The sequence below is a fragment of the Carcharhinus amblyrhynchos genome, chromosome 15 (genome assembly GCF_965287045.1).
Source record: "Carcharhinus amblyrhynchos chromosome 15, sCarAmb.v2.hapA, whole genome shotgun sequence".
NCBI lineage: Eukaryota > Metazoa > Chordata > Chondrichthyes > Carcharhiniformes > Carcharhinidae > Carcharhinus > Carcharhinus amblyrhynchos.
The window spans coordinates 42,709,317-42,836,314 of record NC_137338.1 but is presented as its reverse complement, the minus strand read 5'-3'; the positions used below and the strand labels follow the sequence as shown (position 1 = coordinate 42,836,314).

Genomic DNA, 126,998 nt, shown 5'->3' with positions numbered 1-126,998 from the left:
GTAGTGAACAACAACCACCACCACCACCACCACCACCACTACCACCACCACCACCACAATGCCAAGAGAAAAAAAGGAAAAAAAAACTACTTACCAGTCACAACCAATCACTTACCTGCTGGCTGTGGCGGCACAGTTCAATTTCCTTCCATTTCTCACTTGCCTTCATGACTCCCTCACAGGTCCACCTCTCCCAAAGAAGAGCACCTCTTTCCCCTTGGCACCGAACTCCCACCCAGCTCCAAATTCCCGAATGCCCTCACTCTAACCAAAACTTACTCTGGTTGCAGTCTCTCTCCCACAAGTGTGCGCAGGCTCACTGGTCGTGCGCTTGCTAAAACCACTGCCTAATATACAGCTGGGGAGACCTGGGGTGATTCACACACCAGTTTAAAATTCCTAAGTGTTCACACCTACTGAGACCCTAACTGGGCTTCAGCTGATTGCCTCTTAGCTAATTGGGTCAAGTTATAGCTGTGGTTCGACCCTGGTAGTGGTTGTCCCCATGGCTGGTAATGAGACCTGCGGTAGCACGGGCTCTCAAGTCCTGAGGTGGTCCAAGTACTTCCGCTATAAGACGTGGGTCTTGTTTATTTTATTATGATCGTGAGGACCCAATGTTCAAAATCGACGACCTGGTACACTCATGTGTATCACGTTGCTGGTTTTGAACATTCTCTCTATCCTTACGGAATCATAGTTCTTCTTCTGGTTCTCTTGTTGGGATTCCACCCTTCCTGCCAGGTTTCAGTCGGCCTAATCTTGTCCGAAGCCTCAGTCTCATTAACAATTTCACCGGGGTACTTCCTGTCGCTGTTTGAGGGGTAGTCCTGTAGTGGAATAAAAATTATGCCAGTTTGGCCCCCTATGGATGCAACAAATTACTTTTTCATCCTGAGCTTAATGCACCACCGTTCAGCCAATCCATTTGATAATGGGTGATAGGGTTCTGTCCTAATGTGTTTGATTTCATTTGAAAGCCTGAAGGTCTGAATCTCGGTGCTCGTAAAAGCATTGCCATTGTCAGAGACCAGGACTTCAGGTATCCTGTGCATGCAGAAACCACAGAACCATAGAACACTACAGCACTCAAACAGGCCTTTTGGGCCTCCTTGGCTATGTGGAACCATTTTTCTGCCTAGTCCCACTGATCTGCACCTAACCATATCCCTCCACACCCCTCTCATCCATGTACCTGTCCAAGTTGTTCTTAAATGTTAAAAGTAAGCCCATATTTACCACTTCATTTGGCAGCTCATTCCACACTCCACTCTCTGTGTGAAGAACCCCGCCCCCCCCAATACTCCCTTTAAACTTTCCCTTTAAACTCCCTTCATCCTTAACCCATGTCCTCTAGTTTTTTTTCTCCCCTAGCCTAAGTGGAAAAAGTTTGCTTGCAATCATTCTATTTATACCCATCATAATTTTACACACCTCAATCAAATCTGCCCTCATTCTTCTACGCTCCAGGGAATAAAGTCCTAATCAATCCAACGTATCTCTGTAACTCAGTTTCTTAAGTCCCGGCAACATCCTTGTAAACCTTCTCTGCACTCTTTCAATCTTATTAATATCCTTCCTGTAATTAGGTGACAAAAACTGCACACAATACTCTAAATTCAGTCACACCAATGTCTTATACAACCTCACCATAACATTCCAACTCTTATACTCAATACTTTGATTTATAAAAGCCAATGTTCCAAAAGTACTCTTTACGACCCTGTCTACCTGTGACGCCACTTTTAGGGAATTTATGTATCTGTATTCCCAGATCCCTCTGTTCTACTACACCCTTCAGTTTACCACCCTACCATTTACCTTGTATGTTCTACCTTGCAATATCTCACACTTGTCTGCATTAAACTCCATCTGCCATTTTTTAACCCATTTTTCTATCTGGTCCAAATCTCTCTGCAAGCTTTGGAAACCTTTCTCACTGTCCACTACACCTCTAATCTTTGTATCATCAGCAAATTTGCTGATCCAATTTACCACATTATCATCCACATCATTGATATAGATGACAAACAACAATGGACCAAGCACTGATCCCTGTGGCACACCACTAGTCACAGGCCTCCACTCAGACAGAAGCAATCCTCCACTACCACTCACTGCCTTCTTCCACTGAGCCAATGTCTAATCCAATTTACTACCTCTCCATATATACCTACCAACTGAACCTTCCTAACTAACTTGCCATGCGGGACCTTGTCAAAGACCTTACTGAAGTTCATGTAGACAACATCCACTGCCTTCCCTTCCTTCACTTTCCTGGTAACATCCTTGAAAAACTCTAATAGATTGGTTAAACACAACCTATCACACACAGAGCCATGTTGACTCTCCCTAATAAGTCCCTGTTCGTCCAAATATTTATAGATTCTATCTCTTAGTACTCCTTCCAATAATTTACATACTACTGACGTCAAACTTATCGATTTATAATTTCCTGGATTACTTTTTGAACCTTTTTTAAACAATGGAACAACATGAGCTATCTTCCAATCATCCAGCATTTCACCCATGAATACCGACATTTTAAATATAACTGCCAGGGCCCCTGCAATTTCAACATTAGTCTCCTTCAAGGTCCGAGGGAATGCCCTGTCTAGTCCTATAGTTGCTCAGTGGTAGCATCAGAAATAGTAGAGCCCATGTGATGTATCACAAACCATTTAGAGTGTGCGCGACCATAATTAAGAGTAAGGAAGGTGAAGGCAGAGTTGGGGGGGGATGTGGGTGAGATGGGGGGACAGTTTTCATTTTTTCGGCATGGCTCACACTGTCTGACCAAGTTGGTGATGTCTGCATCAAGACTGGATCACCATATGTAGCCCCTAGCTAGTATTTTCATCTTCGAATTCCCATGGTGTATCTCAAGTATCAAACATTGCCCTGGACAAGGGACAACTATGTGGGAAGCCCAAAAAATGATGCCACCCTCACTACAGAGCTCATCTCTCTTCATCCATTTCAACTGTCCTCTGAATTCCCCATGTAATATTGTATTATTTAAGTTAGATAAGACTGAGTCCTTTTGTGTCCAGGCCTTGATTTGCCTCGCGGATAGGTGTCCAAAACACCTTTTCTGCAACTGGTAGCAAAGCTGGGCACATGGGCAATTGGTGACGACTCTGTGTATTGGTGTTAGCTATCTGGGTCTGAGGGCAGTGCTCTCGGAGGTATTCATAATTCTCCAGTAACAAGGCCCAGGCCTGTATGCAGGCAGACGCAAACTGATAGGGGGGATTGCCTTGTCTTCTTTAAAAAGCCCCAGCAATGCTTTATGATCAGTTAATATGAAGAAGCATCTATGACAGATATATTGATGGAATTTTTTTACACTGAAGGCAACTACCAACCCTTCTTTCTCGATCTGATAATATGTGCGCTCAGCATTTGAGAGCGTCATAGATGCATCTGCAATAGACTTGTACTCGTTAGAGTTTAGAAGAATGAGGGGTGATCTCATTGAGACATATAAGATGATGAATGGGATGGATAGGATAGAGGTGGAGAGACTCTTCCCGCTCAGAAAGGACAGTAGGACTAGGGGGCACAGCCTCAAGATAAAGGGGGGGCGGTTTAGAACGGAGTTGAGGAAGAACTTCTTCACTCAAAGGGTGGTGAATCTCTGGAATTCTCTGCCCGTTGAAGTGGTGGAGGCTACCTCGCTAAATATTTTTAAGACGCGGGTTGATGGGTTTTTGATAAGCGAGGGGATTAAGGGTTATGGGGAGAGGGCGGGAATGTGGAACTGAGCCATGACAGATCAGCCATGATCTTATTGAATGGCGGGGCAGGCTCGAAGGGCTAGATGGCCTACTCCTGCTCCTATTTCTTATGTTCTTATGTTATCTCTCCAGTGATGCGCAAGTACTGCCTCAACCTCATAAGGAGAGGCATTGTATGTCAAGTTAAGGTCCTTTTTAGGGTTAAAGTGGATCAATATAATACAGGACTAAAGTTGCTGTTTAACACTACAGTGTCTCCCAAGAACAGTTTTGATGTTTCCGTAGAAGGGCATGCAAGGGGTAGGCAGCATCAAAGAAGTTTAATTAGGAATAAACATCTTGTAATAATTTACAATCCCCAGGAAGGATTTAAATTTTGAGGATCCCTCGAAGTCGGCACCACTTTACTGGCCCTCACCTTGTCTTCCACCAGATGAAGGCCCTTCCCATCTATCCAATTGGCTAAATGGGTCACTTGCTTGGAAGACATATTTTTCCCTTTTCGGGTATACCCCAAGCTCTGAAAATTACTGTAAGACCTCTGCCAGGTTTGCTAGATGTTCGCGTTCCAGAGTTCCTAGAATCAAGACATCTTCCAGGTAAACTGCTACCTGAGGCAACCCTGGGACTATGTTCTCCATGACCAATTGAAAAATGCCACATGCAGATGAGATCCCCAAAGAGCAGACAAGTGTACTTGGATCGGCCTTTGGGCATATTAATTGTCATGTGCTTTCCGGAAGGCTTGTCCAATTCAAGTTGGAGATACTCATGGCTCACGTCCAACTTCAAAAATATTTGACCCCTAGTTAACCTGGTGTACAAATCTTCAATCTGGGGCATGGGGTATCTGTTAAGTTTAGGAACTGTATTGATGGTAAGCTTATAGTCACCATAAAATTGGACTGACTTATCCAGCTTAAGGACAGGAACAACAGGTGAGGCCACTCCATGACTTGTATGAATCCTATTATGCACAGCTTCTCCAGGCATTCCAGTTCTGATAATAGTTTTTTCCATTAAGGAGAATGGAACTGCTCTCATTCAAAAATACTTAGGAGTAGCATTGGGGTTAACTTTGGATCCCTTTATTTTTCCAAGGCCTCCTTGGAAGAATTCGGGGTACTTATTGATGACTTTATGCAGTCCCCCCTATACCTGGCCTGAAAATCTCCAGCATGTTCAGTCTGATGTGTTTGAGCCAATCTCTCCCCATAAGGCAAGGTCCTTATCCCTGTACATTGATGAGGGGAAATCAAGCAGATTGCTGCCTGTAAGTCACTAGGGTTGCTACAGTGTTCTTTATCTGTAATGGTTCCTCCATGTAGGTGGCAGTGTTGTTTTTTCGTTTTCAAACTTCAGGAGCTAAATACGAGCTCAATGCTAATTGTAGGTTTGCTTCCTGATAATGGAGACAAGAAGGCCCCATATCCACTTCTGTTTTTAACAGGTGGCCATTCATTAACAATGCCACAATTATGGGGACAATCTTTATCATGAAGATGCAGTCTAATTGCATTGTCCCTGTTCCTGGTTATGGGTCTACCTGCAAGGCATTGTCCAGTAATGGCCTTGGCCTTTTTTCAAAATAGCACACGTTTTGACTCTCCCTATATCTTTGCCTCAGTGGTGGTCTTCTGCGGAACTTGCAATAATCCGGTGTCAGGCATCTGCTACTTTCTAGAATATGCTCCCCAAAAGGTTGTCCCTAACCTTCCTTGATTGCTTGATGCTGCGACTTGGGCTCTACCGCTGTAAGGGATTCTGATATATTTTACCAATTCTATCACTCTCAGTTGAGGAATGGACATTGCATGAGACCCCTCTTCCCAGTTGGAAGACACTGCTGTCTAGTGTTCCCTGGAGTTCCTGAGCTTCTTACTCTGCATTCTCCAAAGATAGAGCTATCTAAATGTTCTTCTTTAAACCCAAATTGCATTCTGCCAATAATATTTTTTGGACTGTCCCATTGTTACTTCCGCAGACAAGTCTATCTCACAATATGTCATTCAGGGATGGCCCAAATTCACAGTGCTCTGACGATTTTTGCAACCTGGTTAGGAATTCAATGACAGATTGCATAAATAAGCATATTACGAGGAAAACTGGGTATATTATGAAAGTGCTACCAACATTTTTCTGCATAACAATCACTTGACAATTACTTTTTTTAACTCTGATGGTTCTGAGAAGGAGTATGTCCATTCTTCCTGAAGATATTTGTGCATCATTTGGAAGGTGATTTCACATGAGTTTTTAATCCAGTGTCTGATATACATTGCTGTTAGTGGTTTCCAGCTGCGACTTTGATTTACAAGAAAAGTAATAGCAGATGCTTCTGGCAAGCGATACAATGCCTGCTAATACAGTTAAGTACTATCAGATTGAGTGTCTACAAAGGAATAATCTGGTTACAGCCTCCATTCTTCATTGCTTTAATGATATTAAATCTGTTGTTTGTGATGAGGGTTTCTGGTAACATGTTAAGATGTATCAATTTATTGAACAAAATCAGTATCATTTGATGTTCACTAGAATATAATTTACTGGCAGACAGACCTACAGGAGTGCTATAGCATTTCATGTAGCTTCTTTGCAAGCCTAATTCACCCTTTCAAGTCAGTCAGTATGCAGCCAAGGAGACGTATTAACATTAATGATGGCCTATAGATGGTGATTGTTACGTTCTTGGGCTTCTAACTTTGAATTTTTTTCAGGATCAGTACCTCAGATCATCTCTTACATATCCTCACTCTTTATGGCCTGCAATGTACCTTTGCTGGAAGAAAATAAAAAAAATTGAAACAGGAGTAAGTCAAATGACCTCCCGAACCTTTGCACTGATCTTCAATGTGAACTCTACCTTCCTTCCCCATCCCGAAATCACTTGATACTTTTCCATCCAAAGATATTATTATTAGCTCATTGACATAATTCTTTACTACCTACTTATTAATATCTTAGTAATTGTAGCAAACCCAAGGATCAATAGGAAAATTGTCATTACAGTTTTTGGACATGGCATAGGCTCACGGGCTGGACACAAAGAAAGGTGGAGGGTGAAGAAAGTTATAAGGATCCAGAGGATTGAAGAATAACAGAGGCGGTCAGAGTAGAATTAACAACATAGAAACTAGGCGGAAACTAGTTAGCACTACTGCTGCACAGTGACAGGGACCTGGGTTTGATTCTCAGCTTGGGTCACTGTCTCTGTAGAGTTTGCACATTCTCCTCATGTCTGTATGAGTTTCCTCTAGGTTCTCCAGTTTCCTCCCATAATCCAAAAGATGTATAGATTAGGTGGATTAGCCGTGCTAAATTGTCCTTAGTTTCAGGTGGACTAGCTAAGGGAAGTGCATGGGACAGGGCCTGGGTGGGATTGAGGTTGGTGGAGATGTGATGGGCCAAATGGCCTCCTTCAGCACTGTAAGTTTCTATGAGAAAGGGTAGGCCATTTGGCCCTTTGCGCCTGCTCCAATATGATCATGGCTGATCATTAAATTCAATATTTTGACTCCCCCCCCCCCACCCTTGTCTCCTATATTCCTTGATTCTTTTAGCCCCAAAATTTATATCTAATTTCTTCTTTTAATCACACAATGTTTTGGCCTCACTTACTTTCTGTGATAGTGAATTCCACAGATTCAACACTCCCTGGGTAAAGAAATTTCTCCTCACTTAACTCCACTCAAACTATCACCCCTAGTTCTGGAGTCCCCCACCATCAGGAACATTCTTTCTGAATCTACCCTGTCCAACCCTGTTAGAATTTTATAATTTTCTCTGAGATCCCCTCTCACTCTTCTGAGTGAATATAGTCTGAACTGACTTAATTTCTCATCATACAACAGCCTCTCTTAGTCTGTCCTCAACTAAAGTGAAAGGAAACAGCTGTATTGTTTAGATCAATGGCCTAACTACCTGAAGGAGGGGAGACAGGGGGAGAAGGGAGAGCAGAAAGGAAGGTGGAAGATGAATCAGGGAGCAAATGAAGAAGGGGAGCATGGAAGTGGGTAGGGTACGGGGAAGGTGATGAGAGTTTGAGGCCAAGGCAATGGTGACTGGAAGGGATGGAAGTCTGAAGAAAGAAGATGAGGAAAAGGAGATGCTGGAACGAAGGGGATTAGGATGGTTCGAGAGGTTGAAGGAAAGAGAAAGGAAGTAGGGAACATGAAAGGAAAGATAAAGTATTCAAAAATTTAAAAAAAGGCACCAAGGAAAGTTATTTGAAAGAGGGTGGAGGATTTATAAATTTAAAACAATTTAAAACACAATGGGAGAAACAGTACCATATAAAGAAAGCAAGATTGGCAATGGTGAAGAAGAATGAATTCAATATATTGGGCAGAAAATTGATAATGTTAACTGAATAGTAATGTGGAGATAATTTCTATTTCATCCACCCAGTGGGAACAGTTATTGTTGGTCACTGATTTTCACCTTGTCCAAAACTGACAGAAGGTTGAGGCACAGCATTAGGTTAAAATTAGGCCTTTGGTGTTAGTTACTTGAAAGAGCTGTTACACATGAGTAATACTAATTGAGTGAGCAAAAAGATTGGGTTAACAATATTGGGCCTTCACTAGGGGAATTGAGAATGGGGTTTCAGTGGTACAAATTAGGATCAGGACACTTTTTGAAAAAATGACTAAAAAGTTTCAAGGAATAGATTTAACAATGGTGGGGATGATTCTCCCATTCCAACCCACTCATTTTTTGATGGGTCAGGATAGGAAATTCGTGCGTGCATCTCCCACCGCCAGATATCCAGCGTGGTCAAGACCACGCAGGAAACCAGCAGGATCAGCAAGTAAGTATTTTAAATCTTATTTTAATGTAATTTTAATTTAATTATTGGGCCCAGGACTGAATTCTCCAGGCCTGATAGCATCTCTCACCCTGCCAATACAAATTCACTCTGGAGATTATAGTAGCACCCCTCTTTTGAGGAACTAGTGGGAGATCCCACTGGAGTGAAGCGGGGCAATTGGGGTGCCCTAACAGGTCAGGTAGTGGGGGGTTGGTGCCCCCCTGGGCATGGAAACTCTGACAGTGCTAGCCTGAACTCCTAGCACTGCCAAAGGGGCAAAGTGCCCATGCCCAAGGGGCAAGAGGCAGCACTAAGAGTGTGGGGTTTAGGGGCAGGGCTTGGGATCAGCTGGGGGTGGGGCCTGGGGGCGATTGGTAGGGGTAAGGGATCCCACTGTCACTCTGCATGAGGATCAGTTGGAAGTGGAGGGATTCCAGCGATTGGGGTGGGCTGTTGGGATCTCTGCCGGGGGGGTCTGCTGGAGTGGGAGGGGGCTAGAAATTGGGTGCGCTTCGGGGCAGGAGGATGGTAGGGGCTTGCCCCAGGAATGGTCTTGGGGGCTGTGATCGGGCCACGGGGGCTACTGGGGGGCAGCACTCGGGGATCCTGGGTTGGCCAGCGATCGAGCTGACTAGCAAACCAGAGGGTGACAGATGAGACTACTGCGCATGTGCAGAGGCTCAGAACTGTCAGATTCTGGTATGAATAGGCCCTGTGCCCCAGCTTTTAATGATAATCATGATTATGACCTCTGCATTGCACAGAGTGTGGGAGATTCAAAAACAATCGTGATTGACACCATTTTTCCCACAAATTTAGTACATAGAACTTTTTTGGGAAAATTGCCCTCAGCATTTAGAACAGTGCTACCCAAATTCTTTTCCAACATGACTTGACATGACCCCAGATACCAACAAAGACAAAACAGCATAGAAACATTGAATGTATATTGGTCAATTTTGTGTATTATAGATCAACATGTAATAGTATACCGTATAAACATGGGAATCTGTATTTTAAAGCACATTGTAAAAATATTATTATATTATGACCCCATGTGGGTTTTAATCTCCATATTCCCTGATGACAGCAGACTCAGTGAATCCCCTCTGCTCCACTCCTGTATACACAGTTGCCAGAATTCTGCCATAGAAGCAGAGCGGGCAAGGGACCGACAACAGAAATGTCCATTGATCCCGGGCAGGACTTTCTGGTCTTGCTCGAGTAAAGCCGTGAAATCCCACCCAGTGGGTGGGATCTTGAGCCCGGAGTCTCCATATTTGAGAATGCTGAAGAGGGCTCAAAATGTGCCAAAAAAACCGAAATCTCACCAGTGAGACCACAATTTCCCATTTTCCTCTCCCTATCTGGCAACGTAATCAGATTCACATCCCTAATGATGCCAACGTGGCAATGCCAACCTTGAGCAAGTGGCAGTTCCAGCATTGGACCCTATGGGGTGGGGGTGAATCTCAAGGGTGGGGGACTCTACTCTTTGTGGTGGGGTGGGGTGTGGGGGAAGCAGACATAGATGAGATGGGGATGCTGGCAATGATGGGGGTGGGAATGTGAATGTTGGTGATGATCATGGATGAGGATGCTGGGGATTATCAGGGGGATGGGGGTGTGGAAGGCTCCTGATAATGCCATGGTTGGTGGGGGGTGGGGGGGTGCACCCCGATCTCAGTGGAGTCAGTTCAGCTCTAAGAGTCTCTGCCTCACCAGTGTGATGGTGCAAACCACACCCAATCTTTTCCTCAGATTGTAAAGTGACAAGATCTGAGAAATTAAAGATCAGTGAATTCGAATAGTTTCACACCAGTTTTCTCCCAGACTGACACTTTGTCAAACTCTGGTAAGATCACCCCCATTGTTTACAATTCTCCCATTTTGAGACTAAGTGCAGTAGCAGGTAGCGCCAGCAGCACCTGTCCCGCCGACCAGGATGGCGGGATCCCGCACCAGATTATACACAAGCAAGTCCCCTCAGGGCTCATCTACTGCCCCTGAGCTGATGGGTTTGAAGATCCCTGTGCCATATTGAAATACCAGTCCAGCATATTCATGTCACTCTGTCCAGCCCAGCTGCCTTCACTATACCTTGCAGGATGTCGGCAACCCAGAGAGAAAAGAGCAGCAGCCTCAAGAGGAAGGAAGCACCAGCTTTCAACAGCATGGCTCTCGAGGCTCTTATTCGGGGAGTGCGGGCCCACCGACAGCAATCTCACGTCTCTAGCCTGGGCTGCCACCTGCCCATGGAGCAACATCCAGTGCAGGAAACGGATGAATGATCTCATCCGCTCGCCAGGGGTAAGTTCTTTCTCAGCTTCCTTTGAGACGTAGCTGTCGGCAGGCTGGCTGTGCCTCGACTGCAGATCTTGGGGCTGCAACAATGCATTGTGGTAGGGTTAGGAAAGTTAATAAGTTTTGACGCCACCTCAGGGACAAAAGTGCCCTATTGGTGTGAATAAAGAACACTTTTTGAAAACCATTCCATGGGTATGTGAATATAATGCTCAGATGAAAGCATTTTGGTTTGGACTTTTGGAATCCTCTTATTCTGAGATTCAGCCTTCATCACACTTCAGTGTCCCTTTTAAGATTAACATTCATGTGATGTCAACCTCAGTGCCTCTTGGTACTTGTGTGTTGCCAGGGAGATGTATTAAGCAAAGCTGGTACAAACAATTTGTTTGCAATTTTATTTGCTTGTGCAAGTCTTCAGCAAAATGTCTCTCTTTTCAATAATATTCAAGTTTTGGAGTCATAGCCTGGAATTTTACTGGCACACCCACCCTGGAATTGGGGCAGGTGAGACAAGAAGAACAGAATCCTCCATTGGCCCTGGGCAGGGTTTTACAAGTCTCGTTCAAGCGAGGTCGAAAAATACCAGTCATAGAGTCATACAGGTTTACAGCACGGAAACAGGCCCTTCAGCCCAACTTGTCCATGCTGTCCTTTTCTCTTTACCACTAAGCTAGTCTCAATTGCCCACTTTATTCCTCTATACCCATTTTACCCATGTAACTATCTAAATGCTTTTTAAAAGACAAAATTGTACCCGCCTCTATTACTACCTCTGGCAGCTTGTTCCAGACATTCACCATCCTCTGTGTGAAAAAATTGCCCCTCTGGACCTTTTTGTATCTCTCTCACCTTAAACCTATGACCTCTAGTTTTAGACTCCTCCATCTTTGGTATCTTTTTGTACTACCAAGTGACTGTGAAGAAAAACTTGCATTTATACATTAACTTTCATGTCTGTTAGAAGCATCTCAGTGTTTTATATGAAGTGCATTACTTTGATGTGCATTGACTCTGTCATACTGACAATTGTAGTAGTGGTTATGATCTCCCTAGAGACTTGGAATTCTCTGCCCGTTGAAGTGGTGGAGGCTGCCTCGCTGAATATTTTTAAGACGCGTGTTGATGGGCTTTTGATAAGCGAGGGGATTAAGGGTTATGGGGAGAGGGCAGGAATGTGGAACTGAGCCACAACAGATCAGCCATGATCTTATTGAATGGCGGGGCAGGCTCGAAGGGCTAGATGGCCTACTCCTGCTCCTATTTCTTGTGTTCTTATGTTCTAATAATTTTGAGGAAGTTAATTCAATTTCCAATGGCTGACTGGAAGTATCACACATGATTTCAATGTTAAGTATTTTACTTCAATAGCTTATAGAATAGAATCCCTACAGTGCAGAAGGAGGCCATTTGGCCAATGAGTCTGTACCAACCACAATGCCACTAGGCCCGATTTCCATAACCCCACATATTTACCCTGCTAATCCTCTGACACTAAGGGTCAATTAGCATGGCCAATCAACCTAGCCTGCACATCTTTGGATAAATAAGCAACATTGTTCAAACAATATCCTGTAGGCAACAAATATTCCTAAAAAACAAGAACTATTTTCTACGTAACCGTTAAAATCATCGAAAATCCACCTCCATTGTTATACTTTATTCTGTCCTTTAAGTGGACACTTCATTCTCCAGGAACCAGTCCAAAGCTACTTCAAGCTCCCAAGGTTTGTTTCTTTTTCTTCTTTCCAGCCAGATAATTCCTAATTCCGAAACTGACTTTCATAGTGAGGAACAAATTGAAGAGGCTTGCTTCTTGCCAAGCTAGGCAAATCTTCCAATCTTGTTTGAATTCTCACAAATTTGGTCTTTTCAATCTTAACCTGCATTTCATGGTCTGACCAATAGGGCCAGCATTTTCTCTGCTTAAGGTGCAGTGCCTCCATCTCTCTGGTCTCTTTTTCTCTTTCCAAAATTCTTGCAATCTGATGAATCTGTGAATTTTAGGGATACCTTAATTAAAAATAATCTAATCCTACAATGGCTTGTTATGGACTCTTATAGCAATCATCATAGAAATCATAGAAACCACCTGCCAGGACACTAAGGGTTAATTTAGCATGTCCAATCAACCTGACCCACACATCTTTGGGCTGCGGGAGGAAACCAGAGCACCCAAAGGAAACACATGCATTCACGGGGAGAATGTGCAAACTTCACATTGACAATGACCCAAGTCAGGAATCAAACCCAGGTCCTTGGAGCTGTAACGCAGGAATGCTAACCACTGTGTCGCCCTTTCGAAATCTATCCCCAGTGCATATGAATCATATGGACATCTTATACAGGAAGAAATATTGATAGCCACTCTTTAGACCCCCAACTCCATCTTGGACTTAAATAAATGTTGTAAAGCATAATTGTTTACAAAATCGCTAACATTCTTAACATCTCCCTGTAACTTGGAGACCAACAGTCAATCCATCATCAGCACAGTTGCCCTGTTTGCTTCCAATCAGACAACCTAGGCCCCACTTAACCTTTAATAACGAAGCCAACCCCAGCTTAATGTCAGGCAGAATTCAGAACATGTTATTCCTCCTTCATTCCTCCATTTTACCCTAAAGAGATGGTTACAAAACAAACAATCTTATTAGCTCCATATTTGGAACACAGTCATTTTTCACATACCAAAATCCTCTCAAATAATAAGATAAATGACCAAATAAACTTTACTGATGACACTGAATCAGGGAAGAATAATTCTGAGGATTTTTGGCACAATGACAGACCTTAATATGACATGTTATTTGAAGCACTGCACTTTTCACTAAATTGTAAGCCGATATTTTCAACTTGAATTAATGAGTGGGGCTTGAACCTATTCAAAGAAAGAGAATCATTTCTACTGCACAGAAATCAGTAATTCTTCACTCAGGACATCCCAGAATGCTTCACAGTCAATTAATTATTCTTGATTCACTCCTTTGAGAAATGCGACAGACAGTTTTCACACAAGGTCCCACAAAGAGCAATAAGATAAATGATGAGATAATCAGTTCACAGTGAGATCAACTGGGGGAATAACTGTTGTCCTGTTCATCAAAATACTGTCATTTGACTTTTCATGTCCAGTTTGGAAGGTCAATAGAACCTTGAATCATCAACAGTTAGAAGATTTTCACAGTAACTTCATTGCAGTGTTACTGTAAGCCTGCTTGTGAGGCTGATGACAAATAAATAATCCAAAGGGTGTGGCTCCGACATTGTTCTCATCTGTGCTCTGAGGTGTCAGCTAAAGATTATGTGCTTAAATCTCTGCAGTGAATCTTGGACCCACAAATTTCTAATTGAGGGCTGAGCGTTACCTAATGCACCCAGCAAGAAGGCAGGGATCCTCCCGAAAGCGTAGTTGCTGAGACCAGTTATAGCACACCTACTGCTCCTTCAGTTCAGATTCATTAATTCGGCCAAGACCAGGGATCCAATCTGTAGCCTTCAGCCACCAGCTATTAAATAGTGATGGAATTGGTTAGCCAGTAAATCTCACGGAGACCCTCTACTTTTAAAAATGTGAATGTCAGACCACGCAAGTACATTTTCTGATTATTTATCCTGCTTTTAGGCTCTTGTTCACCAAGTGTAAATATTAAGAAACCCACTTAACGGGGAAATCACAAGATGCATGTTCAAGACTTAATGATTTGTTTCCAAGTGGGAAGCACTCAACTGGAATATTTACCATTATGTTCAAGGTACACATTTTCTGCTATTCCATTTTAGAAGTGGGAAATGAAAATCATTTTGTATGTCTAATTATAAAAAGAATAATACTGTAAAGGTTTTCTCATGTGTATACACATTATCGGGGCAATTCTCCCAGCCTGCTTTTGGGGGCTCACCACTGGGCCTCCTGGTGTTTCCTGCATCCGAATTTCCGGTGCCATCAGCTCCGTGCCAAAAATTGGCACGGAACTGTATAATTTATTCAAATGAGGATTTTAATATATTTTAAATATCATTAGCAGGCCCGGAATTAAAGTCTCTGGGCGCACTAGCATCTCTCTCCCACCTCCCCCACATCGCCAGGAGTGATTCACTCCAGCAGGGTTTACTCTAGCTCCTCACTAATGGGGAACTGGCAGCCTGACCCTGCTGAAGTGAAGGGGGAACAATCGAGTGCCAGCCTAAACTCTTGGCACTGCCCAAGGGGCAAAGTCGCAATGCCCAGAGAGCACCTTGGTACTGCCCACCGTGCATCGAGTAGTGCCAAGGGGGTGGGGCCTAAAGGGGGTGGGACATCTGGGAAGGAGACCGGTGGGGGGGTGCTTCTGCTCCCACTCTGCATAGGAATCGTAAGCAGAGGGAAGAAGGGCAGCAATCGGGGCTGGCTATCAGGGTAGGTGGGGGATTTGGTCTGCTGGGGCGGGGGCTGGATTGCAGGGAAGGGAGGGGCTGGGGCCGCCTTTGGGAGGGTGGACCTTGCGGTCGGGGCTGCCGTGTGGGCGGGGGGGGAGCTGGAGGTGCTTGGAGGGGCAGCAATGTGGTGTCACGGGAGGCTGGCAGTGTGGTACTACTGCGCATATGCTGATCTCGGTGCTGACAGATCGGCGCATGTGCAGTAGCCTGCTCAGCACTATGCTGCCGGTCTCTCCAGTGGGAATAGGCCCCACTCCCTGATTTTTGGAATGATTTATGCTAGTGCACTCTGCAGTACACAGAGTTTGTGAGATTCATTTTGATACTCCCACTAAAATAAAGCAGGATTTACTCCAGTTTTTATATGAATTTGATACTTCGAATTTTTTGGGAGAATCGCCCCCTATATCTGTAAAGACAAATCAAATCAATAAATGACTGCAGTAAATATGGCCCATTGACAAGCCAAAACTTGGAAATGTCTACAAAATTTGCTAATCCGGTTAAAATAGGTGCATTATAATCAGATATATATCATCATGTAGTAGTTGCACGTAAGAAATGCCCTTTGTTTATTCAAAGGCAGCCCTTTTTAAACAACTCTTGATAGAATCACAGCCTGTGGGAGAGTTTCTCCAGAGCCATTGTTTCCCAGAGAACACTTGATCACGTGCCAAATGCTTCAGGGCTGTTCACTTTCCAATGGAATTTGATTGCAGTGATCAACATAAATCCATAAATTCATTTCTGGTGGGAATTCTTAATTTATTCTTCCAATATACCTAACAGACAACAAACAAGGTTTGCTGGAATATTTAACTTAGTTATATCATGCATATTAATGACAACTTTTTAACAAAATATCACAATGCTGGGAAATGTCCAAAAAACTTGCAGGCGCTCCAACACCATTAATTTCAATTACAGACACCACTGATAGCATTTTCTGATATATGCTCTTTACAAACACAAAGGGAGAATGATTTAATCTGTATATCTGGGATAATCTGCAACAAAATAAGGATGCTTACTTCATACAAAGGTTTATGATGTCACTATAAGTGGCACAAAGGAAATCTAGAACACTTTCTCAAAAAGCAGAGTCTTTGAATATTTTTAGGCAAGGCTAGATAAATTCTTATTAACAAGGATGGGCAAGGTCATGGGTCATGGGCAGGAATGCAGGGTTGAATTTATCAGGTCAGCCATGACCTTATTGAATGGCGGGGTAGGCTCGAAGGTTCGAGTGGCCTACTCCTGCTCCTAATTCATATGTTCTTATGAAATTAGTGTCCAGTGGTAAATAGCTTCTGGGCCAGAGGTCACCTGTTTGGCACTTATGTAAGTAACTGGGGAGAGTGTTGTGTGAATGTAGAAGGGAGGAAAGTCATTGAGAGCAGCGTCGTGTAAATGCAAAAGGCAGGGTAAGTCACTAGGGGTAGTGTCGTATGAATGCAGAAGGGAGGGTTGGGTTCCATTCAGTGAAGCATTAAAGATAGCAGTGCAGCCCTATTACTCCAGCCACCATGGCCTTTCTCAGCCAGTTTAACTATGACAACTACTCCCTGTATCTGGCAGCAGGTAGATACCAGTTTGCTATTCCTGATTTATTCATTATTCTGTGTTCTATTAGCCAGCTTATCAAATAACTGTGTCTGTTGAATTGTTTATTGTAATAGGAAACATCTCCACTTAATAAATAATAAAAAAAACAATGGTTTAAAGAATTCCCAGGCTGTTAAAAACAATTTTTGTTTAAAAATGTACTCCATTCTTAAAGTTACAAAAACAATGCTCAGTGAGGAGTGGGTGGACCAAAATCCATCTCCTTGCTTACTCCAAAACCAAATTTAAATTGAATCCAATTCATGGTCCCCACAAGGAAGACAAACAAGGTCCAAGTTGTCAAGATAAGGTATTGCACTCCATCTTGGGCTTGATCTGACACTTGATCTTAACCAAAAGGCCAAGCAGACATTTAAAGAATTCCCAGCTTCCAGACATGAGTCATTTCTTTTTGCATAATCGGTCTCTGTGGGGGATCGTTGGTAAGGGGGAGGGGTATGTGGCGATTCACTACTTGGCATAAGTACCCTTTGCACAATGCTCTCTAATCTTCATGTCTAATTTCTTAGATTTATTTTTAGGTGACAGAGGCTGTGATCTGAAGCCATGATTCATAACTCTAATGCCAATTAACGCTCAACCCAAGCAAAAATGAATATAGTTATGCAGATACTGCTACATGAAAACTGAAAAGAATTTAAAATATGTTTTCATTGCTCTTGATTTCACATGGGACAGTCACAGCACAGTAGCAGGGCATCTGCCAAATTGTTGTTACCCATGGCATCTTCACACTTCATGATGCATGATGTATTTACACATCATCAGGTGAAATGTGCTGAGAATTTATTGGAACTATGGCAACAGCAAGAAGAAAGTATATTTTAATAAGGATAAGGAAGGACTGTAGAAAAAAGGATAATCAGCCATGGAAATCTAAGGAAATAAAGGATAGCGTCAAATTGAAAGAAAATGCATACAAAGTGGCAAAGATTAATGGGAAACTTGAGGATTGGGAAATCTTTAAAGGTCAACAGAAAGCCAAAAAAAACTACAAAGAAAAGTAAGATAGGTAAGAGAGTAAACAAGCTCAAAATATAAAAACAGATCAAGAAGTTTCTGCAAATATATAGAAAGGAAAAGAGTGGCTAAGGTAAACGTTGGTCCTTTAGAGGATGAGAAAGGGGATTATATAACAGGGAATGTGGAAATGGCTGAGGCATTGAACAGATATTTTGTGTTGGTCTTCACAGTGGAAGACACAAATAATAACATGTCAAAAATTGATGACAAGAAATGTTGGCGGATGAGGACCTAGAAATGATCGTTATCAATAAAGAAGCAATGTGAGATAAGTTAATAGGTAGACAAGTCTCCTGGGCCTCATGGAATGCATGTCAGGGTACTAAAAAAGATGGTGGGGGAAATAGTAAATATATTTGTGGTAGTCTATCAAAATTCACTGGATTCTGGGGTGGTTCAGCAGATTGAAAAACAGCAAATGTGATGCCACTATTTAAAAAAGAAAGTAATCAAAAGGCAGGTAACTACAGGCTGGTTAGCTTAACTTGTGTAATTGGGAAAATGTTCAAATCTATCGTCAAGAAAGAAATAGCAAGACGTCTGGATAGAAATTATCCCATTGGGAAGACAAAACATGGGCTCATGAAAGGCAGATCATGTTTAACTGGTTTAGTGGAATTTTTGAGGACATTATGAGTGCGGTGAACAACAGAGAATGGGTGGATGAGGTGCATCTGGATTTCCAGAACATATTCAACAAGGTGCCGCACAAAAGGCTTCTGCACAAGATAAAGGTGCACAGCGTTATCGGTAATGTATTAGCACGGATAGAGAATTGGCTAGCTAACAGAAAGCAAAGATGGGGATAAATGGGTGTTTTTCTGGTTGGCGATAAGTGACTAGTGGTGTGCCTCAAGGATCAGTTATTTACAGTTTACATAGATGATTTGGAGTTGGGGGCCAAGCGTAGTGTGTGAAAGTTTGCAGATAACAATTAAGATGCTTGGTCGAGCAAAGGGTACAGAGGATACCGAATGTCTGCAAAGGGATATAGATAGTTTATGTGAGTGGGAAAGTGTCTGGCAGATGGAATACAACGTTGGTGAAGTGAGGTCATCCATTTTGGTAGGAATAACAACAAAATGGACTATTATTTAAATAATAAAAAATTACAGCGTGCTGCTATGCAGAGGGACCTGGGTATCTCTGTGCATGAATCACAAAAAGTTGGTTTGCAGATGCAGCAGGTTGTTGTTGTTTGTCCATCATCATCGATGAGGACCTCGACATTATTAGTCATTTTAAGGCTGGTTGCGGTGTGTCCAAAGATGACTGATCGGGCCAATTTGGGCACGGAATGTCCTGGCACATATTGGACAGACTTGTATAGACACTGTAGTTGTTGCGCTGGTGGCTCTGGACTTGCGCAGTTCGCACTTAAGTTGTGCTTCAGCAATACGCCTTGCTTTGTGAGTTTGACAGTCTTTCCAGATGAGGCAATGCCAGGTAGGGCAGTTTTGTGCCAGCGTTTCCCAGGTGGTTGTGTCAACGTCAAATGACTTCAGGGAGGCCTTGAGTGTGTCTTTGAAATGTTTCTTCTGTCCTCCATACGAGCGTTTTCCAACAGAGAGTTCCCCAAAAAGGAGCTGATTGGGTATGCGCTCATCTGACGCACGGATGACATGACCTGCCCGCTGGGTCTGCGCTCTCATCAGCAGCATGTGGACTGATGGTAGACTTGTTCTAGGGAGAACCTCAGTGTCTGGTACCTTGTCTTGCCATTAGATGCGTAATATTCTGCAAAGACAAGTCATGTGGAAATGATTGAGCTGTCTTGCATGCCTTCAATACACAGTCTACGTTTCACAGGCATTCAGGAGGGTAGTGAGGACCGTGGCGCTGTGCAACAGGTAATTAAGAAGGCAAATGGAATTCTGTCCTTTTGCTAGAAGGATGGACTTTAAAAACAGCGAGATTATGTTGCAGCTGTATAAGGTGCTGGTGAGGCCATACCTGGAGTACTGTGTACAGTTTTCATCTCCTTACTAGAGGAAAGATATATTGGCAGTGGAGGGAGTGCAGAGGAGATTCACTTAGTTGATTCCAGAGTTGCGGGAATTGGCTTGTGAGAAGAGACTGAGTAGACAGGGACTATACTCATTGGAATTCAGAAGAATGAGGAGAGATCTTGATTTGATTTGATTTGATTTGATTTATTATTGTCACATGTACTTACAGTGAAAAGTATTGCTTCTTGGGCATTATACAGACAAAGCATACTGTTCATAGAGAAGGAAAAGAGTGCAGAATATAGTGTTACAGGTAGATCTTATAGAAACATATAACATTATGAAGGGATTGGATAAGATAGAAACAGTTTTCACTGGCAGGTGAAACCAGAACAAGGGGGAATAGACTCAAAATAAGGGAGAGCAGCTTTAGGGCTAAGCTGGGGAGGCATCTGTGGAATTCCCTGCCAGTGAAGCAGTTGAGACTACCTCACTGAATGTTTTTAAAGCAAGGATAGATCGATTTTTGAACAGTAAAGGAATTAATGGTTATGCTGATTAGGCGGGTAAGCGGAGCTGAGTCCACAAAAAAGATCAGCCATGATCTTATTGAGTAGCAGTGCAGGCTTGAGGCGCCAAATGGCCTACTCCTGCTCCTAGTTCTTATGTCCTTATGTCCTTAATGGAAAAATCGGGGCTTGGCAGTGAGGAATAATAAATCCTGTTTTGCATCCCTTTTACTGACTGCCTCTTGCATTATATTGCTGCTATTAGTAGATTTGTTAATTACCTGTGCCAGCAGCCAAGGAAAAACAGGTAAAATTGTGATTAGGTTTCAGAGACATAATCAGTCAGTATGAGTTAAATCCCAGCCTCTGTTAATGCTTGAACCCTGCCACCTTTCACAGTGTGGATCACGGAATCTTATTCAGATTGATGGATGGAATGTCCCAGAACAGCTGAGAATGGGTTGGGAGGGCAGGCATCCCATCAACCATTAAGCCTGATGGGGATTTTGTTGCTCAGATATCGGCACTCGGTGCACCTTCAGGGCTGACAAAGACCGTGGACAGCTGCTGTGGGCTGCAGCCTGCCCAAGGAAAAGAACGGCTACAGGAAACTTATATGAGGAATTTGACAGGGCAACATACAGGAGAACACTGATGGGCATGCATACCAAAATGCTTGGTGCATTGGCAGATTTACTAGACAATCTCTTATCACTGTTAAGGAACATGGAAGAGTTCAGTTCAAACATTGCACAGGATGATATGCAGGACTTGAAGTCCATCGGGTAGAATTTTCCTTGGCCGGAAACTCCGCCCATTGTTTCCAGAATGAAAACTAGAAACCACACCCACCTCCCTCCACACACCCCCTCTCCCACACACCCTCACTCCACACACCTCCTCTCCCACACACTCCCTCACTCCACACACACCCTCCCTCCACACACTCCCTCACTCCACACACACCCTCCCTCCACACCCACCTCCCTCCACACACCCCCTCTCCCACACACTCCCTCACTCCACACACCCCCTCTCCCACACACTCCCTCACTCCACACACACCCTCCCTCCACACCCACCTCCCTCCACACACCCCCTCTCCCACACACCTCCTCTCCCACACACCCTCACTCCACACACCCCCTCTCCCCACACACCCTCACTCCACACACCCCCTCTCCCACACACTCCCTCACTCCACACACCACCTCCCTCCACACCCACCTCCCTCCACACACCCCCTCTCCACACACCTCCTCTCCCACACACCCTCGCTCCATACACCCCCTCTCCCACACACCCTCGCTCCATACACCCCCTCTCCCACACACCCTCACTCCACACACCTCCTCTCCCACACACCCTCGCTCCATACACCCCTCTCCCACACACCCTCGCTCCATACACCCCCTCTCCCACACACCCTCACTCCACACACCCCCTCTCCCACACACTCCCTCACTCCACACACACCCTCCCTCCACACCCACCTCCCTCCACACACCCCCTCTCCCACACACCTCCTCTCCCACACACCCTCGCTCCATACACCCCCTCTCCCACACACCCTCGCTCCATACACCCCCTCTCCCACACACACCCTCCCTCCACACACCCCCTCTCCCACACACCCCCTCTCCCACACACACCCTCCCTCCACACACCCCTCTCCCACACACACCCTCCCTCCACACACCTCCTCTCCCACACACCCTCGCTCCATACACCCCCTCTCCCACACACACCCTCCCTCCACACACCCCCTCTCCCACACACCCCCTCTCCCACACACCCTCACTCCATACACCCCCTCCCTCCACACCCACCTCCCTCCACACACACCCCTCCCCCACACTCACCCTCCCTCACTCACCCCTCTCTCTCCACACACAACCCCCTCTCTCCACACACCCCCTCCCCCACACAACGCCTCCCTCCACACACTACCCCTCCCTCCACAGTCCACCCCCCTCCACACACTCCCTCCCTCCACACACACCCTCCCTCCACACACACCCTCCCTCACACACACCCCTCTCCCCCATTCACCCAACTCCCTCCACACACACCCTCTCCCACACACCCACTTCCCTCCACACAACCTTTCCTTCACACACTCCCCCCCCCAACACACACACCCTCCCTCTCACACCTCCCTCCCCCACACACTTCCATCCCCCACACACTTCCATCCCCCACACACTTCCATCCCCCCACACACTTCCATCCCCCCACACACTTCCATCCCCCCACACACTTCCATCCCCCACACACTTCCATCCCCCACACACTTCCATCCCCCCACACACTTCCCTTCCCAATACACCACCCCCCCCACACACTTCCCTCCCCACACCCCTCTCCCCTACACACCTCCCCCCCCACACATCGCCCTCCCCCACACAACCCCCTCCCCCACACACCCCCTTCCCCCACACACCCCACCTCACACACACCCCTCTCCCACACACCCCTCCCTTGTACACTTCCCTCCCCCACACACTTCCCTCCCCAACACACCTCTTCCCCACACACTTCCCTCCCCCACACATGCCCCTCCCCCACAGACCCCTCCCCTATAAACTCCTCCTCCCCACACACCTCTCCCCCACATCCCCCTCCCTCACAACCCCGTCCCCCCTCAACCACCCTTCCCTGCACCCCCCTCCCCCACACACACCCATCCCCCACACACCTCCTCTCCCACACACCTCATCTCCCACACACCTCCTCTCCAGGAGGAAATTATAAGTCTGAGTTCAATTGTTGGCAAATCAAAGCAGACATTGGTAAAACTCAACCAAATTGCAGCCAGGTACAATGGCAGGCAGAAAATGCTCTCAAGGAAGTTGTAGCATTGAAAGAACTGAAGAACCAGTTTGCAGAGAAGACTCAAGAATGTCCTACATTCCAGGAATAAACCAAAAGGTGAAAGAAAAGAGCCACAGAGTTAAAGAAAATGAATATACATTTGGAAGAAAACTAGGGAAAGCATTATGGGTGATTTGGATCTCGTTCATTCCTGTCCCACTGCCAGCATGAATGGAGAATTTGACATGCAGCCAAAACTCCATTCACTGCAGCAGCACAGGAGAATCCTTGCCATGAATAAGGTTGGAGGATTCCAGCATACATTTCCAAAGATATATATTTGAAGAGATGAAAATTAAGAACTTAGAATGGCAGGAGCAAGTCAAACTTCTCACAAAAGAATGCGAAGAGTCTCGGAAACATTTGGCAGAAGCATAAATGATGAATGTGAAGGATAGCGCAGAGGATTGATACTTTGCTAAACAAAAACTGATCAGCGTAGAGAACAAACTTTCATGTATGAAAGATATGTTTGTAAAGGAAAAATTAGAGCTGTAAGAACACTGGAATGTTATTCACCAGAAGTAGAACAGTTGAAAAAATATTTGAAATGCTTAAGTGACTAAGTCGTAGAAACAAATCCAAAAAAGGTAGATCTTCAATTATAACTTGATAAATTTCAAGCATCAGGCGTCACTAGTAAGCATCATACAAATTGCCTGGAACAGGAGGGAGAATTGCTTTTGCATCAGAATAGTTGCTTCAAAGCAGAACTAACAACCAAAACTGATTAACTTCTTCTGAACAACATGAAGCTTGAGATACACAACATGGGAGAGCAAATCCAGCCTTTGAAACTACACAAGAGAAATACAAAGATTCATAAGCATGAAGAACAACTAAAAAAAAAGGAAGTACTCAAAAGTTTGATTAAAATTGTGAAACAAGTTTGCACAAGGGCTTCATGTTTTGAAACAAATATGGCCTCTTATGTTACAATGACCCACATGTCAACAGAAGAAGCATAAGAAGTGACAAAGTGATGAGCATAATATTCATCTAATTTTGATTTAATTTATTATTGTCACATGTATTAGTATACAGTGAGAAGTATTGTTTCTTGCATGCTATACAGACAAAGCATACTGTACATAGAGAAGGAAATGAGAGAGTGCGGATTGTAATGTTGCAGCCATAGCTAGGGTGTAGATAAAGATCAACTTAATACAAGACAGATTTGTTCAAAAATCTGTTGGCAGCAAGAAAGAAGCTATTCTTGAGTTGGTTGGTATGTTTCCTCAGACTTTTGTATCTTTTTCCTGAAGGAAGAAGGTGGAAGAAAGTATGTCCGGGGTGTGTGGGGTCCTTGATTATGCTGGCTGCTTCTTCAAGGTAGTGGGAAGCATAGACAGAGTCAGTGGATGGGAAGCTGGTTTGCTTGATGGACTAAGCTTCGTTCATGACCCTTTTTTGGTTTTTGCCGTCTTGGACAGAGCAGGAAACATACCAAGCTGTGATACAACTAGAAAGAGTGCTTTCTACAGTGCACATGTAAAAGTTAGCGAGAGTTGTAGTGGACATGCCAAATTTCCTTAGCCTCCTGAGAAAGTAGAGGCATTGGTGGGCTTTCGTAACTAAAACATTGGCATGGAGGACAAGGACAGTTGTTGGTGATCTGGACATCTAGAAAATGAAGCTTTCAACCATTTCCATTTCATCCCCATTGATGTAGATGGGGGCATGTCCTCTACAATGCTTCCTGAAGTCAAAGATTATCTCCTTTGTTTTGTTGACATTGAGGGTGAGATTATTGTCATTTCACCAGTTCACCAGATTCTCTATCTCTTTCCTGTACTCTAACTCATCATTGATTGAGATCCGACTCACTACGTTGGTGTCATCAGCAAATTTGGAGATCAAATTAGAAGGGAATTTAGCCACACAGTCGTAGGTTTATAAGGAATATAGTAAGGGGTTGAGAACACAGATATGTGGTTGCTCAGGTATTGAGGATGATTGTGGAGGAGGAGTTGTTGCCTATTCTTACTGATTACGGTCTGTGGGTGGGAAATCTCACAAGGAGGAGCCAAGCTCCAGGTCACAGAATTTGGAGATGAGTTTTGTAGGAATAATAGTGTAGCCAATAAATAGGAGTCTGACATATGCGTCTTTGTTATCCAGGTGTTCTGGATTTAGTGTAGGACCAGGGAAATGGCAATCTGCTGTGGACATGTTGTGGCGATAGGCGAACTATAGTGAATCCAGGCAACCTGGGAGGCCGGCACTGATTTGTGCATTGACCTCACAAGTAACAAGTTACAATAGCAACCACCAATCAATGCAATAGCCAAAATGATCAAGAATGGTTCAACATGGAAGAATAAAAGAAAAGGGTGAAACCACGCTCAGATGGTAGAAAAACAAGTCTGTGTGTGTGTGTGTGTGTGTGTGTGTGTGCTCTGCTGAAAGCAAAGATGAAACAAAAACTAGATCACATGACACACTTCCTTTTCAGTGATGTCATACGGCAATCCTTTAAAGATAAATTACAGAAGATATGGAAGGGTTATAAGACCTCTAGACCACCTGAACCTTTGAATTCAAGGATTTAAAAGGGGGAGATTGGGTAGTGATAATGTAGCAATGACAATTTGAATGTATAATAGCAAAAACAATGTAAGACATCATGTAAACTATAATCATTTCAAATACATTGGATAAACACTTGTGCACAGGTGTGGTATGAGGGTCTGGCACATATAGGGATAATGCGGGTAACTAAGTACAGTATCACCCACACAGTGATGTAAGAGAGCACATGATCCCACACCCAGGGTCAGCCTAGAGTCGAACAGAGCCATGAGTACCAGCAAGCATGGAGACAGTTCCTAGTTTGTACCATTTGCTGTATATTTCAAATGGTTCTTAGAGTCAATAAGGACTCATGGCTAACCTATGTATGACTACAAAGATTCCTTCAGACCTATCAAACTGTAACCAATGCCCGACAACAGACTAAACATTTCAACCCTGCAACCCCATTGATCTTGAAGGACAGGGGCAGTAGGTGCGTAGGGAATGCCACCACTTTCAAGGTACAAATAGTCCTGACTTGGAACTACATCAGTGATCCTTCACTGTTGCTGGTTCAAAATCCTGCAACTACCTGTGGATGTACCTAGGCCATGTGGACTGCAACTGTTCAGAAAAGTGGTTCACCACCACCACCTCAAGGACAATTAGGGATGGACAATAAATGCTAGCATAGCCAGCAATGATTACTTCCCATGAACAAATAAATAAAAGAAGAAAAAGAAAACTGACAGATATTTCGGCCACTGATTGAAAGGAACTGATGATAACATCTGAGATAATGGGTGGGATTTTTCGGTCTTGCTTGCCCTCAAACAGGAAAATCCTAACTGAGGTCAATAGACCTTTCCATGGTCTGTCCCTTGCCTGCTCCAATTCCCGTAGCAGGCGGGATGATACTTTATGGATAAATCTATAACTGATGTAAAGGAATATATATTTTCAAAATTAATTTGTATATTTTTTAGGTAGACCCTACCTCAGAACAGTAACTGAACTGAGAAATGAAACTGAACTTCCCAGTTTTGAAAGAAATCATACAATTAACCTGGGAAATTGTCACTGGAATAGAGTCATAGAGATTTACAGCATGGAAACAGGACTTTTGGCCCAACTTGTCCATGCTGCCCTTTTTGTTTTAAACCCCTAAGCTAGTCCCAATTGTTCACATTTGGTCCATATCCCTCTATTCCCATCTGTGCCCCTCATTATTTTATAGATCTCCATAAGATCTCCCGTCAGCCTCCTACCGAGAAAAAAGTCCCAGTCTATCCAGTCTTCCCTTATAACTCAATCCATCAAGTCCAGGTAGCATCCCAGTAAACTTTTCTGCACTATTTCTAGCTTAATAATACCCTTTCTATAATAGAGTGACCAGAATTGCACATAGTATTCCTAGTGTGGCCTTACCAATGTCTTGTACAACTTCAACAAAATGTTCCAACTCCTGTATTCATTGTTCTGACTGATGAAACCAATTATGCTGAATGCCTTCTTCACCACTCTGTCTACCTGTGACTCCACTTTCAAGGAGCTATGAACATGTACCCCCTAGATCTCTTTGTTCTGTAACCCTCCCCAGCGCACTACCATTAACTAAGTCCTGTCCTGGTTCAATCTACCAAAATGCATCACCTCGCATTTGTCTAAATTGAACTCCACCTGCCATTCATCAGCCCACTGGCCCAATTGATCAAGATCCTGTTGCAATTGGAAATAACTTTCTTCACTGTCCACTATACCACCAATCTTAATGTCATCTGCAAACTTACTAACTATGCCCCCTATATTTTTGTCCAAATCATTAATATAAATGGCAAATAACAGTGGACCCAGCAATGATCCCTGAGGCACACTGCTGGTCACAGGCTTCCAGTTTGAAAAACAACACTCTACAACCACCCTCTGGCTTCTGTCAACAAGCCAATTTTGTATCCATTTAGATACCTCACCCTGGATCCCGTGAGATCTAACTTTGTGCAACAACCTACTATGCAGTACCTTGTCAAAGGCCTTGTTAAAGTCCATGTAGACAACATCAACTGCTCTGCCCTCATCTACCTTCTTGGTTACCCCTTCAAAAAACTCAATCAAATTTGTGAGACATGAATTTTCCACTCACAAGGCCATGCTGACTATCCCTAATCAGTCCTTGTTGAAAGATATGAAAGGACAAAGGTCAGCCCAAGAAGCAGTTGTTGAGTTCACTGATGCAACACAAATAAGATGAAGAAGACAGTCCAGATCCAGAAGCTGAAAATAAGTTGCTGCAGCTGTTTCTGTCGCTAGAAGACAACAGTGGTGTGTCTATTCCATCCAGACTGAGTTGAGCAGGTTCTGCAGATGTGTGCCATTTGTTGTGAAAACTGGGGGTGTGGACACGAGTTGGCTGTGCGTTGCTATCAGCTGAGGATCAGACAAACTCCTTGAAGAAAGGGGGGACTGATATTCTTCATAAGAAAGACAAAGGTTAAAGAACTTTGTGACCCACCGTGATTACTAAAATCTGAGTGGATTGTTGAGCCCATTTGTACCATCTGCCTTAGTTGTATCTGCTGTTTAAGTTACAATTTTTAGTTTATATTTGGCCACCATTTGCTTGTCAATTCATGTTTAATTCAAGTTGGAGTATAAGAAAAATAATATTTGGTGTTTGCTTTGTTGATTCTTGTATAATAATAAATTCTTCAGATTTTGAATCGTGAAGTTTTGTGCCTTCATTCTTTTAGCAAATAACTGGGAAGTTGAGTTCTGTCTATTTTGAAAAAGAGGTTACTGGTCTTTAGTGAGATTGTAATATTGCCACATACTTCATTTTCTTCTTACTCCACTAAATCCATCCAGCAGCAAAATGAAAGCCCAGGGGAAGACCTTTCTCCCACAGATAGGCTCATTTCCCTCAGATTGTATACAGTTTTCTCCTTCAAGAAGAAATGGCTGAATGTGAATGTGAATGAACCAGACATGAGCCATACAACACAGGTGTCAGCCAGTTTTTCTTAATGGATGAAATTAGAAGTGAAGGATTGTGCCTGACACATCTGTGAGACTTTTACATCTTCAACACAAGTGCGGACATGATTCCTCAGGGATGTTTCTGGGAAGCATGACATGGCAAGAAGCAGTGGAAGTGTAAGATTAGCAGTACCATCCTGTATGTAACAATGAACAGTGAATTATGTAAGATGATTCACACATTATTAATTTCTACAAATCTAACCTTGCTACCCTTGATATGAGATGGGTCACTATTGGATCACCTCTGAAACAAGAATCCACCATTATGCAGAGTTATAGTATAGCAGATCCCTACCCACTGCCCAAGTGTTTCTTTATCATGAATCACCTCACCTTGAAGCCTATAATACTCCTTCCTCTCCCTGCCATGGTAGTTTGGCATTTCCAAGATGAATGTTTGAAAGTTTCTTGCTGATGCAGCCATTGAAGTTGCATCCGAGTTCCCTGCCGTCAAGAGGATGGGTCATTAATAAAGAGCTAAGCGTGCTGAAAACTCACCCATAACTGTGCAAAAGATTTGACCAAAGAAAATTGGGTAGGTTGGTGTTAATTTAGCACTAAACCAGGACAAATGCAGTTGCAAAATCTTAGGATACATTATAATCAACAATTTATTCATTTAAATGCATGTCACAATATGGGTGATAAAGTCAACTAAAACGCTAATCTCGATTTTGCCCTCAGTTTAAGCTCAAATACATAAAGACCAATCCATTCCTTTACTGCTATGTTATCCTCTCTTTTCCTAAGTAAAGTTTTAAGACACAAATGAAATAAAGTACATCAATTTTACTCACACAAAGTGCAAATCTTTGCAGCAGAAGAAGCGAGTGGTGACCTGCTGATGGATGTTGCTTTATGCTTCGTAGGAGGACAATGGTCCAGTACCTCCTTATGCACAAGTTATGGAATGTAACTGCTGAACGTATCTAACATGGTGCAAGGCATTTCACCCTGACAGGCAGCTCCATTATTAGTTCCAACTCCTAACATACCTCTGCTTCTGGGAATTCCCTCAGCAGCTCTGGTGATTAATGTAGGAGCAGACAACAATTTACTTACTGAAGTCTTAGGTCACGATTGTGTCCAGCAAATCTTCTGCACTCTTGATGTGGATGTTCAGACTTATGGCCATGGAATCCATTACTGTGCTCATTCATATATTTGTAACTTCCTTCAGCCCTCCGAGAACACTGAGTTTCTCCAACTTCATCTTTTTGCCTATGGTGAAACTCCCTCACCACAACACTGATAGCCATGTCTTTAACCCTCTAAGCTGCCCTGAAATTCCAACCTCTAAACTTCTCCATCTCTCCACATCTGTCTCCTCTAAGAGACTTTAAAATCTGTCATAACATTTCTTTCTTTGGCTTAGAGTCAACTTATCATCTGATTATACTCCTGTGTCGCACCCTGGGATAGTATATTATATTAAAGGTGCTATGTAAATGCAAGTTGCTGTTCCAACAAAGTCAATAAGGCAGCAAAGCAAATCTAATAACTGAAGTTAAGCAATTGCAAATTTAATGTAACAAGTAGATGTAGCGTGATTAGGAAATCATACAGGCAGTTGCTTTGACAGTTTGCTGAATTGGCTGCAGGCAAGTCTAGGGAAAGCATTATTCTCAGCAGTCTGAATTTCATTGTGTTTCCACCTGCTCGTCTGCAATAATTGACAAAAATAGATTGGAAACCCCAGGGAAATGAAGCAAACATCACTTGGTGCTGTTTTTCTGGGGTTTCTATGTTTTTTATGTAAAGGATTCCTAAATTGCATCAGAAATGCTGTCGGGGCTGATTGCGCAATCAGACAGATGCGGAGAAAAGTTGGTAGAAAAGTTTCAATCCTATGATGTCTGATTTTATGATTATTTAAATAAAATTAGATCATGCATGCCTACTGTGAGAACTTTGAAGGTGCCTCATTGTGGTCTCCTTGGCTCTCAGACTACAGAATGAAATTTAGACTTTAACACAATGATTAAAGACCAGGGGTTAAAAAAAACTTTTGACTAATTTAATTATCTGGTTAAAAAAAACTTTGCATTGGATTCTCTGACCTCGTTCATAGCCTGGATCCTCCCGTCCCACTACAGCGAACAGAGATTTGGCTGAATGCCAAATTCTCTCTCCTTGCTGGCCGCAGTGGTGGGACGTGAACAGATGGGGAACTCCAGCCTTTTTTGTCAGGTGATGTTAAACATCTCACTGCACTGTAAGGTTGTGGGCCACAGACAGTAAGTAGTATCATCTTTCATTTCTCCTCTGCTGTGCTCTCATTCGCCACAAAGAAATAATGCAGCCTTTCAACATATTGTCTGCAGTTTTCTACTTCTGGGTCAAACAGCCCAATCTTTCCAATCAAAGGCATTTTTGTGTGCTATATTTCTTTTGTTTCTTTGTAGTTTCAACACTCACTCTCTCCCTCTGGCTGCTTATGTTCTTATGTTCTAACAAAAGATTTTCCTTGTCGCCAGTGTAACAACTTTGAAAGAGACCCATTGTGGCTTGAAGTTATTAAGGGTATATTACCAACAATATATAAACATGTAGAATCAAGGGTCTGACAGAACTGCAATACATGTCAAATCTCTTCTCTTCATTGGTACCTTCCTGACCCAGGATATGCACCCTTGCAGTTAATTGGCTTGGCTTCCTATACTGCCTCTCAGTAAGATCCAGCCCGATCATGTAGCCTTCAGGGATCACCTCATTAAAGGGGCCATACTACCACACTCATCATTTCCTGAGATACAGAGGGATCTGGGCATACAGATCCATGGATCCCTGAAAGTGGCAACACAGGTGGATAAGGTGAGCAAGAAAGCACACTGCATGCTTACCTTCATCGGCCGGGGCACTGAGTATAAAAGTTGGCAAGTTATGGTAAAGCTGTATAAAACTTTAGTCAGGACTCATTTGGAATATTGTGTGCAGTTCTGGTCACTACACTGCCAGAAGGATGTGAATGCTTTGGAGAGGATGCAAAGAAGACTTACCAGGATGTTACCTGGTTTGGAGGCATGAAGAGAGGTTGAATAAACTTGGATTGTTTTTACTGGAAAGAAAGAAGCTGAGGGGCGACCTGATAGAATTCTACAAAATTATGAGAGGCATGGATATAGTGGATAGTCAGAGGTTTTTTCCCCAGGTGGAAGGGTTGACTACAAGAGGGCACAGATTAATGGTGAGAGGTGGTAAATTTAGAGGAGACGTGCATGGAAAGTTTTTCACACAGAGGGCGGTAGGTACCTGGATGCACTGCCAGTGGAGATATGGAAGCAGGAGCTTAGCATCATTCAAGATGTATCTTGATAGACACATGAATGGGAAACGAGGAATAGAAATTGTATATCTGCATAGGCTTGGTGGGCTGAAAGGCTTGTTCCTATGTTGTTTGTTCTCTGCTCTTTGAGTACTTGCTGCAAATCTGTTTCTTGTCAAGAGTGTCCAAACCCCTTAGTGTAGCCATTTTGGAGCAAGAACTCTTGAGATAACAATGCACTTGTCTCACAGACTGGGACAACCTGTCATTTCTGTCTCTTTTTCTAGGTTTTGTACTTTAGAAAAATTTAAAAGAACAGGAAGTAGAGAAAGCAGCTGGTCAATGATAGCAAATCATCGTGTCTAGGCCCTAGACACCAATATTGCATCACAGTAGCCAACAAACAGGCAACAAAGAAACCACTGTAGGGCTAGCAGAGATAGTACACAGCCACTTCTCTTTGTTGCTTTTTTTTGTGGTCTGTTTTCCAGCTCAATTTTGTTTCTATTATAGGATCTATAGAGACACTTGTACACATCTGCTGCTAGGTTTATAGAAATCATGGAGTATTTATCAGGTCATATGAGGTTGTAGCATCAGAAATAAACCATGCAACCACAGCTTAAAGTTGGTTGTGGTCCACTGTGTGTTTTGACTTGCCTTTCTAGTAGGAAGCAATGAATTCAGATCTGAAGAATAAACCTGGACTGAAATTGATTTGAGCTTATGGCTAATTTACGAAGTCATTCTTCATTGTCCAGATAGAATTTCAATGGGGAATAAAACTTTAATCCTTTGGTGGTATTATGAAGCAAATAAGTAGCCTGTCAAGCTATTGTTAAAGTTCTGGTTGACCAGCTTATGAATGCATTACCATTGACAAATTGCCTTTGTATTGGAAAAAAAGCATTAAACTAATGCTGTTTTAAGCTCTGAAGTTCCTGGATGATATTCTTCAGGCATTTTGAAAGTTACATGGCTGAAAAAGTAGAATGTGCATTGTGCCAAGTAGAAACACTTGTGTACTTCAGGAAGTTTGGATTCCTCACGCAAACATCAATAGAACCACATAAGTAGTGTGGAAATGTGTTCCTCATTAAGTTAGAAGAAAATTACATGGGACGTAATTTTGTACAATGACCATAATTCAGTCAACTTAAATTCCCGTCTTTTAAAAGGAGGTTAGCCTCTGTTATAAAAACATTTCAAATAGTTATATATTTCAATTTCCATTAGGGCAAAACATTTTGCAAATGTTAAAAAGTGATTCAAAAGGCATTGGGCTGAATCTTCCAGATTTTGAAAATGTTTTGAAACTGGGACAATTTTTGGGTTCATACTCTGTACACAGCAGCAATGTGCCTCCTGGGCTAACTTTAGTGGAGGCATCATATTAAGAAACCACTTGTAGAATTGCCATCCTGTTGAAGGTGGTGGGCAAGTTGTGGAGGCAGGAAGGTATTTTGTGGCGGTATTTTGTGTCTGCTATCACTTGAAGATCAAGAAATGAAAGGGAGGGAGAAAACGTAAAGCAACTACCATCATCAGGGAAAATGTCCTGGGAAAACCAATTAGATGTCAAGGCTGACAAGTCCCCAGGATCTAATGCCCTGCATCCTAGGATCTTAAAAGAATGTGGCTGCAGAATTAATAGACGCATTGGTTACAATCTTCCAAAATTCCTTACATTCTGGAAGGGCCCCAGTGAATTGGAAAGTAACAAATGTGACATCTTTATTCAAGACAGAAAAGAGAGAGAAAGCAGGAAACTACAGGCCAATTAGCCTAACGTATATCATGGGGAAATTGCTAGAATCCATTCTCAAGAAGGTTATAGAAGACAATCTTAAGAATCATAATGTGATCAAGCAACATCAACATGGCATTGTGAAAGGGAAATTATCTATAAATAATTTAGTAGAGTTTTTTGATCATTTAGTTAGCAAGGTGGAACAAGCTGAACATACAGATGTGATGCGCTTGGATTTCAAAAAGACATTTGATAAGGTGCCACATCAAAGATTACTACACAAGGTAAAAGAACATGACGTAGGGGGTGATGTATTAGCATGAACAAAGGATTGGTTAGTTATCGGGGAGCAGAGGGCAGGAATAATCTTTTTCAGATTGCCAAGTAACTATTGGAGTATCACATGGATCAGTGTTGGAGTCTCAACTATTTACAATTTACATCAGTGACTTGGATGAAGAGATCAAATGTATGTTAGCTAAGTTTACCAATCACACCAAGATACTTAAGGAAGTAGGTTATGGAGAAGCAGGATAGAGTCTGCAAAGTGGTATAGACAGGTTAAAGTGAGTGGACAAAAAGTTTGGTAAATGGAGTATAATTTGGAAAAATGTGAACTTGTCCACTTTGGTAGGAAAAATAGAAAAGCAGTGTACTCTTTAAATGAAGAGTGAGTGCAGAGCTTGGTGCAGAGAGATCTCTGTATTCTGGTATATGAATCAGGTAAAGTTATATGCAGTCAACTAGGAAGGCACATGGAATATTGGCATTCATTTCAAGGGGAATGGGATATAAAAATAGGGATGATTTAATGCAGCTGTGCAATGCATGGGTGAGACCACATCTGGGTTACTTTGGTCTCCTTATTTGAAAAGGAATATAATTGCATTAGCAACAATTCAAAGTAGGTTCACTCAACTCAGTCTTTGGGATGAAGGACTTACGAAGAAAGGTTGAACAGGTATGGTCTATATGCATTGGTGTTTAGAAGGATGAGAGGTAATCTTATTGAAATGTGTAAATTCTGAGGGTGTTTAATAGGGTAGACATTAGGAGGATGTTTCTATTTGTCAGGGAGACTAGAACTAGGGGACACAGTTTAAAAATAAGGGGCCTGCTGTTTAAGACTGAGGTGAGATTTTTTTTTCTCTCTCAGAGGGTCATTAGTATGTGAAATTCTCTTCCGCAGAAAGTCATGGAGGTTGAGTTATTGAATTTATTCAAACCTAACTTAGATTTTTGATAGATAAGGGAGTCAAGAGTTATTGGGTGGATTGGGGGTGGGAAGTGTAGACAGACAGGTAGACTTGAGATCACAACCAATTCAGTTATGATTTTATTGAGCACTGGAGCAGACCTGAAGGGCCAAATGGCCTATTCCTGCTTCTGAGTCCTATCTTCCTATATTATAATGCAACATTCTTATATTTTATAGTACATTTGGCGTCTAAGTGACACTTTACAAGGGACAGCCATTGCCGCTTTGTTTGCAATCATTGATCTGGATGCAAATTACACTCACAGTTGGACTAGTTTTAAGAAGTTTATTTGCTCCCACTCCGGTTCCTATGTCTATCCCCTACACCATCTACAAATGGATGACTTCCCCCCCCGCATTTCCCCTACCTCCTTATCTCTTGGCTTGCAGCAATGTTCCTGATTAACTTTTTAAAAAAAATCATTCACAGGACTTTGCTGCCAAGTCCAGCATTTATTGCTGTATGGTACTTGAGAAGGGGCAAGAGAAGATCTTGAACACAACTGAGTGCCTTCCTAGGGATTTCCAAATGCAGTTAAGATTCAATCACATTCCCGTGAGTCAGGAGTTGCATGTAGGCCAGATTGGGGAAGGCTGGTAAATTGTTTTCCCTAAAGGACATTAGTAAAACAGATGACATTTTATGACAATCTGGTACTTTCATGATCACCATTACTGATACTGCCATTTTATTCCAGATTTATTTAATTAACTGTTTTTAATTCCCCAGCTGCTGTGTTTGGACATGAACCCATGTCTTTGGAACATTAACTTGAGCCTCTACAATACCAGCCGAACAACATAACCACTATTTTACTGTACTGCATCAAATACTCCTCCTTTAATCATGAACAGCAAGGGCTGCTTATATGTTTTCTTAGCCTCAGTCAATCAGTGCATGCATTGCATTCTTCACCCTCTGTAAGCATGCTATTAAAGTGAACATGTGCAGACTGAGCTTGCCAGATCCAACAGGATCAGCCACTCTCTCTATTAATCCAATGGTGACCATTCTCAAAGGAGTCCCAGTAGCCATTTTCTTGGAATCACAGAATTGGTCTTTTTGGCTCTTGACATTTAAAGTCAAATTCTGAGATTAAACAGCACTCTACTTTTTTGGGTTAGAAATTGGAAAGCCTCAATTTTTGGGGCTTGGGCATTGTGATTTGAGGCCTGCCCACACTAGTTTCAAAAGAGGTGGGCACCATGGAAAATTGATTATAGCATAGCCCTGAGTGGATCTCATGATGTAGTCTTCCTAATATTGCCAGGGGCCCCTGCACACCACAAGAAGACAAATGCTTTTGAACAAAACATGTGCTCCATGCAACCTTCCCTTTTTAAACTAGTAGGTGCAAATTTTACCATCCCCCCGCCCCCCCAACCATAGAAATCAGAGCAGGTGAGGGGCGGACAATGGAAAGGTCTGTTGACCTCAGATGGGATTTTCCAGTTTGAGGTGATATTCATAGTCTAGGTGACTGTGGACCTCTTGCTTTCCTTTTGAATTCTTTCCGCTCACTCCTAACGTCTCCTTGTATTTCCTGTGCTTCCAGATTGTCAAAAGGTGATGACTTGCTAGTACCTGAAGATTCATGAGAAGAGGAAAGAGTGATTCCATGAGTGTGAAGAGGGGGCACTGTCACTTGATCTTCCAATTAAAGTTTAGGTATTGGCATCACACAAATTTAGCGTTGAGTGAGGCCAACACATAGGGAGTCACTAAGCATATGTGTTCTGTACTAGGCTGGGGCATAGTAGATTAGCTCATGTGAGGATGGAGGGAATGGTTGCAGCTCAGCTCATCTGTAGGGTAGTCAGATGATGCCTTCATTGGGATAGACTGTTGGAAAATGCTGATGACGATGTGTACTGAGATGCTTGGTGCATTGGCAGACCTGCCAGATAGTCTTCTGTCATTGCCAAGGAGCAAGGAGACTGGGTACACGTTGGCACAGGGCACCAGTCAGAACTTAGACTGATCCTATCCACTGTAGAAGAGGTGGCACTTCCATGATAGCACTGGCAAACTAATCCATGATGGAGCAACTGTTGTTTCCTGTGTCATCTTTCACTGCAGCATAGGCAGATTCCTCCTGGTGTCTCAGTGCTCAATTGATGCTCAGATCAAGTGCATGAGGTGTGTTGATTTGCATGCACAGATTACTGCCATCATAGAGATAGATCACAATGCTCAGCATGGCAGTAAGGCTCTCACAGCAGTCCAACAATTTGTGAATCAGCAGATTACCAAGCTTGCTGAAGTAGCAGCTGTGGGAGTGGCTGTGGCAATGATGGGCTATTCTATCTCAGAATAATGGCGTTCATGTTCCACTGCCAGTGCCCTTGCTGATATTTCTCTATCTGCCAGCCTAGACAGCTGCCACCCTTGTTCAGCTGATTCAGACAGAAGCCAAATTTTCTTGAGTCTGGTAAATGCACATACTCTTCATCCTGGTGTTCCTCCATCAGGAAAAAATGGATGAAGTCTCCTTTCTTCTCATACACTGACTCCTTTGTGAACGACCTCATGCATACATTCTTGGTGGACTGTTACTAATATCACTGGGACCCCACCTGGCAGGATCCACTAGCATTGAATTTTAGGGTGATGGCGACATTCACTACCATTTGTAGGGTGAACTTTTCCCTGCTTTGAGTCTCCAAATTAGTGTGAAAGAAGTAATGCAATTCTGTGAGCATCGTAGTCTCCTCAGGCACTATTACTGGCTCATAACTAAGTAGAAGTGGAGTTTCTGCACCATGCTATGTGGGTAGGGCTTTCTAAGAAGAAACTTCATTCTCCTCCCTCCTTGCACAGCTACCTTTTCTGATGCATGCCCTGGCTATGTTCCAGAGCAAATGATCATTCTATGATTTTATAAGTTAGCTCCAATTTAAGGCACTGGTCTTTACATGTTGGTACAGTGGTTAGCATTGCTGCCTCATAGTGCCAGGAACCCTGGTCCAATTCTGGCTTTGGGTGACTGTCTGTGTGGAGTTTGCACATTCTCCCCATATCTACATGGGTTTCCTCTGGGTGCTCCAGTTTCTTCTGACAGTCCAAAAATGTATAGATTATGCGAATTGGTCATGCTAAATTCCCCGTTAGCTTATCAAGAGGTGTAGGTTAGATGGATTAGTCATGGGAAGTGTGTGAGGTTATGGGGTAAGGGCAGGGGAAGAAGACCTGGGTAAGACTCTCTGTCAAAGGGTTGGCGCAGACCTGATAGGCTAAATGGCTTGCTTCTGCACTGTTGGGATTCTATGTTTGCGTGCCGCAAAAACCATCAAGTTATTTCAGCAGCTTATCACACTGCATTTACAGTTGCTGCTTAAGTAAAAGTAAATCAGAAGCATCTCAGTGAAAGTTTGTTGAGTCATTTCCCTAACAGCAACTAAAACAGAGATAGGTCTCCATAGTTGCACCAAAAGCATTGCTACATACTGAATTTCACAACCTTTAATGTGCAGCAAACATTTTTAGCACAACTTGAACATGCTATTCAATGTAATATATATTAAATGAACCAAAGATGCCCAATGGTAGGCACAGTTCACCCCAATATTTGTTTATTTTCAGCATTTTGACAACAAAAAATGTAAGAGCTTCTAAGATTCTGCTATTTCATATTTATATTTTTCTGCGGAATGCTACCTTAATGTGATGGAGAGGTTTGTGTATTCTGACAATGTCTTGAGCGATGCTGTCAGGAACTGCTTACTCCTGGTAGGACCACCCATGGCTGCAAGGTTGGGGACACATACCACACCAAATGCATTCCAAGAATCCTCAATGGCAGTGCAAGTGTGTGTTTGTTAAGGTGGAAGAAGGATGCAGCAGCAGGTTAGTCCCAGTCATTGTGGTTTATCTGACAACCAGCCCCTTAAGATCTTGTGAACAATGATGATGCTCCGACATCCTCACATTAAAGTAAGTCATGCACAGTGTTTTACCAGGGTCTTCCTGCCAGGTCCTGTGCCAATGGAGAATTGGTTAATGGGTCAATGTTGTAGATCTGGGAGCCCCCAGTCAAAAGTCTGCTCATTAGCAACAGATGCAGGGAAGTAGCAGCACAATGTAGACTCAGCACTTCTAACATCCTTACAGAGACATTACTGCTTTAAATCTATCAACAACACCTTGTTTACAGGATCCAGATATATACAATTTTTATTTAAAGTAGGTTGCAAAATTTAACAGACAGAAACTGGAATGTGCATAAGATTTGCATCACATTTATTTTAGTCAGAAACGAAGAAGAAGGGATGTTATGTGGACTGATTCCTTTGCCGCAATTGACTAAAATGACCAACATCGTATGAATTGCCAGGTAATTATTTAGTTGTTACTAGGGATACTTGTTTTATTTTGGGGACGAAGATTAAAGAAAACTTTAAAGTCCATAAAAATGAAGTTGCGAAACCTATGATCCGGTTATGCTGGGATTAGGAATACTGATATCATCCGATTTTTTTTTCCTTTTCATTCACAGGTTTTAAGTCGGTCCGCCTTGTGTCCAATGAGGGGCATACACGCGATGGGTCGTACTGGGGCTGCTCTTGGTTGTTCAAGATTGGCCTAGTGCTTCATGTTGTTAGTGTGTGCCTAAACTGGACCAGATACTGGGCAAGACGACAGCTCAGTGACTATCACTGATTGCTGTGCAGGCACATGGATTTGGGCCGGTGTCTGTGGGAGTTTGCGCATTCTCCCTGTGATTGCATGGGTTTTCTCCGGGTGCTCCGGTTTCCTCCCACACCCCATAGATGTGCTGTTTGGCTGATTGGCAGTAATAAATTGTCCCTAAATCAGTTTCCCTCAATCTGGATGGCCATAAAACATTAGACAAAGGTCGTGGGTGGAGAGGGGGACTGGTGGTGTTGAGATGGCGGCGCAGGCTCGTTGGGCCGAAGGGCCTGTTTCCCAGGCTGTTTTTGTTCTTTGTTCTTTGTTCAATGTTGATCCGCCCGGATCGGTGGATGAATCTTCGTTTATGTAGGATTTCTGTACACCCTCACCATTAATCATAAAATTTTCAGACATTATGCAACGCTACCAGAAATTTCAGTGCCCATCAAGTGCGGGGCAAAAGGGCAAAACCAGATGACACACTCCCATGAGACATTATTCCATCTCCTCTTGACCCCTGTATAAGTTTAATGGACAAAAGGTTATGAAAAGGATTTTCACCTTAGGTATGTCCTAAGTGTTTTGGGGAGAAACTGGGTTGTACTGAGATCCTGTGCTTTTCACAGATCCCTATAATGATCTTCTGCTCAACACCAAGGCAGGTCTGGGGGAATTTTTGCACTAAAGAAATTTCACTGATTATGTTTTAAAGTTTAAAATTTTTTTTAAGTTATAGTTTTTTTTAATGTTTATTTATTAGTGTCACAAGTAGGTTTACATCAACACTGCAATCATGTTATTGAAAAAATGCCTTAGTCGCCACACTCCATCGCCTGTTTGGGTACAATGAGGGAGAATTTAGCATGGCAATGTACCTAAACACCACCTCTTTCAGACTATGGGAGGAAACCGGAACACCTGGAGGAAACCCACGCAGACACAGGGAAAACATGCAGACTCTGCACAGGCAGTGACCCAATCTGTGAACCGAATCCAGGTCCCTGATGTGGTACAGGGGGCATGATGAGTCAATGGTTAGCATTGCTGCCTCACAGCTCCAGGGGCCCGGGTTCAATACCGGCCTCGGGTGACTATCTGTGTGAAGTTTGCATGTTCTCCCCATGACTGCATGAGTTTCCTCCAGGCGCTCCAGTTTTCCCCCACACTCCAAAGATGTGCAGGTTAGTTTGATTGGCCATGCTAAGTTGCTCTTTAGTGTCAGGGAGACTAGCAGAGTAAATATGTGAGATCCTGGGGATAGGACTTGGCTGGATTGGTGCAGGTTCGATGGACCGAATTGTCTCCTTCTGCACTCTAAGGATTCTATGATTCTATGTCCACCAAAGGCTTCAGCCGAAGTTATACCAGCTGAGAGGCCATGCGAGTTTCCTTCATGACTTTTTGAAGGCCCCAAACCATTACAAGGGGTAGGTAATTCCTCGAAGGGACTAATTGCTTAACTAAAGAAGCATCACTCGTACATCCACCCCATAGCCCATGGCAGATGTTAATGAAATACTGTTGTAGGTACAATGCATTTGCCTCTCCAAACAAATGACCTCTTACCACAATCTGGAATGAGATTTGGGACTTTTGGCATTGGGCTTCTCCTTCGCTATGGTTACACTTGCAGAACAAGATCCTGAGACTATTGCACGCTTTATGATGGATTACCTGAATTTGGGGGGTCATAGAATCATAGAGGTTTACAGCATGGAAACAGGCCCTCCGGCCCAACTTGTCCATGCTACTTTTTCTTTTTTAAAACCCTTTAGGTAATCCCAATTGCCTGCATTTGGCCAATATCCCTCTGTACCCATCGTACCCATGCAACTGTCTAAATGCTTTTTAAACAACAATATTGTACCCACCTCCATTACTACCTCTGGCAGCTTGTTCCAGATACTCACCATCCTGTGTGAAAAAATTGCCCTTCTTTTGTATCTCACCCCCCCTCACCTTAAAGCTATGTCCTCTAGTTTTAGACTCCCCTACCTCTGGGAAAAGATAATAAGGTAATGAGGAAAAAATGAGGAAAAATGAAGAAAAGGTAATGAGGAAATAAAAATTACAGAACCTACTTGAGGGAACACAAAGGGTTGGAGCTGTTTTTGCATTGAATGTGATAAAGATGCCACTGTAAATTTGCCTATGAACCATTTTGGTGCATTTGATAACCCGCATAAAATAAATAGAAAAATTAATGTTTTTAAATAGTGCACAATTTTATTAAACATATTTAATTATTGGGTAAAAGTATCACAGAGCAATTTTAACTCATAAAGTGGATTAAGTCCAAGAGAGGAATGATTTTGTAATATTCAAAACACAAATGGGCTGGTGAGTTGAAGTCCTACAGTTTATTCTAGTCATTGAAATGAACATACATGAATTCTTATATGTTACACATGAAAACATTCTCATTAATGCTTGGCACAATTTAGATTCAGATCTTTGGCTTGCACCCCCTGATTTCTGTCACTGTCACAATTACATTGTTGTTCAGTTTCCCTGACTACCCCATGAATTTTAATTCCCACCTGTCAGCAGTGTCATCATTTCCACCAGCTTTGGGTGGGAGTGTCAGTGTTGGGGCATATAAACAAGGTTTGGGAGTTAAAATTTCAGGTCCTCATTTCTTAGTTGGTAGCACAGTGGTTAGCACTGCTGCCTCACAGTACCAGGGGCTTATGTTCAACTCTGGTCTTGGGTTACTGCCTGTGTGGAGTTTGCACACTCTCCCTGTGTCTACAAAGGTTTCCTCTGGGTGCTCTGGTTTCCTCCCACATTCCAAAGATGTGCTAGTTAGGGGAATTGATGATGGTAAATTGCACCTTAGTGTCTCAAGATGTATATAATAGATGGATTAGCCATTGTAAGTGTGTGGGGTTGTGAGGATAGGGCTGGTGGTAGCCCTGGTAAGATGCTCTGTCAGAGAGACGGTGGATACTCGATAGGCCGAGTGACCTCCTTCTGCACTGTAGAGATTCTATGATTCTTAGGGACTTGGCGGTTTGCCACCTGCATCAACCCCCTCCCGAATTCCAATTTCATCTCCAGCCTTAAAATTAGTTGGCAGAATCTGGATATAGCACAGAAGGAGATCATTCAGCTCACTTTACCCTACACCTTAATATCATCTGAGAAAAAATAAGGTAACAAGTGGAAGGCATTTACCCATCACCCCCACCTTATCCTGCCAGAATGGTTTTCAGAAGGAACGATGCAAATAAACAGCCGCTACAAGACTACAAGATTCATTCAGAACTCAGGAAATAAAACTGTTACACTCTGGTTCCAGCAATCAACATGACGAGCTAATTGTTGCACATTGTGGTAGTGTGATATCGATGACGTGTCACAAGAAGTGCTATATTAAAAATGAAATGGTCTGAATTGGGCAAAATACAGATACTGAGAGTCAATCAGCTTATTCAGTCACAAAATCAAGTTATGTTTAATTATCATTTTGAAATGACTAAGATTTCAGTGGTTTTCACTATGTTCCTCAATTTAGATTCAGCAATGAAGTAAATGACAGCTAAGGAAGATTACAAGCATGATTTCTGAGAAAGCCTATTCAGAATGTTTCATCAGGCAGTAACAAGACTCTGCAGAACTTCCTGTCAATCTATGGCTTTGTCATTTGTGATATTTTGGCAGGTGGCATCATGGAAACATTATCAAGGATCTTCTTCACTCTTCCTTTCTGTGAAAATATGAAGTTATAACATTTATTTTTTTTTGTCCGCCAAATTCAGTAATGTTTGCTATTCACTAAACACTCAGTGCTACTTCGTTCTCTGCCTGGTTTTGCACTTCACAAATAAAACACAAACTAAAACACTGGTGCAGTGAAACCACACACAGCTTCTTTTATCATAAATGGGTCAACGTGGTTATTAAAAGGTTTGATTAACAGAATTTCAGATGAACCTCTTAACCTCTTCAGAGCAATTTTATCACAAATGATTCTGAGGACCAGTTCTATCTAGTTCTGTCATTATCAGCATGTGTAGCTGACCTGTTTTGAAGCAGCTGTATCAGTGGTTATGTCAAGCGGCATGAGGCCCACATTGAACCCCCTTATTATCCAATAAATAAACACAGAGATTCCAGTGAAAATGCAATCCATATTCACTCACCTAAATGTATAGAACAGTGAGGAGGCCTAATGCACACTGCATTCAAAAGCACCAGTACAGTCAGACCAGGCTGCACCGCCAGAGCTCTCCACCCTCCCTGCATTACCCCCTTCACCACTCCTGTACCAGACGTCCACCACTTCCTGTTGTTCTCATGCCCAAGCCACACACAAAACTAGAATACTTACAGGGGGAAGAAAAATCAAATTACAGCCCACCACTACCCTGGCAATCACAGTATACTATAATGCAGAGGAGCCCCTTCAGCCCATTGAGTCCACATCGATGCATGAAATACCCTGACCTGCCCACCTAATTCCATTTGCCAGCACTTGCCCCTTAGCCTTGAATGTTATGGCATGCCAAGTACTCATCCAGCTACTTTTTATAGGATTTGAGGCACCCTACATTCCAAGCAGCGCATTCCAGACCGTCACCATCCTCTGAGTAAAAAAGGTTTCCCTCAAATCCTCCCTAGACTTCCCATCCTTCACTTTTAACTTGTGTCCCCTTGTAACTGACCCTTCAATTAAAAGGGAACAGCTGCTCCCTATCCACCCTGTTCACACCACTCATAACATTGAACACCTCAAATATGTTGCCCCTCAGTTTTCTCTGCTCCAGCAAAAACAATCCAAGCCTATCCAAGTTCTCTTCGTAACTTAAATGTTCCATCCCAGGCAGTATCCTGGTAAAATTCCTCTGCACCCCCCCTCAAGTGATGCACGTTTTCCTATAATTTGGCGACCAGAACTGCACACAGTACTCCAGCTGTGGTCTCACCAAAGTTCTATACAACTCCATCATGACCTCTCTGCTTTTGTAATCTATACCCCAATTGATAAAGGCGCACATGCCATATGCCTTTTTCACCACCCTATGTACCTGCCTTTCCGCCTTCAGAGACCTATGGACAAACATGCTAAGGTCCCTTTGTTCTTTGTAACTTCCCAGTGTCAGACCTTTCATAGTGTACTTCCTTGTCAAATTACTTCTTCCAAAGTGCATCACCTCAGAATTTTTAGGGCTAAATTCCATCTGCCACTTATCCACCCATTTGACTATCTTGTCGATATCTTTCCATAACCCAAAGCACTCAACCTCACTGTTAACCACCCAGCCAATCTTTGTGTCATTGGCAAACTTTCTGATCCGACCCCCCCCCCGACATAGTCATCTATGTCATTTATATAAATGATGAATAATAGTGGGCCAGCAGGTCCCTGTGGTATGCTGCTGGTCACTGGCCTTCAGTCACTAAAGCAGTCGTCTGTCACCACCCTTTGTCTCCTACTGCTAAGCCAATTATGAATCCACCTTGTCAGATCACTCTGTACCCATGTGCCTTTTGTAATAAGTCTCCCATGTGGGACTTTTTCAAAGACTTTGCTGAAATCCATGTAATCTAAATCAACCACACTACCCTCATCAACACATTTGTTTACATGCTCAAAAAATTCAGTCAAATCTGTTAGATATGACATACCTCTGATGACACCATGGTGATTATCCCTGATCAAACCTTGCCTGCCCAAATGATCATAGATTCTCTCCTTCAGAATTTTCTCCAGTAGTTTCTCAACCACAGACATGGTCTGTAGAGCCCAGTAGGGACCAAGAGGGAAATCTGTGGGTGGAGATTTGTCCACTTTTAAGCCCACCAATACCTCCAATACCTTGTCACTCCCTATGATAATTTTCTGTAGAGCCTCATAGTCTCCCTTACCAAGTTCTATAACTACCTCCTCATTCTCATGGATGAAGACAGATGTGAAACATTTGTTTAACACCCCACCAACGTCCTCTGCCTCCACCCACAGATTTCTCCCTTGGTCCCTAATGGGCCCCAGTCTTGGAAATTGGAAAAAGTACCTGGGTTCAAGCAGATATCTTCACAGGTTATAAAGATAGACCCAGAAGAGTTGAGTGTGAACAAACCAGCTTAGCCTTACAGTCAAAAGAATTTGCACTTACATAGTGAGAAGCACTATCCCTACAGGTAGCCAAAACAGCTTGACTGGTATTAATAACCTGGCTGCTAACTGCCATGGAAAAACCCAAGACCCTTTACACAAGACAAGATCGAGATTTCAAGAAGCATGGAGTTCTGAAACCAATTTCTTTGTTTATGTCTGACTTCAAAGGAAACTAACAATTAAAACTCTAATACCTGAATAATCTTTCCTCAGCCAAGACAAGCTCTGAATGTAGCCAAGTCACATAAACATAACCTATCTCACAGGAAAGACAATGCCATTGCTGATGCTCTATCCTGAATTTAAATATCAGAAATGAAGTAGGAAATTGACACTGCCTCTGCTAGCTGTTAAGTGTTTGATTTACAAGTGTGAATGAGAGAATAAATGTGTACTGCTTTACCTCTTTGTTTGCTTTTGCAAACTGAAATAGAATTAATTGTTTTCCAGAAAGCGAAAAGGACTACTATGCCAACAAGACATGAAAATAAATCGAAAACTGTCTATATCAAACCTTTATTGCTTTTTGTTGTTTTTAAAGTAATCTTTCTGTTTAACTGAATAAATGGCTGCTACAAGTCACTTGACCACAGTATTGGTCCTCTATTCTGGAAGCTATCAATAGGAGATACAATAATAAAATAATCCTCCTCTCATCATCATGGAATCTCACAGCCAATTGTAAGAATATCATCATCATGAAACCAGGGGACTCTCAGATGGAAACTCATTATTCCTACAGAGTTGTTAACAGACTTATCTCATACCTAGAACCTTCCAAGTCCATTTCAAACGGGTACCATAGAGGAAACAATGGTTGTTTTTGCATCTTTACCCCTCTAGTGGGGTGTAAGGGTCTGCCAAGACTTCTTGACACAAGAAACCCATTATGGATGGTGACTCTTTCAAAAGCTAATGGCTGGGACATTATCAGTCCTGAAACTAAAGCCAGTCCCAGGCAATTGATAAGATCCCTTTTGACATCATTATGGAAAAATAAGACCACTTGACTTGAGTGACCATCTTGAAATTTCTACATGTCTTTGAGAACTGAGAAACTGTCTGACAGTAGTTTTAACACCAACCAGAAAGAAGGCCAGCAGTTTCTGGGAAAGCAAATGGCCAGCAACCTTCTCTTAACTCCTCGAAGATTGCTTTATTTTAAAAGCATCTGATCATCGCCTAGACATCTAAGCATGTAAACTTCATTGTGCTGCATCTTCATTCATTTCCAGGAGTCTTGTGTTGTTGTCTCCAATCAGAAACTCACCTTGAATGAACTTCGCCTGGACGGAAATGCCCTCTGGATTTTGACTTCTCGGAATTTGGAAATCACATGGACTAATATTCATGTCTCTGGTTCTTCATTTGTTGTTACCAATAGTTGTAAATCCTCCTCATTCCTAGCCCTCCTTATTGAGTTAATCATAATGTGAGTTTGCTGCTAGTGATTATTAATTTGAGTCACACAGATTGAGGGATTTTCACAGCCTACTTTGAAAATAATGAAGAAACACTTCTGCATGCAGATAGGCAGGGAGAGGATAAATAAGTTCAGTTCCTCTCTCTCTCTCTCTCTCATCTGTAACAGAGTACATAATGTTGCTGAAATTCTCAGTCAATAGATCATGCCAATATCTGAGCTGATTCTGTGATGGTAAGGATTAATTTTCAACTTGCCTTTCAGGCCTAAAGCTAACGTTACTGATCTATTATCTGTTAGAGGCTCCTCCCAATCTTCATCTCCATGGAGAATGTAAATTTGTGCATGAGTTAATTATTATTTTGTTCTAACCAATCAGCCAATTTTATTAATGAACTGAGAAAGTCAAGGTAAAATTGTACAGTATGGATATTTGATTTCTTCCATGTAAACAGTTAATTTTGCAGTGTGAACTTTCCTGTAATATACTGGGATGTTTCAATTTGCACCTAAATGAAATCAAATTTCTGAAGTAATTTATAATAATTTAAATTTCAAACTAATTGATTAAAATTTAACTTTGACAGAGGCGCAACATGGTGGATCAGATACAAAGAACGCACACTGGCTAATGCTTTTGTTCTTTTAAGTCAGTAGCCTGGATTTCTGTGGAGCCAAGAGGCAGGTAGGACCAATGGAGAAAACCCATGCAGATATGGGGAGAACATGCAGATTCCACACAGACCATCACCAAAGCTGGGAATTGAACTCGGGTCTCTGCACTATAGGGATTCTACGATTCTATGATTGAAATGGTGGTGGGGTCGAGCTAGGTGTTGTCAATCCTTCTGGTTCATCTCCCACATTCCAACTTACCTAAACTTGAGGTCATCCATAACCTATTGCCCCTTTCCTAATTCACACCAAGCCCTGTTCACGTGTCACTCTTATGCTGATTCATTTAAATTGGTTCCCAGTCGAGCAGAGTCTTGATTTTAGAATTTTTATCCTGGTTTTCAAACCTCTTCATGGCCTTGCCTTGTGAGGCAGCAGTGCTAACCATTGTGCTGCCCCCTTTTTTTCTTCTTTTTCTAATATTTTAACCGCCATGATGAACCCTGCTGTTTTGCGAAGACCTTTCACTTCTCTGTTCCTTTTCAGGAGGCCCTTCTCGACATGGAGAAACTGGTTTACTAACAAAACTGGAAAGGATGTCTCTCAATTCCTTTGCTTTTACTTAATTATCTGACTGCTTACTCAATATCTGGTACTGGATGAGCACAAATTTCCTCCAATACATATTGGGAAGACTGAAGCCATTTTTTTAGTTCCTGCAACAAACTCCACTCACCAGCTGCTGACTGCATCCCTCTCCCTGGCAGCCATCTAAAACTAAACCAGATAGTTTGAAACTTTAGTGCAATTTTCATCTCCAAGCCGAACTTCTGATCACACGCCTGCACCATTCCTAAGCCTGCCTTTTTATACATTTATAATATTATGTGAATTTGCCCCTGCCTCAATTCATTTGCTCCTGAAAACATTTTTCATGCTTTATGTGGCCAGTAGCAGCAAATATGTTTTGCTGGGCCCAACAAGGAATGCCTGAGACCCTCTGCTGCAATGGATGGTCCTCCCTCTTTAGTCTTGAGATTTTTGCAATACCTCACTCCACTTCGCACCCCCCCCAACCCTAGATTCACCTTGACACCACAGCCATCCATTGGTGCCAGCAGGTAGTCTCCTGACCATCCACTCACTCTCTCCCACCATCACCTCCACAGGCCATCTGCAACTTCCTGTGAACAACAAAATGAAAGTTGGTAGTTCAAATCTGAAAGCCCTCTGATGAAGACTCCCAAACCGATCCTGCAAGCTCTGTGTGGTGCAACAGATATCCAAAAATTCAAAGAAATGTGTTCGGGATAAGCACATTAGGACTATTATAGAAGGGAAATGGCAGCCAATGTGGCAAAAGGAATTTGAATTACAGCATGCAGCATCATGATGCACAAAAAAGAATGAAGATTAGAAAGTAGTAAGGTGAGAAGGTAGGCAGTAGAAACAGGTTTGAAATAGAAGGCAAACAGGAAGTGAGGCAGCAAAAATGGGAACATGGGAACATAGGAATCATTAAGTTAAAAAAGGGGGTTCTTTTAGTTACTTTCTGCAACACAAGAAACTGATAACTAACAGTCTCTGTCAGTTAGTCTGCAATCCAACAAGAATTTTTTTTATTTGTTCATGGGATATGGCATTGCTGGCTGAGTCAGCATTTGTTGCCCATTTAAGAGTCAACCATATTGTTGTGTGTGACAATACTATGCCTTTAAGAAATGTATTTTAATCATGTCCTCAGCAGGCCTGAGCTTTTTACTTTGATGTTGTGTTGTTTGTAACTGGTATCTTTTATTGTTACTGAAGCAGAATAATTGAAACAATGTTTATTTTTAATCTGGACTAACGCAGTATCCTGGGGTTTTTTTAATGATCCTTTTGAATTGTTGGTGGAGAATAATTGACAATTCAGGTGCTACCTTGCGACAGTTTTTTTCCTGTGGAAAAATCCAAGGCTTTAGTTTCATTTTTCTCAGAAGCTGAGACTTGGACTTGAGACAGAATGTATTGTTTCTTGTTTTTCTCCCCGAAGTTGGAAATCCTGCTGTCTGTGGGTTGCTAGCTAGAGGCAAACAGTCTTTCTCTCTCTCGTTCCCTCTCTCTCTCTCTCTCTCTCTCTCGAGGGCTGTTGAAAGTTCCAGGACTGGGGACCTCAGATTTAATCCAGCATTCCAAAGGGTCAACTCATAGCAGCTGATAAAAAGCTACAAAATACAGCATTACATGAACATATTTGCTTTCTGTGCCAAGACTAGAAAGGGGTGTATGTTTGTTGGATGTTGTTTGACTTGAAACATTATAGTTGGCTGTTAAGGTTTATACAATATCATCGTTGTTTTTTGTAATTGGTAGAAGTTGTGCTATTTTTTCTTAAAATATTTTGTCTGTGTTCTTACATAAACTTTGTTTCATAAAAGCTTCATAGGGGTCACTTGAATCACACCTGGAGTGAAACATGTGCTAAAATGTCTATGCTATCTTCATAAAACACCTTGGAGTTTCTGATCTGGATCATAACATGTGGTCTGGAGTCATGTGTAGGCCAGTCTATGTAAGGACTGGCAGATTTCCTTTCCTAAAGGATGTTAGTGAACCAGATGGGTTTTTACAATAATTGATGATAGTTTTATGGTCATTTCATCATGTGGCATGGTGGGATTCAAACCTGGATAAAGTTTGGTTTCTGAAGTGATCCATCAATGGGTTTTTCTTCACGCTGGGTGGGATTTTATGGCCTCGCTCAGGGGAGACCGGAAATTCCTGCCTAAGGTCAACGGAAATTTCCACTGTCGGACAATCGCTCGCTTTGATTCTGGGTGGGTGAGGTGGTAGATTTCCGGCCATCATTTCTAGGGAAACAGTGGCATAATGGTATTATTACTATATTAGTAATTCAGACAGCATTATCCTGGGATCCAATTACAGTGGCCATTATGCCACTGTTTCCCTAAAAATGATGACCGGAACTCACCCGCCCAAAATCAAAGCGAGCGATGGTCTGACAATGCAAATCTCTGTTGACCGCAGGCAGGAATTTCCGGTCTCACCTGAGCGAGGCCATAAAATCCCACCCAGCGTGAAGAAAAACCTATTGATTGATCACTTCAGAAACAAAACTTTATCCATCTGTGACAAACTAGTAAGAACTCTGCCGGCTCATTCAGATCAATTCTAGAAGATCAGGGTCCATGACCTGGTTGCCCACATTCACACCACTAAACCTGGCTCTGCTAACTTGGTGGCTAGAAAACCCAAACATATTTTTCATCAGCTTGTATTCCTGTTGCTGGGACAAAGAAGTTGGATTTTGACATCTAACTGTAGGAAGCTGCTTCACAGATGCCAGTCTCCTGAAATTGAAACAAAACAGACAGCAGGACAAAAGCAACCAAAGAGAAATCACAGCATATAAGAACTAGCATGAGACTAATTTATGATACTTATCAAGGTAGTATAAAGGCGCTGGAGCAGAGCCCTTTCTGAACATTCAAAGGAACAATGCACATAGCACATTCAGTCCTGCCATAGATTCAAAGAATTCCCAACAGACTAAGCAAACATCTTAACAAGCTTAACACTGGAATTTGTTGTTTTTCCTGTGGCTTCAGATTTCAGAATGTTCTTAGCTACTCAAAGGACCCGTTCCACAGGAGAACAAAGCAGTATTTACATCAGCTCTTTTCAAAGTGGCACATTATGTTGGCAAAGCTAAAAGGCCCCTCAAGGTACAAACCAAGGGATACATCTGCTATGTTAAACATGAAAAGAGGGAATGTCTGCTTCAGACATGTTTCACATTCAAAGCACAACCTTTCACAGGAACCGCTAAGCTAATAACACCACGGTACAGTAACAAACAAAAGATGATAATTCAAATCTAAGGAACAGATTTAGGCTGAAACAGAGAGAACAGCCACAAGTTTAAATCCATTTTAAACTCTGCTCTGAGTATTTTAAAAGAGCCTTTTGAGAAAAAAATGCTCCAACGTGTAGATCAGGGTGCAAATCACTCTCCACACTAAACTATGGACCATAAATAATTACTGTGATTTGGTTTAATATTTTAAGTTTCATTTGTGATTCGCATTTTGTTTCAAGCAGTATCCCTTTAAGTGGCTGCCCTGTAATTTGTCCCTCAGTTTGTTTAGGATTTAATTTAATTGGTCATTTGATTTATTTAAAATAACTCTAACTTACGGCTCACATCAAAACATGGGACTCCAATGGTTTGGAAATGTGGTAATGGTGATTATATTTGTTCCAGTCCTAATGACAAGGTGAACTTGATAATCCAAGGTAAATGCTGATTATTGTTGTTTACATTAGAGAAGTCCTCTCACTGTTGATTTTACTCACTTTTCTCACCATTTTCAAAAAGGCTAATCATAGGCAAAAAGCAAAATACTGGAAACATGAAATAAAAACAGGAAATGCTGGAAATACTCAGCAGGTTTGGCAGCACATGGACGACATGGTAGCACAATGGTTGGCACTGCTGTCTCACAGCACAAGCGACCCGGATCCCATTCAGCGTTAAGTTGACTGGCCATGATGAATTGTCCCTAGTGTCAGGGGAATTAGCAGGATAATTGTGTGGGGTTATGGGGATAGGGCCTGGATGGGATTGTTGTTGGTGCAGTCTCGATGGGCTGAATGACCTTGTTCAAAGGAGATATGAGGGGGCAAGTTTTATTCTTACATAGAGAGTGGTAGGTGTCTGGAATGTGTTGGATTCTACAATTCTATGATCTGTGGAAGTAGAAGCAGAGATTATGGCCTAAAATTAATAGTGAAAAGTTGAAGGCAGCTCAACCGTGAGCATTTCCAGGAGCCCTGATGGAAATAAGTGGCTGACAGACAAGCTGCAACCTATTCTTGGGTTCCTTTGCCTTTGAAGGTGAAGAGCTCATCTATAAAAGCCGCTGAGCAATTAGGTGAGCAGTAGCTGTTCAGTCTCAGCAGTGTCACTGGCTGTGTTCACCCTTCTGTGACTGCAGCAGTTTCCAGGGAGCAGCTTTGGTGCAAGTCTTGAGGAGAGGTGAACAGGACAGAATCACAGCCAGGAATCTCCATTCATAGGAGAGGGGGAGGGGATTATTGGTATAGAAGATTGGGAATGGGAGGGGGGGGGCTCTCTTCCAGCAAGCTAACCAATTAGCCAGGCTCCCTCCCCATCCCCCCAAGGCAAGTGCAGGCTCCAGGATATTCCTGGTGGCCTTGCCATGTGGCGTACCCACTCCCATCTGTCAGGGAATGCAACCTGCAATGAGCTCTTTACCTTATGTCTTCGCAGCTGATTATATAGCTGCCATCCCAAACACAGAATCACCCCAGAATCATCACAATTGTTGCAAAAACAGGAGTGATCCTGCTGGTCCCATTGATGTGATCGGAACTGGAATTGCCAGGCAGTTGAAGTTTCACAGGAATAACGCCGTGCCTATGGCACAATGTGTTTGAATCAGCCACCCTGGCGTCACCTGAACATTTCATTCAAGGGGATGCTGCATTTAAATATATCTAAAGCACTTGCTTCCAGTCCGGCCAAGAGGATGACAGCAAGAAAGCCAACTCCAACATTCACTGAGGGTGCCTGACAATGATGTTGGATGCTACGAAAGAGAGGTGGGCAATCACTTATTCATAGGCAGGGAGGAGACCCTGCAAGGGTCGAGTCCAGCTGATTCACCCTTTCGAGTGACTGAAGCCCCTCCAGCCCAGACAGCAGAACAGGATGGCACCACAACATCTATGCCACTCACAAGTAGGCCAAGGCTCTCCAGAGAACACACCCTCCCTGTTCCCCAACACAGAGGTGGCACTGCAAGCATTGTCATGTGGGTATCTAGCCTAGCTGGCTAGGCTGCATGGCAGAGAACAAGAGCCTCCCACTCTCACAGACACCCTCCCAGACTCCCATGAATGTCTTACAGAACGCTGCGAGATTAATCACAGACCTCCGACAGTTACCCTCTTCTTGGTTACACCTACCCCTGCACTGTCCGGTACCCTCACTCTCCTTGCACTCCCTGGTGCATAGTGATGACATGTGTGCTCCCCTCCAATCTCCCTCTTGGAGGACATGACAACAGGTTTCTGTGTTTCAAGGGCAGTAGAGATTTGCCCTGGCATGTCAGTATGCCAGCTGGGTGGGAAGGTACCACAGGGGTGGATGGTATGTTGCGAGACCTGCTAATGAGATGGTAATGCATGCAAATCAGTGTTGTGTATTTCCTGGGTGGGAACATGGTTGCATCATTAAAAGGGTGGCCTGGGAAAAGGGCAAACTAAAATCTTACTGCCAAGAATCATGTTTTCAGCATCTCGCAACACACCCAAGGAAAGGAAGGGAACAATCAGAGAGCGATCCTGTGAAAGCAAAAAGTTAAAAACTGGGAACTTCTGCAATCCTCAGTAATTCCAAAATCTACCTTCCTGCTCAATGTGACAGACTTCTTCCACCTGTTGGCATAGAACAGAATCATTCTGTAAGCCCTTACAGCCCACAGCATCATCTAGGTAGATATTAGTGAAGTGCTGCATTGCAATAATTTGTCCTTAATTTGATATGTCCTTAATTTGTTTAAACACTTACACAATCCTTCAAGTTTTATCCTTGCTGGATCCCTTTAAACAGTTGAGCTGAAATAGACTGAGACAGTTAGCATCATGCCCATGATGCCAATTGGTTGGGAAACTTGGAAGTCAGGTGCAAATACAGAGCTACATTAAAATGGTACTGACTAATGCACTTCTAAGTCCTCTGGATTCCTCATGCTGTGCTGTCATATGTCGGAATTTTACTGTCTCGCCGGCCTGAGGCTCGTAAGATCCACCCGAGACCAACGAGAATGCCATTTTGCGAGCCTTGGGGCAGGCGTGCCTGTAAAATTCCGGCAATAGAGTTCTACAGCACAGAAAGAGTTCCTTCAGTCCATTGAGTCTGTGCCAGCCATCAAATATCAATCTATTCTAATCTTGTTTTCCAGCACTTGATCCTTGGCCTTGCTGAGGCTTTTCAAGTGCTCATCTAAATGCTTCTTAAATATTGAGGGTTCTTGCCACTACCACCTTTCAGACAGAGTTCTAGATTCCCACCATCCTTTGGCTGCAAAAACTTTTTCTCAAATCCTTTCCAAAACTCACGCTCCTTACTTTAAACCTATGCCCCCTGGTTATTGACCCCTCTACTGAGGGGAAAGCATTCTTCCTATCTGCTTCCCTCAAGTTTGTACACCTCAGTGTGGTCTCCTCTCAGCCTTCTCTGCTGGAAGGAAAGCAGCCTAACCAGCCTGTACTCATAGCTGAAATACTCTGGCCCAGGCAACATCCTGGTGAATCGTAACACCCTTCCCAGTGTAATCCCATCCTTCCTATAGTGGAGTGACCCGAACTGCATATAGTACTCCACCTGTGGCCTTATGAGTGCTTAATGCAGCTCCATCATAATCTCCTGGTCCCCCACTGTCAGCATACTGGACAGTAAAAATTCAGTATTGGGAAAACAAACTCTTACTTTCAAAAAGGTAGATGGGGATGCAGGTCTCAGAGAGACACAGAGAAAGAAACATTACCAATCAAGCGATTTGTAGCAATACAAAGCAAATACAAACATTTAGTGAATCAATCAGAAATGCAAGAAATTTCTCTTAGACTAAAAGATTTGAACCAACCAGTCCAAATGTAATTACCAGTATTTAAACTAGATCAGCTAGGAACAGAGTTCGCAGGTAGTATCAGATATCACATCCACAAAGAAAGGGTTGTAAATTTTGTGTCTCAGGAAGCTAACACCACAATCTCACAAGCAGAAGAGGCTTCCAACACCATTACAGATTTAGGTGAAACAGATTATATGAATTCCTAGAATCATTGATAAACCTAAGAACATGTCAATAATATGCGAAACTAATTGGTTTTTAGGTTAGGGTCATAGCATTCTAGAATGCTTACAGCACAGAATATGCCATCTGCAATTACTGTGCTGGCTCACTGAAGGACCAATTCACCTACTCTCCTTCCACCTTCGCATTGTAGTCTTATCCATTCCTCCTTTTCAGATAATAATCCAAATGCCTTGAGAATGCTTCATTTGAACCTGTCTCTATCACACTTTTAGGCAGTGCATTCCCAATCCTAACAACTCTCTGTATAAAAATGTTTTTCTTTACATTGTCATTGACTTCTTTTGTCATTCATCTTAAATCTGTGCCCTTGTGCTCTCGAACCTTTGAACAATGGGAACACCTCTATCCACTCTGTCCAAATCCTTCATGATTTTGAATACATCTATCAAATTTCCTCTCACTCTTCTCTTCTCCAAGGTGAACAGTCTTAATTTCTTAAGCTATCCAAGTAACAGAAGTTCTTCATCCCTCAAACTGTTGACATTAATAGTCGGTGTCATAGCTAGCATAAGAACATAAGAACACAAGAAATAGGAGCAGGAGTAGGCCATCTAGCCCTTCGAGCCTGCTCTGCCATTCAATAAGATCATGGCTGATCTGGCTCAGTTCCACATTCCCGCCCTCTCTCCATAACCCTTAATTCCCTCGCTTATCAAAAACCCATCAACCCGCGTCTTAAAAATATTTAGTGAGGCAGCCTCCACCACTTCAACGGGCAGAGAATTCCAGAGATTCACCACCCTTTGAGTGAGGAAGTTCCTCCTCAACTCCGTTCTAAACCGCCCCCCCTTTATCTTGAGGCTGTGCCCCCTAGTGCTACTGTCCTTTCTGAGCGGGAAGAGTCTCTCCACCCCTATCCTATCCATCCCATTCATCATCTTATATGTCTCAATGAGATCACCCCTCATTCTTCTAAACTCTAACGAGTACAAGCCTAGTTTATTCAGCCTCTCCTCATAGCTCAGCCCCCTCAACTCCGGTATCAGCCGAGTAAACCTCCACTGCACTCCCTCCAAGGCCAAAATATCCTTGCGTAAGTGCGGCGACCAAAACTGCACACAGTACTCCAGCTGCGGCCTCACCAATGCCCCATACAGCTGCAGCAAGACCTCCCTACTTTTATATTCAATCCCCCTCGCTATGAAGGCCAGCATCCCATTCGCCTTCCTGACCACCTGCTGCACCTGCAGGCTGGGTTTTTGCGATTCATGCACAAGGACCCTGAGGTCCCTCTGCACCGTCGCCTGCTGCAGTTTTTCGCCACGTAAGTAATAGTCCTTCCTACCATTATTCCTACCAAAGTAGACCACCTCGCACTTGCCAACATTAAATTCCATTTGCCAGTTCCTGGCCCATTCGCCCAGCCTATCTAGATCCTTCTGCAGACTCTCCACACCCTCCGCGCAATTTGCCGTTCCACCAATCTTGGTGTCATGAGCAAATTTCGACACCATACACTCGGTTCCCTCCTCCAGATCATCTATATAAATGGTAAATAGCTGAGGCCCAGCACCGACCCCTGGGGCACTCCACTAGTCACCAACCGCCAATCCGAATAGCATCCATTAACCCCCACTCTCTGCCTCCTATTTGACAACCAATCCTCTATCCACGCTAACACCCTACCCCCAACTCCATGCCCCCTTACCTTCTGCAATAACCTCTTGTGAGGTACCTTGTCAAACACCTTCTGAAAATCAAGAAAGACCACATCCACCAGCTCTCCTCTATCCACCGCCCTAGACACATCCTCATAGATAAATAATATAGAAGATAGCTGTTGGAGGTCAATCAGCTCAGTCCCAGGGCATCACTGCAGGTGTTCCTCAGTGTAGTGTCCTCAGCTCAACCATCAGCTGCTTCATTAATAGTCCTGCTTCCAACATAAAGTCAGAAGTGGAGATCTTCACTGATGTTCAGCACCATTTCTGACACCTCAGATTCTGAAGCAGTCCATGTTGATATGATGGGCTGACTTGCATCTCCTGCACTGCAGGGACTCTCTGAATCAGATTCCAAGATATGCAGCAAGACCTGGACAATCAGTCTTGGGCTGTTAAGTGGCAAATATCATTTACACAACACAAGTGCCAGGAAATGATCTTCTTCAACAAGAGTGGACCTAAACATCTCACCTTTTCATTCAATGGCATTACCATCACTGAATCCCCTATTATCAACAACGTGGGGGTTACCATTTGTCAAAATTAAACTCGGTTAGTCATATAAATACTGTCACAGGTCAGAGGCTGGGAATTCTGCAGAAAGTGATGGTATACTCTCCACTTGCCTGAATGAGTGCAGCTCCAACAACGCTCAAGAAACTCAGCATCATCCAGGATGAAGTAACCTGCTTGATTGGCACCCATTCTACAAATATTCACTTCCTCCACCATTGATGCACAGTGGCAGCTATGTATACCATTTATGAAATGCACTGCAGCAACTCACCAAGGTTTCTTTGACAGCATCTTGCAAACACAGTCCCTATTATCTAGGAGTATAAGAGTAGTAGATACCTGGGAAAATTATTACCTGCAAGTGTCCTCCAAGTCACACATGATCCTTGAACTATATCACTGTTTCTTCACTGTCGCTAGGTCAAAATCCTATAACTCACTTCCTCATACATGTGAGTGTTCCTACAACACATGGACTGCAGTAGTCCAAGAAGGCAATTTATCACCACTTTCTCAAGGGGCAATTAGTGATAGGCAATAAATATTGGCCTAGCTGGTGGTACTCATATCTAATGAGCAGACCCAGGCTTGAATCCTGCCACGACAGAGGGTGGAATTTTAATTCAATAAAAAAATCCAGAAGTAAGAATCTCCTAATGACTATGAAACCATGTTGATTGTCGAAAAAAAAATTTGGTTCAATAATACCCTTTAAGGAAGGAAATCTGCCATTCTGTCTGGCCTGGCCAAATGTGAGTCCGGAGTCACAGCAATGTGGCTGTCCATTGCCCTCTGAACAAGGGCAGCTAAGGATGGGCAATAAATGCTGGTCAGTCCACGTCTCACAATTGAATAAAAAATAGACAGCTGTCATACACGCATTTCTTATCTTAATCTTTCTCTATTGTCAGTCAGGGAACTCTGGATTTGTTTGATCTCCCTTCCCCTCTATGGCAATATTGCACGAGTGTTCACAACCTTTCTCTTCTTCAATACTTGCCCATTGTTCAGTCATAGTTTTGCTTGCCAACATTTGATTTCAATTTTTCTGGGTCAGATCCTTTTTTATCCCATTGAAGTTGGCTTTCCTCCAATTAATTATTATTTCTTTGGATTGTTCCTTGATGTTTTCCATAGCCAACTAAACATTACAACCAACAATCACTCTCCCTTAAATGTTCCCCTACTGACACTTGATCCACTTGGCCCAACTCATTTCCAAATATCAGGTCTAGCTGTGTTCTCTTTCTTGTTGGACTGGAAACATGTGAAAATTCTTCTCAACACACTCTAGGGAGGCTTTGCCCCTCTCTGTCCTTTACATGACTTCTATCCCAGTCAATAAGTCTCTATAATATTTATACATCTCTGTGATTTCCTTGAAAAGTTGTTCCTCTACATCTTTCCCATTAGTTGGTAGCGTGTCGATGCCACCAAGCAATGTATAAGGCAATTCTCCCATCGCGACCTATAAACTTTCTGGTGGTTCGGGTCAAGAGGTGCGCATGCAAGCCATTTTGCAGGATTCGCACATGCATTCTTGACGCATGCATGTCTCCCAGAGCAGGAGAACAAAAGCAGTTGGGACTGCCCTGGAAATCAGCAGGAATAGAGGTAATTGATTTAACTCTTTTTTAAAAGGTATTTTAAGTCTATTTTAAATGTGATTGTTGGGCCTGGCACAGAACTTCTACACCTCTAGGAGTATTTCACTCAGGTGGGGTTTAGAGTAGCTCCCCACATGTGTGGAACTAGTGGGAGACCCTGCCAGAGTGAAGGGGAAGCAATCAGGGACCCCCAGGGTGTTGGGCAGCAGGGGTGGTAATGTCCCCTGGACATGGGAACCCTGGCAGTACAGCCTGTGCCTCCTGGCATAGCCCAGGGAGCATCTTGGAACTGCCCATCTGGCATTGGGCAGTGCCAAGGGGGCAGGGCCTATTGTGGGTGGAGCCTAGGAGATGATCAGTCAGGGGTCCTGCTGCCTCTCTACATGGGGATCGGCCTGGGCTGGAGGGAGGTCAACAATCAGGGCAGCTTGGGAGGAGGTGTGATGGTCTGCCAAGGAAGCGGAAACCAGCCTCCCAAGGGGATATCTGCCTCCAGTTAGGGGGTTTCCACCATTGGGGGGGATCAGCAGGGGGAGAATCTGCCGGGCTGAGGGGTTGGGGGAATTGCCACTGTTGGGTTCAGGGGGAGTTGGACATCAGGGTGCCCCGGGATGGGAGGGGGTGGGAGCCCGGGAATTGTCACGGAGGCTGCGATCGGGCCGTGGGGGTGAGGGCTGAAGGGCAGCACTGTGGGGGTCGAGTGATCGAGTTGGCTACCAAACAGGGAGACTGACGGATTGGGGCTACTGCGCATGTGCAGAGTTCCAGAACTGTCAAACTCCAGCGTGAATAGGCCCTGTCCTGCTGGGTTTTTAATGACAGTGCACACAGACAGGGGAGATTCAGGTCTGAAGTTGTGACTTAAACCAGTTTTCTCACCAATTCAGCACTTTTAGGAGAATCGCCCCCATAATTGTACCTTTCTTGCGCCTTAACTCTAGCCAATTGAATTTTGTCACTGTCTCCTGTGGGACATTCTCTCTCTCCAGCATCGCATCTTTAATTAATATTATCACCCATCCCCAATTATCTTCCTTACCTACTTTTCCTGAACATTTTGTATCCAGGAATATTTAATACCGAGTCCTGCTCTTACTTGAGCCAGGTCTTTATTATCACTATAACAGCATGTTTTCAGCTACTTGGGTCTGGAACTCACCAACCTTATATACAACAGTTTGTGCATTCACCTACATGCTCAGTGACTTCAGCTTAGACAATTACTTTCCCCCTTGTACTGGACTCACCTACTACTATTCTGGCATTATCTTTCTCTCCCAGTGTCCTGTTTACCTTGGTATTCATCTCTGTATTACTTCCTGGTTCCCACATTCCTACCAAGTTATTTTAAACTTCCCCCATAGCACAAATAACTTTCTGCGCAATGAATTTTGTGTGGCTTGTTTAGGTGTAACCTGTCCAGCTTGTACAAGTCCCATCTCCCCCAGGCCTGTTCCGAATGTCCCATAAATCTTAATCCTCCATCCTGCACCATACTTTCAGCCAGGCATTAGTCTGCTTTATCCTCCTATTTCTACACTCACTTGCACATAATGCTATAAGTAACCCAGAGGTTATTACTTTTTTGGTCCAGCTTGCTATCTTCTAATAAACTGCCTAAATTTAGAATACAGGACCACAGACAGGATTCAATGATCATACTGTAAAATCCCACCTGAGATCGATGAACCTTCCCATTGTCTGCCCTTCGCCTACTCTGATTCTCGTGGCAGACGAGGCGGTAAAATTCCAGCCCAAATCTCTTTTTCTATCTATGTTGTTGGCACCAATATAGATCACAACTGTTGGCCATTTGTGCTGTCCCCCTCAGATTGCTTTGCAATTGTTCAGTGGTATTTTTGACCTTGGCACCAGGGAAGCAACATACTATCCTGGATTCACATCTGCGGCTGCAAAAATGCCTGTCTGTTCCCCTCACAATTGAATCTCATTTCACTATTGGTCTTCTAGTCTTCTTTATGTACACTGCACAGTCAAAACTAATAGTGGTACCATTGGCTTGGATCTAGCTGTGTTCCCCAGATTAATCATCACTCTCATCAATAATTGGAACTGAATACTAGTTGGAAAGTGAGATACACTCAAGGAACACCTGCATGACCTGTTTATTTCTTCTTAACTTTCTGGTAGTCACCCATTCCCTCTCACATTGTCCACATAAGTATTTCATTTGACTCTTATTTTCTACAGAAAATGTTTTTATAAAATTCCTCAGATTCTTGGATTAGCTCCCTAATTAAAGAGCTAAGGATTCAAAGCCAAAACACTCAGCTAATCATCTCATGGTCTTTCTATTATACTAGAGTTTGTTCTTTTTTCTCACTCAATTTTTGAAATTTGAACACTGCTGGGATCTCACAACTGTTGTTGCTGTCTCCAATCAGGTCTGCATCTTTTTCCTGTTCTGTTCTTTCATACACTGCTGCTGCTGCTGTCTCCTATCAGGTCTGCATCCTTCTGCCCATTAGGATGTCCAATAGACTTCCTATGTAAGCTTTCAACTTGCAGAAATGGAGTTCATTGATGAACTAACCTCATAGGAACATATAGTGCAGAAAAGACCCTTTGGTCCACCAAGTCTGCTCCAACACATTCGAAACAACTGAACTCTCCTATTGCCAGCACTTGGCCCATAGACCTGAATGTTATGATGCGTCAAGTGCTTATTCAGATATGTTTTAAAGGATGTGAGGCAACCCACCTCTACCAGCCTCTCCAGCAGCGCATTCCAGACCATCACTAACCTCTGGGTAAAAATGTTTTTCCTTACATCCCCCCCTAAATCTCATATCCTCACCTTGAACCTATGTTCCCTCATGACTGACCTTTCAACTAAGGGGAACAGCTGCTCCTTATCCACTCTGACTATGTCCCTTATAATCTTGAAACTTCAATCAGGTCGTGCCTCAGTCTTCTCTGCTCCCGCATAAACAACCCAAGGCTACCCAACCTCTCTTCATAACATAAATATTCCATTCCAGGCAGCATCCTGGTGAACCTTCTCTGCACCCCCTCCAGTGCAATCACATCCTTATTATAGTATGATGACCAAAACTATACGATGTACGCTAGCTGTGGCCTCATCAAAGTTCTATACAACTCCCTGCTTTTGTAATCTATGCCTCTATTGATAAAAACAAGTGTCCCATATGCCTTTTTCACCACACTGCTAACATGCCCTTCCACTTCAGAAATTTATGGATAAATATGTCAAGGTCCATTTGTTTAACAGAACTTCCTAGTGTCCTACCATTCTTTGACTACTTCCTTGTCAAATTACTCCTTCCAATGTGTATCACCTCACACTTTTCAGTGTTAAATTTCATCTGCCCATTTGACCATTCCGCTTAGATCTTCTTGTAGCCCCAGGCACTCTGCCTCACTGTTAACCACCCTTCCAATCTTTGTGTCATCTGCTAACTTACTAATCCTACCCCGCCTCCCCCCCCCCAACATAATCATCTATGTCATGTATATAAACAACAAATAAAAGAGGATGAAACACAGGTATCTGTGGTATGCCACTGGACGCTGGCTTCCAGTCACTAAACAACCTTCTGTCATCACTCTGTCTCCTACAACTGAGCCAATTTTGATCCACTTTATCAAATTACCCTGTATCCCAGGTGAATTTACCTTTTTTGCAAGTCTCCCATGTGGGACCTTGTCAAAGGCTTTGCTGAAACCTTATTGACTTTATATTACTCTGAGACACTGAGTTCAGTGTCAATTTATAATCAGCAACAATTAGCTGAACTGCTGTTGTAATCTCCATTATTTATTCTGTCAGTTAACTATACCTCCCAAATGATTGCATATTTTAATTTTTAAGGCTTAACAGTTGCTAATTGTGATTACAATGTGCTGGCAAAGAAGTGTTAGTTCATGACTTTATAGTCTGACTTTAATTACCCTGTACGTACTTGTACACACTGTGCATACTTAGATATATACAGACTTGTACATACCTAAATTGGAAATATTAGTATTAGTTACGCTGATGGGGGCAAAGCAATTCGATGAGTCATCATTCATCACCATAGACAGGGTGGTGAAGACCAAATGGTTTTTTGATGAAGAGATAAGAAGAGGAGATTAAGGATTCATCTGATATCCTTTCATAAATATTCTACTCAAAATTTGTTAGGGTACCGATCCCCCTACTTTTGCAGAGCTAAGTTTACAAATATGATAAAGGTTACATAAATAATTGACTCAACTGGGTTTATTTAGTCCAGGCATTTTGAATATTTATATAAAAGCTCAAATGATTGAAATTATCCTTATTGCCCGAAGTGCCAATTTTTACTCTGAGCTAAGTGGAGAGGAGAATAAACATCAGTCCAAAAATTCCCCATAAATGGCTTCCTGCAGTGAAAGGATAATATAGAGTCGACATTGGCAGGATTACTGAATAAATAACACATTCATCCTATTCGAAAATCTTCCTGACTCACACTAACTGTACATCCAATACTTTCATCATGTCTCTTTTATTTCAATGTGAAAATTAAATTAAATTCTTTGAGGCATTGTAACAGGTATCATAAATTTGCAATTATCGAACTGTACTTTGTGAAGGTTCTTTAGACATGGACTTCACTACTGTTGATACCTAAACCATTTTATCCATTGCTACCAACTAATTCACATTGCCCTTCTGACTTTTGATTTACTGTAATCTCAGTCTAACATCCAGTTATAAAAGCATCTTATCATCAAGATACATACCAGATACCTCTTGGGCTTTTCCAATTACCATAAATTGGAGAAGTTGTCGTTTGGATTGAACGTGAAGTTCTATTTTCTTTTAAGAAAAATAGAAAAATAGTATGTTACTAGCAGATTAAACAAACAGGTCATAAGTAAATGCAATGTAAAGCTTCTAGTTTTAATAAGTTTGCCACTTATTTATAATGCAATGCACATTTTATAGATAGTTAATATATCATTGCATTCAGTGAAAAATAAAATTGATGGAGATGGACGGCCTGTTTGCTTAAATTTATTTTGCACTACCAACCAAGTCCAATATGGTTAGAACGTAAGACTGTTCAAGCCACTGTTGGTTTATTTAATTTTCCTAAAAGGTTACTAAACGCATGTAAGAAGCCAAACAGCAAACTTCCTAATACGGGTGATTCTCTCAAAAAATTCAAAGTGTTGAATTCACGTAAAAACTGGAGTAAATCTGGCTGGTTTTTTCAGCTGGGTTTTTAAAATGAATCTCCCACACTCTGTGCACTGCAAAAGGCATTAGTGTGAATCGCATTATTTCCTCTGAAGAGGCTGATATCAGCGCACTGCGCGGGCTACTCTGCATGCGCCAATCTCTGGGAGATTGCTGAATAAGTCCTCCCAGCCATGATATCGCTGACCTCAATCCCCCACAGACATTGCTGACTCTCACTCACCAGGTCGCGTCCAGCATGCAAGTGAGCATCATCTTCTTTGAAGTAAGTGCCATGCTGCGCAAGCTGCTTTCCCTCCCTTCTCTGAATGTGTGCTCTATTTTTATAGTACCGGACTCTGATGAACCAGGCCCTTCTGGTGTTGCCCCACCTTGCCTCCTCGGTGCTCAGGAACCAACTACCTGGACACCTTGGAGGGAGGCCCTGAAAAATCCTCTGAAGACAGCTCCAGTGAATCGGCACAGGCATCAACCACACAACCCACCAAAACAGAAATTATCACGATGATGGGTCACGTTGATGCTGAGGCTTCTAGGTTAGCGCTGAGGTTTACTGGTGAGCACATCACAGCCACTGGTGCATATCAGGTAAAGATGGGCACATCCGAGGGCTCAGGCATATGGAAGTCTGCCGGAGCAAAGGACCCAACTGTCCCCAAGCCATATGCCGAGCCTTGGGGTTTGTTCATCCTGAAGCTGGTGGAGATACATTAGCAAACCTGAAGAGTTGAGAATGGGCTGTCAGCAACCCTGCTGTGACTGCAAGGCTGCTTAGGGGAATCCAACAGAGTGCTGTTGCAGGAGGTGGTGCTGGCACAGTGTGCGAACCAGGCCAATACTGCAAGGGTGGCATCCTCAGTGCAAAGTCTGGGACAGGGATTTATCTTCATGGGAGATATGGCTACGGAGACATAGCAGGCCATAGCAGGGACACAGTGGGCCACGGCCGAGGGTATCGCTGGCATCCTGGAGGCACATCAGTTCATGGTCATGGGTGTCTGAAGCATGCTGGAGACATTGCTGGCCATGGCTCTTGCTGGGATTCTGGAGACACAGCAGGCTGAGGCAGTCAGGCCTCGACAACTTAGCCCAGTTTCATATAGCTGGTGAGGCGCTCCAGAACATTGCCCAGTCATAGAGAGACAGGGCTGAGGGATCACAGACCATGGGGCAGATGCATCTGGGCCCCCAAGACTGGCAGAGCCAGGTAACACCAGAGCTTCTGAAGATTGGCATCCCATGGAGTATCCCCAGCACCTATGGGCACCCTGAGGGAGGAGGAAGGGCCTTCCACCCAGGAAACTCTGGATGTCCCAAGAGCTCCTGATTCCCACTTCCTCACACCGGGGTATCTCAGGGTCAGCTGAATGAACAGGGTGGCATAGAAACATCAGTGTCATCCGCAAGTCAGCAGGGGACTCCAGGTCTCGGCTCCCCAGGTCACCAGTAGTCAAGGTTAAGTATTTGTTAAATGCCAAGAGCACAATAAAGTGCACAGGGTCATATTGGAGGACATCCCCAGAGCAGTCTGGGCAGGAGAACCACATCTTCAACAGGCCTATGCAACACTCCACTATGGGCCGGCCTGATAGCGTGGACCTCATTACAACAGGCCTTCTCCTTGGTCTCAGACCTCCACATTAGTGTCATCAGCTGTGACCTCAGCGGGTAGTCGTTCCCCCACGAGCTATCCTGGCAGCCTAGGCTGGTCTTTAAAGAGCCCAGGGATGTCCATTTACCTCAGCACATTGCTGTCATGAACACTCCCTGGGTGGTGTGCACAGACCTGCATGATTTTCATTCAATGGTCACATTGAGGGAATGGAACCCCTTTCTGTTGATGAATGGTTACCCTTCATTTCACAGGGAGTGCAGGGTAATGTGTGTCCCATCCACTGCCCCCTGAACATGGGGCATCCTTGCGATGATGGTGAAGCCTGTAGCCTGGGCCTCCTGCTGACCCTGTCCAACATCAAAATTGATGGATTGGCCTGCCGGGTGAAGAAGAAGGCATCTGTGACCTGACAAACACATCTATGGACTGAGGCATGCGAGATTCCACAGAGGTTGCCACTTTGTGCCTCAATTGTCCCTGATTCTTAGAAGTTAAGTGCTGCCATCACTTTAATTTCTACTGGGAGAGGGTGTCCGCCTCTCCCCTGAATTGCCAGGTGTGTGAGCACCTCACACAGGTGCCAGACCATGTCCTTAGATAGGTGGAGCCAGTGACAGCACATGGCCTCCAATAGGCCCTCAAAGGACCTCCTGGTCCTGTATTGCCAAGTCCTCTGCATCCTCCTTCTCCTGGCCTGCTCTCCCACCCCATGGTCATCAGTGGCAGCCCCTTGCCACTGGCTGTTCCTGGTGTGGCCTCCCCACACCAGGAGGACGTGGAGGCTTTGGAGAGGGTGCAGAGGAGGTTTACCAGGATGTTGCCTGGTATGGAGGGGAGGTCCTATGAGGAGAGACTGAGGGATTTGGGGTTGTTTTCACTGGAAAGAAGGAGGCTAAGAGGGGATCTTATTGAAACATATAAGATGATTAGAGGTTTAGATAGGGTGGATAGTGATAGCCTTTTTCCTCGGATGGAGAAAGCTAGCACGAGGGGGCATGGCTTTAAATTAAGGGGGGGTAGTTATAGGACGGATGTCAGGGGTAGGTTCTTTACCCAGAGGGTGGTGAGGGATTGGAATGCCCTGCCTGCTGCAGTTGTAAATGCGCCTAGTTTGGGGGCGTTTAAGAGATCTGTGGATAGGTTTATGGACAAAAAGAGATTGGTTTAGATTAGTGGGTCAGTGTTTTTTTTTAAAAAACTGGTCGGTGCAACATCGTGGGCCGAAGGGCCTGTTCTGCGCTGTAATGTTCTATGTTCTATGTTTGTTCTATGTCCACCTCCTGAGACACCCTCTCCTCTTTCTCAGCAGCCACCATGATGGCCAGCTCTGGATTAATAAGATTGAGCTCCATTCTGCATGGTGGGGGTCAGAGAGAGAGATTGACAAAGACACATGTCATTGCTTGCATCTACCCCAGCACCACCACCACCATCCCCCCCCACACCCCCCACCCCCCGTCCCCACAACAGTCTCTCACTGGAACCAGTTCTCCCATTTGTGGGTGCTGGCTGGTCTATGAAGAGCCCAGGGATGTCCATTTACCTCAGCACATGGCTGCCATGAACACTCCCTGGGTGGCGTGCACAGACCTGCATGATTTTCATCCAATGGTCACATATGCTTTACACATTGAGGGAATAGAACCCCTTTCCGTTGATAAATGGTTGCCCCTCATTTTGCGGGGAGCCATGTGGTGCCTGGCGTCGCCTGATTAGGTTGCCTGCATTTGGCATCATGAACATGGCTGGCAGGGAGAGTATAGAGGTTGGTGTGCAGCAGTGACCATTGTGCACCCTTGAATGCAACTACAGCATTCCCTTTGTGATCACAGCTAAACTTAAAGTACATTTAAATCAATATTATAAGTTGCTTTCATCACAGCAAAGGCTTACATAATGCTACTTCCCAAGTTCCACAAAAAGAATCTTAGCTAAGTCAGTTTATGAATATAATGTAGAATATGGGCCCAGAAAATAAATTTTAAAATAGTTTTCTCCGAATCCCTTTTAATACATCTATGTCTTCTTGGAGAAAATTAGCATAATTTTCCATTTTGAACTTGGCTGTGAAATACTACCTGGAACATGCTCGTGGTGAAAGACCAGGGCTGGGAATCTCCCAAAAAAAATTTAAGTGCCGAATTAAGTGAAAACTGGAGTAATTGCCACTGTTTTCACACTGATTCACACTGTAAGTCTATGGGCAGGGCCTATTCCTGCTGGAGAGGCCCGCAGCATAGTGCTGAGCTGGCCACTGCACATGCGCCAATCTGTCAGAATGGAGCTTGGTGCATGAGCAGTAGTCGTGCACTGCTGGCTTCCCGATTGCTGGCCAGCCCTGCAACTTGGCATCACTGGCCTTGCGATCCTCTCAGTCCCCCTCTCCCCCCCTCCAGCGATCACTGGCCTCCTGGACGTCTCCTGATGTCTCCCCCACCACCGACAGCCCTGAATTCCCTGACTCACACCTTCTCCTGCAGCCCCGAATCCCCCCAGCACCTCCCTCCCCCACATCAATGGCCAGCTTCGATCAGCCCCTTCCCTCCTCTTCTGCCACTGATCCTGAATTCAGAGTGGCAGCAGGACCCCTCCTCATACCCACTGATCTCCCCACTTAGGCCCCACCTCCACTGGCCCAGCCCGATGCCCACCAGGCAGTGCCAAGGTGCCCCTTGGCCATTGACAATTTGCTGCTTGGACATTGCCAGGGCAAGGCTGGCACTGCCAGGTTGGCAATGCCCAGGGGGCACCCGCTTTACCCCCAGCCTTCTGTGTGTCCTCTATGGCCTCCCTTCACTGCAGTGGTGTTGGGCTGCCAGCTCCCTGTTCATGGGGAGCTGTTATAAACCTTGCTGGAGTGAAAATCAACCTTGGTGGTGGGGGTTAGAGGCTAGAGGCTCAGAGGCTTCTGCCCAGACACACTAATGAGGATTTCAATATGAAAATCCACGCCGCTGATGACGCCAGAAATCCTGGTCCTGGAGATGGACAGAGACGGTGGCCCACAGCAAGAAATCCGCTGAACTGCCTCTGCTGATGTCTCCCAGCTAGAGCAGTGCAGCGGGCTGGGAGAATCACATCCCCCAGATTTACTCTGTTACAAGTGTATGGTCTCACATATCTGATTTTCTTCCATGTGTTCCATTCAGGCAATTATTTAATGCTCAAATGTAAAAGAGGAAAATTGCTCCAAATCAAATCATTACTTTCGTAGTGTAGCCCTGCCAATGTTTCAAGGAGTTAAAATGATCTACTTAAATTTGTAATCCAATGTTCATGAAATGCTTCTAAGGATCTATTTTATTGTGCCAACAACAGGATAGTACTGACTGGGTGCTTCCTGGTTGGTTTGACATGATTGCAGATCAGATTTTGCAACCTGGTATGCATGAACCACATCCTTAATCCAAAAGTTAGACCATGAGATCTTTTCTGGGCCTATGACTCAGCCAAAGGGATAACACAGCAACATTTAGCAGCATGAAGTTTGAGTACTAGCACACTGATGAAGAACTTCTGAAATCTGATGTAAAGAAAGTCACTATAAGTATAGTTTATTATTTGGACGCACAATCTCACCCATTCTTTTACTTTCACTGTTGTTGATGGATATTCATCCATTGAATAAACAAGAGTGTTGTCTTTTACTAATATGCTATTACCCTATGTTAATTCCCACTAATCTCTCATTGTCATTTTACTAAATCATATTGATTGAGGACATCTTCTTAACTTTATGTTACAGAAGACAATTAGTCCTAGTGGCGGAAGTGAATGTTTAAGGTGGTGGATGGCGTATAATCAATCTGGTTAAAGTCACCTGGGGGGAGATTTTTCATGTTGTTTTTCGCTTAGCAACATCAGAAACAAAAGGGGAAAGATTATATGTTTTTTTCGCCAAAGTGTTGAAGTAAGAACCTGTCGTAAACAATGCTAACATCTCAATATATGGCGCGAGGGGGCATGTTAAATCATATTTAAATACATTCAAATACATTATGATGTTGTCAGCGAGGGGTGAGGAATTTCCAAAATTGCATTCTCGCTGGCGAGAACTGCAACTTCAGGATATTGGGCCCCTTGTCAATGTGGGCTCAAGGTCCTGCCAATTAATTGTGATTTTGGTTACAAATCATCACCATCTCTGGTGTCCAAAGTAGAACCATTCCATTATGCTTCATTGAAATGCCTAATTCCATTTAATACAAAAAATATCTACATTCTTTCCCAAAAAAGTACACAGGCAAAAGGTGTGCTTAGATTTTTTCCTTATAGTGTCATTTTAAAGAGATCTCAACGTGAAATATATTCTTTAACTGCCTGTTACTTAAGGCAAAACTCACAGGAACAAGAAATTACTGTGAGACATTAGTGACTAAGAAGTACAACCCAGACCTTTGATATTTAGGAATATCTAATAAATTAAATCAGTGTGTTTCTCTTTTATAGAACCTCACTTTCTCACCTGATAATCTTGTTTTTCCGGTAAATTTCCTTACAGTCCAAGTAATCAGAACAAGTATTATCACTCCAGATATGGTTCCAATGATTGATACTGTTATTATAAACATACATAATAGTAATTGATAAAACTCCTCATTCATCAATTAGCAAACAAAACTCACTTCATACCTTATTCAAAAAGATAGCTTTAATATTTAGTTTGTCATATATTCCCAACCTATAATTAAGATATTCTCCAAAATGGGTTCATAATGTGAAAAAAAAGTACTGTGAGTGTTGCTGGGTAAAATGAAAGTTATGTCTCTAATGGAAACTGATCTATTAGTGAATATCATTCTTGAAAGACGAAAAATGAGTGATGACGGCCCACAATACAGGAAACCATTCCAGTTCCAAATGTTTATGGCAGAAGATAATGAAATAAAGCTCCCTTGAGTATAATTGTTTATGTGATCATTATGTCAATGTGTGTAAGTAAGTCCTGAATGCTCAATACCACAGACTATATAAAGCTTGGTGCAGTCAGACCTGTGGGCAGGCTGACTAGTGGAATGGGTTGGGAAGTCTGGAGGCTGAAACCACTGTAGATCTGACTTCATGGTTCAACATTATTTCCCCCACCCCCCACACCCCCATGCTTTTCAGCCCCATTGTCTGGAGCTAATTACTCTGTTGTAGAATTGAATAGAGTTCTGTACATTTCTTCCAAAAATTAATATATTCAAAATATATTAAAATACACACAATTGTGCAAATATGCAGAAGAAAAGGGTGAGTTTATTTCACATCTTAATTGTTTGGTTTATAATGTTTATAATCATAGAATCCCTACAGTGCCGAAGGAGGCCATTCAGCCCATCGAGTCTGCACCGGCAACAATTCCACCCAGGTCCTATCCCCATAAGTCCACATATTTACCCTGCTTGTCCTCCTGACATTAAGGGGCAATTTGGTATGGCGAATCAACAAAACCTGCACGTCTCTTGTGTATTAGGTAATAATTTTTAAAATTAACTAATTCTTATTAATGTAAATTTAAACCTTTGATTTGACCAATTAAATTCATTAAATAACCTCCTACCCGAATTGCCTTAGTATTGCTGGATGTCTGGGATGCAAAGACATTCCTGATATCCAGAATTGCTATTAATTGACTGACAGGAAATAAATGTTCCAACACATTCCTATCATGAGGCCATGATCTGCATACATCTGCTCAAAAGCTGGTGGGCATATTCAATGTCTGCCATGACTTTGAATGAAGCTCCCAGAAATGGTAGTGGGAGTTGAGCATTAGTAGAATGTTCTTTCCCAGTTATTCCACTCCCAGTTATCCAGGAACCATCTGCAAATGGGCAGCAAATCTGGTGAAAATCTGGGCTTGGGCACAGAGTCAAAACCAGAATCTAATCCAGTTCTGCTAAATCTTCCAGACCAGCTACATTTATTTTACAGGGCCATTTTCTCTGGCTGGTCCCAGGAATTTTAAAAAAGGTGTGATAGTGTACAGTGACAATAAATAAAACTAAGTATCAGTCCAACGGTTCATGAATCACACTTAAAGGAAGATTCAAACCAATGTCTAGCATTACCTGAAATGTATGTTATTGTTCTTGAGTGATTGTCCTCTGGATTCAACTGGTTTATTTCAGAAGTCTCTTCCTTTTTGGATTCTAAAAGATATCAAGAAAGAATAAATGTGTAGCTGTAAAATTCACACTGAAATCTCTTTAGTCATTATACGGTGAGAGAAAGGTGAATTAGAAAAGGAAAGAAGAAACTGTCCAGTTTCATCTTCGCACACAAGGAGAATGCTAAAGAAACCTCAATTTATGGGAAAAGTGTAGACTCTTGTATCCTGTTTATTTTTGTTCAACCACAGACTGTGGCATTTTGTTTCTTTAAAACTGCTTGTCATTAGACATTGTGGTGTTGTGATCTAATAAACAAAAAAATAGCCTGTATGCTTCTTCCCTGACTAAGGCTCATGAATTCAATATTTGAAGCACAGCTCGTTCCATAGAACAGAGACATGTGCCATCTGAAAGTTCACCAACAGGGAATTCTGCTGCCATCTCTGTACAAGGGTTGCTTTTCTTACATTAGGCGATAAACATGGGCAAGAGGAGGGCTGTACCCTAGCATGGTCATTGCCTTGCAAAGATGGGAACAAAATAATGAAAAACCACAAGCTACGACCTTGACCTTTCACTACTTGTTGCCTGCCATTCTGCAATAGAAATATGAGCTACACATGCTGACAATTGTGAGTTCCTGTAGGAACTTGAAATTGTTGGAAGATGTGTGTAGTTTGGTTGGTCTGCTGAAGAGGTTCAGAGTCTTGTATAGTTTAACAGTAAGTGTTTATTAAGTACCGGTAACTATATAAACATATTGGCCGGGATTCTCCCAAAAAAGTTCTCAGCGCCCAATTTGCGTAAAAACTGGAGTAAATCCCATTGGTTTTTCCAATCTCTCCCCTATTCCAAATGGAAATCCCGATCTCCCAATTTCCACCACCCCCCTCACTGCAGTCCTGACACCCCTCCCCCCCCCCACTCCCACGCCTCTCCCTTCCCCCAGCAGGCCAACTTATTCTGCATACCCTGATTGCTGGTCACCCTCCCTCTGTCACTGCTGAGTGCAAAGAGGCAGTGGGGCCCCATACCCCAACTAATTGCCTCAGAGGTCCTTCCCCCCTTGGCACTGCTCAATGTCTGGTGGGCAGTGCCAAGGTGCCCCAGGCATTGCCACTTTGCTCCCTGGGCAGTGCTGGGGTAAGGCTGGCACTGCCAAGCTGGCAATCTTCTGGGCATATCCCCAAACCCCCGATCTCCTGGGAAGCCTTGATGGACCCCTTTCACTCCAGCAGGGTCAGGCTGCCAGCTTCCTGCGAATAGGGAGCTATTGTAAACCCCCTGGAGCGATACACTCCTGGCAAGGGTGGAGAGGCTGGTGGGCCCAGAGACTTCAGAATTGCCCTCATTGTGTGTAGGATCTAAATTTGGAACTGTCATCACTAAATACATCCAATACATGATTTCCCCCTAGTCTCATGTCATGTGCTCTTTTACATCACACTGTGGGCACTGCTGTACTCAGTTCCACATTAATCTCTTCAGCAAGAAACTTCTTTTACAACAAAATTTATGAGATATACAAAGGCTGGAATTCTCCAACCCATGGCTGCTGCCAGCAAGAACAAAAAATTTGGCACTTAACCAAATTCACAGCAGAGGGACCGGTGAATCCCACAATGGGTAAGGTTGGAGAGCCCAGCCCAAAATCTAAAATTGTTTATATTCTAATAAGATATTGGGAAAATTTATAAAAATCCTATATAAAGTAATTTCTCTTTGCAAACGTATTTCTGCATATTCTAAAACGATGTAGGATTGAAATTACTGATGTTAGTTCATTCTATGAATTGCCGTAAGATATCAACAATGTAGATGGGGGAGAAATTAGGTGAACTAATTTTTTTTAATTCATTCATGGGGCATGGGCTGGCTGGCATTTATTGCTTCATTTCTAATTGCCCTTGCTCGGAGGGCAGTTGAGAGTCAACCACATTGCTGTGACTCTGGAGTCACAAGTAGGCCAGATCAGGCAAGGATGGCAAATTTCTTTCCTGTGCTCCTTCTTTTCAGTTTTTTGTCTGAAAGGCGGTGTCAAGTATTATTCCCTCATAATAGACTGGCAGTGCTGTATGCGCTATACTGTCATATATATTGATAGCCACACGGTGGAGTAATGCAGGGCTCCTCCTCCAGAGTAAACCAAGCAAGGGAAGCATTGCTTGAGAATCTAGAGGGGTGTGTACTGCCTCTTTAAAGGTGTGGGTCATGTGATCCCTGAGATAGGGCTAGCTCCTCCCAGGGCGGAACCTGGTTAAGAAGTCCAGGTCCTAACAGTGGGACAGTGCACACCCAGTGTTCAAGTTAAGAAGCTGACTTTGTGGGTGTTTTTGCACCTTACTTGGATAAATACATTCATAATATTTAGTGCCTGAAAAATGAGTGCTATGCAGCCCAATTCCTCCCTTTGAAATCTTTGTTCTTAGATTCCATGTTTTCTTTTAACAAGACTTCATATATTTTACAAACCAGCAGAGACCCAAAGATGTGTCTAGTCTCAGGTTAAATTCTAAAGATTAAACATTTATTGAAGGCTATCTTGGATGCCCCTTGTGAAATTAATTCTAAGAGGTTTGTTCCAGGTGGATAGGATTTTACTGCACAATGGTACTGTTAATTAGGGATAGCACACTTCAGAAGAGCTGAGATTCAGTGCGTATAAACAGGAATGTTAATATTGGACACTGTCCTTCTGTGGTTTTGGCTGAATTGTTTGGGGGAAAGAAAAGGGTCGGCATAACAAAAAATTAATTGCTGGACACTTTCCAAACAAGTTTTTATTTTAACCCGTGAATATCTTGATTGTTTCCATTTTTTATTCCACATTTTATGCCTTATAGGATAATATTGTCTACCATTTCAAACAGAAATCAAAAGGTTGGTTGGATGATGTCAATATAACATCAGGCCTGAGAAATTTGAACACCTAGGCTTCTTTTGATTATCCGTCTCCACCCCAAATCCAGGAGAAAGTGATTGGTGGTTGACAGGCTAGATGTTGGAGGTGAGGACACTGCACCAAGTATCTGAAGGAGAAGATACTGGCTCTCAGGTAAATAACTTAGTCAGAAGAGCCTTGCAGTCAGTAGGGAATAAATGGTGGGTTGAATTGGGGCAGCCCAGGGCAGCAGGGATCCAAGAGCTCCTTCTGGATGAGCGGGTGTTTTTCCCACTCGTTTGGATGAACAGGTTAAGACTGTAACCCACAGAAGGCAACAGAACTAATGTGGATTAGGTGTATGGCATGGATCATTTACACTGACCACGGTGAAAGCTGGGAAGGTAGGGTGAATGTTGACCCTTTGAAACTTAATAGTTTTACCTAACAGAGGAAAAACATTTCTTTCCCCAATAGTAATTAAATTGTGAGAACGTGTAGCTTCTAAATGTGAAGATTTGTAGGAATGATTTTGTTAACAGTAACAAAAATGTAACGGTTATAATAATGATCCTTTAGCACTTCTGAAGGAAGTAATCATTATAAGTGTCTGAAAGATCAATATTTTAGCTGTGAAGTATGCCGTTGTGAGTATAAATGTCAGTAGAGAAAATGACACTTTGGCAATGAGGCCCTGCAAGTGTTGCGAGCACAGTAATGGAATAATACATGCACCTTTTCAATCAGGTAAGGGACGAACATGCAGAGAGTGTGAGAAATGGGACAGGCATGCAGAGAGTGTGAAATATGGGACAGACAACGTCAATTGAGTCCTCAAATAGTTGTAAGGATGAAAATGAAAGTATTATATGCCAGCACCAAGATAATAGCCATTTTTCTCTGATTCTCTGAAGATTGAAGTTGCAGCACAGGATTTATTTAAGTTTTTATGAAGATACTAATTGTAAAAGGTATTTTCAACAACATTGTACTGATAGTAAGATTTGTTAGCAAGTAAGTATGTATAAATGCAAGGAGCAGGTATTTCCAAATTACATTATAATAACATAATGTAATATATATAGGGCAGCACAGTAGTTAGCACTGCTGCCTCACAGTGCCAGGGACCAGGGTTCGATTCCTGGCTTGGATCACTGATTGTTGGAGTTTGCACATTCTCCCTGTGTTTGCATGGGTTTCAACCGGGTGCTCTGGTTTCCTCCCACAGTCCAAAGATATGTGGGTTAGGTGGATTGGCCATTCTAAATGGCCCCTTAGTGTCAGGGGAACTAGTTAGGGTAAATGCCTGGTGTTATGGGAATAGGGCCTGGGTGAGATAATGGTTGGTGCATTCTCAAATGGGCCGAATGACCTCCTTCTGTACTGCAGGATTCTATAAACACAATGTTGAGATAGAGAAATAGAAATTTGTCTATCTATTTTGGAAAGCACACACCTGATCCAAAAGATCAGAAGCTGATCAAAACCATCCGTACGTGTGGGCTGCATCTCCACAGGCTGCCCTTATTCCAGGAGGATTGAATTTGTCTCACTGGCTGCAGCCTCCATTAAAAAGACCAAGGTATGCGGAGGACAGTGGATAGTTTAGCCATTGGCTGCAGGCAAAGGCCTGGAGCACTGGCAAGTCAGGAAGAACCGCCTGCTCCTCTTGACTCAGACTCACATAATTGTTACAGCACAGAGGTGACCACTTGGTCCATGTCTGCGCTGGCTCTCCAAATGAGCATCATGAATGAATGCCATTCCCTTGACATTTTCCCATACCCTGCACAGTGTTTTGATTCAAATACTCATTTAATTCCGAGATTGAACCTGCCTTCATCACATTTGTGGGCAGTACATTTCAGATCTGAACAATTTGTTGTTGATAAAGTTTTTTCTCACATTACATTTGCTTTTTTTGCAAATCATTCAAAATCTGCGCCTTTTCATTCTTGATTCTGTTATGAGGGAACAGTTTCTCCTTATCTATTCTGTCCAGTCCCCTCATGATTTTGAAAATCTCAATCAAATCTCTTCTTAACCTTCATCTTTCCAAAGAAAACAGTTTCAACCTCTCCAATCTATCCTATAGCTGAAGTTTCCCATCCCTGGAACCATTCTTGTAAACCTCTTCTGCACTATCTCCATTGTATTCACATCTTTCCTATAATGTGGTGCCCAGAACTCTACACAATACGCAAAGATTTAACTAGTGCCTTGTATAGGTTCAGCATAACCTCCTTGCTCTTGCACTTCATGCACCTATTAATAAAGCCCAGAACATTAGATGCTCTACTAACTGCTCTCTCCACCTGTCCTACACTTTCAATAATCAATGCACGTTTACACCCAAATCCCTCCGCTCCTGCACTTCCAAGAAATTTACCCCTAATTTTATACTGTTTCTCCATGTTCTTCCTACCAAAATGCAATACTTCACACCTCTCCGCACTGAAATTCATCTACTACCTATCTGCCCACTCCATCAATGTGTCCACGTCCTTTCAAAGTCCCACACTATCCTCTTAACTGTTTACAATACTTCAAATGTTTGTATCATCCACAAACTTTGAAGTTGTCCTCTGCGCACCAAGCCCTAGATAATTAATAAATATCAGGAAAAGGGTTCCAGTATTGACCCGTGGGGAACACAGCTACTAACCTTCCTTCAGCCTGAAAAATATCCATTGACCTTTAATTTGTCCTTCCTTGTATTCAGCCAAATTAGTATCCACGTTGCTACTGTCCCTTTTATATTTTTGTTTCACAAGTATGTTGTGTGGCACTGTATCAAATGTCTTTTTAAAGTCCACATACACAACATCAACAGCATTACCCTCATCAACCTTTAGTTATCTCCTCAAAAGCTCCAACAAGTTAGGTAAACACGTTTTGCCCTTCAGAAATCCATGCTGGCTTTTCCAAATCAACCCACATTTTTTCATGTGACAACTAGTTCTATCTAGAATAATTGTTCCTAGAAGCTGGCCCATGATTGATGTCAAACTGACGCATTTGAACTTTTTATAAGTGTCTTTTACTTGCTGTGTCCCTGCATCCAAATGGGCAAAACCTAAACGTGCCTGCTCAAAGGCAGTCCAGAGCAACATTTTGTTCTCCCTTAGTGTAGGTTACAGCTCTAAAAGCAGATTTGGGAAGTGACTTGAAATTTGTTCTTGGTCAACATGGGCGTGCCTCAAAATATTTGAAGTGCAGAGGGACCTCGGGGTCCTTGTGCATGAGTCGCAAAAACCCAGCTTGCAGGTGCAGCAGGTGGTCAGGAAGGCGAATGGGATGCTGGCCTTCATAGCGAGGGGGATTGAATATAAAAGTAGGGAGGTCTTGCTGTGGCTGTATAGGGCATTGGTGAGGCCGCAGCTGGAGTACTGTGTGCAGTTTTGGGCGCCGTACTTACGCAAGGATATTTTGGCCTTGGAGGGAGTGCAGAGGAGGTTTACTAGGCTGATGCCGGAGTTGAGGGGGTTGAGCTATGAGGAGAGGCTGAATAAACTAGGCTTGTACTCGTTAGAGTTTAAAAGAATGAGGGGAGATCTCATTGAGACGTATAAGATGATGAATGGGATGGATAGGATAGAGGTGGAGAGACTCTTCCCGCTCAGAAAGGATAGTAGGACTAGGGGGCACAGCCTCAAGATAAAGGGGCGGTTTAGAACGGAGTTGAGGAGGAACTTCTTCACTCAAAGGGTGGTGAATCTCTGGAATTCTCTGCCCATTGAAGTGGTGGAGGCTACCTCGCTAAATATTTTTAAGACGCGGGTTGATGGGTTTTTGATAAGAGAGGGGATTAAGGGTTATGGGGAGAGAGCTGGAATGTGGAACTGAGCCACGACAGATCAGCCATGATCTTATTGAATGGCGGGGCAGGCTCGAAGGGCTAGATGGCCTACTCCTGCTCCTATTTCTTATGTTCTTATGTTCTTATTTTAAACATCCAAAAAGTGCTAGCGATATTCAGCAGATATGGTAGCATCAGTGAAGAAAGAAACAGAACTCACATTTCAGGTCCAGGTTTTCATGACGAAAGATGATTGCCAAAGTCCGCATCCTCACTCTCTAACTCCATAGTGGATTCCAACTGGTTACCCTATAGGTCAACTTGTCATTCATAATGAACAGTCATCAATGTGAAATGTTAATTCTGTTTCTCTCTCCGCAGCTGCTGCCTGATCTGCTCAGTATTTTCTCTTTTTGTGTGGGTTTTCCAGTATTCACAATACTTTGTTACCATTTCTTCTAATGTTTCATTACTGATTATTCAATAGTTTGTCAATGTAGGAGTGTTCTACAGGAACACTGCTCATTTGTTTCTCTCGCAAAAGTAAACATTTCTATTCAACACGCATAAGGAGTCAACTGGCAAGTACATCCAATGGCATTCTTCCCAATGTTTTTCACACCTGACTTCACTCCATCAGTGTTCAAGCATTTTTTTAACCAATAAGCAATTTCCTGTTTACATTTTAGCTTTCTTCAGTTAGTAAAATAAACCGTTCTTTTGCATTCTAATTACAATCAAATACCAAAAAATAGCATTTGCATTAACACTACAGCTGGTTGTTTTCTGACATTCCCACAACAACAGCTATTTGTTTTTTATGTTGTTCCCTTGACAACCCAACAGTAGCTAGGTGGTTGTTGGCAGCAATTGTAGAGAGTATTCAGATTGGCTAGAAGCTGCTATGATGACTAAAGGTTAGGAAGCCTAAAGCTAATGTTCACAAATGTTTAACCCAATTGAAACCTTCAAAACAGCAGGAATAAAAATTATAAATATGGCCCTACTAAATAGTCCAAGTATCAATGTGATTTTGATGCATATAAAGATAATTTAATGTCGAAAAATATCCCAAGGTACTTCACAGAGGTGTAATTAGACAGATATGGATGCTAAGATAAAGTAGTGAATATTAGGAGAAATGACCAAAAACTGAGGCAAAGGGACTTGAAGGAGCTTAAAGGAGTGGATGTGAAGAGTCAGAGGGATTTAGGGAGGAAATAGCAGAATGTAGGACATCGGTGGAAAAAGAAACAACTGTCAATGCTTGCATAAAAGGAAGGTTGGTGCACAAGAGATTTTGCAATGGCAAATGACATGGTGGCACATGGCACTGACCTGGTTGGGAAATTGAATGAGCAATAGAAGACAAAGAGTGGGGATAATGGGTGGGTACTCTAATTGGGCAGGATTAAATGGCATCCTCAAGAATGGATTGGGGGGTGGGGGATGGGTGTGGAGAGCCGTAAACTAGTGAGGGTGCTGTGAAATTTTATCAGTGGTGGGGAAGGTGGAGGATGGTCCTCTCGCCCATGGTCTAATTGAAGCCCTTGAGCAGCTAATTATGGCTTCCTCCTCCTGCTGCTAGTAGCCTTTTACCAGGGGTGAGATGGAAGGGACACTCCAGTGCATGGGATGACTGCTCAGTAGAAGTTGGTGGCCTCCTTGTGAGTTTTTGTTTGTGGGGGGAAGTGTTCTTGATTAGGAACACTATGGCCTATAGCAGACCCCGCAAAAATAATGGCCTGCTCCACGACAACACTCAAACCCCTAGCACTCATCAACCAATCCCCCTTGCTGGTCCTGCCTGGCCAACCCAGCCACCATGGCCCCAATTATCTTGTCCAGGGGCTGCTGCATTTATATTGTTCGTTCTGGCTGAGTGCAATGCCAGCAGTGGTCAACCCTCTAGGAAGAATCTCATCCCTTAAAGGGCTGGAAGCCCAACAGCAATTCATTAGCTCTCGGGTTCCAGTCTGGGCTCTCAGAAACAACTGGGGTTGGGTTTCCAAGGATTTCTAGCATGACATTGTGGCCAATATAGTCCCAAATAGATCAAGCATGATGTGCCTGGTGGTATCTGCATTACAGACATAGGTATTAGTGATGATTGGGATACAAAGCCACATGTCCAGGCTTGCTAATGGCACTAAGCTAAAAGGCGTGTGTGCCTGTTCCTATGTTTCTGAGTTATCGGCGGTCATCTTAGGTAATGAAGATGCAAGTATAATGTTAAATGAATAGGAAAGCTCAAGCAAATGGATTTCAATATAAGCATTTTCTAAATGGTGAAAAGTTGAAAGCAGTGAAGATCTGAAAGTTAGGGATTCAAATGCACAGATCATTAGAATGGTGCAGAAAATAATCAAAAAGGCTAATAGAATGATGGCCTTTATAGTGAGAGGACTAGAATACAAGGAGTTGTATTCATACTTCAGCTTTACAAATCTCTGGTTAGACACCACCTGGAGCCTATGGGTAGTTTTGGGCACCATATCTTAGGAAGGACATAATTGGCCTTAGCAGGAGTGGAGTATAGGTTTAGCAGAATGATACCTAGACTTCAGGAGTTCACTTACATGGAGAGGTTGTACAAAATAGACTTGTATTCCTTGGAATCTATAAGTTAAGATGTGATCTGATTGCAGATTTCAAGATATGAAGAGGAACAAGTAGGATAGAAAATTATATCTGCTGGTTGAGGAGGCAATGTCCAAAAATTAGAACCAGACCTTCTAGGAGTGAAAGTACAAAACATTTCCACACAAAAAAGGTGGCAGAATTTTAAACTTTCTTCTGCAAATGACAATTGATGCAGGGTCAATTATAAATGTCATAGATTTCTGAGATTGATAGTTTTCTCATTAACCAAAGGGATAAAAAGCAAAGATAAATATATGGAATTGAAACACATATCATTACATGGTGAAACAGGCTTGAAGGATTAAATGGCCTAGCTCTGTTTGTATGTTTCTGGGTTTTTTTATTTCCCCAGAGTAACCGTGGAAGTATAATTTTGATCATTATATCCAGTTGGGTAAAAATTCACACTTGAATCTAAATTTTGGTAGATTTAGTAAAGCATCAGACCAGAATTACTTAACCATATTTCAAAACAATGCTGGCCATCCCCATTAATCCTTCTATTAAGCAGAGATGTAAAGCAGGAGGTCAGCACTAAACTGGAATCAGAGCCTAACTTTGGTTCCTACCAATTCAATTCATTTTAAACAGGAAAATAGCTTTAGGTTCTGTCCTTTCACCTTTGGACTTGAGTTTGATCCTGCCTAGACTGATGGGTCAACAAATTCTTCTGTCTGCTGTCTATAAGGGTCTAAATGGAATCAGTTTGAACAGTGTGAACATAATTAGTAGTAGACACTCACCCACATCATAAAATAATTTACCATTCAACACAAAAAGACAGTAAATCACAATCTCACCAATGATGGACATTTTGGGAAATAGAAAAGAAAATAACATAGGCACAGCAGAAGGTAGCATTTTGAAATTATGCTAAGGTAAGTTACAGAAGCATCATTGAAAGACCATTCATTTGTATTAGGCTGTGTTATACCTTACACAGAGGTATTTAATACCTACATTTCTCTCCTTGGAGGGAAGGCTGAGAGGAGATTTGATGGAGGTGTTCAAAATTATGAGCAGCTGGACAGAGTAGATAGGGAGAAACTGATTCTGTTTGTAAAAGGATCAAAAATGAGAAGGCACAGGTTTAAAGTAATTTGCAAAAGAAGCAAGAAGATATCAGAAAAAACTTTTTCACATGAATGGTTTGGTTCTGGACACTGAAAGCTGGTGGAAGCAGGTTCAATCAAAGCAGTCAAGAGGGCATTCGATGATTACTTGAAACTTAATAATAACAATAAGCAGGGATGCAGGAAAAAGGCAGGGGAATAACACTAAGTCTCGTTTGGAGAGCTAGTGCGGACACAATGGGCCAAGTGGCCTCCTTCTGTCCTGCAACAATTCTGTGATTCTGGGGAAGGTGTTTGACTTCCACCATTGACACTTTTTCAGCTTGATAAGTATAAAACAATTAAGCCAGTCAAAGTGAACATGTTGCTTGAGCAGATGTTATACTTTAATATTTTGCCTGCAACAGCATGGTCTACAGGAAAAAAACCACTACCTGTTGTTACAGATGCCCTGCATCTGCAATAATACACTAGTGACAACTACATCCAATAGTATACCTCTCATTGCAATAGTACCCATTGATATTGGATGTGTACCTGTTGGAGGTGGGGGTAAATGAAAAATCAATCGTCTCTGATGCCACCACTTCAGGCAGGCTGCTCCTCTTAAACAGAATTGCACTTTGGCTTCGGACAGGAGGGAGCATTTGAGAGGTAACAAATTGCTGCTGGACCTATATGCCAGAACTTTACCATCCTGCCGACCACGGGAATCGGAGCGGACGAGGGGGCGGAGACTGAGAAGGTCCGTTGACCTCAGGTGGGATTTTACAGTTTTGGGACGAGCAAGGCCATAAAATCCCACCCATAGTTTGAGTTCCGAATTTTGCCAATCCTGCTTTGGAGATCCTGATTCAGTTGGTGGACAGGAAGGGAGAGCTTTTCTTCTGCCAGCCACCCCTCACCCTCTCTCAATAGACCAGTCAGCAGTGGGAAGAAATGGCTGGGGAGATTAATGCCAGAAATTAGTTGCTAGGACATGGTCGAACTTCTGAACATTGTCCAGCCACCTTACCAGAGTTGTCAAGACAGGTACCTTATCTTTCAGCTTAATCAATTTCTCATGGCACAATCAGCCTCACTACTCAAGATTCAGCTTCCTACTCCAGCTCCCCTTCACTATCTCCCACAGTTACCCAACCATACTTGACTTCACGTCATTCTTCTCCTATTCTATTCTGAACTTCTATTCTCCTCACTACTGTACCCCTCAGCTCTCTTGCAGAACATCTACATTATTGAACCACGCTGAAAACAGATTATAAGGCTGTCACCAACACTAACCCCTCTCTCCTGCAGGAGAACATTGCAGAAGATGATAAGAAAACAAGCAAGTTTTAAATTGCGATCAGCCTGGTCAGGACAGGATATGCATGATTAAGTCCCTAACGCATTTAAACAATCCCTCTGCCTTGTCTCTACCAGGTGGAAGGAGTTAAAATTCACCCCATTATGTTCTATTTGTATCCATTTTCTAAGAATTTTGATACATTGATGAGCAAGAGTCAGCTGCCACAGGGCAGAGAGAGTAGTGTAGCTTTCTGTTTGGGACCAAAATAGAGAGTGTTGAGGCAAGAGTAGTTGGAAATAAGAGGCAGATTTCAGCTGACAAACTTGGCAGCACTATTTGTTTATTTATAATACCTCTGAGCTGCTAGCAGTTTTTTTTAAAGTGAGCTCTTTTCATTGAGTGCTCACCTCACTCATCCGTGACTCTGTGCTGGGAGCAGGAAGGAAGCATACATTGAAACTTGGCAAGCCTGATGTCAAACTGCCTCACGGAATAGGGAATAGGAGCCAGTGGGTCTGCTGAAAATACCGGAATAGAACCGAAATAAGACTTAGTTAAAGTGCGTTTTCTGGACGACTTTCCATTAAATCTTTTTTGTTAAAAGGAGCTAAAATAATGGAATCTTTGTAATGTAAAATAATGGATTCCCTGACAAATCTTGAACTTTAATCTTCTCACAATCGATGGCAAAGGGGGGATAAGAACCAGAATCATCCAATCCAATTAACAAAGAAGGTACAAATGACCGAGAGTCTAGCAAATGCAGAGACAAATGATAAATCAAATGGGGTGACACAGGGTAAACGGAGTTTAAAACATTTTCTCAGCCTTTCTGCATCTCAGAACCAGCAAAACAAACATACTGCCATCTTGAGGAATATATTTTAATTACAACTTTAAACAGGGTAGATATACCGAGAAACAATTCTAAAACAGTCATACTGCCACCTGGAGTGACTTAACACCAATGACAGTAGTTACAGCTCCTAATTGGGGAAAACATATGCTAAACTGTCAGGAAAGTGAACCAGAGTTATGCTGGTTTTATGCTAATAGAAGTGGTTAGGCTATGTAGGGGAAAATATCAGGGCCACTGATTTCTATTGAATAGATCCAATCCTATTTTCATGGACTTGTGTTCAGGGCAGGGTCAGCTGTGGTGAGACAGCGCTATGCTTTGGTTACAATGGGAACAATCCATTCCCCAATGCCACTAAAATACTGGAAGTTCTGTCTGTGCAAAATAGCCCTTGGTATTTTATAACTCATTTTGCCTCTGTTCTCCTTTTTAACTACTGAATATTATTAACTGGTTTATTTTCTTTAGTAAAAAGTCTCACAACACCAGGTTGAAGTCCAACAGTTTACTTTTCTTTATCCAGCATTCAATTTCTTGCTAAGAATTGTTACTCTTTTTTCCTCAACATGTCTAAGAGAGGAAATTTTAGAAATATGTCTCACATCCCATCTGAAGGTAAATGGCAGTAGCATTGAGTGCCACCTTTCTTAAATACAGGCTAGTGTGCTGAGAAAAATCAGCATCTTGATGGGGAAATATAACAGACTTGCTCCCTTTTTTTCTGTGAGCAGTTTGGGCAGCAGTCCAAGGGTGTGCAACATAGTTGGATTGGCTGTGTAAAATTGCCCCTTAGTGTCCAAAGATGTGGAGGTTAGGTGGATTACTGAGGTATTTGGATGGGGTTATAGGGATAGGCACAGTAAGAAGTCTCACAACACCAGCTTAAAGTCCAACAGGTTTATTTGATAGTAAACGCCACAAGCTATCAAATAAATCTGTTGGACTTTAATCTGGTGTTGTGAGGCTTCTTACTGTGTTTACCCTAGTCCAATGCTGGCATCTCCACGGTATGGGGATAGGGCAGGCAATGGGGAGGGAGGTGGAGTGGGCCTGGGTAAGATGCACTGTCACAGATTTTGTGCAGACCCGATGGGTCAAATGACCTCCTTCTGCACTGTAGGGATTACATGATTCTATGATTGATGATTGAACACCAACACACCATTTAACCTCTAAAATTATCCACATAAGTCACCTTCACACTATGATACAGTTAAGGGATCAAGGACAACAGTTTGTACTTCGGTAACACTGTTAGAGTAGTATAATGTCTTGAGATATTTTGTGGAAGAGTTACCAAACAAAATTTGACAGAATTCCATAAGGATTTATCAGGAAAGACATCCAAAACTTTGATTAAAGAGATAGGTTTTAACAAACATTTTAAAAGAAGAAACATTAGAGAAGCTGAAAGGTTTAAGGAGGGATTTCAAAAGCTTAAGGCTTTGGCAGCTGTAGGCATGACTGCCAATGGTTAAAAAAAAAAATCAAATCTTAATGATTTTGCAGATATCTCTGGATCGCTAATGGTGATGACAAATACACATTTTACATGTGCATTTCCATCTTTCCAAATGGGAATTATTTCATGCAGAATCTTTAAAAACCTTCCTCTACTTCATAAAGATAATGTCTGTTACATCAGCCGCCTGATAGCCCTCCGATTCTATCTTTCATCTGAAGCATTTAATCTTATCAGAAAAAATTGCGTGCAGTGCCCATGAAATGCTCCAATATATTTCAATCCATTGTTCCACCATGCTTAACGTTAACACAATTTGTATTAACTAAAATAGACTGTATATTATGGGCTCCTGTCTATATGATCAGTCTAAAATAGGTTGAATAGACTTAATGTCAGCCATGGATCAGCTGGTAACACTCACACCTCTTAGTCAGAAGGTTCTGGGTTTGAGCCCCATTCTGATGACTTGAACATAATCAGAGAATACGAAAAATTCACAATCCAATGAGCGAAGATGTTCCTCCTTATCGCAGACCCCTTATAATGAGACTATGCCCACTAGTTATTAATACTCCAGCCAGGAAGAACAGCTCTCAGCAACTACTCCATCAATATTTTACAGGTTTCAATCAGATTATTTCTCATTTTTCTAAATATCAGAGAATGCAGATCTATTCTATTCTACTTATTATTTTCATATAGAACAACTCTCTAATACCAGAAATCAGTCTAGTGAACTTTTGTTGCACCTTCTCTAAGACAAGCATATCTTTCCATAGGCAAAGAGACCAAACCAATGCATTACACTTCAGATGTAGTTTCACTAAAACCCTGTATAATTTCAGCAGAGCTTCATTACTCTTGTAATCTGACCCCCTTATCAAAAATAACAACATACACTTTGCCTTTCTAATTGCTTGCTATACTTGAATTATAACTTTGTAGCCTATTTAAATGTTACACTGGTGCACCATCAGGCACTGCAAGTGCACAGTGGCTCAATTTAACATCCTAATTCAGGAAATACCAATCTCTTCTTTTTCTCTTTGGCTTTTCTCCCTCTAGTTCTATTTACTTTGCCTATCCTCTTCTGTCCCTCCCTGCCTTGTCCTTCCTCCTTCAGGGTAGATGTTGGTAAATGACATGATGTGCTGTGATGGGGAAAGAGCCACCAACAGATGCAATCTACATTATAGAACAAATTTGGCCTGGGCTAGCCCTATTCCCATCCTCTCCATCATCTTACCCCCATTCCTCTTTTGTCTTCCACTCCTTCCTATTTCCCTCTCCTTTCATCCCACTTCCCACTATCTAATTGGCTCTTTTTCTGTCCATTGAACTACCGACTCAATTCTGCATCCTCTTCAACTTTCACTGTCAACCACCTTGCCTCTAGTGTTTGCTCTACTCACTCATTCCTCAGAAGGGTGGGTGGCAAAAGGCAAGGAGCCCCTCACTGACCAGCACTTGTCCTCCTCCTCTCTATTTCTGGCCCTCAATTTCAGTATCCTTTCTTTCAAGAAACTGTTTCCTTTAGAAAGTTACCAATTCCAAATCACTTACATTTAATCTCTATTTACCCTGTCCCATTCCTTCTTAATGTTAAATACTTCTACCATAGAACCCCAAAATTTGTGATCTTTCAGTTGTTCATTGCTCAAATTTTCTTTGTTTTTTTTATATACCAGGCAACATAGGTGTATCCAGGTTGTACCCTCTCTAAATCTTCGTACCTTTCCCATGTTGTGCAGCCTAATACCCGATCTCTGCACTAGCTGATTCTGATTAAAATTTTATATAGACTCACTGGGGGCAATTCTTCGATCTCGCCACACCTGTTGCAGATCACACTGGAGAATAGCATGCATCCCAAAAGATTGATTTCTCACCCAGCACCAAACAGTTTGCAATTATCCTAGCTCTTTCCCAATGGCGTGAATTGTGCCCCATTAGTATGAGATTGACTAGATTTCAATCCCATTAGTGAGTTCAGCAAATGATTGCTCCTCTCGCAGAATGTCCCCACCTCTTAAGCGGGAGGTTACACTGGCGCAAGTCATTACTAGTTTCCACTAACCTGGCATGATGGCCATATCAGGGGGTTTGGAGGCTATGGAAGCCTTGGGTCACCAGGGGCATGGCCAGGCAGTTCCCATTAGTCAGCATCCACCTGGCAGTGCTCAAGTGGCCACTGTGCCGCCTACTTCTTCCGATACTTTTGCTTTGTTACTCTAGCCTTCATCTTTCCCTCTTTCACTCCCTCTGGGCATCCAGACGACAATATTATGTCTCCTACGACTCATCCTTGTGCTGGTCCCAAGGGGGTGGTCTCTGGGTGTGGGCCATGATGATGGTGGGCCATGTGGATGGGTCATGCAGGGCTGGATCATGTTGGGGTCCAGATTGGGAGGGGGGTGCATGTCAGAGATCATGATGGAGGAACCCATTGGTTTAGCCCCAATGCCAGCGACACGTCTCAGGGAGGGGTTGGGGAACATGCTGCTGATGGCGGGGCAAGGGGCCTGACATCCATGGGGTTAGGAAGGATTCTCTCAGTACACTGAGATCGGGACACTCTCACAAAACAACATGAGTGCTCTGAAGTTGGGTTCACTAGCACGTTTAGGCCCGATGCCCCCCTAGCACCAGTGCGCAACTCACCACTCTCCAAAAAAAAATGACTGAGTGTGGGATGATTAGTGTGGCACATGCCTGAGATACCAGCACAGATCACTCGTTTTCATTATGGCACTGAGTCACTTTTTGGGAAAATTCTGCCCAACATTTCATCTTGGTTTTTATCTTCTCAAGCTCCTGAGATAAAACCCAAAATTCTGCTAAAGAATTTAGTCTTATCAACCTGAAATGCTGAATACTCTAATTTTATATCTGTTTCTCTCCACAACGGCACAGAGCCATTGTGAATCATTTCTAACATACAATGGAATGTTTTATTACAAGCAGGACAGCGTTAATGAGGAGGTTAAGCTACATTGCTTCTTTTGAATACTCTGAGAAGCTATTTTGATAGCGAGCAGCACTGAACAGTAGCCCAAGTCTTACAAGTCAGTGGCAAAGTAATAACCTCAAAGAAAGCTACCCATAAAGTTCCAGCAATCTCTGATGTGAATCTTCCCTTTCCTGATATCACTTTGAATCTGATGCCAAGTGAAAGGGATCTCCAGCCATCGAGCAACAGTGGCATCTTCAAACAGGGTGAGGAACCCAACACATGGAAATAGTCTCAGAATGCAAACCAAAAATAGAAAGTACTGAATTCTTCACTTTGAATTAAAACTTTACAGAGAGCAAAAGTTGGGACATAGAGAAGCGATCAGGCATAAAAGTTGAAATATCATAAACAAGCTTTAAAATCACATTATTGTATAACTTTTTTTAATCATAATGGAAATATTTGATATTTGACTATATATAGTTAGTTTACTCTGACATGTAAAACTATTCAGCTATAATGATATATACTGTACACTATTAAAACCTAGTTACACATCATTCTCCAAGCTATAACATTTTCAAAGGGTTTTACATTAAGACAATTGGTCTAAAATCACACATTCTCAGCCATTAAGCAACTTGTTACTTGTTTGCGATGTGGGAGGATCTCAACTGTGAACCCCGGGGAAGTGCAGAAACATTGTCAGCATTCTTTCGATTTCTGCGTTTAACTGTGCATGTGTGGACTCCAGAAGTTGCTGTCAGTTTCAGGGGGCAATTAATGTTCGTGAATGCTAATAGTTTTGCCATCATTACAACTTCAAAATCCAGCACAATGTGATTAATATTAGATTAATTAATCTGCCATTTTAAAGCAGTATTAGCGAGAGAATAATGGATAATCAAGTCTGATCATCAGATGTGAATCTCACTGTGGAGTTCCGGTGGCATCACAAACCACTTGAGCGAAATTCAGGAAGCTCCTGACTAAAGCCCACAATGAAATAATGGTAAATCTCAGTCGATTATATAACTATACTTCCTTGCCAAGTGTGCTAAAGTTCACCTAATGTAGTCCTGCGAGGGAATCTCTGGATAAGGTAGATTGGGACCCATAAATTGTAAATTCTCCTTGGGTAACAGGGAAAATGGGTGATCTGAAACCCTTTTATATTCCACCCCATGTCTTTTCCCAATGCTGATTTGCTCTTGCCTGCTTTGTGGTACTGTTCAAAGTGAATTTATATCCTGCTGGTTATTTTCATTTCCTTACTCCTACTCAAGGTCACTCAGATGAATCATGGTGTCCCACCATCGCCCTGATGGAGCTGAAATATCCCAGTCAAGACCGGAGATGGGTATAACGCAGAAGGAGGCCATTTGGCCCAATGATCTGCACCAACTCTCCATCTTACCCAGGCATACATCATGCCCTATCCCCATAACCCCATGCATTTCCCCCCAATCCCCTAACCTACACATTTTGGAACATGAAGGACAATTTATCATAGAATCATAGAAACCTTACAGTATAAGAGGAGGCCATTCAGCCCATCAGGTCTGCATTGACAACAGTCCCATCCAGACCCTATCCCCACAACCCCACTAATCCCTCTAACCTATGCATCCCAATACACTACGAGGCAATTTAGCATGGTCAATCAACTTAATGCACACGTCTTTGGACTGTGGGAGGGAACTGGAGTACCAAGAGGAAATCTATGCAGACACTGAGAGAATGTCTAAACTACACACAGACACTTACCCAAGCTGGGAATCGAACCCAGGTCCCTGGAGTTGTGAAGCAGCATTTCTAACCACTGTGCCACCATGCCACCCAATTTACTATGGCCAACCCTCCTAACTTGCATATCTTCGGACATTTGGAATCTGCAATCTTCCAAACCTGTGTGGTGCTTCCTGTCATTTTCTCAAGCTGCTGTGATACAACTTTTTAGGGCACTTTGTATATTTATCTTACATTAGGGGATGGAATTGTGAGAACAGTTTAATTTCATTTTAGTTTTGTACTCAGGCATCAGTAGATTCACTCTGTACATTTATTCTGTGCTGATATCTTCAATAAAGAATGAAGAATGAATGATCATGAAATAATCACTGCAGTTTATGGAGTGATAATTTGCTGTTGATTACCAGAAAATAACATCATATTATAAGGGAATTAAGCCTCCAGTGTGTATTAGATCAAATTATTTCTTCCAACTGCTACAATTAGAATGCTGAAAACAAAGTTCAGGTTGTTTTACTAATGATGTCAACAGCAGAATATAACAGTGTGCTCAGTGAGAAAGGTGTCTTCTTCATTCAAAACACATATATTAAAGAAAAAAGAACAGAAAAGAACAGCAAAAACCAATATCATGATAAGACTTTGAGCAGTTTGATTGCAGCTTTATGTTGCTGATGGTGCACACAGTTCAGGGAAATTTAAAAACAAATAGAATTATGAAATCACAGCGCAATATTGGAGACCACGTGGCACAGTGAATCCGGATTGGTTCTCTGTAGAGCAAGCCAGCCAGTCCCAGTCCTCTTCTCTATCCCTGTAATCCTGTTCTATCCCTGTAATCCAGCACTATTCCTTTAATCTGGCGTGATCCCTCTAATCCTACTCTATCCCAGTAATCCTGCATGTATCCAGTAATCCTGGTCTATCCCTGTAATTTTGCATCATCCCAGTAATCCTGCTCTATCCCAGTAAACACAGTAAAAAGTCTGACAACACCAGGTTTTAGTCCAACCGATTTATTTGATAGTAAACTCACAATCTTTCGAGGGGACTCCCTCTTCGTCAGGTGTATGGAGAGTTCTGGCCTCAGACACAGCATATAAAGCATAGACAGTTTAGAGATTACTGATTAGAATGTGAATATTTACACCTAACCTGCTTTTCAAGTCCTAAAGTGGCCGACAATGTGTGTGGAAGGAGCACTGATCACAGGTTAAAGAGATGTGTATTGTCTCCAGACAGTACAGTAAGTGAGGTTTTGCAAACCCAGGCAAGTCACGGGGGTTACAGATAGTGCGACATGAACCCAAGGTCCCTGTTGAACCGTCCTCATGTGTGTGGAACTTGGCTATCAGTCTCTGCTCAGCGACTCTGCGCTGTCGTGTGTCATGAAGGCCACCTTGGAGAATGCTTACCCGAAGGTCAGAGGCCGAATGCCCGTGACCACTGAAGTGTTCGCCAACAGGAAGGGAACAGTCTTGCCTGGTGATTGTCGAGCGATGTTCATTCACCTGTTGTCGTAGTGTCTGCATGGTCTCCCCAATGTTCCCCATCACTCTTCAACCGATGCTACACACTAGATACGCCGATGACATTTTCTTCCTTTGGCCTCATGGTGAACAATCACTGAACCAACTATATGATGATATCAACAAATTCCACCCCACCATCAGACTCACCATGGACTATTCCCCAGAATCAGTTGCATTCTTGGACACACGCATCTCCATCAAGGACGGTCACCTCAGCACCTCACTGTACCGCAAGCCCACAGACAATCTCACAATGCTCCACTTCTCCAGCTTCCACCCTAAACATGTTAAAGAAGCCATCCCCTATGGACAAGCCCTCCGTATACACAGAATTTGCTCAGATGAGGAGGATCGTGACAGACACCTCCAGACGCTGAAAGTTGCCCTCATAAGAACAGGATATGGTGCTCGACTCATAGATCGACAGTTCCGATGCGCCACAGCGAAAAACCGCACCGATCTCCTCAGAAGACATACACGAGACACAGTGGACAGAGTACCCTTCGTCATCCAGTACTTCCCCGGAGCGGAGAACTATGACATCTTCTCCGGAGTCTTCAACATATCATTGATGAAGACGAACATCTCGCCAGGGCCATCCCCACACCCCCACTTCTTGCCTTCAGACAACCACACAACCTCAAACAGACCATTGTTCGCAGCAAACTACCCAGTCTTCAGGAGAACAGTGACCACAACACCACACAACCTTGCCACAGCAACCTCTGCAAGACATGCTGGATCATCGACATGGATACCATCATCACACGTGAGAATACCATCCACCAGGTACACGGTAAATACTCTTGCAACTCGGCCAACATTGTCTACCTGATACGTTGCAAGAAAGGATGTCCCGAAGCATGGTACATTGGGGAGACCATGCAGACGCTACGACAACGGATGAATGAACATCGCTCAACAATCACCAGGCAAGACTGTTCCCTTCCTGTTGGCGAACACTTCAGTGGTCACGGACATTCAGCCTCTGACCTTCGGGTAAGCGTTCTCCAAGGCAGCCTTCACGACACACAACAGCACAGAGTCGCTGAGCAGAGACTGATGGCCAAGTTCCGCACACATGAGGACGGTCTCAACAGGGATCTTAGGTTCATGTTGCACTATCTGTAACCCCCGTGGCTTGCCTGGGTTTGCAAAACCTCACTTACTGTACTATCTGGAGACAATACACATCTCTTTAACCTGTGATCAGTGCTCCTTCCACACACATTGTCGGCCACTTTAGGACTTGAACAGCAGGTTAGGTGTAAAGATTCGCATTCTTATCAGTAATCTCAAAACTGTCTGTGCTTTATATGCTGTGTCCAAGGCCAGAACTCTCCATACACCTGACGAAGAGGGAGTCCCCTCGAAAGATTGTGAGTTTACTATCAAATAAATCGGTTGGACTAAAACCTGGTGTTGTCAGACTTTTTACTGTGTTTACCCCAGTCCAATGCTGGCACATCCACATCTATCCCAGTAATCCTGCACTATTCCTGCAATTCTGCTCTGAGGCAATGGCAGCATGCTGGCACAGTGGTCAGCACTGTTGCCTCACAGCACCAGGGACCTGGGTTCAATTCCAGCCTTGGGCGACTGTGCGGAACCTGTATGTTCTCCCCGTGTGGGTTTCCTCTGAATGCTCTGGTTTCCTCCCACAGTCTAAAGATGTGAAGGTTAGGTGGGTTGGCTATGCTAAATTGCCCCCTAGTGTCCAAAGATGTGTAAATCAGGGTGATTAGTGGTGTGGCACAGTGGCACAATGGTTAGAAGTGCTACCTCACAGAGCCAGGGTTCCGGGTTCAATTCCTGGCTTGGGTCACTGTCTGTGTGGAGTTTGCACATTTTCCGTAGCTTTCCTTAGGGTGTTCGGGTTTCCTCCCACATCCTGAAAGACTTGCTGGTTAGGTGCATTGGCCCGAACAAGTGCCGGAGTGTGGCGACTAGGGGAATTTCGCAGTAACTTCATTGCAGGATTAATGTAAGTCTTACTTGTGACTAATAAATAAACTTTATTTTTACTTTTACTTTAAATATGTGGGGTTACAGTGCCTGGTTAAAATGCTCTGTCAGAAAGATGATGCAGAATCGATAGGCTGAATGGCCTATTTCTGCAGAGTAGGATTCTAAGATTCTATCCCTGTATTTCTGCTCTCTTCCTGGAATTCAACTGTACTCTGTAATCCAGCTCTATCCCATTAATCCAACTCTCTCCCAGTAATCTGGGTCCATCCCTGTAAACCTGCCCTCTCGCTGTAGTCCTGCTCTATCCCTGTAATCTTGCTTTATCACTATGGTCCTAAAAGTTCATTTCCCCCCATGTATCCTATCCAATTTTTTTTTAAAATCACTGAATGTCTCTGCTTCCACTGTCCTTGCAGGCAGCAAGTTCCATACTATTGAAATAAAGCACAAAAGCACATTGATGGTAATTTCAATCCATGGAAATAAATGGCTGGGAGTTGGGAGAGTTACGAATTTTAAAATTCTCCAAGCCAATCCCTGTCCACCCATTTTTATGTTGAATAGAAGCAGGACTGTGGGTGGCAACCTACTTCCAAAAAGCAGGTTAGCATTTAAATGTTAGAATAAAGAATAGAATATGAAAACCTCATATTTAACTGGTCTTACAAGTTTAACACTGAGCAGCTCAGGTATTATGTCAGGGCATTCCAGCATCGTCAAGAGACTTCATGCTTTGTCCAGAACGAAAGGTATTTATTAATAAGAGAAATTAGGTACAGGAGTTGCAGCTCGAGGCTGCCTTGGATTGTGCTCCAGTCTTAATGACATTAACTACGTGGCTGCAATATGATGCTGCCCGAGAGAGGGCTCCACCCTCTGGGGCGATCAATCACTTTCAGTTCTAACTGGTCCCTCAAGTCAGGTAATGCACTTCTACTGCACTGTCTTGAAGGAACAGACATCACATTCACAACATCAGGAGAGACAAAAACTGATTTGGAGAAAAGAAAAGTTACCTGAGTGCACCTCTGTTCATGGGCCAGGAGCAGGAAGGGTGTTTCCTGCAGGTGTAAAAACTTTGATAATACAATAAGCATTATAATGCTGTCAAGCATTAACAGAGTTTTATTTCCTAAAAAAACGTGAATTTAACTTTGAAATCTGTAACACTGAGGAGTGTGACTGAAGACATTATTTTCACCTCTGAAGATCCAGCACTAAATGTGAGTGGCAATGTTCCCAGGATGTTTCCCAGCCCATCCCTGTATTATCAGCTGAAGTTGGATGGAAATGCTCTTGACAATCATAAGGATATCTGCTGAACTTCAGCCAGCATAATTAAGGACCCCACGCACCCCGGACATATTCTCTTCCGTAGGGAAAAAGATACAAAAATCTGAGATCAGGTACCAACCGCCTCAAGAACAGCTTCTTCCTGCTGCCATCAGACCTTTAAATGGAACTCCCATATATTGAACTAATCCTTCTCTCTACCCTAGCTGTGACTGTAGCACTATATTCTGCACCCTTTCCTTTTCCCCTATGTACTCTCTGAAGGGTATGCTTCATCTGTATTGTGCACAAGAAACAATACTTTTTGCTGTATCTCAATACATGTGACGATAATAAATTAAATCAAATCAACTTACAGCAAAGTCACAGCAGTGAAGCAGGAGAAGACCTGGGATATTTAGCTTTTTCAAATTGTTCCAGAATTTGGAGTGGGTTTGTGTAAGTTATCTTGTGTCAGTGGAACAAAATGAAAAATCATTACTTTGAACCTCATGAGATGACACCAGATCAGGGGTTCAGGCGGAGAGCACAAAATTAATGGAGATAGAGACACGAGATGCTTTGGGGTGCTGAGAGAAACATAGGATTCAACATGTTTGGAGACAAGTGCAAGACTCGAGTCTAAGAAAAGAAGATTGTTTGTGGGGAGGGAAATGCGAGACTGGGGGAGTCGGTAGACATAGGCAAGGTTTAGAGAATTGTGAAAAGAGGCAGCAAACAGGAACTCAGACAATTGACTTGAATTAAACTGCTAATGGCCGCATGCTGTACTTGATGATTTCAGCCCATTTTAACCACTGTCAAAGTGTTGTGTTTGTGGCAAATACTTGTCATCTGAGTCGATCTGAGAAAATGTGTCAATTGGCACTGAACCTCTGGACAGGTGCCATGGTGGGTGGGGGGATAGGTGTTTGGAGGTGTGGTGGGGCATTGAAGTGGAGGGGGGGGAGATAGGGGTGTGCTGGGGTGTTTTGGTGGGGATAACTGTATTGTATCAAGTTTGGGGGAGGTAAACTATGAGCTCTCAGGTCTAGAATATAGCACGTGGCCTGGAAATAACTGAAAGAAGACGAGCACATAAGGTACAAAGTGAGAATAAAAATCTAGAAAAATAAACTTCCTCAAGCTTTTTCTATTTTGCCAGTATGACATTGATGGATGTTGAGCAGAAAACTCTGCTGAAGTTAATGGCAGAGCAGAGAAAGCACCGAGCAAATTCATCCCTACACCTGACAATCCTTTAGTTTCACGGTGACTTTCCAATGCCTCAAATTGACAAAGAAGCACTGATAATCAACTGTCTGAATGCCCACTCATCCTATTTGTTAAAACAAGTTCTTAAACATTATGGAAATCCAGTGTTTCTCAGAGTACTGTGACCTTACCTGTATATACATTAACTACTATGCTCACACAGGTTTCCGTACCATTCAAATCTACAAACGTTCGGGTATATCTTCCTGTATCATTAAAATGAACAGATGGAAGTCGTAAATAAAAGCCATCGTTTTCAATATTCACTCTGTGTTTAAATGCACCAAAGATAGTTCCAGAATTCAGCCCTTTTCTGATAAAAGAGGAAATGCGACGGCTCCCTGAGTCTGAAGAAAATGTCCATTCAATGGAACATGTTTCACAGTCTGTGTAGTTTGGATTCAGGAAGATGTTTTCCCCAAGAGTGGCATTTCTGCTTGGCTCGTTCACACATGAAAGAACGGTAAGTAAACCTGAATCAAACATAACAGCAACAATTAGGCATCATTAGTTGCAAGCACCACATACAAATTAAATCATTTTCACTCACTTCTTAGTGCTTCTTGATGCAACACACCCATAACTTGCAACAAATTGGCAATCTCAGAAAGGCCACAGGCAGTATATGGACTGGTGCAGTAGTCAATGCTCTTCTGAATTTTGCATAGCTGCTTGGGCAGGGAGAATTACTCTATCTATCTTCCATACAATATCTGACCTCAGGAGACAGTGAAATTGTAACTACAAATAAAGCATATTGTTAATTGTATGGTTCTGTATATCTCTCTGAGGCATGGGCCGGAATGTTATCATCATTCATGCCGGTGGGATTTTTTCATCTTGCTGCAGTGAACAGAGATTTAGCTGGGCACCAAATGCTCCGACCTTGCTGCAGCAGGAGCAAGGCATCAGACCTTTCGTTTCATCTTGTTTCAAGTTATTTTGACTGCAAAGGAAACGAGATACAGGAGGGGGAATTCAACTTTGGTGAGTCATAAAACAGTTGGTAGATGATTAACCACACGTGATGCAGCCACCCAATTATCTTTATCATTGTAGTAAATAGATAGGAATGTATAAAGGGAGGCTTATCGCATAGATTTTCAGAGCAAAACAGGAAAGTTCTCCCCACTCTTCTGTTTCACTTGGCCCCTCAAGCCTGCACTACCATTCGATAAGATCTGGCTTATCTGATTGTTGCCTCAACCCTTAATTTCCTGTTTGCCTCACCCCCCAATAACTCCTGTCTCCTTTGCTGATCAATATCTATCTAACTCAGCCTTGACATCGTTCAACAACCCAGTCTTCAATGCTCTCTGGGGAATTCCACTGACTAATCGTATAAGAGAGAAAATATATATCCTTCCCCCAATTTTAAATGGGAGATCTCTAATTTTTAGACTTATTCCTCGGTTCTAAACTCCCCACAAGGGGAAACATCCTCCTGATATCCATGCTATCGAGTCCACATCGGGCTAGGTATGTAAGAGATGAATTAGTCTGGTAGGTGCTAGTAAAGAAGCTTAGAAGTTCCAGTAGAAACAGTGTAGATGGGGGCCAGGCATTCACTTGGACCAAGTCCTCGTTTTGAGCTATTGCTTTGTTAATGGAAGATGGTAGACTGAGCATTGCAGATCCACAAAGTAACTGATACTCCCAATCTGGGGGTGGGGGGTGGGGTGGTGGAGAAATGATGTGATATGATTCCAATTTTGCCACTTTGGTTTGGAACATTGGTGATTTTAAAAGAGATTTCAGGGTCCTTTGTCCTCCTTTGGCCTTAGAAATGTAAAAGGTATTTGTACAATTCCTTTCCTCTGAAGTCACAATAGTTATCAGCGAATCTTCAAAGGTAGCAAGATGGCAACTGTTACGAATGTCAGGAAGTTCCTTTTGTTTCAGTTATAGCCAGTCATCTTTTCAGTCAGTTTAAAGTATTTTTGACCAGATTTTAAATTTATAAATTAAGCAGAAAGAGTGACAGAAATTCATACCGGATTCCATGCTTGGAAGTTCATTAACTATGCACAAGTGTTTATCAGGCAAATCACCTGGCTGATCGGGAGGTAATTTGTCTGCCCTCTATCAGTGGGCGCCATATTTAAATAACAGTCCAAAACATACATTTCACCCTCTCCAGCCCACCTGTCTTCAGATAAATGTCTAATATGTCAGAAAACCAGAGGGAAAAGGCTAGCAACCTCAAGAAGGTGACAGACAAACCTTCGAGCCTTGATCAAAGGAATATGAATGCACAAGCATATCCTGTACCCAAGAGATGATTCGAGGAAGCACAGCAATCTCATGTCTCTAACTTCAGATGTCATCATCCAGGGAGTAAGTGTGACTGACAACCATGCCTGAAGAAGCAGCCAGTGAAAGAAGAGGGTGAATGATCTGACCTGCTCTGTCAGGGTAAGTCATCCTTTAATTTCCTCCAATATCAAATTCTGATCTTGGCATTGTGTGCTCAAATGGCTACTCTGTTCACAGATCTCAGACATCCCTTTGCGGGGGATATGCATCAACACTCCCTCTCTCACTTCCACATCATAAACCATCCCTTCTATCATATTGCTCACACTCCATTCTCTGGGCTTTCAGGGATGGGCTGACCACACACAGGGAGCATGCATCTCACACAACCTCCCTCAATCCTCTTTGATCATATGTCTTTCCTTTGTCTTCATATAGGCCAAGCTGGTGCACAATAAGTGGGAAAGATGATGACTTGGGGAGGGATGTCTGAGACCATTGCCCTTACAGAATCCAAGCAGGCTATGTCTGAGCTGGCTGGGAAAGATAGGGATCACTCCTGTGAAGAGGGGAAGTCTGCCCTCTCCCAGCAACCTAGTATGGAACACGGTTCCATCAATTCATCAAATCCTAAAAATCGCAGTGAGTCACATGAAGTCTTATGCTCATGGTCAGCAACTGTATTATCTCTTTTCTAGGCCGCAGCTGATCGAGGCCCACTAAGCAGTAGATCACAGTCCAGCCCCCAGACCACATCCAAGAAGGGGGCCCTAGAGGTTGCTGGAGACCAGACAACCATTCAGTCTGGAAGTGGCCACCAACTCAATAATCAAGGTGTAACAACAGCTGGCGGGAGAACATCAAGCAGAGATTCAGCAGTCACTCAGCTGACTGGAGCAAACAATGGAGGGGTCTGTCCACATTCTGCCTGATGTTGTGGCTTCACATGCAAGTGCTTTGAGAGTGAGAAGGTTGACAATCACCATGGAGACCTTGGTCCAGTAGGTCTTGTGGATTTGGACTTGCCCCTGCACTCCATGGCCACACACCTTGGCAGGCACCATCAGGATGTAAGTGACATAGGTACAAGTTTTGCATTTCCTGCAGCAGTCAAGATGGGGCCATTGAGCACCCACAGGGAGAATGAGCATCAGCCGGACACTCCACGGGGGTGCAATTGCTCAGAGTGCAGTCCTCTCTACCTGTGACTGCACCCACTCCAGCCACATAGGCCACTGGAGGAACTTCAGCCAGAGGCTGGAACCCTACAGGCATCAGGCCACTAGGTTATCACAGGCACCAGGATGTAGTAGTCAGCAGCCTGCCTCCACTCTGATGCATCACGGCATAGTGTTAGAGTTAGGGAAATAAAAACATTTGGATGTCACTTCTGGATTTCAGGTGTACTTTCACTATAAATACATTGCATTTTTGTGAATACATTTGATGGTTATGTGAATGTTTTGGTCAACTGAAGGTGTTGTGATTTTGTACATTGGTATCCTCTAATGTTGAGGTTTAGCCATTCTCCTACTCAGTGATAGTGTCTCACTCTGAGATGAGCATTCCTGTGAAATCAACTTTCATTGAACTACTTACTGCACCTGTGTGTGATGTCAGGGAGATGTATTCAAATCTTTATTTTAAGTGTGTGTTTTAAGCATTTCTAAACTTTCTTCCTCAAGGAACAGTGAATGAGGGCAGCTCAGCAACACTGATAGTCTATTTGTGTCTCCTCTGTGTTAATGACAGAAGAGGAGACATGCACGGGAGGAGAAGATCCCTAGCCTTGTCCTCATCTCAGTCACAGTAATGTTTGGATCATGAGATGGCAGCAGAAGCTTCAAGTCTGCTCTCCCAACACTCGCATTCCTCAATGGGCTCTCAGTTCCCAGAGTGAGCAAAAATCATATGGCACACTCATCTCAAAGTCACAAGCAAACTCAAGTCTGACTTGTGCCCATCATACATTTTTAAATGTGTTTGAGACCATCATCATTTCTTGTTGGTATGGCCCAAGATTGGAACACATGAGGAGATTCCAGCAAGCAACTGATTAAATGAACATTCATAAGGTGTAAATGAATGCAAATAGCACTTTTGCCACTAGGTAAGGAATAACTATCCCACCATTAACCCATTATTGGGAAAATTGCAAATTTCTTTTACACCAGCAGGTTTCCAACTTTTTGCTTGCTGTTAGATTCTCTGCTCCCACCATCATGAAAACCAAACCACAAACATGCTTAAGTTTTCTTTTGTGCCTCATGGAGGCCAAAGTTTCCTTTGCCTGCTTTTGTTTTACAGTAATGATCTTTGAGGGGAATGTTTGTGTAAAATATACCAGGTTATAATCATCTTTGATTCCTATTGCATGGTTTCTCTGATGAAGTCCTCCCTCTCTAAAATCAATGGATAGAGAGAAATAAGCAGCATGATACCTGGCTAGGGCCTAGATATGTCCTGTTTAAGACCAAATGAGATGGAGCTTTATGAAGTTGGGAATAGTATAACACAGAAGCTACATCTAAATAGGACCCTCTTTCTGTTATAGGAACCAACAAGATCCAATGGGTTAACCTTCCATCTCCCATTATACCTGGAAGCCAAACTTCTGCAGTGTTGTTCAGCTGTTAATAATATCTTATGGAATGAGAACATTTCACAGAGTTGTACAGCTCAGAAAAGGACATTAGTTCCATTGAATCTGCACCAACAATAACTACCACTAATGTCACACTAATCCCATTTTCTAGCATTTGCCCATATCCTTGAATGTTATGGTATTTCAAGTGCTTGTCCAAATCCTCTTTAAAGGTTGTAAGTTAAGTGGGAGACAGATTCCCAGACATGATCTAATCAAGCAACTACTGGAATGCACTGGCCCCAGCTGTATTTGGAACCCTGGGCAGTTAGTGAGTTAAGATCATCGGAGAACCCAAGCTTTTGTGTATTGTAAGCACTTGTTTTCTCTGCAGAATAGGCCAAGTAGCCAAGATGCTAAAGGAAAAAGGCCCAGGGTGGGTTCCTTCCTTCCTCACTCTCTCTATCTTTCTGCATCCAAGTTAGAAGTTTCTGCATCTTGTCTGCTGAGTGGGACTATTCCAGGTGCTGTAAATAGAGCTTTTGTGAAAAGGATTCAACCCAGCAGCACTGTTCCAGAAGAACAGATAAATCATCCATATGTAGCTTTAAATCACCTTGATTCCAGAAGCATTAAGACAAGCAACAGAAAGAAGCGGCACTCTGAATTCAGCCTGAAGCCAGCCAAGTTACCAACTTCCATGAACTGTATATCGCTTTAATTTTACTGACCTGTAACTTAGGGATAGATAATAAATGCTGGCCTAGCCAACAATGCCCACATCCCATAAATGATTTTTTAAAAACTTGCTTAATTTATCCTTCCCCACTCTGTAACCTATGTGTGTGTGTGCAAAATCAGGGCATATTTTATTATTTTACTTAGACTGGGCTCAGTACAATAACAGATAACGTTTTTGTTAAGGCTCAAGGAAATCTGTCTGATTGTGTCTTCTATGATCACAGCACATAAACAGTTAAACGTCCATTGAATTGGCAACTGCGCCGTGTTTTTTTAAAATCCTGTTGTAGTTAAACCAGGAGAGGGAAAAAGAGGGCAGCCAATCAACCCTCCTTCGCCTGATCATAGCAATACTAAATGGGTGATTTCCTTAACTAATAACATTATGTATGCAGCTTTGTCATTGACCACTGTATTTCCATTGCTCTATTGTTCCTATGTACTGTATCTGACCACAAAGTGCAAAGATTCTTCAGTTGAGATGACATTCATGTACAGTACATGAACATGTACTAGATCCAGTACATGTGAACATCTGGTTAATTAAAATCTAGGCTAGAACTAACACCATATTCAAAACCTTTTCAAATTCAACACTGGAAACAAACATCTGTCCAATATTATAAATCCTGCTACTTTATGGGGATTTTAATTTAGCAGACTTTATAGACTTCTTTTTTAAAATCAATAAAGTTGAATCCCAGCAAAAATGAATTAATGTCATTAATTGCTTAGCTCTTAGTTAAAAATGAGATGATAAAAAGCAAATGTGCTCATATTCTGAAACACATGAGGTTTCGCAGTCTGTTCAGATGCAAAACAGTTACTGCTGGAACGAGTGAGAGAAAATATGGTGGGAAATCAGATACAGGTCTCATCACATCAGGTTCCATCTGCATAGGTGTAATCACAGAACATCATGGGTACTGTCGCTCTCCAGCTGTCCTCAGCTGTTTCAGGATCCCAGCTAAAAAGCTGCCAAGATCCCATTACTCTTGCGACTACACATGCTAAAACAACAAGGAGCTAGACTGAATGGACATCGTCCATGAATAGCATTTAAATTAAAGTCTATTTATTATTGTCACAACTAAGCTTACATGAACACTGTAATAGAGTTACTGTAAAAATCCCCTAGTTGCCATACTCCGGTATCTGTTCAGGTGCACTGAGGGAGAATTTAGCATGGCCAATGCACCTAACCATCACATCTTTCAGACTGTGGGATGAACCCAGAGCACCTGGAGGAAACCCATGCAAACACAGGGAGAATGTGCAGACTCTGCACAGACAGTGACCCAAGCTGGGAACCGAACCTGGATCCCTGGCACTGTGAGGCAACTGTGCTAACCATAGTGTCACCATGCCGCCCGTGGCCCTTAGTGCCACTGATTACATGTGAGAAGGTTGGGGATCAGGTATGCAAGAAACACCTAAAGTGTCGCAGTTAAAAGTCTAATGAAGTGTGGCCACTTGAAGAGAAATAACTGCAGGAGAAGTCAAAAAGCATATTAACCACTTTAAAGGCACAGAAATTATTCTAAAAGTTTCAAACCTTTTCAGAGGATATATTGGACATGTTGCAGGAAGGTGGTGTGCGTGTGCGCACGCATGTGTTTGGGGGGGTGGGGGGGGGGGGCGTAATGTGAGGAGGGGGAATGCAGCAGGGCATGTGCAAAGAATGTACATGATGCCAAAGAGACAGGCTGCCAATTCAATGATGTGAAACACAGACAGGAATCCAACTTCCATTCAAAATATTGCTGATGTGGTTTCTCCACCCACCCCTTTTTGCTTGTGTGAGAACCAAACTAAATTTAGGCCTCATGGAGTGCAGCAGAGAAGCTGTATGCACCAAATAGACATTCTCATTGAAGCTCAGTAGCACTGAACAAGCAAGGGTTAACCCAGTCAGTGGAAGGGAGTTCCAGGGAATTGGGGGTGGGGTGTCAAGACCAATCATGAGTAATAGCCTGAGTAGACAGTACAGTAACTAACAGTATTCTTGCAGAATAGGAGAAAGAAATGCTTGCATTAATATAGTACTTCTTATGGCCATGGGATGTCTCAAAGCACTTTACGGCCAGCTAAGTATTTTTTGAAGTACAGTACTGCCCCAAAACAGCATTCCTATTCCACCCGTTCACACAAAATTGATATTTTATTGAACTTGCAGGGAATTTCTTTTTAGAAGAGGAAATTTGCAGATCATCGTTTCATTCTACAGCATTTTATGATATGAAAGTCTGCATAATGGCAACTGTAGGGGAATAGTGGACATTGAGGCTGATTTCAAGGACCGAATTGACTTGAGGGGCTCAGATAATGGCAGAAAGCTTGTGCAAATTGTAGCTTTCATCTGAACCCCAATAAACAGAACCATAATTAAGTCACTCAAGTTTCTTTAACAATATAGAATTGACGCAATATATTGATTAAGGTATATTTTCTTCTTTAGAGAGCATCATGTCATAACCAAAATAACGGCATTCTTTGTGTTAGGGTTTATGGAGATATAAAAGTTTATCTGATTAATGAAAGGGTTATTTCATTGGGTATATTCCATAATTCAACAACGCTCTGTATATGTCTCTTGCATCCATTATTTTACTACTTATATTCCAGATAGTGGTCTCAAACTAGAATCTTAGAGTGGCATATTGAGTTGAAAGACCCAAGCTATACTATGGGTTGAACCTCAGACTGCGAATTTATGCTCAATCATGTGCAGACTCCCACTCTATGCATAGCTTTTTTTTTTACTATTAGGAGAGCAGAGGTGGCACCATTGACCAGTTAACAATATATACAGAGCAGCATTATATCATAAATTCTGCATTGCTCTCCCTCCATCCCAACAGTTGATGGTTATCTCTTCCTCCAGTTTGATCCAAATCTTTGGAGTTCCTAACATCAACTCCTTTCAGTTTCTAATTCTCTCCTTTAAAACCCTCACAAACCCACCTCTTTGCAAGGCTTTTAGCTATCTGACCTAGATAGTTGTGGAATATTTTTCTACCTTGAAGGTGCTAAATAAACGCCAGTTCCAACTGCATTGGGTAGGAAAAGGCATTTGGTCTACACCAGCTATATATCCAAATGACCCCTCAATTTATAAATGTCCCCGCTTGCTCAAGGGGTGCCTCAGCACATTTCAAATATAGGGATGCATTGTGCTTAACTTACATCACGTCTGATTTGAAGCTAAATTGGTGTGACAATATCTATTGGAAGTGATCGCCCAGCTCTTCTGTAGTGAACTTGGGAATCAGATTGGAACTTGGCCTTTACACCTCCAAGCTTACCTAAAACCACTTTGAATCAATGCAAAAATAATGGAGTAATTGTGCCTTTCCAATTTCTACTCTGTGTGCCTTGATGGTTTCTGAGTTTCAGCACTCCACTTTTACATCTTCTCTACTTTTACCTTGTGATTTTAACTTGTTCCTCTAATGTAGGAAACATCATATAATCAGTTGTTCAAAGTACTCACCATTCATGTTTAATGCCAAAAGAGCAGCTGCATGATGAATAAAACCCATTTTGAAAATGCTACTGGTTGTATTTCCTAGCATTACTTGTTCCTTTATACTGTTTGTAAATGCTACTGATAAAAGTGTTACCTTACAGACAAGGAGGAGAAAATGGTAAAATGAGTGTTATTTCCGGTATCATTTTACATCTGTTGCTAACCACCAAACCACCCACTTACTTATCCTAATTTGCACCTTTTAGATGATATTTACTTTTAATTCAAGTACAACTTGCACAAATGTTCACTGTTTTACTTAACTCTTAATTCTATCCATGTCCATTATGAAAACTTGAGTTGCCTGCTTACCTTCTAGAATATTTACTGAATTTTCAAGTGATTAAAAAAAAAGCTCTACATAAGAGGTTGGTTCATGGCATACCCCAGTAACCTGACTTCCACCTTGCCTGCTACCAAAGCATCTTTACTCTGCAAGAAAGATTAAATTGAACTGATGCTGTTTTTCACTTTACCTGTTTTGTCCATCATATTGCCAGTCAATCCATGTAAAACCAAAAATTCAGTGATTTTCAATTATTCGCCAATTTTTATTATGCACTGATTGGGGTGAGGGGGGGAGGGGGAGAGGGGGTGGACGCTGTAGTGATGGCACCATGAATATGGCCAAAATGATAGCTGGAGTTTACATTTTATAATAACCTAGTTCACATTTAAGAAAACAATACAAATTTATACATAGAACTTTATTTGAATGATTGAGTTAATGGGCATTTTTTGGTGTATTGGAACTTGGTATATTCTTAGTTGGGAGAGTAAAAAATTCCAAAATATTTCAGCAATAGGAGCAAACACTTTGATCTTGAAAGGAAAAATTTCCAACCCAGTCTCATAGACCAGATAGCCTCCTTTGCTGCTGTATGATTTGACCACTCTCTGTTTTTAAAGTTTAAAGTTTTTTAATCAGTGTCACAGGTTACATTAACACTGCAATGAAGTTACTGTGAAAATCCCCTGATCACCACACTCCGGTTCGGGTACACTGAGGGAGAATTTAGTATGTTCAATGCATCTAACCAGCACATCTATTGGACTGTGGAAGGAGCACCTGGAGGAAACTCATGCAGACGTGAGGAGAACATGCAGACCCCGCACAGATAGTCACCCAAGCCGGGAATCAAACCCGGGTCCCTGGCGCTGTGAGGCAGCAGTGCTAACCACTGTGAAACTGTGCCGCCAAATTCTTTTTTTATAAAAGAAATGGCAAAAGGTAATGAGGCAAATAAAAGAACAAATTTCAGCTGCTTATTGTTTTTGTGACCATCTTTAACATTATTTTGCAAATTTCCAAGTCATTTAACTTAATGATTTAACCCTGATTTTTATTAATTGATAGACATATTAAGGAAAAATAAAATGCAAATTCTGTAGATATTATCTTATTTAAAATTGTTTTGGTCTTTCTACCTTAAATGATGTTGGGTTAACATGTAAGTTCTAACCACAAAGCGATCTACTTGCGACCACTAAGAAAGGTATTCATGTAGCAGGAAATTAGTTGCTAAGTAACTAAGAGGATAGGTGCAATGTTGTAAATCATTTTACTGATGAAGAAATGAAGAATGTGTCTCACCCATTGCACTGTTTTATCAACTTGTAACTTCCTCAAATAATACCTGTCAATGAGCTTGACCCAGCACCAAAATTACTACTTTTCCTTTCATTTGAAAACAATTACACACGAAAGTTACCAAGTCAAAGCCCCAACAATGTTTATTTTTTAGCCTCTCTCACAACGTGGTCAATTTCCATCTGATACATTAATGCCTAAGTCTGCTTATGTCATTTATTTCATAAGCAAATTATCACTTTGCAGATATAGGAGATTGTTTTCATGTTCATACTGCATCTTTTACACTCAAAAATATGTAGTTGTGCAGTCAAAATCACTAGTAGGATTGAAGCATTAACTTATTGCCCTTCTGTTTCAATTTTGGAGTAGATTTAAACTTGGGCAATGGAAGCTTCTAATGGAAAAATGCAGAGGCCTCAGCAATAAAGGCACAATGTTGTCCTGTCAACACAATTTTTGCTTTTGTACCCATTAGTCTCACTGTGGGCAGTTATCAGTTGCGAGGCCACTACTTTCTGAACCACATAAAGGGATTCCCCAGTTGTTAAAATACTAGAAGCTTTTGTGACTTTTTTTAATGTTAAATGTTGAGTTTTTGCTACTTGAATGAGTTCAAAGTGCTTGCAATTGTGTAGAATGTTCTGAATCTTGAAAGGTGATTCTGGCATCACACCTTTTTCTTTATTACTGCCTTTATAGCTAAAAGAGGAGGAGGAGTAGCAGCAAAAGGAAGGAGCAAACAGAATGAACAACTACAGGAGAAGTAAATACAAGAAGGCCTTCTTGCAGTAATCCTTACCCTCTTAAAACTATGCTCAGGCCAAATAGCATAAAGCTCCAGTCCTCTAATGTTGTATAAGCAGGCAATGGCTGTTACTTCCAATGGAATAGCAATTGAGTCAGATTGTCACTCTACTCAAAAGTATTTACCTGGAAATCCAGACAATCCTTTCTCACCTGACCTTCCAACTCAGGCTAGGCAACATCTGTGTAGTAAAGCTTACTCACAGGGCCTGCCATCAGGGGACATTGCAGTCATCAGGTAAATAATCCATACCTGCTTTTTATCTCAATTTAAAAGGCCAGCCAAGTTTAATGGTCGTTGACAAGCCAGGGAAAGGGTACATGTATAAGGTAAGTGGGAAGGATTTGGGGAGTGGTTGTATCAGGTGGGAAGAGATGGGGAAGGCAGCAGCCAGGCTTTGGAGGGCCTTATAACAACAAGCATTTAATTCAAGTACACAATCCCTTATATCAACAATCATTGGAATTAATAGTCCCACTTTGAAGAGTCCATAACTACTTGTAACTGTCAATTAAACTGTTAAATTGCCAGCACCCCACTGTGATAATGGATAGTTGTGAAATCCGTTGTGCAGCACTAATCCAGTAATGAAACCTTCAAGTTTACATCAATCCACAAGCAAATAGCAATCAATTTTTTAACACTCCATACATTTTTTTCAAAGCTTTAAAGGAAATAGCTTTTAAATGCCTTGGTAACTTGAGAGTTCCTTTGGCAGATATTTTCGACAGGTCCTCTTAACACTTTTGACAGCTCCTTTTGATAGATGCACCTGATAATTGTGGCAGGTGATTTTGACAGTTCTGTTGACAATTTCAAGGAGCTTGATGGTAATGAGTTTATGCACTTTTTAATATTCAATCCAATCTGTGACAATTTCAAAGGATAAACTTACCTCCCCATAAACTGTACTGGGAACCAATCCAGAGGGGTACCTTCCCTCTGCAAAAGGATATCCTAGTCATCCAAACAAAGCCATAAAGTTTAGATCTGCTCTTACCAGGTCCAATCTGCACACTGTAATGGAGGCAGCCTCCTCATGCCCAGTCCCCCCATTCTGACCTCTGAGAAAAATGTCATGCATGGAGGTGGGACTTAGGAATTTCAGCCCCTCTGCCATTTCTGCCAAGAAGGAGAAGCTTGTGGTAAAAAATCTGGGCCTCTGTCGAAGATCTCTCTCTCTCCTCAGATGCTGTCAGACCTGCCGAGATTTTCCAGCATTCTCTGTTTCCATTTGGGCACAAGAGCTATTGTCTACACACTTAGCTCATTGGCTACATTGCCTTAATCTTTGGATAAGTATTTTATTTTAGACTTTTTAAGCTGTGATGTTCCCTTGTTACATGCAGTGAAATAAATCATTATTTAAATTCCATGATTTCAGTGTAGATGCCATCTGTCAGTCACTGATATCATAAATTGTCAGAAAAGGTAAATAACAGTGTCATATTGCCAACCATCAGCTAATCATGCTATCAGCACTTCTTTAGCTGTCTCAGCATGTCAGGAACAACACTCACAATTGATGATTTTGGAACTTGTTATGGATAACACTAATATTAGCATGTGCAGATTATAAATCGGTGAATTTGGTCAAATCATTTGGGAGATTGGAGGTACTTGGAATCCCTGCTGGCATTTTGGTATCTGATGACTGACAGGCATGGGATTTATATTTAGTTACCAGTTGAATCAAACTGACATCTGCCACCAATCCAAAATGATTTTGCATTTCTGTTTCTGAGTTTCACACACCTATTTATGTCTTTATAATGCATCAACTGAGAAAGGAAAGAGGAAGAAAGAGTTGAAAGATAACACAGACATACAAGGAGCAGCAGACAATATATCAACTCGGCTCTGTATGGCTCTCACATGCTTTGTCCGCCAGCTCAAAGTCATCGATAAGTCTCATCAGAAGTGAGACTTATCAAGGACTTTGAAGCAGTGGAGAAAGCATGTGAGAGCCATACAAAGCCAAAGAGGGAGAAGGGAACAGAAGGAACATCAGCTTGGAAGATAACTAGCAAGGCGCAGGAAGGAAGGGGAAGAAGCAGAAGCTGGAAGGGAAGTTCAAAGGAAGTCAAAGGAAGGTAGGTGCATGGCAGAGGTTCCTTGCAGGCTTCCCAACCTCTGCTCTGGATAAAAAGTTTAGGGTCACCCACAGTGTGGTTGAAGGAAGAGGAGCTTGTAAAATATAGTGAGTGGCCAGCCTAAGTGTTAAGAGAAAGACCATTAAATACCTTGAATGCTTGAGAGCTCCCTTTGATAGATGGTCTTGATAGGTCCTCTTGACAATTTGACAGTTCCTTCAGATAGATGCTTCTAATAGTTGTGACAGCTGATATTGACAGATCAGTTGACAGATCCAAGGAGCTTGACCACATTGAGTTTTTGCACTTCTTACTCATATTCAATCCTATTTGTAACAATTCCAAAGGGCAAACTTACCTCCCCATTAGCTGGTACACCTGCCCTGATCTGTCACCATTTTACTGGAGGTTGTGGAGGTGTCCGGTGGCCCATCCACCTTTCAGAGCTCCCTGTGCCCATTGGAGGCACCTCCATAATGTCACAACTACCCCTGCCCACTTTAACTCCCCTTGCTGGCCTCTCAAACCCAAGCCACCCAATCCCCTTGTTGGGACCGCCAGCAAGGCCCTGCCAACACCTTGGAACTACCTTGAGGTCTAGCCTCCATTAACTCCTGTTTGTCTGGTTTTTGATTTGATTATTGTCACATATATTAACATACAGTGAAAAGTATTGTTTCTTGCGTGCTATACAGACAAAGCATACTGTTCATAGAGAAGGAAATGAGAGAGTGCAGAATGTAGTGTTACAGTCATAGCTAGGCTGCAGAGGAAGATCAACCTAATGCAAGGTATGTCCATTCAAAAGTCTGACAGCGGCAGGGAAGAAGCTGTTCTTGATCTATTGGCAATGACCTCAGACTTTTGTATCTTTTTCCCGATGGAAGAAGGTGGAAGAGAGAATGTCCGGGGTGCATTAATTATACAGGCTGCTTTGCTGAGGCAGCAGGAAGTGTAAATAGAATCAATGGATGCGAGATTGGTTTGCATGATGGATTAGGCTACATTCACAACCTTGTGTAGCTCCTTGCAGTCCAGAGCAGGAACCATACCAAGCTGTGATGCAACCAGAAATAATTTGTCTGTACTTCTTGCAATGGCTACTGTTCAAACCTGTATTGCTGGGACCACAGAGCCAATCGCATTAGCCAGCAACTCTCTAAGGTGGCGCTTCCTTCCCAGATAGGAGTGGAAGTTTCACCCTGAGCAGTTGACGCCCTGTGGAGTATTAACTGACTGAAGTGTAGCCAAATCAGTGCAATGCAAAAGGATTCCCTATTCCCTACTGACTCTTCAGGAGACAGTGAAAGAAGCCCCTCAATCCAAAAAATCCTGCCCACTGTTTGGGAAAAAGGTACTCATTGTGATTTTCCATGGGATGGTTAATCAATGGCCAGAAGGTGGGAATGCCACCCAGTTGAAGGTTTTTGAAGCTAGAGGCCCAAACAAAGGCCTTCCACCTTGAAAGGAGCAGCACCTGAAAAAGAAGATAAATAGGGGAGAGCAGAGGGGTCCCCTCAATAATGTTTTATGTTCATATGTTGTTAAAAAGTGGCATTTTTAGCCTGATTCTGCACCACTGTATGTTTCAAAGCCCCCTAGATGGAGCTATACTTGCTGCTGGAACAGGCAAGCATGGAGAACCTCTCGGTCTGTCTGGAGCACTGGCTCACCCCGGCACCTAGTCTCACCTCTGCTGCCTGCAGTAATGTGAAGGCCAACTGGGAAGTCCCAGTTTAACAAGCCTGAATGAGCCAGGTCGGCTACCAGCTGTGCGCATGTGTGGGTGGCCATGTCACACCTGCCCACTCAATCCTGCCTCTCAGGGCAGGTGGAACCAAGGAGCTATCAGATCAACTGGTGGGGCATTATATAGGCCCTGTCCACCTCTGATCCCAGTTCTAACAAGGCCTAGTTTTCTTCCATCTATGAATAACCTCATCGGAGAGAATTTACTTTTTAAAAGAACATTCAAAATATGACTTGAGCAACAGTGTTTACAGATGGTGACTAAATGGATGTATTGGCAAACTTAGTTTGATAATGAAGATCTGCAGAAAGACTGATGCATTGATGTTGAATCGTTATTTTTGCTGCCAGCTTAGAAAACTTAGCCAATTTAGAAAATGTTGGCTATGTTAAACCATAAGGTAAACTGTTTTATTTAAGAAACGTGAAGATAAATTTTTCTGTTCTGCTAATGTTTAATTTTACTGTATAATATTGTTCTTTAAATACACTTACTTCTTTTTATAATTATTGCAAGGCAGCACACAATGTTCACATCATTATTAAAGAATGTGGGACAAACAAGATTACTGGCGTGTATAAAAAAAAACTAACTTATGTTTCTCTCTGTTAAAAGGAGTTTTTTGCCCAGTTCGAACTAAATAAATATGGAAATAACACTTCCTCCAATAGCTTTGTACAATCCGTGTTGTTGGAAACTGCCGTTCATCTATTTAATTCATCAAATCGCTGACTAACCACACATAAAACTTCAGAGAAAATGATGTGAAATAAAAGTAATTGAGCAAAAACACCAGGACATCAAACTAATATTACAGTGTGCATTGTATGGCTTTGTCAGCCTGCATTTATCAGATGACAGTCCTATGGTGCTAACAGGATTGGGAAGCCGGGGAAGATATTCCCTTGTGCGCTACAATTCCAATTTTCTAAGTTTCTATAATGGTCAGACTGGTGATGGAGGTGGGGCAGGTGAGGTTGTCACATGACCAACGAGTGCAAGCCTCAGTAAATTGAGATTTAATGCAAATGAGACCTCATGGAGGATTTATGGCAAAGATGAGGTTTGGTGCCAGTGTGCACGTGTGATATAGGTATGTAACGTATGATGGGGTAAGGGGTGTGTATTGCCCCTTGAGGAGTCTGGGTCAGGTGACCCCTGGGGGATTAGCTCTTCCCAGTGTGGGGCCTGGTTGTACAGTCTTCGATCTGAGTGTGGAACATTGTATACCTATAAGAAAGATCTCCCAGTGTTCAAGGTATCAAGCCCACCTTGTGGTTCTTTAGGCACCATAAGTTGATAGATGCGTGCATAACAACTTAATGCACCCAAAGGGCAAGAGTTTGTCTTGCAGCAGAGTGGTTGTTGTTACATTGACTGTGGAGGCACAGGGATTTTCCAGTATTTTTATGCCTGATATCAGATTGTTTTAGGTTGAACAAGGAGTACAACATGACATGGGGAGGAATAACCATGATCACCAAGTTTGATAAAACACTAAAGTGGACATTTTAACTCTCTGTATGAGAAAACAATGAAATATCATCTCCTGGAAATTTCCTTGGGAAGTCTGGAAGATATGAACAACTGGACCTCCAGCATCTCAAACACAATTACATGCTACATATGGAATCTGGATTTAAACTTGCATTTGAATGTGACTACAATCTGGAGTTCGAACAGTTTCAATAGCTGCACTGTCTCAATAGTAATTATTCTTCTTGGCCTCATGCTGCTGAACATGGAAGTGAATTGTAGTAATGTCTGACAATGAGATACAGAGACAGATTTGTGTCTTGCCAATAAATCATTAAGATATGATGATTTAAAGAGCATTGTATAGACTTGTGAAATAGAACAGGCAGGAAGGCAATTTCCTGTCACTGAGAGGAGAATTTTTAATGCTTTGAAATGGTATTTAAATATTTACTGGAGACAGTTTTCCCTGGATAGTGCAGGCACTAAAGAATCTCTGAAGTGGCCAAATGGGGTATTAAGTTGAAAGGTCATCTTGTTAATAAATGTGGCTGGGTCAACAACTTGTGTGTTGCACCTCTACCAACGGACCACATGAACTGCAGTGGGACAAAAAGGCAGCATCCAGCACTTTGTGAAGGGCTTTTGGCAATGGGCAGATTCAGTATAGAGAGTAAAGAGTTTACTTACCCTGGCAGCGTGGGTTATGTCATTCATGTACTTCCTGCTCCGCAAAGTTCTAGTTCCTTCTCTGTACCCCAGTGGCACTGATCTGTCTGGTAACCTCCTGTCAGGCCTCCGTGGTGGGTCAGGTGGACCTCCTGCTCCCATCCCTGAGAAAGGGGACATCCTTTTTGTCCTCCACATCCTGGAGAAGTGTCTCCAGGGAGGCAATGCTGAACTGTGAGGCATGTTGCTTCCTGAAGTCCATCTCAGTGCCTAGTCCTGACATGCTGAATGACTCAGTGGCTATTAAATATGGTGGTCAGACACAAGAGAGGGGTGTTTGACTTACACTCTGCCATGCAATGTGACTTAATCTTCCTGGCTGCATAATTCATAAACAGTGCACAACTCCACATGCTCATCATCCCACTCACCAGTGTCTTTCACTCTAGAATTAGGCCCAGAGCAGAAAATTCCACCCATTAACTCAGTTTCTCTCTCCATTATTGCTGCCTGAGCTGCTGAATGTTTCCTGCATTTACTAATTTTATTTCAGATTTCCAGCACGGCGGTCCTGTTCAATGAAAGCACAAGTCAGACAAACAGGCATGGAGATCAATTTCCCCAATGTACGACACTGGAGATTTTCTCATCATCCTGACCTCTGGACCCAGTTTGCTGATTTGCGCTCCTGTAAATCAGACTCTATAGCGGGAGCACTGCGGCAGCCTCACATACCTTCCATTATGTCTTTACCATCAAGGATGGGCAATGGCATCAATAAAATCACAGTGTTCATTTACTATCCTGTGAAGGAAGCACATTTCTTGAGTGTTATTCTTATGTTATAATGTCTCTGTGTATTTTATATATCATAACTTTTTCTTTCATACCAATCATAAAACTGTAGAATCCTTACAGTGCAGAAGGAGGTCACTCGGTCTATGAAGGCTGCTCTGACTCTCTGAAAGTACATCTCAACCAGGCCCACCCCTCCTCATAACCTTGCGTATTTACCATGATTAATCCACTAAAACGACACATCTTTGGACTGTGGGAGGAAACCAGAAGACCAAGAGGAAACCCACGCAGACATGGAGAGGATGTGCAAACTCCACACAGACAGTCACCTGAAGCTGGAAACGAATCCAGATCCCTGGCCTTGTGAAGTAGCAGTACTAACCACTGTGTCAGTGAGCTGCCTAATAAGTATAAGAATTAAGTGGTACAACCTCTTTCCTGTGAAATATGGTTTAAAATCTCACCCTAATATATGACAACATTTTCTCTCACTTTCTCCCAGGTGTAAGAGTTTAAACACAACTGGCAAAATGGTGCTAAAAATAGCAGAATGTTGGTTGTGGCATGAAATATGGAGTGTTTCCTGCCATGTTTTCAGGCCAAATCTTACAACTTATTAGTATTATTTTCAATTCCCATGAAGTTCACACTGCTCCACGATGCATTCCTTCTGATGTACCTGCCCCACAATGACTTAATGGCTGCAGGCACTGGGAAGCTCCATATAAACAGTTCCCAGAACTTGTTTCACAATTTCTGCAGGAGATGGCAGCCTCAAATTCCAATCGCACCCAAGCCCCACACCTGCCACACTTCATAACCATTCCCACCTACATTCTCCAGATCTGTGTCATTGCAGGATAAACTGGAGCATAACAGGCGTCAGTGGGCGCAGCAAGCTGGAGCCATGCTCAAGTTGCAAACCCTCACATGCTTCAAAAAGTGAACACTTGAGCTGGCTGGAGAGGAGGAAGACCGTGTCTGCACTGCTATTGAAGTGGGGGCAGCAGAGAAATGTGAGAATCCTCAACACAAATGCTGTCAGTCCTCAAGTCTCAAGTGAGTAATCAACGTTCCCTCTGTATCCTCTGTAATACACTGATGCCATGTCCCTTCTCTTGCAGGTTGACCACCAGAACAGGTTGGGCCATCCCTATGTCCCCAGAACCACTGGAGTCCAGCTGTGCAGGCAGGATTTATCTCACCCACCATGTCACAGCCGTAACTCACACCCAGTACCAGAGGGGTCAGCAGGAGTCACAATCAGTAGGCAGGCTTTTGGGTCACTCACTGGTGAACACCTCACAGCTGAAGATCCACAACAGATGAAGGCAGGGGTTCCCAGGGAACTGGCACTAAGATGTCAGGGCTGAGGACTTTGAGCTCCAGGCCATTGATGTGCCCCTGGGCTCTGTTATCCCACAGTCGTTGGAGCTACAAATGCAGAGTTGCAAAATTCAAAGCACCCTGGGCGTCTCTGACCCAGCTGACACCCCTCTCCCTGTAAGTGACATGCCTCTAGCCCCTTACACTGAGGAGGGCAGCAGTCCAACATCTGCGCGTGCCAAAAGCAGGCCTATATGCTCAAGGTCCTGGCTCCTCAGGGGCACCCACAACAGCCATCTCAGACCAAAGACCATGAAAGTCAGCAGGCTGCCTGAACCCCAACTGTGAATCCTGGGGAGCCACCTAGAAGAAGTGGGAGAGTGAAGAAAATTAAGAAACCATAGGTACTTAGTGGGCATGGGTGAATATAGGCATTGTTGCAGTAAGGTCACCATTTTGTTCCAAGTGTTGTCAATAAATTTTACCTCGTGCTGCCACAGAGCCCCCATCCTGTCTGTTCATGCCACCATGTTTGGGGGAACACCACATTCAGCTGATGACTCATCTCTGTGGAATATGAGAATGACGTCGAGATGCCGGCGTTGGCCTAGGGTAAACACAGTAAGAAGTATCACAACACCAGGTTAAAATCCAACAGGTTTATTTGGTAGCAAAAGCCACTGGCTTTCAGAGTGCTGCCCCTTCATCAGGTGAGTAGGAGTTTTATTCACAAACAGGGCATATACAGACACAAACTCAGTTTACAAAATAGTGATTGGAATGCGAGTCTTTACAGGTAATCAAGTCTTAAAGGTACAGACAATGTGAATGCAGAGAGTGTTAAGCACAGATTAAAGAGATGTATATTATCTCCAGACAGGATAGTTAGTGAAATTTTGCAAGTCCAGGCAAGTTTTGGGAGTTACAGATAGTGTGACATGAACCCAAGATCCCAATTGAGGCCTTCCTCATGTGTGCAGAACTTGGTTATCAGTCTCTGCTCAGCGACTCTGCACTGTCATGCGTTGTGAAGGCTGCCTTGGAGAACGCTTACCAAAGATCAGAGGCCGAATGCCCGTGACCGCTGAAGTGTTTCCCAACAGGAAGAGAACAGTCTTACCTGGTGATTGTTGAGCGGTGTTCATTCATCCATTGTCGTAGCGTCTGCATAGTCTCCCCAGTGTACCATGTCTTGGGACATTCTTTCCTCAGCTTATCAGGTAGACAACATTGGCCAAGTTGCAAGAGTATGTACTGTATACCTGGTGGATGGTGTTCTCACGTGAGATGATGGCATCCGTGTTGATGATCTGGCACGTCTTGCAGAGATTGCTGTGGCAGGGTTGTGTGGTGTTGTGGTCACTGTTCTCCTGAAGGCTGGGTAATTTGCTGTGGACAATGGTCTGTTTGAGGTTGTGCGGTTGTTTGCAAAATCAAACAACCATTTGAGATTTAACCAAGTGAGATTTTCAAAACCTCACTAACTGTCCTGTTTGCAGCCAATACACATCTCTTTAACCTGTGCTTAACGCTCTCTCCACTCACATTGTCTGTACCTTTAAGACTTGATTACCTGTAAAGACTCGCAGTCCAGTCATTATGTTGTAAATTGAGTTTGTGTCTTTACATGTCCTGTTTGTGAATGGAACTCCCACTCACCTGACAAAGGGGCAGCACTCCGAAAGCTAGTGACTTTTGCTATCAAATAAACTGTTGGACTTTAACCTGGTGTTGTGAGTATGAAAATGGCAGTGCTATGACCCTCCTGTCCTCTTGCTAGCCCTCACTAAGCAAGGGCATTCCCTCAGCTGTGTTACGGACAAGAACCCAGGAAAGAGGATGAGCGTTAAGCACAGGTTAAAGAGATGTGTATTGGCTGCAAACAGGACAGTTAGTGAGATTTTGAAAATCTCACTTGGTTAAATCTCAAATGGTTGTTTGATTTTGCAAACAACCGCACAACCTCAAACAGACCATTGTCCACAGCAAATTACCCAGTGGCTGCCCACATATCAGCCTTCAAAACCCCTTTAGAGCAAAGGGCACCTCGACACAAAGGGAAGGTAAGGCCTGAAAGCAACCCCTCCCAACCCATCTCTCCAAAATGGTGATTCTGGGACCCTTACCCATGGCCCTGAGTTCAACCTATTTGTGTCCCTCGAGTCTTCTCCAGTGCCCCTGAGCAGTGCACACCATGGAGGGTGCTGGCTGCCTGAGCGCTTACCTCAGAAATCCCCCTCTGAGGTGAAGTTGCCAGGTTCACACTTACGTAGAGCTGTTGTAAATGTGATGTCACGCCAGTGCTAGCTGAAAATTCTGCAAGTGCTCAATATCTGGAGAGAATGCTTGCTAATGACATGCTAATATATTAAAATGAGCTTTCTTCAGTCCTGCGGCGTGTTTCAGGCCACTCCGCCAGCAAGGGGGCTTGTAAGATTTTAACTCAGAAACTCATTGGTGCGAATCACACCCTCCGGAATTTGAGCATGTGCTGCCACCATTCCCACAGACGGAAAGTGCGGACTCAAACTTGCCCTTACATATAAAATAACTGACTCAAAGTTAGGCACAAATTGGTGTTAAATTAGTTGTCTCATTTGGAGGCATGGGAAAAAATGAAATATACACATAATGATGAAATTAAGGCCAGGTTATATGTAAGAGCCAGGAATCTTTGTGGCCCAGTTTTTTTTTCATTGCTGCCTTGTCTTTACCAATATTTGGGGAAATTAATTTACGGCTGAATATCTGTTGAGCTTTTACTGTTGCAGTCTTTAAACAGGCTGGCAATCAGATGGGAAATAGGTCCCAGTTTCTATATAGTCATAGAGGTTTACAGCATAGAAACAGGCTCTTTGGTCCAACCTGCCCATGCCACACGTTTTTTTAACCACTAAGCTAGTCCCAATTGCTTGCATTTGGCCCATATCTCTCTATACCCATGTTACTCATGTAACTGCCTAAATGCTTTTTAAAAGACAAAATTGTACCCACCTCTACGACTATCTCTGGCAGCTTGTTCCAGACACTCACCACCCTCTGTCTGAACAAATTGCCCCTTTGAACTCTTTTGTATCTTTCCCCTCCCATCTTAAATCTAGTTTTAGACTCGCCTACCTTTGGGAAAGATATTCACTATCTGACTGATTTATGCCCCTCATTATTTTATAGATGTCTATAAGATCACCCCTATAAGTCTCTTACACTCCAGAGAAAAGCGTCCCAGTCTAATCAGCCTATCCTTATGACTCAAACCATCAAGTTCTGGTAGCAGCCTAGTAAATCTTCTCTGCACTAGTTTAATAATATTCTTTCTATAATAGGGTGACAAAAACTGTGCATAGTATTCCAAGTGTAGCCTTACCAATGTCTTGTACAACTTCAACAAGACATCCCAACACCTGAATTCAATGTTTTGATCAATGAAACCAAGCATGATGAATGCCTTCTTCACCACCCTGTCCACCTGTGACTCCACTTTCAAGAAGCTATGAACTTGTACCCCTAGATCTCTCTGTTCTACAACTCTGCCCAATGCTCTACCATTAAGTGAGTAAGTCCTGCCCTTGATAGATCAACCAAAATGCATCACCTTGTTTTTATCTAAATTAAACTCATTTGTCATTCATCAGCCCACTGACTTAATTGATCAAGATCCCATTGCATTCCTAGATAACCTTCTTCATTGTCCAATATGCCACTAACCTTGGTGTCATCTGCAAACTTAATATAGCACCCCAATTTGAGCTTCAACTGGCTTCACAAGTCCATCCAACAGAATTGAATTTGAAGTGATCAAACTAGGGGTCCTTAAAGAGAACAATCAAAAGACCACTTGGAAAATGGGACTGTCAACTTTTAAAAATCTAATTGTTGCTGAGCCAGGACTGTTCACCTTCTGCTGGTCCTATGAAGAATTATCATGCCTATTGTTGATTCCATTACATCATTGTCCTAACCCCCTTTTAGGTGTCCTGGTGGTTTGGTTCTTTAGAGGAATCACTATAAATCCCAACTTGGCCACTCTCCAAGGCCAATCAACTGCCTGTCAGTCAGCATTTAGCATTGGCATCTTTCTGTGTTTACCTTATGTACCACCCATTTGAAATAAATCTAGGTCACTTCAGAGCAAAAAAACCCACATTGAACAGGAAGTGAGCAATAAATTAAGGTGTAGTTGCTGCTGTGTGTAAATGTTTTGAAGTGTCAACCACATACCAAAAAAAAGTACAAATATTTTATACAGTTCAGCTTATCTCCCAGTATTTTGGGCGGAGGTGATAGTGGATGCCTTAGTGATTATTTTCCAAACCTCGCTGGATTCTGGGGAAGTGCCGGAAGATTGGAAAACGGCTAATGTTACGCTGCTGTTTAAAAAGGGTGGCAGGCAAAAAGCAGGGAATTATAGGCCAGTTAGTTTAACGTCTGTTGTTGGAAAAATGCTTGAATCCGTAATCAAAGAGGAAATAGTGAGGCATCTTGAGAAGAATTGTTTGATAAAGCAGACGCAGCATGGATTCGTTAAGGGGAAGCCGTGTCTGATGAATTTATTGGAATTCTATGAGGATGTGTCTAGTGCGGTGGATAGAGGGGAACTGGTGGGTGTGGTGTTTCTCGATTTCCAGAAGGCGTTTGATAAGGTGCCGCACAAAAGGTTGTTACAGAAGGTTAGGGGGCATGGATTTGGGGGTAAGGTGTTAGTGTGGATAGGGGATTGGCTGTCAAATAGGAGGCAGAGAGTGGGTGTCAATGGTGCTATTTGGATTAGCAGTTGGTGACTAGTGGAGTGCCCCAGGGATCGGTGCTGGGGCCTCAGCTATTTACCATTTATATAGACGATCTGGAGGAGGGAGCCGAGTGTAAGGTGTCGAAATTTGCTGACGACACAAAGATAAGTGGAACAGCAAATTGTGTGGAGGGTGTAGAAAGTCTGCAGAGGGATCTAGATAGGCTGAGCGAGTGGGCGAGGACCTGGCAGATGGAATACAATGCTGGCAAGTGTGAGGTTATCCACTTTGGCAGGAATAATAGTAGGAAGGACTACTACTTACAGGGCGAAAAGCTGCAGCATGCTACGGTGCAGAGGGACCTGGGGGTCCTTGTGCATGAGTCGCAAAAACCCTGTCTGCAGGTGCGGCAGGTGATCAAGAAGGCGAATGGGATGCTGGCCTTTATAGCGAGGGGGATAGAATATAAAAGCAGGGAGGTCTTGCTGCAACTGTACAGGGCACTGGTGAGGCCGCAGCTGGAGTACTGTGTGCAGTTTTGGTCGCCGTACTTGCGCAAGGATATTTTGGCCTTGGAGGGAGTGCAGAGGAGGTTCACTAGGCTGATACCGGAGTTGAGGGGGTTGAGCTATGAAGAGAGGCTGAATAGACTGGGCTTATACTCGTTAGAGTTTAGAAGGATGAGGGGGGGATCTTATTGAGATGTATAAGATGATGAAAGGGATGGATAGGATAGAGGTGGAGAGGTTCTTCCTGCTCAGAAAGGACAGCAGGACTAGAGGGCACAGCCTCAAGATAAGGGGGGGTGGTTTAGAACGGAGTTGAGGAGGAACTTCTTCACTCAAAGGGTGGTGAATCTCTGGAATTCTCTGCCCGTTGAAGTGGTGGAGGCTACCTCACTAAATATATTTAAGATGCGGGTAGATAGGTTTTTGGTAGGCAAGGGGATTAAGGGTTATGGGGAGAAAGTGGGAAAGTGGGCCACTTCAGATCAGCCATGATCTTATTGAATGGCGGGGCAGGCTCGAAGGGCTAGATGGCCTACTCCTGCTCATATTTCTTATGTTCTTAAGACTCATGTCAGTCTTGGCCCAGTTTGATTTCTGTAAAGGCACTACAGAAGCTGAGTGCCGCTGGTAACTCCTGACATGGCCTACGAATGCACTTCTTGCAATGCACAGCTCGAGAAGGGCGCTCATGAGGGCATCCTCTATGTGTGCCAGAAGCAACTGATTAGATTTGAATTATTACTGTTACATGTATTGGTATTCAGTGAAAAGTTCTGTTTCTTGCATGCTATAGAAACAAAGCATACCATACATAGAGAAGGAAAGGAGAGAATGCAGAGTGTAGCGTTACAGTCATAGGTAGGGTGTAGAGAAAGATCAACTTTATGTGAGGTAGGTGCATTCAAACAACATTTGGCAGTAGGAAGAAGCTGCTCTTGAGTCGGTTGGTACTTGTCCTCAGACTTCTGTGTTTTTTCCAGACAGAAGAAGGTAGGAGAAAGAATGTCCGGAGTGCATAGGATCCTTGATTATGCTGGCTGCTTTTCCAAGGCAATGGGAAGTATTGACAGTTCAATGGATAGGAGGCTGGTTTGAGTGAGGGCTGGGCTTCATTCACAATCCTTTGTAATTTCTTGTGGTCTTGGACAGAGCAGGAGCCAAACCCAAGCTGTGATACAACCAGAAAGAATGCTTTCTATAGCGCATCTTTGGCATTATCGGTGTAATATTACACAGCCCTACCACTGATGTGATGTTCAGCCACCAAATTTGAACACCATATTCATTCAACAGATTTACACGTTGTAAGATCAGCAAGATAAGGCTGCATTAGCAATAGTTAAATAGTCAGATATCCAACTTGCAGGTGAGTTCATTTTGAAGAACATCTGGGCTGAATTCTGAAGTTCCATGAAGTTTAAGAACAGAAATCAACAGCTACGGCACAGTGTCTCCAGTGACTGGGCAGACCACAATGTCTCCAGTGACTGGGCAGACCACAGTATCTCCAGTGACTGGGCAGACCACAATGTCTCCAGTGACTGGGCAGGCCACAGTGTCTCCAATGACTGGGCAGACCACAATGTCTCCAGTGACTGGGCAGGCCACAGTGTCTCCAGTGACTGGGCAGACCACAGTGTCTCCAATGACTGGACAGACCACAGTGTCTCCAGTGACTGGGCAGACCACAGTGTCTCCAGTGACTGGGCAGACCACAGTGTCTCCAGTGACTGGGCAGACCACAGTGTCTCCAGTGACTGGGCAGACCACAGTGTCTCCAGTGACTGGGCAGGCGGCAGCGTTTCCAGTGACTGGACAGACCACAGTGTCTCCAGTGACGGGGCAGGCCACAGTGTCTCCAGTGACTGGGCAGACCACAGTGTCTCCAATGACTGGACAGACCACAGCGTTTCCAGTGACTGGGCAGACCACAGTGTCTCCAGTGACTGGGCAGACCACAGGGTCTCCAGTGACTGGGCAGACCACAGTGTCTCCAGTGACTGGGCAGACCACAGTGTCTCCAGTGATTGGGCAGACCACAGTGTCTCCAACAACTGGGCAGGCGGCAGCGTTTCCAGTGACTGGGCAGGCCACAGTGTCTCCAGTGACTGGGCAGGCCACAGTGTCTCCAGTGACTGGGTAGACCACAGTGTCTCCAGTGACGGGGCAGGCAGCAGTGTCTCCAGTGACTGGGCAGGCCACAGTGTCTCCAGTGACTGGGCAGGCCACAGTGTCTCCAGTGACTGGACAGACCACAGCGTCTCCAGTGACTGGGCAGGTGGCAGTGTCTCCAGCGACTGGGCAGGTTGCAATGTGTCCTGCAACTGGACAGGTGGCAGTACCTCCAGTGACAGAGCAGGCCATGGTGTCTCCTGTAGCATGCCTATGGCACCATTCAAAACCTTTGGGGAGTTACCTTGTTCTCCTGGCCAATGGTTATCTCCTCACATATTATTAAAACCAAAATATCTGGTGATTATTTCTGTTTGTGTGAACTTGCTGTGGACAAAATCAGCTGTTGCCTTTCCCTACATTAGAACAGTTGCATTTCAAACATATATGTGACTGGTGATAAGGCATTTTGGACCATCCTGAGTTCATGAAAGGCGCTATACAAATGCACGGTTTTTCCTTGGGGCTTACTTCATTGGCATTTTTTCACCATTGAGGCACGTATTTCACCTTTACTAGCATGATTCAACACCACGGCTCAGAGACATATATTCTGTCACGATTGCTATAATGGAAAATATTACCGATGTGATGTCAGAAGACTTTCATTATATTAATGGTTGTTTATTTTGTGAAAACAATTCCGTTAATTTACAATTTAACCTTCCTTTTAAAAAGAAATTAGTGTAGGGAAGACAGACTTTGACTGCTTGTCTTCTGTAGTTGACAGTTTGCAGCATCTGTAACATGTAAAATAAAGCAGCAGAATGCAAAACAATCCCGTCTTCTTTAAACAAGATGAACAAACGTACTTGTCAGTTGAATAAACTAACTGCTAATTGAAGCTTTTATTGAAACAGCTTGGACAAATAGTTGCTTTAGAGGAAATACCTTACTGCTTGCCAGGACCTAGTGTTAGTTTTATGAATACTTGTCCAAAATGCCTTACCTGCAGTTATGTATGCAATAACACAATTGTTTATTTTACATTTTCCAATTAAAAACTATTCTTCAAATGCAGCTTACAGTTATAGTGCCATCTAGAGGATTATATCAGTCATACCCTTTATTCGCGTCATTTCAAATTCTTGTCTTGCTTTTAGAATCGAGTCTAATTCAGGCGATCACAGTCTGCGGAAAGATTACCGACCTGAAACAATGGGTGAAATTGTCCCAAAAAATGTTCAATGTCTTAACAGTGAGAAAACAGGAGTGATCCAGCCAGTCTCTCAGACGTGCACTGTACCACAGTACGCCCACACTCAGTCATGGACGGAGTTGGGGGGGAGGGGGGAGCCCTCTGAGCCCCTGTCACCATTCGTGGTAACCTGGAGAATCGTGAGTCAGCTGGAAAGCGGGTTTGTGCCGGTCACCAAACTCACCGTGACCTACCCACGTCACGCTGCCAACACCGATGAAGTTCCTGGCCAGAGTGGGCTGGACGCCTAGAAATATTAAACATTAGCAATTTACATGTCATTGGTGAGCTCGCTGCCCCAAGTTAAATGGCCCTCGCTATCCATCCACCTTCCCACTGGGATCTGCACCGGGTGGGCTTTGATACAGGTAAGAGCTGAGCCCTGAGGGCTGAGGAAGCACCACCAACCCCACAGCAATGAGAGGCATCATTCCCCCACGGCCCCCCCCCCCCCACACCATGCAGGCATGAGGTTTATCCAACCCAATCTCCACCCAGCTCCCTTCACCCTCAGATTCCCCACTCAGACACTTTCCCCCTCAGACTCCCCCACTCAGACACCTTCCCCCCTCAGACTCCCCCACTCAGACACCTTCCCCCCTCAGACTCCCCCACTCAGACACCTTCCCCCCTCAGACTCCCCCACTCAGACACCTTCCCCCCTCAGACTCCCCACTCAGACACCTTCCCTCTCAGACTCCTCCACTCAGACGCCTTCCCCCTCAGACTCCTCCACTCAGGCACCTTCCCCACTCAGATTCCCCCACTCAGACACCTTCCCTTGACCCCAGGATTAAGAGTCCTACTGTCCACAAAATGAGCTTCCTGGGCTGTGTAGAGTCTCCCTGCACAAAACCATAACATGCTGAAGAGAAAATAACATGTAAATAAATCTGTTTTATTTTGTTTATTTTCATGGTCTGATTTATTATGAATAATGGTAAGTTAATTGGTGTTGTGTGTGGAGGACCTAACCCTTCTTTTGATACAGCCTTTTAGGGGTGGCGTGGTGGCACAGTGGTTAGCACAACTGCTTTATAGTGCCCAGGGACCCAGGTTCAATTCCAGCCTTGTGTCACTGTGTGTGAGAAAGTTTGCATGTTCTCCTGGTGTCTGCATGGCTTTCCTTCAAGTTTTCTCCCAGACTCCAAAGATACGTGAGTTAGGTAGATTGGGCACACTAAATTGCCCCTTATTGTTAGGGGGACTAGCAGGGTAAATATGAAGGGGTTCTGGGAATAGGGCTGGGTAGAATTGGAATTGTTGCAGACTGGATAAGCCAAATGGCTTCCTCCTACACTGTCGGAATTCTATGATTCATTTTCAAAGTTCAGGGTGTGTTTTTGCAATCAAAGTGCCTAGCCTGTGGCATTAAATGTCACTTCACTTCTTCGGATTTTTTTACTGCCAGGCTCAAAATCAAAACTGTCTAAAAATCAATGCTAGGGACCCGGGTTCAATCCCAGGCTTGGGTGGAGTCTGCATATTCTTCCCATGTCTGCATGGGCTTCCTCCCA

At 43.0% G+C, this 126,998-nt stretch overlaps 1 protein-coding gene across 1 annotated transcript; it reads right to left on the bottom strand.

Annotated features, from left to right (window-relative positions):
- Positions 1-42,000: 42,000 nt before the first annotated feature.
- Positions 42,001-106,401, bottom strand: LOC145352975 (uncharacterized). The gene is made up of 6 exons (XM_080203282.1): positions 106,329-106,401; positions 97,386-97,727; positions 72,450-72,530; positions 70,859-70,948; positions 64,319-64,394; positions 42,001-43,419 (listed from the first exon to the last, which is right to left on the bottom strand). Coding segments are annotated over exons 1-6 (639 nt in total). The 5' UTR covers positions 106,378-106,401; the 3' UTR covers positions 42,001-43,418.
- Positions 106,402-126,998: the final 20,597 nt, after the last annotated feature.

What these genes read in the sequence shown, in the direction of transcription:
- LOC145352975 (XM_080203282.1), bottom strand. Translation starts at nt 106,377, where the DNA reads ATGGGTTTTATTCATCATGCAGCTGCTCTTTTGGCATTAAACATGAAT. An exon ending in TTTGGCATTAAACATGAATG is followed by an intron (nt 97,728 to 106,328) that starts GTGAGTACTTTG and finishes TGTTTGATTCAG; the next exon opens with GTTTACTTACCGTTCTTTCA. An exon ending in AACAATAACATACATTTCAG is followed by an intron (nt 70,949 to 72,449) that starts GTAATGCTAGAC and finishes TTATAATAACAG; the next exon opens with TATCAATCATTGGAACCATA.